Here is a 144,179-nt window from a genome sequence, read left to right on the forward strand (position 1 = left end):
AAGAAGAGCAAGGATGGATGCACTGCCTCCATCTCGCTCCTGCCAGAGGTCATCCATAAGTGCAACCAATGCCGTTTCTGTCCCATAACCGGGCCTGAAACCTGACTGAAAGGGGTCTAGATAATCCATTTCATCCAGAATCCTCTGGAGCTGCAAAGCCACCACTTTCTCAACCACCTTCCCCAAAAAGGGGAGGTGGGAGACTGGGTGAAAATTGTCCAGTATAGTAGGGTCCAGTGACAGTTTCTTGAGGAGGGGGCACACCAGCGCTTCCTTAAAGGCTGCTGGGAACACCCCCTCTCTCAAGGATGTGTTTACCATCGCCTGGACCCAGCCACATGTCACCTCCCGTGCTGCTTTCACCAGCCAGGAGGGGCATGGATCTAATTGGCACGTGGTAGCATTTATAGTCCCAAGGATCCTGTCCACTTCCTTGGGTTCAACAGGATCGAACTGGTCCCAGATAACCTGGTAAGTACATTCCCTGGGTATCTCCTCCGACTCTGTCTCATGCTTGGAGTCTAATTCAGTCCGGATCCAAGCGATTTTATCCTGCAGGTGCCACAAAAATTCCTCCGCACGGCCCTGTAGATGGAAATCTGACTCCCCTTTCCCTAAAAGGGATCGGGTAATCTTAAACAGGGCCACCGGGTGGCAATCTGCAGATGCAATAAGAGCGGAGAAGTACTGGTGCTTCGCCGCTCTTACCGCCACAATGTAGGCCTTAATCACGGCTCTAGCTTGTGTTCGGTTGGGTTCGGCTTTTGTCTTCTTCAAGCGGTGCTCTAGGTGTCTCTTAACCCTCTTCAAAACCCTGAGCTCCTCCATAAACCACAGGGAGTGCCGGGTTTGAGCGGGCAAGAGAGGCTGCACAGGCACGATCCTGTCCAAGGCTCTGGCTGCCTCCCTATTCCAGGCAGCAGCCAGGGCCTCCACTGGACCGTGCAGGAGAGACTTGGGTATAACCCTCAGCTCCCTCTGAAACCCAGCCGGGTCCATCAGTAGTCAGGGGTGGACCAATCTAATGGGTCCTGCCTCCCTGCGGAGGGGGGCGGCACAAGAGAATCTCAAGGCCACCAGGGCATGATCTGACCATGACAAAGGGGAAAGCTGTAATTCTCCCCTCAGATCATCTTGCCACTGCTCCGACAAGAAAACTAGGTCTGGGGTGAAGCCACTGTCTCTAGTCGGGTCCTGAATAATCTGAAACAGGCCCATGGCTGCCATGGTAGCCATGAACTCCTGGGCTACTTCCGAGGTCCGCCCCAAGGAAGGCAGATTGAAGTCCCCCAACACCATAAGCCTGGGGAACTCCACTGCCAGACCTGAGATGGCCTCCAGCAGCTCAGGCAGGGAGGTCGCTAAGCAGCAGGGAGGCTGGTACAGTAGCAGAACTCCCAACTGTTCTCGAGAACCCAGCTTGAAGAACAGGGTCTCACACCCAGCCACTTGTTTGAATTGAGAATTCTGAATATGAAACTCCATGCATAGAAGACATTTACCTTTATACCGAGTTGTCCTTCACGCATCTGGGGTGATGAACAGGAAAGAAGAATGGAGTTAAAATACTTATCCATGCTCCCCTTTCTTAGATATAGTGCCTACCTTTTGTGTATGTAATCTATTTCTTCAGTGGGCTTGTAAAAATGCAATCCAATTCAGCCTCTCACTCAGTGTGAGAGAAGTTGCAGGGTATCTGTTGTGTATGGGTGTTCCCAAAATAAATAAAGACAACTATTCTTTCAACCTGTTGGCTTGTGTTGCTGATGATGGGAGAACATCTCCCATCAGCAACAGTCTATCGGTACATTTTCTTGGACCAACTGGGAAGCACCTAATATTTTGTTTTGTTGTATTCATTTATAATATTTATAACATGTCCCAAGCCAAAATTGCTGTAAGAGACTGCGAGCAGAAAGTGGGGGACAAGACATTTTGTTTATCTGTGAAGAGGCAGCACAGTCCAGATGTGAGAGATACAGGAAAAATGTTTTTCAAAGAGATTCTACCTGAATTAACTCACTATATCTGAGGCTGAGAATTTTCTTACAATTTTCAAGATTCTATTTTTACTCCATGAAAGATATCTGCTTGAAAATTGATGTTCTTCTTGCTTCCGTGGTTTTGCCAGCTACATGGGGCTTGACAATAGCAAACAAGAACATGTACAATAAAAATAGAATTGACATACAAGAAATAAAAACCAGTAAAAACAGCACTATACTCATCATTGTTATGATGGCATCCATTCTGATTTGGGCCATTTGCAATCAATCCAATAGGACCAAGAGAGGCACACTCCCTTATTTAGGTCTCAAGAAAAGTCATCTACCAGAGTGACTAATGACATTTCTGTCCCATGGCCAGGCCTGAATCCTGACTGGAATGGATGCAGATTTCCTCTAGGGTCCCTTGTAGGTGACTCACCACCACCACCTTGACAATTCAGAAGTCATTACAGACAGCTGAGTCCAGGAAAGTCTTCTTCAGGAGAAGCCACTTTCTTCAAGACATGCCACATTATACCCTCCCCTTGTTGTTGTTCAGTCGTTAAGTCATGTCCGACTCTTCGTCGCTCTTCCCCAGTAGCATATTGGACATCTTCCAACCTGAGGGGCTCATCTTCTGGTGTCATATCTTTTAGCCTTTTGATACTGTCCATGGGGTCTTCTTGCCAAGGATAATGGAGTGGGTTGTCATTTCCTTCTCCAGTGGACCACGTTTTGTCAGAACTCTCCACCATGACCTGTCCATCTTGGGTGGCCCTGCATTGCATAGCTCATGGCTTCATTGAGTTACGCAAGCCCCTTCACCATGACAAGGCAGTGATCCAGGAAGGGGATACTCTTCCTTAGACAAACATTAATAATCTCCCAGAGCCAGTTCACACCTTGCCTGGTCATCAAAAGGAGCCAGAAGAGCCATGGATCCAGCCTACAGGTGGCAGAATTCAAGCTACAGAGAACCTATCAACTTTGTCAGGTAACCTGAGTATAGAAGGATCCCAAGTTATCATGCAAGATGCTGCCTTGCTCATTAGAGTGAACTCTGCCCAAGTGTCCAGAAGAGATAGGAGTGACTTTATCCACCAAGAAACCTGCACATTCTTCTGGCATGGCTGCAGACTCTTTGTCCTGCCATCCTTTCCTAAAAGGGATTACTGGGAGCAATAATCACAAAAAAGAATGTATGCTTTGCCACTCTGATCACCACTGAGTAAGCTTGAATTTGAGCTCTTACCAGTACAAGGTCTTCTGCCACAATGGCTCTAGGCATCTTTTCAATCGCTTCATTTACTTTAGCTTCTCAGCTTAAGGAGCCACCTGGGGCCAGTGTTTCAGCATTCTGTCCACTTCTGTGTTCCACTGATTGACTGCACATAAGATGGAACTGCCCATCAAATTATCAGGAACTGCTTTCTGGAAACCCGCTGGACCCATTAGGCACCTGAGGCAGACCAATCTAATACAGTAGATCCACTGTGCTTGTGGAGGTTTGTGATCCATAGTTTGATGAGGAAGTGATCTGACCACAGGAAAGGTCAGTTATTAATTGAAACATCTTCCAATCATGTTCCATCTGTACCAAAGTAAAGTTCAAACCAAGCATCTATCCTCCCACATGTTGTAGGGGCTCCAATTATTTAAGCAAGCTACACAGGGCATGAAGGTTGAAGTCATCCAAGACAAAAAGCTTTGGGAACTCCAACATCAGCCTCAAGTTAAGATCAAAGAGAGACACATACAGGCAGCTAGACTAGCACCAGCCCTAGCTTCTCTTTGCAAATAAATTCCATGCACAACTACTATCAACCAGCAACCTCTGGGGCAGTGTTCTTTCCCACTGTGAGGGTCTCACATACAATTATGGCTACCTCTCTTCCCAAGCCTTGGAATCATGGCTACTGCAAGATTTGAAACCCAACCATGTAGATTTCCGTCTGTTGTTGCTCAGGCAAGTCTCAGTAATACATATCAGGTCTGCACACTCACCATGCCATATATGGTTTTGTACCTCTTGTAAACAAACCTGACACTTATCAGCAACAGCTGGAGACCAAGGCACCCAATAATTCAGGTACCTAGACCAGGTCAGGACACCTGGCTTAGAAAAAGCTATACCAATATTTGGCTTCTCTTTTTCCTGCAATGGCCTATGTAGTGCCCCTACCATATTTACCTCTGCCCATCATGATCCCAGTTTAAGCCCCCACAACTCCATCTCCAGAGACCCTCATTTTCAACCTATGAGCAGAATGATTGAATATGGCTATTCACTGCTTCCATATATTCCATTGCTAATCCTCTATCAAACACCCTGATAGTCATCAAATAATTAGGTGATTCAGATTGTGCCAGCTATATGACTTTGTGCCACATAGCTTCTGTCTCTTTACCCAACCTCATCATGCAACTCTTTTCGGCCCTGAAATTCCGAAATTGATAACAGCAGTTCTATGATACTGCACCACCATAAAGATCTTTGCAAGCTTTGTTTGTGACATTGGAATTCCACAAATATTTAGAATTTGCTAGTACTTTATTTACTGTGTTTCTCCATCAATTCACATTTATGTGCTAGTGTGGTGGGTCACAGAATGGCCTTTAAATTTTTGCACATTTCCCCGAAGTCTATTATAGTTACATTGTAGTCGAATAGCACATCAGCTCTGCAAAGAGGTTTATAGGGCTCCAGGTCGTTGCTAGCTTTGATACATTTTTCCCAGTGCTCATATAAAGTTATTTTAGCTGTTGTTCATTCAGTTTGAGCATCTTTGACTCTGATTGTTTGCCTTGCTGGGTTAGAGTTGTTTAGTTCAGGTACCAATGATACACAAAAGGAGTTCTGTTTTTAGCTAGATCTTTCTTATCTTCTTTTCTTATCTTCGTTTCCAATTAAGAACAGCCTGAATTAATCCATTAGAGGTTGAGCCTCTTTATGAAAGGTTATGGACTAGAAAGATTAAGTATTTGTTCCAAGAACTTACCTTGTAGAAGTGCCCAGAAAAAATCTGGGATGTTTACTCCAGCATTACCACTACAAAGAATGGCATGACAAGATAAACATAGAAGACGATAGCCAAAATGCCAGCTTCAGTGGAGGACAAAACTAGCTTCTGGAAGGAAGCTAATCTTAGATCAAGAGCAGAATCAAAATCCATACACTCCTTTTTTTTAAAAAAAAAAACCTCTCATCTAACAAGATCACAAGATAGTGAACATGGGTTAAAATGGAAAGCAATGACATCAGATTAAGGACAATGCTGTTGTTTTTGTTGATCCCTTTTTTCAGTTGCAGTACATTTGCAAGGTGCCTGTTGAGTTCAGTTCAATTTTTTATTACTGTTACTGATCAGTACAAGATACACTTCTATAAAGATATACACATTAGCCTTAGCCTTAAAATATGAGCCATCTGATTTAAAATAATTTTAAATTTGAATTTACAAGCTCCAATTAAATATTAAAATATGTTTAGATCACAATGTAAATAAGCCCCTTAATCAAATTTAAAAACAATCTTATTAATTTGCATTATCATGACTAATATTCTATAAAATATAAGTGTCTATAAAATATGATATGTAAAATATTAAAAAGAGTAATAAAAAGAGTAAAATATCATATATAAAATGTGATATATAGACCACAGAGTTATTACAAGGGGTACATTACTACATTTTTCCAATCATAATCTGATGTACCTTCATAGCAGCTGCGCAGAATCTGGCTACTTGCGCCGTGACAGTTGGATGTTCGTCTATAAGTAACATTTGCATATAATCTATTTCTTTCCGTCTAGGGTATTTATTGATCAAAGGTAATAAAGCTGGATCCATGGCACTGATATGACCACGTGTGTTTTTCTGTAACCATATTCTGGACAGGATCAACACAGTATTGACTCAGGACATTAACATTCAAAGCTCCTCCATTCCTGTTACAGAGTAGAACAAATTACAAAATAATGACACATGCTGCTTAAGTGCCAATGTGGTAAGGGGCATGGAACAGTACTGTGGTAAACGGAACTAAATATCTAGTATAACCATTAAGATGGGAAGTGAACTAGTTCTGAATCAATCCTATGTTTAGCTGGGCAAATGTTGTCTTCAGTTTTGCTACTGCATCTTTCTGAGCTTGTAGTTAGTAGGGGAATTTGGTTATATCAAGTTCTCTGTGCACAGCTTGGGATACGTACGGTATATAGAGAAGTCAGGCATGTAACAGATTCTGTACGACTATAGTATCTTTGGGATCTTGGCTTCCAGGGAGAAAAACAGAACGGCTTAGAGGTGCCTGCTGTTTGCAAATGAAATATAATAGTCAATGGATTTTGCCTGGAAAGTGGTTTTCTCTCCCACTCCAGCCTGCTACAATTGGTTTATGATTCATTAATAAAGGAACAGTAGTAGTGAATAAAACTCCTTTACAAATCAGGCCAGAGGTGCATAATTAACTCTGTTCCTGCTTAGTTTGATGGCAAAGAAATGCACTTCAGATTTGGTCCCTCTTTCTGAAACCCTGACACATTCATATTCTCAGAGGGAACTGACACAGACCGCTTATTTAAAAATGAAGCTCTGCATGTATGTGTGGGTCTATCTATATAATATGTCTTTCTCTACAGCTCTCTCCCACTATCTGTATCTATATATGGAATGCTGAAGTTTATTCATAGTTTCCCTTGCATTAAAAATTCCAGGCGCTTCCAACAGCCTTTTCAGGCAGCTTAGGGTGGAAAGCAAAACAAAACCTTTGAAAAATAAATTGCCTATGTGAGTCACATTAGTCCTCCTCTCCACCATAGGTTGGATCCCCAACAGATGTAAATTTGTGTGGGTTCGGTCATGCTAATCGTCTTGTAGTGATTTGCACTAGTTAAGGAACCAGCCATATCGGTGTTCTTTTTCTCTTTTCTTCCAATTAATGTCACTCTTCCTACTTCTTTTGGGCAAAATGGTTCCATAGCATCTCAGGAACACAGGAGAGAAAAACTAATGGCCCAGAATACCTACTGGAACAAGTTGCTTTTGTTGCAATGAAAACCGGTGGAATTGTCAGTTTGTGGCATCTGAGGATGTGGCTCTGCCACTCTAATTGGAACTATCCAAATTAAAATCTTACTGAAACTTCACAACTGTGTTTATAGGTTTCCTGAGCTGGGCTTAGACTGTCATTGGTGCCAGTGCTGCACTGCCTGGATAGCTGTAGTTAGTGCCTGTGAGGAAGGTGGGCGGTGTTAATGCTAGGTGGAAGAAATGTAGGTGGGGCGGTTTGGCAATCAGACATTCATGAAGTTGTTTGTCTATCTGTGTTAGCTTATTTATTTATTTTTAAAAAATAAAAAAGCCTCACTTGTATCTTCCTGTTTAGTTCTTTGTCTGAAGTATGCTAGCCTTTTCTCCAGTAAAGTAAAAGATATTAAGGTGTCCTTCAATATACTCTTATTGATATTAAAACAAGAATGTTAATACTCATATACTGTTGCCAGACTGCACTGTATGTTAAGATGGCTGTCCATGTTCTAATAATTCTAAATACCTCATGATAAACTCCTAAATGAAACTATCTCTTTGTGATGACATCAGCTAGTGGGAGAAGTTTAACTCTCTCTAATATGCTCAAGGAGAAATACCAAAGTATGTTACCCAGAAACAGCATAATTCTTGCCCAGCTGGCTTATGTAATGAATGCCTATTCTAAAACACTCTCAGACTCATGAGCAGGAATGCAAAGATATCTGATTTATTAAAGAATAGTATGCAGGATCACAAAGAAAGCTGAGAATGATAAAAGTGCGCCACATGCAAACTAAAAACCCTTGGTACAAATGAGATCCCTCCCCCCATAGAATCTTCCCAGGCTCACAATCCCAGGTGCTCCTAACGGCTTCTGATGGTCTGCGGGAAAAGTCCTTGAGCAGAGCACATAACCCAAACACATTCCATTGAAATGAACATAGATATAGAGCTTGGCACAAGGTTTCACAGCAGCTCCCTCCCAAACAGAAATGTGCGTCAGCGCCGTGGCATGTGAAACGTTACGATGCACAGTGCACATTGAAACAGTGAACATGACAGCTTAGAATTTTGATAGGATGAAAATGGAGAATATGATGTCTAGATCAAACCTATGGACATCTCTGGGGGAGATTGGAGGAGGGTGGGGGAAATGATGACACACCTACAATGACATATTTATGCTGTGCTGCAACTTACAGTACTTGTGTCAGATGTCCTAATGCACAAATATACAGTAATTTACATGATTATGTCATCACACACATGTGGTTGTTTTAGTATCATTGCAGTTTGCTTTAGATACCACTGATCAAGCCCTCTCTGTCACAACTATTTGTTTTTCTTCCAAGATTCAAACTATATATGATATTAACCAGTGCATACCCCCTCTACAATTTTCCTCTGTAGATTGGAGCAGGCAGAGCAAGAGGTGGAGTGGTCCTCTGTCCCCCCCCCCCTCTAAAAGTCTCTTTCAAGTCAAGCTGATTTTATGGGCATGTCCATATAGTTTTCTTGGCAGCAGTAACTAGTACCTTTTTACCTCCAACAGGGAAGAAGTGGACACTCATTTGCAAGACACCCATAAGAAAAGAAACAGGATGCCTCTTAGTAGCCTCAATGGAACATGACAGACAAAGATAGGGAGATAAAGTGAAAAGAGACAGATGGCATAAGCTCTGTCCCCTTTTCCCCCAGTGCATGAAATGAACTGAAAGCCCAATATCAGGTACCAAACATGAGACTTCATGTTGCTGACAAAGTTTTATCAATTTTTATCAGAAATAATGGGCCCTTGCCTGAATGTTCATGTTGATGATGGTGCATTCAAAAACCTCCATGGGAATCTTGGCCAATAGCCTGGAACAACATACAATTTTCCAAGAATTATTGCTCTAAGTCAGGATGAGCAATCTTTTGGGCTGAGGTCTACATTCAATCTTCTAAGGCAATGCTGAGGGCTGTATTAAAAAATTGGATACTGTCAGCTGAAACCTAGGGGAAAAAAACAGGAAAGTGGTGAAGCAGGAACAAAAAAAAAAAAGACAGAATATGAATTAATCTTGAATAAGATTAATATTCTCAGTGTTGGTCAGGATATCCAGAGAGCACTGATTCAGCTGCACCCTAAGTGTGTGTATCAGGACATTGCATGCACCTCCTAGTAGTGAGAAAAGAACAACAGCATGATGGCTTGCAAGATAGTCTCTAGAGGTCCTAGCTTGCATAAAATAGTGTGGGTATGTTTGGGATAAAACTGGGTGTTGGTTGCACTTGTGGAATACTGGCCAAAATGTGTACTGTTCTTACACTTAGCAGGGAATGCTGCATGTAGGATGGGTATAACTACAGCTGGTAATATCGTCTATACCTCCTCGATCTTACTAAAAAGTGCTACATGAAAGCCTCAGTTGATGAAATCCATTATGAGCAGTGGAAATCAATATCCATGGGTCCATCTGGTGATGCTCATGGCATATAAAAGATTGGCCTTGGAATGCAAGAGGAATAAATGGTTAAGAACATGAATTGATTGATTGATTAATTAATTAATTAAGGAAAGAAAGAAAGAAAGGCAGCTAGGTATACTGTGTGTCAGGCTCTGCCTGAGACCCAATAAAAACACAGACGCTGGAGTAGACTTTAGGTTCTGGTTTTATTTAGGACTAGAGTGCATGCCCTTAGAAAGCTGAGAGTGAGGGGAGCGCGCCGGAACGGGATTTAAATAGCCCGCGCCGGTCAGCGCTCCACCCCACCTTACCCCAGGTGCGCCCCACGAGTCCCAACAGTTCGTCCTTGCCAGGTGAGAGGTCGTCCAGCCCCCTGTGCCCCGGGCATCGCCTTGATCGCCTTCCTGTGCGGTGATGATCCATTGCCGGGCGATCAGGCTTCTAATTCCTCAAAAGCCCTTCCGAACCTCGCCTGTTCGGTTGTTATTCAATTTCTTGTCAGTTACCTTTTATTGTTGCTTCCTGGGTTGCGGCCTCGGTCGTTACATTGTTTCTTTAGACCCATTACTGCTTTTTGTGTTTCTCTATTGCCTTATCAGCCAGGGACCCATATTCTTGTATTGTCATGCGAGCCGTTGCGATGTCACAAACATTGCAACGGCTATCATGACACTGTGTGTCTGTGAAAATAAGTAAAAGGAGAGTGATGTAATAGTTTGGAATGAAGCTGTCTAATTTGATCGTATGGAATGATGAATACATGCAGAAAAGTAAAGATATCAGTTTAATTATGAATGAAAGGGCTAAAAGAAATATCAAAAAGTATGAATTGTCATAAACATTGTTATATATGAAAATATAATATATAGGTTGACCATAGTTGTAAGTTATGCTCCAGTGAATAGTGAAAATGGAAGAACTAGCAATGAGTTTTGAGGAAAAAATATTCAACATTTTTAATTAGTGAGATCCAGTAGAAAAATATTTTGCTAGGCAGCATGAATGGATAAGTGGGAATGAATACAGAAAAATGATTGGGCTGTTCAGATATACAAGAATGAATAAGCGTAGTGACTAGTGAAGAGCATGCTTGTCTCAAATACACATGAATCTATTTATAAAGTACACATGGTAAAGGAATGAATATAAAGATTTAATTTTTATGATGAAAAACAGAGAGAATTCCTGAAATATACAAAGATGTTGAAAAGTTCTGAAAGTGGAACAAACATTATTTATTATTCTCAAGTATGGATTTGAGAAAAAATGAGATGGAAGCGAAAGGAGGATGATTGCAGAAAGAGAAAGAACAAGTTCTGTGTGGAAAAAAAATAGAACATCTTGATATCAATAGCTGGGGAAATCTTGACGTCAATTCCTGGGAAAATCCTGGAAAGGGTAATCAAGCAGTGGTTTGTGAGCACCTAGAAATGAACAAGGTGATTACTAGAAGCCAGCATGGGTTTGTTAAGAACAGGTCATGCCAAACAAATCTTATTGCCTTCTTTGATAAAGTGAGTAAATTAGTGGACCAAGAAAATGCTGTAGATATAGCATACTTGGATTCCAGTAAGGCATTTGATAAAGTAGACCATAGCCTACTTCTTAGTAAGACAGAGCAATGTGGGATAGGTAGTACCACTACCAGATGGATTCGCAGTTGGCTGACCAGCTGCACTCAGTGTGTGGTCCTTAACGGAACTATATCTACGTGGAGGGAAGTATGCAGTGGGATACCCCAGGGTTCTGCCTTGGGCCCAGTGCTCTTCAACATCTTCATAAATGACCTCGATGAGAGGATTGAAGGGGCGCTCATCAAATTTGCAGATAACACAAAGCTGGGGGGAATTGCTAACACTTCAGAAGACAGACTTAAGATTCAGAAGGATCTTGACAGACTTGAGCATTGGGCCCTATCCAACAAGATGAAGTTCAATGGCGAGAAATGTAAGGTCCTGCACTTAGGCAGGAAAAACAGAAGCACAAGTACAGGATAAGCAGTACCTAGCTCAACAGTAGTGCCTATGAGAGGGATCTAAGTGTCCTGGTGGACCACCACTTAAGTATGAGTCAGCAGTGTGCTGCAGCTGCCAAAAAAGCCAATGCAGTCCTGGGCTGCATCAACAGAGGGATAGTATCAAGATCACAGGAAGTGATAGTACCACTCGGTACTGCACTGGTGAGGCCACAATTGAAATACTGCGTCCAGTTCTGGTCACCAAAATACAAAAAAGATGCTGAGGCCCTAGAAAGAGCGCAGAGAAGAGCAACAAAGTTGATAAGGGGTCTGGAGTCTAAATCCTATGAAGAATGGCTAAAGAAACTAGGAATGTTTAGCTTAACGAAGAGAAGATTGAATGGAGACATGATAGTAGTCTTCCAATACTTGAAGGGCTGCCACAGGGAAGAGGGTGTTGATTTATTCTTCATAGCACCTGAGGGTAGGACAATAAGCAATAGGTGAAAGCTCATCAGAGGGAGATCCAACCTGGAAATAAGGAAGAATTTGCTGACAGTGAGAACTATTAAGCAGTGGAACAGCTTGCCTCCCAGAGTTGTGGGTACTCCATTGCTGGAGGTTTTCAAGAAAAGATTGGACAACCATTTGTCTGAGATGGTATGAGGATTCCTGCCTTGGGCTTGGGCAGGGAGTTGGAATAGAAGACCTCCAAGGTCCCTTCCAACCCTATGATTCTATGATTCTATGAGAAGTTAGAATTAATGGAAGTTTTGCATATTAGAACAAATTAAAAGTGGATATAGGAAAGAAATGGGAAACAGAGTTAAAAGGTTTATATAAAAGATGCATAGAAGTGTGTGGAGTATTAGTATTAGAATACTCATGTGAAGTATAAAAATGCTTGGTAGAATGTTGAAGTGAAAGTTGTTGTGGATGAAAAAAAATGCTTTCAAGAGAATGATTGCTGCCAAAAATGAGCACATGAGAATTATATTTATTTATTTATTTATTTATATTTTTACCCTGCCTTTATTATTTTTACAAATAACTCAAGGCAGCAAACATACCTGATACTCCTTCCTCCTCCTATTTTCCCCACAACAACAACCCCATGAGGTGAGTTGGGCTGAGAGAGAGTGACTGATCCAAGGTCACCCAGCTGGCTTTTGTGCCTAAGAGAGGACTAAAACTCTCAGTCTCCTGGTTTCTAGCCCATTGCCTTAACCACTAGACATAATGTTTGTTGTTCTGCCCCAAGAGAAAATGATAATTCCAAAGAATTCAGTCAAAGACAGCAAGAACATTAAAAAGAGGCAGATAAAAATGCAAAATGATGGAAATAAGCAATTGTTTTGGAAATGAGTGAAGAGGGCTAAATAAGGAGCCTCCAGCATCAATGGAATTAAGTGATGAACTCATTTGGATAAAACTAAAAGGAGGAAATGATGACAGAAGTACTTTAGAGATTTGTATAGGAATGATATTGATATATCAAAGAGAGGAATTGAAACAAATGCTATAAACGTCTGTGTTCAAAGAAAATAATGACAATGCTTTAAGAATGTTGAAAAATGGTAAAGCTGCAGGCATAGATGGAATAACTAGAGAAATGTTAAAATATGAATACGGTTTGCTTACGGACTGACTGTATGGCTTATTTAACACGTGTGTGAAGACAGCATCCATGCTTGATGGTTGGAAGGACACCATTACTCTCCACTTAGGGATGCAGAAACTATAGTGGGATTAGTTTGCTAAGTGTGCCTTGGAAGATAGCAGAATACTTTTGTAGGCAGATGTTGCCATATTGTTGGCTGAGAATCTGAATGTTTTGCAGTGAGAGACAGATTGAATGATGCAGCAAGGAGTACAGATCTGAAAATCAATGCACCAAACCCCAAGGGAATTATATCTGACAAAGCAAATGGAGTGAAAAGTTGAAAATTATACATCAAGGGCACCACCACCCCAACCCTCCCAAGTAGATGATTAACTGTTGATGACTTTTATTGTTTTGTTTTCTTAATTATCTGTCGTACACTGTATACTGCCCACAGTCTTCCTGATTGGGTGCAGTTCATACCAATTGAAGAGAGAGACAGAGGGAGAGGGAGAGGGATAGCTTTGGTAGAATGCTTTGGGGTGGTATATGATTAAATGTTTGTGAAAAGAAACAAAAATGGCTGAGTACTTCTGCCCACTTTGTTAAATGGGAGCTGGGTATGTCAGAAAAACATAAAAGCAAGCTGAAAGGAGTGGGAATGGGTTATTTGAAAAGTGTCTGGTGAAAAAAGAGAGAATGCATGGGGAAAATAAATATTCTGCTTCTGACAGTCCCTAACTGGCTGTTTCCAAGAAAGCTGGAATAGCAGCAAGATCGCATACTCTCAGGTATACTTTTGCCACCAATGCTCAATGGTACCCAAGCGCAGACCACTGATGGACAATTACAGGGTTTCTGCTCCCTCTTGTTATAATTCTTTATCTTTAAATCAAACTTGGTTTAGAGAGCCCTTCAAGCTAAAGTGTCCCTCAAAGAGAAGGCTATAAGAGAACACATTTTACAGCCTTTCTAGGAGAGGGAGAGGGGATAAAATAGCTGTGAAGTGCAGGGCAGCCATTATTTTACTGCTCTTTCGGATGTCTGTACTTAACAGTATGGTGTCTCCGCTATCCACTCACCTCTCCAACCAGTCTACTTTTTAGGATCGTTGTAGAGCTAAAACATCCCATTTTCTGTAGTGCTTCTTGAAAAGGAGTACAGGATAGAAGGAGGCTGCCAGATGTTGTTTATTCATTCAGTCACTTCCGACCCTTCGTGACTTCATGGACCAGCCCACGCCAGAGCTTCCTGTCGGTCGTCAACACCCCCAGCTCCCCCAGGGACGAGTCCATCACCTCTAGAATATCATCCATCCACCTTGCCCTTGGTCGGCCCCTCTTCCTTTTGCCTTCCACTCTCCCTAGCATCAGCATCTTCTCCAGGGTGTCCTGTCTTCTCATTATGTGGCCAAAGTATTTCAGTTTTGCCTTTAATATCATTCCCTCAAGTGAGCAGTCTGGCTTTATTTCCTGGAGGATGGACTGGTTTGATCTTCTGGCAGTCCAAGGCACTCTCAGAATTGTCCTCCAACACCACAGTTCAAAAGCATCAATCTTCCTTCTCTCAGCCTTCCTTATGGTCCAGCTCTCGCAGCCATATGTTACTACGGGGAACACCATTGCTTTAACTATGCGGACCTTTGTTGTCAGTGTGATGTCTCTGCTCTTAACTATTTTATCGAGATTTGTCATTGCTCTTCTCCCAAGGATTAAGCGTCTTCTGATTTCCTGACTGCAGTCAGCATCTGCAGTAATCTTCGCACCTAGAAATACAAAGTCTTTCACTGCTTCTACATTTTCTCCCTCTATTTGCCAGTTATCAATCAAGCTGGCTGCCATAATCTTGGTTTTTTGAGGTTTAGCTGCAAGCCAGCTTTTGCACTTCCTTCTTTCACCTTCAAGGCTGCCAGATAAACGTAATAAAATCTTAGCAAATGTGTAGACAAGTATTTTAAAACCTTAGCAACTTTAAGATGTGTGGACTTGAAGTCCACACATCTTAAAGTTAATAAGGTTGAGAAACATTGCTTTAGATTGTGGCAGTATAGACATTAGATATCAATAGATAGATGATAGCTAGCAAGATAGCTAGATAGCTAGCTAGACAGACAGACAGACAGATATACTGTAGATAGATTTGAAATGGTGGAGATGACATTGGCATAAATGCTTTGAGCTTGCCCCATGTTTATCCCAGTTTGGTTTCATGTAGTTAAATGTGTCAATATGGTACTGGGAAGATAAAGAAAACTCTCAAATGTGAAAGTAATGCTGAACTATATACCACAGAATTGACACTGAATAGTGTATGAGGAACTGGGGATCTGCTAAGTATGGACTGTACCCAGAAAGATTGTATTTCTTCCTTGGAAAGATTCTGCCTACCCTGGATTTTAAATCTAGGGCTGATAGGTGTTCACTTTCCACTTCTAAAATGATTTCATGTGTAAGCAGAGTGAAGCTCAATCAACATTTCGTTTAATTTGTTGCTTAAAACTGAAGTCATTCCTTTTTTCCTTGTAAGATATCTATTGCATCTCTTCATGGTCCAGAAACTCTTTTTTAAAAGTTATTTCCCCTTTATACCAACCAACTGGAGTCAAGATGTGGTTGATACGCTGGAGGAATAACTACAAGACTGCTTATTCCCAAGACAACGTATAACTGTTCCCCCACAGGACAGGGGTGCAAACTGGTCGGCTGTATTTTACACAGATTCAGGGCACTGATACAAACTGGAGGCCTAGGGTGCTTTTGTCCAGTTTGCATAGTGCTGACCGATGTGGGAGTCAATTCCCTCTGCTGTTGCTTGGCAGAGGCAGCCAGATAATATCTTGGGCCTCGCTCCTGTAGACCGATAAAATACAGCAAGGGATATAGAAAAGGTTTAAATGGTTCTTCCCAGATGCTGGAAATATGGTTTCTTCCAGATGGTGCTCAGATTCCTAGTATTCCCATGACTAAGTCACTTATACTCAAAATTTGTGTACTTTGACTCAGAAGTAAGTCCCAAGGATTTAAAAGAAAACTTGGCTCTTAGTGAGAGCTCATAGGGCTACTATCTAAATAAACATCAAAGTGGCTACTTTGGAGAAATTGTCTTCTTACTGCAAGGCTTCTCTTGTACAATGGGAATAATAATGCAGCTCTGGGAAAAATAAATCAAGTATTGTTGCTACATCACCTCTATTAATTTATGAGGAGCTGTGTGCAGGCCCCACTGAAGTGAAATGAGATGCATAGCTGAACTATGCGCTGAATTGCACCCTCTATGTCTCCCCTTGAGTAGCATTTATCTTTTGAGACATTATATTTACTTATTTATATAGCATCTAGCACAGTGGGGTTTCTATCTTGTTTGAGTGCAAGATGAATATTAACAAGAGCCAAAGATCTACTCTACACCTCAGGCTGCAGCACTGTATTACCTTAGCCTATCATACAGTGAAGACATTTGCTGGATTTCTTCTTCTCCTCACTTTTTTTTTGTGGGAGTGGGGGAGGTGGGGAGGAAAACAAGCTTAATTCAGACAGTCACTTTCTGGATGAGTCCTGGTAGAGGGCTGCAAAGAAGCCATGCAGTAGTATTCCAGGATTTTAAGAGTACTAATTCCTACATTCTGATTCCTGTTTCACATATTTAATGTTTTTAATTGCAAAGTGATTGGGATTTTTTATTTTGCTTTACAAACTGTTTATTCTATATTTAGCTGATCTCAGCACATTATGATGCTTTTAATAATTCACAGTTTTCTGTGACTGAGCCAGATGCAGCAAGGTTCAGTATCAGGGGATTTAAATTAGGATTTAAATCAGGCTGAGCAAGAGAATTGGAAAAAGAAGCAGGTGTAGTGGATGTGTTTCCTTGTCTCATAGTGTAATTTGCTGATATCTAGGAGACAAACTTGCTTCATATAGTGGAGTGATTTTGCTTATTTCCACAGCCAGAGGCAGTAACATAGCCTCCTTCATTTGCTCCTTATTTTAACCGGTATTCGTGCTGGGTTTTTTTATGTTATCGATACAGGAAAGGTTGTACTTAAAGCTGGGCAGAGAAGTTTAGTAGGTGGATGATTTATCTGAATTTCTCCTGGGAAAGGAGAAATTCTCCATCAATTTCTCAAGAGCAGGACTCCCCCTTAGTGGAGACAGATGCACTGCTACTGACACCCTCCCCCTGCTTTTCTTGAGATTTAATTGAAGCATAGAAAACAGGGAGGATTAAGACCATGGGAGGATTGCACAGTGAAAGACAAAATATTCATACATTTACTTTGGTTGTCTTGTCAATAAGTAAATGCAAAAACATCACAGCTAAGAGAATTTCCCCAAAACTTTCTTTTCTTTTGAAAAATTCTAAACTAGATTCTCTTTCATTAACTGAATGAGAATTGATAGGAAAAATGCAGGACATTTATTTACCTGGCAATTGTTCTTTTCAACTTTTAACTAAGAACAAAATGGCATTGCACCATTTTATACTGACCTCATTCCTGAAAGCTCATCATTCTATAACCACTCCAAATTAAATTCTAACAAGTATATTTAGAAAAAAAAAGTGAAGTCTCCCTCAGGAAGAGTTCAACCCCTGATGACTTAGTTGGACACGCCTATGAAGTTCCATTGGCAATATAGAAAGGTTCAACTTTACCTTCTTTGGCGATTTAAAAAAAAAGTTCCTAGTGTAGCCTAAGGTCCTAGTATTTCCTGGTGTTCTCCTATCCAAGCCCTAACCTGGTCTAACCTTGCTTTGATTTTCAAAAATACCCAACATAGTAGAGGGCTAATTATGATGATCTGAATTTATTCCAACACTGAAAGTGACTTACAGCTTTAAAATGCAGAATATAAAATATGTCAATAACATTGATGCATTTAAAATAAAAAACCAAATCAAAATAAATAATCAAATTAACAAATGAGATGTATTTTTGTGATCATCCAAAAGGTGAGCTGAGACAGATAAACTCCCTACTCCATTGTCAGCCAGGTCTCCACAATGCATGCCAGATCAGCGCTCTTACCCACGTGAAATCCAGGTTAATAGATGTATTACCAGCAACTTAGATCTGCAAAGAAGGGAGGCCAGTCACCAACCAACCCTCCTTTTTCCTGCCATAGCTATGTTGTATCTCCCCCTGCCAGTTACTATTTTAATACATTTTTAAAATCTGTTCAATCATGTCCGATTCTTGGAAACTGCCTGGACAGGTCCCTGAAGTTTTCTTGGCAAGGTTTTTCAGAAGTGGTTTGCCATTGCCTATCGCATGAGCACTGATGGTGAGCAGGAGGGTGCCCCTATCCAGGGGGGAAAATGCATGCATAGTAGCGAGGAATTGAGCAGTCATTCAAAGAGACACAGAACAGATCCACCTTGACTTTTGGGGTTTATCTGTATGGGTTTTCTCACTCTTCTTCAGTTTGTTAGGATTTTCTATCTAATGTAGCAGTAATAAAACACTAGAGGCTTATTCCTTATTTCAGCGTGGTTCCTGACTGTTAGGACAGCCTCCTTCCTAGGGCTGAGAGAAAGTGACTGGCCCAAGGTCATCCAGCTGGCTTTGTGCCTAAGGCAGGGCTAGGTCTCCTGGTTTCTAGCCTGATGCCTTAATCTCTACACCAAAGTGGCTCTCTATTTTAATACTAAATACTATTAAATTCTATTTCCTACTCTCCCACTGTCTCCTTAACATCCCATAATGCCCAGGAACAATTAAGAAAACCAGCAAAAAGAAGTAGCTCTACCTGCGTTAAAGTCCAAGCTCTCTCCTGATACTCATTCATTCAGGAGGACATTCAGTTTGGGCCAGCCAGTGGGCTTCCAAAGGAGGCAGAGGGCAGCATTTCTTTCAGCTCAGACCGCAGAATTATGCCTCTGCAGAAAGGCTCCGTTGGAAAATTCTTTAGCTACCTGGTCCTGCAAAGAAGGCAGATCAAGGAGGTGTTACCATTAGCAGTTTCTCCCCACCATGGATGTTCCAGTTTCCTAATAGATGCATTCTGCTGATCAAAACAAGCACCCTTGACTTGGTAAAAAACAAAGACCTGGAGACTTTCTTAGAAAAGGGCCTTAGCTCAGTTGTATAGACTATACTTTGTATGAATAAGTTCCCAGTTTCAATCCCTGTTGTCTCCTACTTACAAGACAGTTTATAATCCAAAACTCTGGAGAGTCATTGCCAGTCTCTGTAAACCAACCTTCCTTCTCCTTGGACCCTCCAGATTCTTCGGGTTACAATTGCCATTATTACTGACGGTGCTAGCTAGAGCTGGTGAGAATTATTTGGAGGGACTTGGGCTGAGACGGCCAGCATAGGTGATACTGAACTAGATGGATCAATGGTATAGCTCTTGTTAAAAAAATAGACAGATCTAGAATTTAATAGTACTTAGTATTAAAATAGAGAGCCACTTTGGTGTAGAGATTAAGGCATCAGGCTAGAAACCAGGAGACCTAGCCCTGCCTTAGGCACAAAGCCAGCTGGGTGAATGAGATATCCATGCTTTAGTTTCATTTCCAACACAAGAGCCAGAGAGGTGGTGCTTAGCAAAGGTAAAAGATCTTCCTCCATGTCAGAGTGGAGACTCAGGATTCAGCCACCATCCAAAACTGACCAAAGGAGGAAGCTTCAGGAAAAGAAGCTACTGCAGCCCCCTGACAGAAATACGGCAGATTAAACCAACCAATTCTCCCTGAGCCCTCTAAAACCACAAAAGTCAGGCTTTGGGAAGATCTGCTGTTGCTGATTACAAATTGTCTTTATGTTATTAAGAACACAAAGGTGCCTTTGTTTCCATTGGAAAAAAAATGAGGCGGGGGGGGGAAGATTCCTTCCCCACATTGTGCAGTGTTCATACACCTTTGATACTTCACCCAGAGCAAGCTTTCAAGCAATGATTCCGGACAGGCCTTTTGACAGCAGGAAAAGCTTTAGTTTGCAATAAAGTTTCCTCAAGATAAAATATTTTACTCCTAATGAGATATAGTTTGCCTGCATAAATAGTCACTGATGACTAAAAACATGCTTAATGTAGTGTGTCTATCTGAGGCCATTAATCTCTGTATCTTCTGTGTAGAGAAGTCTCTAGGATCATGTGCCCATAAATCATTTCACTTCTTTATCGTCCTGGAAAGATAAGACAGAAGCTGGGCAAAGCAGCACCAGCAGCAGCAGCAGGAGGACACCGGTGAACAGGCAGATGGTTGTGCCAAGTAGCCAAGGCTGTGCTGACAACACTGTCCAAGTAAATTCAAGAAATTCTTAAGAAGCAAACGTTGCTAGGGCTGCCTATTTCTTTGAGCAAGGCAACGGTTTTTAGGAAGAGAACATGTTCTTCTTCAGGTTCATTGTTTTTGTTTTGTTTCGCAAAATATTCTGCTGCCCTGACCTAAGGGTTTTGGCAGTTCTTTGCAAAGTAACATTGAACTATACAGAGCTATCAGCTTTACCTAAAACTAATGAGCCTTGTTCTCTACTTGAAAATCATTCTGATATGTAGTACTGTTATACCGTTGAGCTGCTGAGAGTCTTGTGATTGTAGTGATACACTAATTCGAACAAACAAACAAATAAATAAATATATGTATTTCGATTTGGAAGATTGTAGGAGTTTTGCCATGATCAATTGGCAGTAGTTGTCGGTTTTCTGAGTTCATCATAAATCTTTTGTCTTAAAACATTTGGGGATATTTATTATGTATTTCCATGATGTAAAGTAGGCCATATCTTAGCAATGAACATAATTAATGAGCATAGGAACTTGCTTTGACTATTTGTCTATCTGGCCCAGGGTTGCCCTGATTGGCAAATCTGCAAAATTTCAGGCAGAGACATTTGACATTGCAATCTGTCTTATTAATTAAAGATGTAAGGGTTTGAAGGTGACACTGAACTCAACCACTGAGCAAAATCTGTTCCTCAAAGGGGTGGGGAATCATTGTTATTATTTGTTGCCTTAGATGTTCATCTCCTAACATAGGGTTCAAAATTCCTGAGAAACATGCATACTTTCCTTCTATTTTATTACAGACTAAACCAGTGTTTCTCAACCTTGATAACTTTAAGATGTGTGAACTTCAACTCCCAGAATTCTAAGAGTTGAAGTCCACACATCTTAAAGTTGCCAGGGTTGAGAAACACCAGGCTAAACTATAAGACACTTGAAAAGGAAAACATGAATGTCTCTCAAGAATTTGTCCATATGTCACTTCCTGCCCATAACTGTCTCCAAGGATTCTTTGACTACTGAACGTATTCAGTTCTCATTCTGTTATTTTTGGGCTCCCCTTAGGATTTTTGTAAATGGTTTTGGTTTTGTCTTTCTGCCACCCTAATGTCTCTAGCTATATTATTTCTCAACAGTTTCATTCTAAATCTATTGCTGCAGTATTTACCATCTACGTATTAGGTAAAGATAAATATGCCTTCAAGTGAAGCTCATGTCCTAGGGATCACACAGAACATCCATGCTGCTTTCTTGGCAACATTACAGAAGTAATGTTTTTCTGTTCTCTTGGGGATGTTTTCTTCACTTCCCAGTCTAATCTGCAACTCTAGTAATTCCTAGAGATCACCGAGCCAAGTCCTAATGAGTTCTGAACTTCTCAAAACCAGCCAACATTGGCCAGGTGCTGCAACTTGCTGCGACAATAAGTGTATACAGTACTTCAGAAATGTACATTTATCCACCGCCATTGCTATGACACAGGTTAACTTTTTGCAGAAGCTGAAGGAACATAAATGCATAAGACCACTATGATGACCCCTAGTTTTTGGTATGGCACAACAGTGCCCTCTAAAGTATCTGGTAAGTTTAGTTCCTCCCAATACATTTTATCTTCCTAAAATTTAGTTGATTTGAAAATCAGTGAATGGCTTTTTGCCCTTAGATATTAACACTGTCAAGTCCTATCTATGGCAAAGCCACTCTTGCCTGTAGGATAAAATCTTTCTGCATAAAGATCAAGAATATGTAGAACAAGAGTGTACAACTTTAATTGGCTCAAAGCCATGCAAGCCTCTGAATAGTATGTCAGAGGCCATATACCTCATAAATAATCAGGGCAATGTGAAAAATATTAACATGTGAAGAGTAGGGGGGATTGAAATTTAAATAAATAAATTCAATTAAATATTCATATTTTTGACATTTTTTCAGCTACATTTTAATACATACAAGCCCATACATGCATAAACTTCTAGTGATCCTCATTGTTCACATCTCAACTGATTCTCAGTTAAGAAGCATGTCAGCAAAACAGACTTCTTCTTATACCTGTCTTAGCAGGTTGAGGGAGAGAGGGGTGGTAAAGTTGCACTATCTGCTGCTGGTAAGCAACAGAAATTGCAGGGGCATTGGGGGCCACACCAAAGGTCCAGATTCTGCATCAATGACTGTCCTGCTCAAACTTCCTAGTCTATGAACAGTCAGGCAGAAATCTGAGTAAGGCTTAATTGCAAGACTGTGTTCTGTTCAATGATCGTATTGGAATAAGCAAGAAGAATTCAATCTACCAGCCCAGAATCCAGAATTAAAACCAGTAGCTAGGATTCCAAGTTTCATAGGCAAGGAAAAGAGTTCCAGCACCATGGCTAGAAACAAAATGCAGAGAAATCTTAATTCTGCAGATAACCCCAGGAATTGTAAGGAGCCATACTAATCACAGGAGCTAGGGAATGTCATCATGAGTGCAAAGTAAGCTGGTTCAGTTTCCAAGCTATAGTAATCAGAGAAGTCTGAAAGGGACAAGACAATGATTAAATAAGCCAGTCCAGGTCAGAAACTTTAACATCACAAGAGATTAATAACAGGAGCACAAGAGAGACCCTGGTCAGCATGGCAACTGGTTGCTCCCCACAAAAGCTAAGGTTCATTTGATGCTCTTTAAATAGTGCCAACCACTATATTTGTTCCATTGCATCTGGGACAGTGACTAGCATTTCTTTCTTGAAGCCACAGAGACCACTTTTGTTTTGCTCTTCTCATTTGCTGCATTCTTTTTGGATCTGGCATTTGGCCAAGGTCTTCTGGTTTCTCATCACTATCGGGGTGATTAGCCACCTGTGCTGGATTCTGCTCATTAGCGGAAGAATCAGTTTCTGCTGGCAAGGAGCCAGGCTGCTCCTCTACAACAGGCTGACAGTCTGTCAGGTCCATGTCTTCTTCCTTTGCCTGTGAAGAATCCATGAAAATAATGTAGACTTGGGATGTACACCAAGATAGGGACAAAGTACATAGCAGGTGTAGCAATAACTCTCCTTTTTAAAATACTAAAAACTCACATCTGCAGTGGAGATAGTCCCACACAGTCCACATCTTTAATATTTTAATTCGGAATATGGCACATTTATTCAGAAGTATGCCCACAAGTGAATGTGATGGCATTCGCTTTCCCAAATGAATCAGCCAAATTAGATATGAGACTCCCTACATAAATGCTATTGGTATTAATAGTTTCTTAAGTCAATAGCAAGTGCAGGGCCTGCTCTTAGGATTAATCTTATGTCCTTGTAGTAGTCCCTCATTGGGTCCTCTTGCATGAGCTGTTTGGACTGGAAAGAAAATTTACACCAGTAGATCTACAAGCAGAATAAGGTTGTAATCTTGCTGGTTTGGTTTATTAAACTTGTGTAGAAATTTGTTTAATAAAATTTAACAGATAGGATGGGGAGACAGTTTGGTCTAGTGGATTAGGAGAAGGAAAATGAATCGAAAGCACACACACACACACACAAAGTGGGGGAAGTGAATTTCGAAAGATAGGCTTGAGGGCTCACTGACTTCAGAAAGGGTCCTAATCAGCAATGTGACATTAGCAAGCATTTGACACTGAGCTCCCACCCCTCAACATTTAGTGAGAGAGTAGCTTCCCTTCCCATCTAGGGACTGGACTTTAGCATTCAAATGGGAACCAGAAGTGTTAGATTGTTCACTGTGCCCTTGTCCTGTCTTTATGCTCCATGGAGCCAGTGCATATTGGAATTGGTCTTCTGCTGAGTTTCCTGGGAGATGAACAGAATTGCAGATGCAGATGGGGAGGGAACAAGGGCATTCAGGACTGCAGGGATCATACAAGAAGAGAAATGTGGTGGTCAGGTGCTCTGGGTGCCAAGATATCCAGTTGGGAGAGGAAATGAGAACCCTCTACTCTTAAGAATGAAGGAAGAGCCACATTTAGCCTGCAATCCTACCTATGTTTTCCTGCAGGTAAATCCCACAGTATCTCATGGGTAGTGTTTCTCAACTTCAGCAACTTTAAGATATGTGGACTTCAATACCCAGAACTTCCCCAGCCTGTCAAGGCTGAGAAACACTGCTCATGGGGCTCTTCTGAGGAGACCTATACAAGTCAAGATTACAATGAGAACTGGTTGTTGCCAGTTAATTGTAATATATATACAATTATATATATAATAAATATAATATAATATAATAATATTAGATATGATATGATATGATATGATATAATAGTATTAGAAATATTTACAGTATGTGTGTGTATGTGTGAAACGTGAAAGTTCCCCTGTGCAAGCACCGAGTCATGTCTGGCCCTCTGGGGGGACGCCGCTTTCACAACCTTTTCTTGGCAGACTGTAGCGGGGTGGTTTGCCATTGCCTTCCCCAGCCGTCACCTTCCCCAGCAAGCTGGGTACTAATTTTACCGACCTTGGAAGGATGGAAGGCTGAGTCGACCTGAGCCGGCTACCTGTGAGAGAATCCGGCTTCCACTGGGATCGAACTCGGGTCGTGGGGAGAGATTCGGCTGCAATACTGCTGCCTACCGCTCTGCGCCACACAAGGCTATATACACACAGACACAGACACACACACATATACTTGCATCATATTTGCATTAGATAAATATATATAGCATTGTAATTGTTTATTGTTGTAATGACACACTATATTTTATATTTTTATTTTATTTTTTCTGTTATATTTTCTTATTTTTTTAAGCACTTGCTATGTATTTTTTTACAGCATATGTATCTGTATTTTTTTGCTTGTTGTTTTCCTTTTTCTGTCATTATTTTAAAAAGCAACAAAAAAAAAGACATAAGCTTTCTTGAGCTGTAGCTCTCTTTGTGAGATGCTCCTCTGAAGTAGAGGAACTTTGCTATTCAAAATAATGTCTCTATCAACTTCAATAATCCAATTAATCCCAATAATACTTTGAAGCAAGATAAACATGGATGAGAATGCATAAGTAAGAGTCTTCTCCAAAGGTGTTATCCCTTATCCCTGACTAAGGAATATAGGAGCTTCAATGCAGACATTTCCAACTACTTGCTGATACTCTGATGTCATTAGCATTTTGAAACATAAAAGAAGCAGAAACGAATGGAGCAAATGACAGGAAGTTGGCTTGTTTAAGGATTGTGAATTCTCCTTCTGAGTAACTCTCAGCCAGTAGTGGTTTGGGGCAAATTGGGCAATTGGCTAGGTCCCTGCAGATGAGGGACCCCCTCCCACTTTTGTCATAATTTCATTTTTTTTAAAAGAAAAAGGAAAGCCTAGAGGGAGCAGCTTGCTGGCCTCTTTTCCTTAGCCAGACAGCCAGCTGCACCAGTATATTTGTATGGTGACATTAGATACTACTTATTTTTAGCAAGTAAGCCCTCATTCATTGTGGCTTGGGGATCCCAATGGCACCGTATTTTCCTGGGCCCCCAAAACTGCTACCACTCTGAGCATCTACTCAAGTGAACAACATTTTTAAAAAGAGACAAATACCTTAAAAAAAATGGAAATAGCATATCATTCAGTTTCAACAGCAAACAATGTAGACTATTTCAGACTGTGCTGTGCAGGACTACACAGGCTGTAAATTCAGCATTACTATGTTTTGCGCTGGCCCCAAAGGAAAAGATGCCTTTAAAACTGACTGTTCTCCACATTACTCATAGAACCCCCCCAAAGCTCCAGTGTGTACTTCCATTAGAAACATGAGCCCTCATGCAAGGATTGAAACAAGTCTTTCAGGGTTACTTCTAGCCCACCCACTGTTTCTGTATGCTAGACCACATTTACTACATTGTCAGAATTTCATTAAATGTGATGCATGTAGAACAAAATAACACAATTGAAATATGCTAGAAGGGTAGGTAAAACCTTACACTTGAACTCTCATGCTGAAATCCAAAGAATGTAACTTGGCTGGTCTGCACTCCATTGCAGCTAAATCAGTTTGTGTCCCCTAAGCCATTTATTTATTCATTCATAAAATCATAGAATTATAGGGTTAGAAGGGACCTGGGAAGTCTTCTGGTCCAACCCACTGCCCAGGGCAAGAATCCTCTTTTCAGTACAAATAAAATGCCACATGTTAGGTTAATATGAGCAGAGATCCTATACACAACAGTGATTTTTAAGTTGGAAATGATCTTAGGGACCTAGTCCATATATGTACAACCTGTGTGGAGCCACTCCCTATTTTCTCTATGGCCTGCACAGGGCCTGGGAATAATGCCCACCATGGATCAAAAGTGACAGCTCACTGTTTTCCTGCTGCTGACCGCAGAGCTGATTGAGTCACCAGAACAAGACTGCTGGGGAGACGATGGAATGAAATTAAAGACTCCCATCTCACAGCAACTCTGCTCAAGCCTGCCATTCCCCTGCTGCTAAAACCAATGAGGAATCAAGGGGAGATGGAACAAAAGAATTTCCCTTCTCAGCAATTGTTTATGTGTATCCGTGAAGCATGGGTGTGTGAATATCTATCTATCTATCTATCTATCTATCTATCTATCTATCTATCTATCTATCTATCTATCTATCTATCTATCTATCTGCATGGCTGAGTGCTGTGGGATGGTATGAATATCAAGCCCCTGCCATATTTGTTCATCCTTGCTCAGTGCAGGAATCCTGTAAATGCATTGCTGGCTGACATAAAAATCAATCCACACATTAAGCTACACTCATTAGCCCTATTTACCCAACAAGCTGAGTCATGGATATAAAGATATCAAGTGAACATCCTACCTAGACAAGTAACCCAGAGGGCATTCATTTTAACCAAAACAGCCCTGGGACTGTTTGGGGGTAAAGGAACTCCATTTGAATGGGGTATTGTTTGAACCATTTACGAGAATTAATTACCCATTGCCCATTATAAAGCCCTAGACAGACACAAAAATGGTTCCTGACTAAGGACTCCAGCTCTGTCATCACTTTTGCTTGCAGCACTCCCACAGAAACACCAGGCGGTGAAAAAGGAGCAGAACAGAAAGACAGTGAGTGGGTAACCTCCTGGACTTTGTCCCCAGCGCTGTCAGCTCCAGTCAGGCCACTGAGGATTTTGTTCTTAAGAAATTTTGCAACAGTGAGGTGAGAAAGCCAGGAAGTGACAGCTTCCCATCTCATTTGTGGTGGCCAGGAGGACTTAGCAAATATCTGCTGCCCAGTTGGGCAGATCATCGGAGGCCGTGCTCTCCCGAGGTACAAAGGTGAACTCATTAACTAGGGGAGCAACTAACTGGGTCAGCTGAATGCAAACAGGACTATCGAGAATAGAGGGAGGGATGACACACGTAATGCTGCTGTTCCTTTCACATGTCCAGTGTAATATATTACACTGTAACAACAATCCTGCCCTCTGAAACATCCTGCTCTGGGTTATTTGCAGTGTTGACATTCACAGAAATTCCCTGTGCGACATAAATAATGATAATGGTCATTCTGTGTTTTTTCTGCCTGCAAACATTTCTGCCTGCAATCCAAGTTAAAGAATCCACAAGGAGCAAAGGGAGAGGAGGAGGGGAGGGCAGGACAGGGGAAGGAAGACACAGGGTCTCACTCTGGATAGGCCAACATTTTTTTCATGGAGGTAGCAAAGGTACAGTTCTTTTTTGTGTTTATGTAATGTGAAAGTTATCCATTGGTTGGAATATTGCTCTTTTTAAAACATTAAGCTGGTGATTCAAATGCCACATCATAGCCTCAGGTGAAGGATGAAGCTTCCTCTTCAGGAAACCCTCAGAAGTATCTGGCAGCCTGGCTATGTCTCATGGGTGCATGGCACATCCAGAGGGCACCAGTTTCGGAAGGGTGGGCTTGAGAATTAGATGATGGGTTAAACAAGAAGTTGTTTCTGTCTAATTCCCTTGCCATAACCCTCCCTGCCCTAAACTTTATCGCTGTTAATCTCATGTAGCCAATTTTAAATGAAGAAGCTGCCCTCCCCTGACATGAATCTCCCTGTGGCACTGAAATTAAATGTAGACTATAATTTGGCATTTGAGAAGTGAAAGGGATGGTAGCCCTAAGGGAGAAGATAACAGCTTGGCTCTTTGTGTTTAAGTGCTGTCTGCAAGCCTCAAACTGCAGAATGAGATTTAGACTGCTCCTGGGCGGGCTGCCAGACCCAGGCACTTGGCTGTAGGGACAGCAACATCTCATTTATACCAAGAAAGTCTGACTGGGAGGTGCACTGCACCACATCGGTTTTTCAATAGCGCCAGATAAAATGGGTCATCTGGCTTTGGGGCTAAATGAGGATGTGCTCTGTGAGTATGGGCATCTAAAACAGAGTTTTGTCTGCAAACATAGGTCTGATTTCTGGTGTAGGGTGTGGGAAGGCTACTGGAATTAGAGGGACTAAAGGCTTTTCTGGGGCAAGGTATGTATTGTATTGGGTTACTCCTATTATTTGTGTTTTAGCATGCCTGTAATTCTGTATTGTTACTCAGTTACCTTGGCCTGCATGTGTATGGTGCCATTCTTTCAGGCTGACTGGACTTAGTTCATCAAGAAGTTTAGGAAAGCAAGCAGTTGAAAACCTACTTCTGCCTCTAGTATCTTGTATATGATTAGTAGAAAAGACAACAGTAATGACAAAGTGGGATTGTAAAAAAAGCCTTTCAAGTCTCACCTTATCACTAGAGGAGGAGAAAGAACAGTAAAAAACAAACAATAGCACTCACTTGCTCACAGTGAGTAAGGACAAAAGAGCACAGTAGGATGCTTACTTTTATTAGGAAGAGTAATGTGTTTGTACCACAGATGACTGGACATTATTTACAGAGAGACTTGAACAATTTTTGAGGCAAATGAGTTAGTTGTTGAAAAAAAGGTGCCCGTTTTATTGAATGTTAACAGGAGGCAAAAGATACAGCTTATTAAGAAGACCCTACAAAAGCCTGCACAATTTAACTCTGCAAAACTAGTAGAAATAATATAAGAATATTTGGCATCAAAATAATTATGGATGGTAGAGCACTTCAGATTTCATAAGTGCAAAGGGAAAGAGGGTGATTCCATTGCAGCATATGCAACAGAACTTAAAAAACTGTCTGAACACTGCAGATTTGGTGAAGGGCTAAATGATGCATTGGGAAATTGGCTAGTCTATGGAATTCTGAAAGAAAGCATTTTAAAAAGTGTTTAAAACAGAAGTAGATTAACATAGGTAGAGCATTTGAAATAGCTGTTAGAGATATTAGAGCTGCATGCATGAATGAAATCAAATGAGAATATGCTTGAAATAGCATTCAGACAGACAGTACTGCAATGGATCAAAATGAGCTGTGTTATCCTTGTGGCAGAGTTTACATACACCAGCACAAGGCAGATTTAAAGGAGAAACCTGCAGAAAATGCAGTTAAGTAGCACAGAGAGCCTGCCACTCAGGGAAAAACAAATCATTTGATAAACAATCAAGCCATTACTTTAAAATGAGCACAGTGGAATGCTATAGATGAAGAATTTGTTGATGAAAGTGAAACAGAAATCACTAACCTGGAAATCTATAGCATAAAAGTTGAAATGAAATCAGCAATGTGGCTCATGGAGAGAGTGTGTCATGCTCCCAGATCAAACGTTCCCAGAACATCTGATCCAACTCGCATGCATGAATGGAGTCAACAAATGTTGAGACTTGCGAGTTGCTAGAAGTGGGAGGGGGGACAAGCCAGGAGTGTGAAATCATCTTGTTTGGACTGTCTCTGGCATCCAAGGTCAACCGGCAGAGCCATTGCAGACATCTGCACAGAACTGAATGGACTGGAACAAAAAAGGGAGCTGCATACCAAAGAAAGGGGAAGGGGGTGAATTCATTGGACTGTTTAACTTGGGGAAAGCACAGGAACTTCTATTTGCAACTTTTTCTCTGTACTGCACACTACACTCCATTAAAGAGATTTCTACTTTATCACATATGAATCGAATTTAATGGTAAGCTGAGTAGGCAGTCATCACAGAGTGAATGGCAAAACCAAATCAGTGCAATTGGACACTGGTTCTGCTCTATTAGTTATATCCCAGTATGAATTTCAGCAGCATTTCAGAGATGTTAAACTAAAGCTATGAGAAGTACAGTTAAAAACTTATCTAAGAGAAAAGATCATTCCCATTGTAGTGATACTGTTAACTTCAACATAGGATAATTAGCATGTTGGACTTAAATGTTATGAAAACAGGTAGACCAGCATTCTGGGATTGGAATTAGTTGAGGAACCTGCAGCTGGACTGGCATTCTACCAACAGCCTGTGTGCTATACTCTGTAAAATGGGGCCACTGGAAAGGTATTGGCTGGTGCTGCACAGGTATGACATTAGCCACTCAGGCACATCAAAGGAAAAAACAGTTCATCTAGAAGTTGTGCTCTGAAGCATTTCCCTTTCTTTTTTATATAAAAAAAATTATGCAGAAAGAAAGGACAGAAAGAAAGAATAAGAAGAAATAGAAAGAAGCAGCATTTCCCTTTCAAGACCAATCTTATAGGCCACCTGGGTTGGCAAACACCTGCCTTCGTTTTACCCCAGAGGATTCCAACCTTACTGCAAAAACTAAATACCACTAGTATTTAAGTTGTCAGATAACTATGTTTGCTATAACAGGCTAGCATCAAGTGTAAAGACAGTTTCAGCTGAAGCCCCATCAGATTGCCAGAGTTCAACACATGCTGTATTCTGCTATCTTGTAACACTATTTATTTTATTTATTTATAAATTTATTCATCGCCCATCTCCCCTCACGGGGGGACTCTGGGCAGTTTACAATACTTCATTCAAGCCTTAAAGGAGCTTCATAAAAATGAGGGACCAGGTAAATCAGGTTCTATCTGTGTGAGTGTGTGTATATAATGAAAAATTGGAAACAACCTGCAGCCACAGAAATAGCAATGAGTAATGGGATAAACTTTTGCGTACTCTTCGGATTCATCATCCACAACAATAATGGGTGGTCCTATGAGTGATAAATATATTGAAGATTTGTTTGTTGTTGTTTATTTGTTTAGTTGCTTCCGACCCTTCGTGACTTCATGGACCAGCCCATGCCAGAGCTTCCTGTCGGTCGTCAACACCCCCAGATCCCCCAGGGATGAGTCCGTCACCTCTAGAATATCATCCATCCACCTTGCCCTTGGTCGGCCCTGCTTCCTTTTGCCCTCCACTCTCCCTAGCATCAGCATCTTCTCCAGGGTGTCCTGTCTTCTCATTATGTCATGAGTAAGGATGGCGAGCAGGGGGCTCCCATCCAGACTGTCAAGCGCATGCGTAGCACTGAGGAATTGTTCAGCCATTCAAAGAGACACAGATCGGGACCACCTTAACCCTTGGGGGTTATATGTCTGGGTTTTTCCCACGCTTCTTCAGTTTGTTAGGATTCCTGTTAAGTACTAGTAATAAATATTAGAGACCAGTTCATTGTCTCAGTGTGTGTCATGAGTAAGGATGGCGAGCAGGGGGCTCCCACCCAGACTGTCAAGCGCATGCGTAGCACTGAGGAACTGTTCAGCCATTCAAAGAGACACAGATCGGGACCGCCTTAACCTTTGGGGTTTATATGGCTGGGTTTTCCCACGCTTCCTCAGTTTGTTAGGATTCTTGTTAAGTACTAGTAATAAATATTAGAGACCAAGTCATTGTCTCAGTGTGTTTCCTGGGAATCAGGACAGTGTGTTTCCTGGTTGTTAGGACACATTATGTGGCCAAAGTATTTCAGTTTTGCCTTTAATGTCATTCCCTCAAGTGAGCAGTCTGGCTTTATTTCCTGGAGGATGGACTGGTTTGATCTTCTTGCAGTCCAAGGCACTCCCAGAATTTTCCTCCAACACCACAGTTCAAAAGCATTGATCTTCCTTCTCTCAGCCTTCCTTATGGTCCAGCTCTCGCAGCCATATGTTACTACGGGGAGCACCATTGCTTTAACTATGCGGACCTTTGTTGTCAGTGTGATGTCTCTGCTCTTAACTATTTTATCAAGATTGGTCATTGCTCTTCTCCCAAGGATTAAGCGTCTTCTGATTTCCTGACTGCAGTCAGCATCTGCAGTAATCTTCGCACCTAGAAATACAAAGTCTTTCACTGCTTCTACATTTTCTCCCTCTATTTGCCAGTTCTCAATCAAGCTGGCTGCCATAATCTTGGTTTTTTTGAGGTTTAGCTGCAAGCTAGCGTTTGCACTTTCTTCTTTCACCTTCATCATAAGGCTCCTCAGTTCCTCTTCGCTTTCAGCCATCAAAGTGGTATCATCTGCATATCTGAGATTGTTAATGTTTCTTCCAGTGATTTTAACTCCACCCTTGGATTCCTCAAGCCCAGCATGTCGCATGATGTGTTCTGCGTACAAGTTGAATAGGTAGGATGAGAGGATACAGCCCTGCCGTACTCCTTTCCCAATCTTAAACCAGTCCATTGTTCCGTGGTCTGTTCTTACTGTTGCTACTTGGTCGTTATACAGATTCTTCAGGAGGCATGCAAGATGACTTGGTATCCCCATACCACTAAGAACTTGCCACAATTTGTTATGGTCCACACAGTCAAAGGCTTTAGAATAGTCAATAAAACAGAAATAGATGTTTTTCTGAAACTCCCTGGCTTTTTCCATGATCCAGCGGATATTGGCAATTTGGTCCCTAGTTCCTCTGCCTTTTCTAAACTCAGCCTGCACATCCGGCAATTCTTGCTCCATGAATTGCTGAAGTCTACCTTGCAGGATCTTAAGCATTACCTTACTGGCATGTGAAATGAGTGCCACTGTTCGATAGTTTGAACATTCTTTAGTGTTTCCCTTTTTTGGTATGGGGATCTAAGTTGATTTTTTCCAATCTGATGGCCATTCTTGTGTTTTCCAAATTTGCTGGCATATAGCATGCATTACCTCGACAGCATCATCTTGCACGATTTTGAACAGTTCAGCTGGGATGCCGTCGTCTCCTGCTGCCTTGTTATTAGCAATGCTTCTTAAGGCCCATTCAACCTCACTCTTCAGGATGTCTGGCTCTAGCTCACTGACCACACCATCAAAGCTATTCCCGATATTATTATCCTTCCTATACAGGTCTTCCGTATATTCTTGCCACCTTTTCTTGATCTCTTCTTCTGTTAGGTCCTTGCCATCTTTGTTTATGATCATACCCATTTTTGACTGGAATTTACCTCCAATGTTTCTAACTTTCTGGAAGAGGTCTCTTGTCCTTCCTATTCTATTGTCTTCTTCCACTTCCTGAACAATGTTACGCACTTCTGTCCAGAGTTCTTCCGGGACCCTATCTACTAAGTCCAGTCCCTTAAATCGATTCTTCACCCCCACTGCATATTCCTTAGGAATATTAGTGAGCTCATATCTAGCTGATCTGTGGTTCTTCCCTAATCTCTTTAGCCTGATCCTAAATTGTGCAATAAGAAGTTCGTGATCTGAACTACAGTCAGCTCCAGGTCTTGTTTTTACCGACTGTATAGATGTCTGCCACCTTTGGCTGCAAAGGATGTGGTCAATGTGATTTCGGTGTTGTCCATGTGGTGAAGTCCATGTATAAAGCCGTCTCTTAGGTTGTTGGAAGAGAGTGTTTGTTATGCAGAGTGAGTTGTCTTGGCAAAATTCTATCAGCCTATGTCCTGCTTCATTTTGTTCTCCCAGGCCATGCTTACCTGTAATTCCAGGTGTCATTTGACTGCCCACCTTAGCATTCCAGTCTCCTGTGATGAAAATAACATCTCTTTTAGGCGTGTTGTCCAGTAGGTGCTGCAGATCCTCATAGAACTGCTCTACTTCAGCTTCTTCAGCATTTGTGGTTGGGGCGTATATTTGGATCACTGTGATGTTAGATGGCTTGCCCTGAATTCGAAGAGATAATTCTGTTGTTTTTTGGATTGTATCCAAGCACTGCTTTAGCCACTTTACTATTAATTATGAAGGCTACTCCATTTCTTCTGTGGTCCTCTTGTCCACAGTAGCAGATCTGGTGGTCATTTGATGTGAAGTGGCCCATTCCAGTCCATTTCAGTTCACTGACACCCAAAATGTCTATCTTTAATCTTGACATCTCACCTATAACCACATCCAATTTGCCCTGGCTCATAGATCTTACATTCCAGGTTCCAATGGTGTGTTGATCCTTAGAACATCGGATTCGCCGTTCACCACCAGCACCGTCGGCCGCTAGCCGTCCTTTTGGCTTTGAGCTAGCTGCGTCATCACGTCTGGGGCTAGTTGAGCTCATCCTCTGTTCCTCCCCAGTAGCATTTTGACCATCTTCTGACCTGGGGGTCTCATCTTCCAATGGTATACCAACATATCTCTGGTTGTACTGACCCATTGAGTTTTCACGGCAAGAATACTGGGGTGGGTTGCCATTACCTTCCCCAGGGATCGCATTTAGTCTGATCTCTCTGTCATGACCTTCCCGTCTTGGGTGGCCCTTCACGATTTAGCTCATGGCATCATTGAGGTGCTCAAGCTCCAGCACCACGACAAGGTAACGATCCTTTGCTGAAGTGAAGATTTGTACCTTGGGTGATATAGGTATCATAAGTATAGTTTCGCTAGACTATTCATATACTGTATGTACCAAACTTGGCGATTTATGGAATATCATCCTATAGTTCTTCCCACTTGTCTGAAATCTCAATCCTAGGATGAGATACCCCAACTGGGAAACAGGAACAAGAGAAAACAGTGAAGACTGCCCTATTCTTCATAACATTTGGTTGATCCAAAAAGCGGACCATGCACCTGTGGGAAAATGCTAGGGAAAAAAAATAATCATGATCAAGAAAGGCAGTTTTCCAAGTCATAATCCTGGCTCCTTGAGCATCAGGAAAGACACAAAACTTCGGATAACTGTCCTCCTGTTGCCAAGGATCTACCACAAGAGCTAACACTTCTCATTATATGTGAGTCTGAAGGATCTCTTGCAGGCATGCATCCATGCATGCAGTGCTTACTTGAAAAGTGGGAATGACAAAGGGGCATGCACTTTGTTACTGCTAGAATACAAGATGGAGGAGGAAGAAAAAGAGGAAAGTGCAGTCCCTTCCTCCATTCTGAGGCCTCCAAGGAAGTTAATCTGATGCAGTACAGCCCTAAGTGTCTGAAATATCTGTGAAATAAACTGCTAAGAATTCACAAAGGTCAGTTAACACACTGAATGAAGATACCACTGTTTGTTTCTTTGTCTAAAGTGGGTTAGGAAATCTAAAGAAATCTAGAAGATCACTAGTAATAAGTAGTTATAAGCCCTTATTAATGTACTAGTTGGCTGAAAGGCAGCAATTTCATCAAACAAGCAGCAGCCTCAGAAAATTCCTTTGAAGACATGCGGAAAAATGCTCTCATTCTTTCCAACATCACAATGTCCAGTTCCTCATGAATAGAGCTATGATGTAGGATCAATTGGGAGTATATCTTTGAAGATGGCATAGTGTCTGAGAGTCACACAAGTGTTCTAAGGAAATGAAAGTATATTTTCAGAGGCAATAGCAATTCTACACACAGGATTGCCACCACTATAGATGAGTTAGTAATGTCTGCATGATTTGTTAAACACTGGGGAACATCTTTAGACAAACCTCCTTCTACAAAGATCTATTTAAAATATACATGAAAGAATCTCATGGCACCTTAAAGGTTTGAATGGAGTTCTTGCGAGCAGCTGTTTGAACAGAGGCCTTACTTTGAACTGAGCAAGGGGCAGCAATGATGCATGCTGCAAGACACAGGAACACTTTCAGCCCTCATTTCATATAAACAGCAATAGTTGTCTCTCATTTGCAGTCTGAGATATAAATTCTCTGCTTACCTGAGATAACATAATGTAGAATTTATATTGGCAATGGCTAAAATGTTTCAGGCTTATGTTATGAATTGTGTGGGAGAAATTGTCTATATTTATTCTCTTCCCAAAATTAGAACTTGATGTCACCCAGTGAAATTGGTAATTGATTCAGGATCAAGAAAAAAGAAATCACAACACAGGATTCAGTTGTGGAATTCCCTGCTACAAGATGGCCAATAGCTTAGACAGTTTTGAAAGGAGAGCACACAAATTCAAGGAGGATTAGACACTATAGGGAAATGTAGCCTTCATGTTTAGAGGTGGCATGTTACTGGATACACTTTGTTGAGAGTCATCAGTACAAGAAATGTCTTTCTATTTGCCTCCTACATAGGAATTTCTGAAGGACTCTGGTTGGCCATTGTGGAAATATTGCTGCAGAAGGACCACAATCTAACGCAGCAAGTCTTTTCATAGCATGCCACAATTTTTCTGCATCAACTACATATCCATGTAGTTTTCTTGACTTTCCATTGCCTTTTAGGATGTTTTTTCAACTTCCTAGTCTAGCCTACAGTATGGATTTCCTATGATTTCCCATCCAAGTACTAATCAAACCTGACCCTGCTTAACTTTCTGAGATCAGTTACAGTTGATTAGAAGCTGCCATCTGCTCCTGCTACACATTAAGTAGACGTATTCCATAGCTTGCTCCTTTCAGAAAGAAGGCTGGATCAGTTATTGGTTGTTAAGGTTATCACTGGCTAGTAGTCGTGATGGCATTCCAGGATCAGAGAAAGCATCCCTTGATTCCCAATTGCTGAGAAGTTTAAGTGGGAAGTTGCTATGGCTCTCATTTTCCACTAGTGGGATTCCCAGAAGCCTTTGGTCGGCCATTGTAAGGACAGACTGGATAAAATAGAACCTTGCTTTGAACCAATGGGCTTTCCTCACATTCCTAACAATCCAGCCAGCACTTGGCCCCTCTGCTTTCCCACGCTTCATTTCGCAAGTCACAGGTTGTCATGACAACAGAGATAGCACTTGCTAGCAAACCTCAATTACTTGTTTATTAAGCTACATGCAGAGAAGAGCCCTCTAAGAGGACATGGCACTAAGAACCATGTTGTTACCATCTTATCATATTGTTATACTACCCTTCTTCCAAGGAGCTCAGTGTGGTATACATGATGGCCATTTTTCACCCATTCAACAGAGTCTTGCAATAGACTGGGCTGAACTATGGCCACCCACTGAGCTACAGGCTGAACAAGGTTCAAACATAGACAGGAATCATTTACACAGCCTCTTCCATCACACTGCCTTGTTCCACCTTTCCTTAGGACAAGTTCATGAAGACTTCTTAAAGAGACCCTATCCCAAGGTAACTAGATCCTCTCCATCTCATCAGATTTCTTTTTGACTAATGATTTCTGTATGAACCTGCCTTTAATCCAGCTCAGACAATGTGTCTCTATAGCCCAGTATTGGCAGTGACTCTCTGGGGTTATAGATTGGAGGTTTGCTCAAACTTGCCTGGGCATGAAATATGTAATGCCTGTCCTCTGCTACTGAATAGCAACCCTTTCCTAAAAAATTCCCAATGCTGCATTTCTTTTAAGTCCATGGAAGTGATTCTGTGAAGCTATCTGCTTGGTTTAGGGTGGACAGGTCTTTGTAGGTGTACAGAGCAACATCATTCCACAGTATACCCCACGTTCCTTGCCTTTTTCTGTGATGCAGGGCATGGAACTGGAGACAATGTTTCTGTGCAGTGCCTGGCCATAAAAGGAAAAGTAGGAAATGAGAATCTGTATTAAGGAAAGAAATGAAGGTGCAGCTTGTCTTTTACGTACAGCTTGTTTTAGAAGCTGGCTGATTTACGACACTTCCCCTCACCCCCACACATTAGTACAGAGAACATTTGTGATGACATCTTTTTTTTACTACAAAGCCACATGCAAGCCAAAATTCAGCTTAGAAACGGCGAGGGATGATTGCTATTGTTACTGAAAATTGGCACAAAGTGGAAGCGGGTTGGGGGTATGCATGCAGCCTGCAAGCTACTGACCTTGCTATAGACTCTGGACAGAAGAGAATGTAAGCGTGTACTCATGAATTACTGTAAAGACTCTTAATTGCAATAGGCTGGCATTGGACAGGGGTGTTTTTATCTTTGCTGCTAGTCTGGGAAATGCATGCAAACTAAGATTTAACTATAATGCCAAAAAGGGGAAAATTATATTTAGAGACAGTATCCTATCCAAGTAGCAAAATGAAATGACAGGAACAAAGTTAATAAAGCTGAATTCATTTGTTGACTTTTTTTTTAACCTTGTGCGGAGAAGTCTAGGAACAGCAGAAGCTGAAAATACCATGCAGAGGCTTAAAGTCCAAAGCTCTATTGTTACACAATTGGCTTGAAAAGCATTTTCCATAGACATTGTATGAACACAGTCCTGGAAATGCAGAGTTCCTAGCAGGGAGTTCTCTGCAGAATTCAGCACATGGAGCTTTTTAATCTTTCCAGTGTGATTATGCCCCATTCCTCGAACAGCAGGAGAGAACATCAATGCTGTCTTTTTTTACTGCTGGTCATGGCAAGTGGCAATCTCTTTCCATTTCTCAATCAAGGACAATGCAAGTGCACAGATGTGGGACTATACCTTATTTAGGAGGGAAAAACCCATAGCTGAATGTTAGCAGGTATAACAACCTTTTACTTGTAATATTTTTTATCAACCATTAGATGTCTCTGAATGCTGTGCCCTAGAGCAATCTAAAAACAACAGAGCAAATAAACAAAAGACTTTTCCAGATGATTTTTGACTATGCAACCACTTCATTCATGGAAATGTAGAGGCATTCAGATGACATCACCTATTTGTAAGCTTCCCATGTTCTCCTACCACCAGCTTACAAGAAAAGAAAAGAACAATCCATTAACGAAAAAGTGCCACTGAAACTAAAATTCTTTTCACTGCTAGTGCTAAGATCCATCTCACCTACCTGGAAGAACCAGAAAAATGGATGATATTATGATCACTTAGGGCTATCACACATGGACTGCAAAAATTTGGATCACTGCAGATGACAGCACAAGCTAGAGTTTCTGTTATCTCCTATTCTTTACAAAAGCATAACAAAAGTTTACTATTCCTCTCCCAAGTGCAATGCCCAGGATCCTCTCCATTAAAGATAAAGGATTTCTGATTCTCTAGAAACTGTTGTTCTTCACCTTCCATCAGCCCTAGTAGACAGATGAATTAATAGTCAGGAAAGATGTTTATTATAATGCAATACTATCTGGATGCCAGTTTTCCCTTCCCCACTCTATGGCTAAGTTCACCTACTGGACTAAGTCATGGTTTGTTGAATATAGCACAATTGGCTTGGCTCAGATATCACTGTGAGCCATAAATCATGGTCTACGAACCATAATGGCTGCATTCTTAAAACCAAGCAAACCACATTGGGGCTTAGCATGATGTGAACAGAGCCTGCTTGATATCAGGTAGACAAACGTTCAGCTTGGACTAGAAAGACGTAGACTGAAAGCATGCTCAGAGAATGGCTTTTTCACTGAGCTTCTGAGGATTTTCAGCTTCTTCTTTCATTACCTGTTGGTGTGATGCCTGAACCATCCACTACCTCTCAGTCTTATTTACGCCATCATTAATTCTAACGTAAAAATGCATAGGTGGTGTAATCAGTGAGTAATCTTCTCAGATGGAGCCAGGGTGTGGAAGCAAAGGGTCTGGCCAATGCCCATATCAAGCAGATCATGACATTCTGGCTGTAGTGGTGTTAAACAAAAATAACTCACTGTTGCACAATTGTCTACTAATGAAACCATTATCTATTTAATTTATGCTCAATTTTTCAGTAGCAACTGGCACCCAATAAAGCTAATAATAAGTAGATCAAAAGCAAGTACTTTTTAAAAATCAAAACTTGAAGCATAATTAAAGCACAAATCAAAACACAGTAACAAAACATCATTGTCTATCCAGGATAACATTTTAAACAATAAAGTCCTGCCAGAACAAAAAAATCTTCCTCAACCGAAAAATTTCAAAAGTCAGCTACCTTAATTTCCCTTGGCAGGAAGTTCCAAAAGCCATGGAGAAGGCTTTTAATAACAGTGGGACTAAAGAAGAGTCTCTCCCCAAGTTTTTAAAACTCAACAGGCTAGTATACAAAATTGTATTTCAACAGCTGGACCTAAGTTGTTTAGGATTTTATGGATCCTAACAAAGAGAACTGTGGAGATTTTTGAGAGATAGTCTAATTTCAATAAACTCAGCAGTGAGGATGACTCAGAAGTCAGTGACTTCTTACTGAACTTCGCCAGCACCAGCCTTCTGGACAAATCTCATTTCCGGCCCTTAAAGGCCAAGATTAATGTACTCCAGGCTTCAGCATAACCATCCTTTTCAGTGCTTGAGACCAAAAGCATGGGATATTACAGAGCTCAAATGCCTCCAAACTGAATATGTCTGCACTGCCAGGTGCATTCTTTAAGAATCAGGCTGGCAATGAATCAGTGCTGAAGGAACGTAATTATAGAAATTCTCTTTTCTTCCAGGATCACTTCTTGGTGTCTGAACATCTGCTGCCAACTCTGATCATGCTTGCATTATGGGCTGTTCATTTGTTTTCTGACTCACTTGCTAATAACCCTCCTGGCATTATGGCCAATAGGGTGGTATGCTGTAATCTTGATGTAACATGTAAATGCAGTCCTCATCACTATCCAGATCTTGGCATTTGGGCTCAGGGCTGTTTCTGGAAATACACTTTAGTCCTCAAAAGGAATGTAATCCTGTCCAATACAGGTTGATTGTGAGCTGTCATTTGACTGATTAAAAATATCTTGATCTTGTTTGCATTGAGATTCAATTCAGTCGTCCTTCTGCAGTCCAGGTAGGAAAGTTTGAACGTGACCTGACTTTGGGGATTTTGATGAGTAAGAGAGATGGAATAGGTATCTTCAGCATATTTATTTATTTAATTTTTATCCCGCCTTTATTATTTTTATAAATAACTCAAGGCAGTGAACATACCTAATACTCCTTCCTCCTCCTATTTTCCCCACAACAGCAACCCTGTGAGGTGAGTTGGGCTGAGAGAGGGTGATTGGCCCAAGGTCACCCAGCCGGCTTTCGTGCCTAAGGCAGAACTAGAACTCACAGACTCCTGGTTTCTAGCCAAGCACCTTACTGCAGACCACATGTCATAATATCAATATCAACTGTATTTGGACTTTATAGAATATTTATAGTTGCGTTTTAGCCTTAAAATAAAAGTGAAAATTGAAACTTAATTTTTTAAAAAATGACTGAAGTTTCATGAGAGCGTTCACTTTCATGAGAGAATCTTCCCAGATTTTGAGTGAGAATGCTGAAATCTTGTGCGATTTTGGCATTTAGGGGCAAGATTTTGGGAAGAGACTGGTAAAATTTTCAAAGATGCTGTGCCATTTTTTTTTTAAAGTATCTGGGCTATTATATACTGGCATATTAAACAGTTGCTGACTTCTGTTTTAAGGATTTTTCTTTTAAGTTCTGTGAGAAGCCAAGTTAATGGACAAATGTATCTCAAAGTAAAATGCTAATATTAATCATCATGGAATTGATTATTCTGAAAGTCAACTGTACTAGATGGGGGGGGTTCATTTACTCTTTTATACAAATTCAGAGGATGGAAAGCCTAATGTTTTCAGCTAATGGGAAGATGTCCCTCAAAACTAAGACTGCACGCACACTGGTCTTTTAGTGAGCTGTACGTCCAATCAAACAGTTATTATTAAGAGCCAATTAAACAGCTGAGTCCAAGTCTTTGAGAGCTGGTTTGGAGGAAAAAAATGAATGATTAGGGGCACCAGCTGAGGAAAGATATAGATCATCAAGAACAGATGAACAGAAGACTTGGGAGAAAGAAGAAGCATTAAAGCAGAAAGAACAAGCCCTGAGGGGGAAAATGAGCTGAAATCAGGAGACTAATGGGAAGCCGTGTGATTTAGGTGGCAAAGTTCCACCATAAAGGAACTGAGCCAAAGTGTAGAAAAACCGCTTTGGCAGTAATGAGGCAGGGAGGAAATCCTTCTTTCTACAATTATAATCTTATGAGGAAGTGGGCCTGATTTACCAAGAACCTGTGTGAATCTCGGTGGAATGTAAGCCAGGGTAAAGCATCAAAATATAAAGATACAATTTGACTTTGGTGGAGGAACTAGGTGGAACATCCCCCTTAATGTGAGGGACCGTTATGTGTGGAGTAAATAGGAACTGGCATAATTCCAGCCAGATCTTGTGCTCCTTCCCCCACTTCATCCTCACATTCCTGAGCTGCAGCACTGAGATTGGGGAAGGAGTGAGAGATCTGGCTGGAATTATGCCAGTTCCTATTTACTGCACACATAAAGGTACCTCACAATATGGAGAACATTTCAGATGCCTCCTTAACCATTTTTTGAGGAAATATCCCCATGATATTACCATTGTGCAGGCAGCTTAAAGTCCTATTCAGTCATTGCAATTTTAAAGTACTGTGTTTTCCATATCTTTCCAACACAATCTTGCTATATAATCTATGATACTTCCTTGCTGATGGTGATGATGTCACTAGAGGCTGGGAACTTCCCAGCTCCTGTTGCCCACTTTGGGGTTGAGGTGTGCCCTCCAATGGTCCCTGGATGCTGTTCTCAATAGTCATTTTGGCTTGGACCACGAGAGAGACAAGACATCTGGCTCCAGTCACAAGTACCCAACCAACACCACCAAGCCTGCCCTGCCACATAGTGGTTCTTTTTCCCACCAGCAGGTGAGGCTGGATGGGAGGAAAAGTGGGCTAGAAGGAACCCACCAAACTTAAAAGACCTCCATTACATCTGTAAGGACAGAAGCTGCTGCTAGCCTCGTCACTGATGCCAGGTAGAGTTTGGCCATCAGGACAAAGCAAATTATGCTGGCATTTTTTCAGCAGAGGCTGGAGGAATGCACAAAAATGTCCCTATGAGGAAGAGCCCTTAATTCCAGTAGTAACTAAGGAAGCATGTGCACCCACATTGTGTTAACTTCTTTGCTTATATCTTTTTAATTCTGCCTATATGCCATCCTTCTTCCCAGATCCTGTAGTGTGCTATTTAAGGTAAAAGTTTTAAGACTGTTGCTTTGTCTTTCTGAGGGATAAATATTCTTAGCAGAGTCATATAATCTGAATTTCCTGAGAAGCTGCAGATATTTTCTCATTCTTTTTCTTAAATTATGGTAAAATAGTAAGGAATCCTCATACAGATTATCACAGACAATTAACATTCCCCTTCATTAGAGAGATGGATGGGAAACAAGAAAGCTTGGGGGAAAGGATGCAAATTAAAGGAAATTACTGAATTATTCATTCTTGGACTTTTTTTTTCCTCAGCCAGTTCTCATCAAATATTTTTCTTACAATATGCACGCCTCCTACATAATACTTGGAGAGAATGCATGCTTGTGATGGGACCTTCAGGTACACGAGAATACTACAGTCAGCAGGATTGTTTGCATTATTCAGTCCTCTACAAGTCATGTGACTCTACTTCCAACCTCAGCAGCTACCTCTTAGAAACTAAATTATTGTGTCATTATTGTTACGTTGTTATTCATGGACAGTCCAAGAATTGCTGAAGAAGGAGCCCCTCCTCTTTAGAGATTGGCACTTTGATAAACATGCCAGGCTCTGTAAAAGTTGAAGAAGAGAACCCTTGTTCACTTCATACAGTTTAGAAATTAATTGCAAGCTCCATCCACCTTCAGGCCCCATGTTAACAATTTCTTGTGGATTTTTGATACAAAGCCTTTTTTTCCTAGATCAGAAATCCTTTCCACAAAACAATATTTTGGGCTCATAAATTGTCATAATCCCTGCATTTTTTCCATCAGCCTCAACACCTCGGGCAACAACTGGTGATCATACTTCTAGTCAGGACTGCCTAGTGCTGGTGCTTTTTCAACCTAAGCCTTTAAGTCTCATTTATTGACCCAAGGCATTATGGGAAACTGAAAGGATATTTGCTATTCTCTACCACTACCTGGTAACCCCACTAGTGTAGGAAAAAGAAGGATTTTGCTATAGTCCCCTCAGAGCTGGCTCTGATCCAATGCAGCGCTAAGAGATTTTCCAGATTTGATCTATTTGAGCAACATAAGCTAGTCTGTTATAGCTATTATCACAATGTTAAGCACTCATATTCCTCATTGTTATGCACTCCATAAATTAACAAATATTAGATGGCTGTAAAATGAACCCAGTAGAAGTCATAGTCCAAGATTTGTTAGTCTTTTGTCCATCTGTCATGAGAAAATAACAGTGATGCCCATTAGTATTTACGGAAGTCTTTGTATAGCATGATAAATAATGAATTCTTAATCTCAACAATGGCTTGGGTGTACTCTGAGAGCACTGAATCACATTAATGTGAATTAAATACTATTAACAGACTTTGCTCTTCCTTTCAGTCCCAGACCCAACATGATTAAAGAGTGGCAAAGGAGATTTTGTGATCTCTTTTAGTTCATGTAGATGTCCTGAGTGGTGCTTTGGATGCAACTTAACAATGATTATGAGGACAAAATCAATCACAGGACAGCATGCAGTCCAGCCAACAGTACATGTGCTATGACTGCATTCTTGTAGCTAAGGGGGAATGTGAACTATCAGGTTATATTTGTGTTGGATTGCAGTTTTAGCCTATTTGTTCAATGGCCAACATTAGCACTTGCTATACAGGCCAAAGGAGTCCAGGATCCTGGTAGTCCTACTTGTTGTCCATATGATTTTGTGAGCTGATTCTGTGTTTTGATGATGGTCATGATGCAATCCATCAGGAGTGAACCCAGCTCATAAGAAGACAGTGTTTGGCTACACTAGGCTAAACATGGGGTTAGGTAGTTTCTGCTTCAGTCTGTTTTGGGGACCTTGCCATTGTCTTGGGATATTGCATCAAGCAACCCATCCCATTAACATGATAAGTGGCTGCAGCAACTGTGGTTTGTTAATCTGGTTTAGGTTTCTATGAACCTAGTCTTTTGCTGTCACTGAAACTGAGATAACCATACAGACATCACTCAAGGAGAGATGCCAGTTGACAGAAACCAAGAGAATCCATGTGAGATGAGCCAGGTGAGTTGTCTAAATGTGGTTTCAACAATCTTCCAAGATTGAAATACCCTCCTGTCTTGAACAGGCACCACCAAATTTTCCCTGCTGGAATCCAGACATCTCTAGATCTGAGGTTTATGTGCCTGCCTGCCTGCCTCCTTTCTGGCGTTTCATAAAAAGAAAGCTAATGCCACACTTGCCCTTCTTTTCTGACATTTCACCTTCCCCACCCCTCACTGTCTGTGAATCATTCAGCTGGATGCCCCCCTTTGATTAGCATTTTAATTATTTTAATTGTGTTGTTTGCAAGCTTATCTCTCAGTTCAAACCCAACCATGTTTGCACACACAAACACACAGACTTTTTATCGCAGGCCCTCTGCAGATGCCATTAGCATTTTCACTCTGGTATCTTGTGGCAGAAAGGAAAAATTAGCATTTGTTCATCTCTTTCTGTTTTGATTCAGGCAGGCATTGTGCAATGGGAACAATAGCCAGCCTCCTCTGCTTGCCTCTGTTCAGGGTCATTGCATTCTCCCTAGAAGAATAGGGATAATTTATCTCTATTTTCCCCTTACGTATCCATTTCAAACAAAGGCTTGGGGAGATTAAAATAAATAGATTGTTTATACCAAGGCCAGTAGCCCATATCCAAACTGTGTTTGAATGCATTTTCTACTTCTCCGGCACATGAATTTGGCTGAAATGCCAAAGTTTTGGCAATTTTGAACAAAACTGGGAAGAGTAGCTCAAACAGCCATTGAGAGAAGGCAAAGGTGCTTTAGACTCTCTGTTCTCACACAGCTGAGGAGGAAGGAGTGAGCAAAATGTCTGGGGGCTGATTCTGCTCTGTACTCCAAATCTTGTGACTGTAAGACTTTCTGATCCATTATGGCAGGTAGGCAGATGCCATTTCTTTCCCACTTTTTAAAGAGAGATAAAATGTTTCTGATCACCTCTGCCTGGTCTAAAGTTTGTTCCCTGGAAGCTTAGGATGAGGTAGGCAAGTCAATGTCCTCTAGAAGATATGGATTACCTCCCATAATTCTGTGTTCTCCTTGCCTGTACTGGTTGGGGCAGGTAGGAATTCAGCAAAACCTCTGGAGGACATCAAGTTGCCCACCACAGGCCTAGGACTGCCTGGAGGAGGCCATGATGCAAGGGCTACTATGCTCACAGATGTGTCCTGGACTTTGAGATAATTTTCTGCTGGGTAATAGTTTTTAATTAAGGAAACATGAATGGGAAATTTTATAAATATATACTTGCCTAAAGTAACTCATGCAAAATGACATGGTTCTGAAGCTTGAGCTGTATATGACTAATTAGCAGTCCTAAATTTCCTATTCTGTGCTGCTGCCCTCATGGGGAGGAATACCTACTGACCTTTCACCAAAGGTTAAGTGAGATTCAGTCATCTTTCTGAATGCCTTTGGTATGCGCAATGTCAGTGGGGAAGGCAAAATAGGGGCCCTGCTCTGAGGTACTTGATCAAAATCTTACCACTGAAATTCTGAGGCTGAGAAAGGCCACGGAAAGAAAGATGACCAAGGGAAAATGTGAGGGAACATAATGCATAAACTTACATTTTATGCATTATTGAGGATGAGATCTAAAGAGGTTAAGGTGTAGGATAATTGAATTTGTGGGATGAAGTAAGAATTTAAGTCCAGCTCCGCCATTAGGCAGGACAGGGAAATGGCCTCAGGCAGTTGATGTCATAAAAAAGAGCAGCAGAAGAGAACCACTTCTCGGATTTTCTACCTCTGGCACAAAAATAACTGCTAGCCTTGGGTATAATATACTTGGACTTAAGATGGAGAGGAGGGCCCATTAGCTTTGTGCATCAGGCTCTGATTTCCAAACTTTCCCAGACATTATGGGCACATATGTTTTTGAGCCAGTTACTTTTATAGAAGGAATACATTGTGCCCCTACATTTTGAACATTCAATAAAACACTGAAAGCCCTCACATGTATCAATATTCTAATGATTTTGAAGGTTAGGTGAGAATGCACTGCAACGCCATTCCCTTTGGCATTTATGCTACACAAAGGAAAATCTAAAAAGGTCTATGATTTCAAAGTGGTTGGTCAGCTGCAAATTGGTCTTAATATGAAGTCAATGATGCTAATGGATTTCTGTTCAGAAGATCTGCTTCTTTGAGAATAATCCTAATTGCCTTTGAATTTCAGGGGGTAGAGGAAACATTCTGAACTTTAAGTCTCTCATGGTAGAAAAAGCCATATCCATATCAAAATGCCAAAATATTTAACTCAGGCATCTTAGTGGACTGCTGTTTATAGTAGGGCTACCATATCTGGCCGCAAAGATCTGGAAGATCACTAGATGGCAACAAAAAAGTTAGTTTTCTCAATCTCTTTGCTGCCATCTAGTGGTCATCTGGATTTTTGCAGCCCAAATATGGTAGCCTTAGTTTGCCACTGCTGGCTCAGAAAAAACATGACTCACTTCTTTAATTCAGATTTAAGCACTGGTATGCAATGCAAAGACAATTCATGTATTAAGGAAAATGAGTATCTCTCTAAGCCATTACATTTATAAAATGATATGTTTCTGAGCACTTTCAGAACCTTTTATTATTCTTTTGTTTCTCTTGTTCAAGCTAAGAATAGATGTTACTTCAGTTTGGACGCTTTTAATCAGACAGTTGCCTTGATAAAATTGTGAAATGCAGGCAACAAAAATTCATTGGCTTTTCCCATATTAAATTGAATTGATCTTTCTTGATCTCTTAGTGGCTATTGATATTGTTGATCACAGTATTCTTCTAGTTAGCTCTGTGGATTGGGAATTAAGAGCACAATGTTTCAGTGATTTGTGAACCACTCTGCAAAGCTAGGTCCAGAACATAGTCGTATCACACTATCTCCCACAAAGTGACCATACTTTGTCCCCATTAAGCTATCTCAAATACTGCTAAGATCTATCCGAAGATGCTGAGAATTTTAATTATCAGATTTGGAATAAAGTTTAATCATTATGCCAATGACAGCCAAATCCCCCTTGGTATCATCTGGTGTCAGGAAAGGCTGTGCAGATCCAGGACCTGTGAACTTGACAACACCAAGGCCAATACGACAAGGCATTATGGATTGGCAAGTGCCTTGTCTGGAAATTAGGAAGGTTAAATCTTTGAACCACATTATCTCCTCCCTGAAGGAGCAGGCGTATAATCTGGGGGTACTTTGGAACAATCACTATCAGTAGAGACACTGGCAAGAAATAACTTCTTTTAGTTCTGTCTAATTCATCGTTTTGGCTGTTCACGGACAGGAAGCTTGCCATAGTGATCAATGTACTGGTAACTTCATGTCTAGAGTGCTGCTATGTGCTGTATGTAGAGTAACTTTCAGTTTGGTCTATAAACTGTTATATATCAAAGAGTTGTGGAAATCAAAAAGATACTAGGTGCTACCAGACTCCTGATTTTTTTGCCACAATGTTCTTAAAAACCTGCTCTGGGTCCAGTTTGCTACCACACTAAGTTCAAGAAATTTGTAATGACATATAAAGCCATATGCTTTTGGACCTGAATATCTTACAGAGCCTCCTCTTCTTCTTGTAAGTGCCAAGATTTCCAAAACCAGGAGGCATGCCCTTTGGAGGGTGTTGCATCTGCTATATGCCAGCCTAAGAAGTGGGATTCTCAAAACCTGAATGTCAGTTATGGAAAATCCTCTACCTTCAGTTACGATGGGACCAAGCCTTTTAAGCTTTTGCTGCCAACTGGAAATGGTGTTTAAAGCTCTTTTAAAGCTGCTTTCAAGATATTTCTAAAGGATTTTTTTATTGTAACTTTTAAAAAACCTATTTAAGTTGTTCTGTTTCCAGATTGTTTTATCCGTGGAAAGCAAATAGAAATGTACTAAGCAAATAAATTAATTAATTTCTTGGAATGAATGAGAAGGATTTACTATATTTGCACTGTTCTTTCCTCCAAGGTGTTGTTGATTATCTTTACACCAATTGTGGAAACTCATTTAGGCTTAGAGAAATTATGACTAGCATGAGTTACGAACTGACGTATCATCTGAACTAGGTTATTCAGAATCTAAACCCAGCACCACCACCAGGTAAACAACCTTAGCATCTTTGAATTTAATTAATTTAATTAATTAATTAATTAATTCATATGGCTGCCCATCTTAAACTCATAACTCAGGATGGTTAACAACAGTTTGAAATACCATAAAACAACACATAACAATAGAAAGAATACATATACTATATAATTAGCAGCCAAGGTAAAAACTAAAACAACCAGCAACAAATCAGCAGCTCTCAACATCTGCCACACATCTAGATCCCCAAGCTCAGTGATACAACCATATCTTTAAGGCTTTATGGAAGGCCAGCAAGGCCTATTTAATATTCAGGGGGAAGATGTTCCAAAGGGCAGGTGCCATGACAAAAAAGGCTGTCTTCCTGGGTCCTGACAGATGGCACACCCTAACAGGCAGGGCCTGGAGCATGCCTCTCCTGCCATTCTCCTGGGACAGGTAGATATAATCAGGGAGAGGCAGTCCCTCAAATAGGGACCTTTTGGAACTTCCCAAAGCCCTTGTCCGCACAGTTGTCTATAGGCACATAATCATGTGGCTATGACTTATTTAGTAACAAGTCATGAACAAAGGGAAAATTAAGGGAAGCTGGGGACGATATCCAAGTTTAATAGCTGCTTACTAAGAGTATAGTCTGTAGTTCAAAATTAGGTAATTCTCAGAGTTTTATGGCAGCAGTCTGGTCCAAAAGGAAGTTGAGAAGAGATGGACGAAAGTCTGTCCTTTTTAATTATAGGTACACAGTGGAGATTCACAAGTTGTTCAGGAAAGAATCTCAGTTGCAAGTACCATTGAGGTAAGTCAAAGGGCAGACATAAATCTGCAAAGCAGGGCTTCCTCTCCATGAGTTGCCTAATTATCCTGCAGGAGAACTTCTGGTCCTTCCAGCAATTAACTTCAGATGTTCACTGTGTCTTCATTCCAGTAGCTGCAGTTGCCTTTGCTCTCTTGGGCCTGGAGAAGGAGTGGATACTAGCAATTCATCATCTCAGCTGTGAGCAGTGTCTTCTTTAGGAGAAGTGGTTTTCTCAAGTTTTTTACCCCAAGAATTGGCTGAGATGCCCTTGTCTCCTATATTCCTGATCCTGAAGAGATATCAAATCCTCCTTATCAGAGGAAGACATGACAATGACCAGTAGTCAGGTAGTTTCAGAATTATATCTGAACTCTCTGGAAGGCACTAGATTGCCTCTAACCACTAATATCATAGTTATTGGGCATTTCCTCACAGCACTGTTTCTACTTCCTAATCCTGCAATTATCTTCACTCTTGCTGATCTTGGAGCACTGAGAATTGGCAGGGAACACCATAAACCAATCAGAGGACCCTCCAGATGACCAACAGGAGACTGCAAGAATCACAATTCAGTCAGTGCCTCATATCCTGACCTCCTCTGTCCTCCCCACCCCCTATCTCCCACCCCCACTCTCACAAAGAAAGGAAAAAATGGCTAGCCCCACTCTGTGGATTTTTGCCTGCTTTCTAAAAAATCTGAGCCATTGGTATGTGGGAAGAACTGGCTGGCCATCAAGACCTCATACCTCCTGCATGTGTAGGGCTATCAGAACTGGGCTGCAAAAATCTAGACAAGTAGATGGAAGCAAGGAAATACAGAAAACAAGTTCTCATATAACATGGCATTCTGAAAGTGATGAAGATGACATGGCACCATGATTTTGCAGGTGAGCACTTTTCCCATTTGCAGGATCTATATTTATATTATGTGGGGAGATAGTCCTGTACAAATAATGAACTACTTTGCTTCCTGCTTTATTTCAATACCCTAATAAGCTGTGATTATCTATACTGACTTGTAAAATAGGCATTGTTAGAGAAGTCCAATCTGGCACAGTTCTTCTAATGAATAAAACTCCCAACACAAGCTTCAGCAAAGGATCGTTACCTTGTTGTGGTGCTGGAGCTTGAGCACCTCAATGATGCCATGAGCTAAACTGTGAAGGGCCACCCAAGACGGGAAGGTCATGACAGAGAGGTCAGACTAAATGCGATCCCTGGGGAAGGTAATGGCAACCCACCCCAGTATTCTTGCCGTGAAAACTAAATGGATCAGTACAACCAGAGATATGTCGGTATACCATCGGAAGATGAGACCCCCAGGTTGGAAGATGGTCAAAATGCCTCTGGGGAGGAACAGAGGATGAGCTCAACTAGCCCCAGACGTGATGACGCAGCTAGCTCAAAGCCAAAAGGACAGCTAGCGGCCGACGGTGTTGGTGGTGAACGGCGAATCCGATGTTCTAAGGATCAACACACCATTGGAACCTGGAATGTAAGATCTATGAGCCAGGGCAAATTGGATGTGGTTATTGGTGAGATGTCAAGATTAAAGATAGACATTCTGGGCGTCAGTGAACTGAAATGGACTGGAATGGGCCACTTCACATCAAATGACCACCAGATCTACTACTGTGGACAAGAGGACCACAGAAGAAATGGAGTAGCCTTCATAATTAATAGTAAAGTGGCTAAAGCAGTGCTTGGATACAACCCAAAAAACAACAGAATGATCTCAATTCGAATTCAGGGCAAGCCATCTAACATCACAGTGATCCAAATATACGCCCCAACCACAAATGCTGAAGAAGCTGAAGTAGAGCAGTTCTATGAGGATCTGCAGCACCTACTGGACAACACGCCTAAAAGAGATGTTATTTTCATCACAGGAGACTGGAATGCTAAGGTGGGCAGTCAAATGACACCTGGAATTACAGGTAAGTATGGCCTGGGAGAACAAAACGAAGCAGGACATAGGCTGATAGAATTTTGCCAAGACAATTCACTCTGCATAACAAACACTCTCTTCCAACAACCTAAGAGACGGCTTTATACATGGACTTCACCAGATGGACAACACCGAAATCAGATTGATTACATCCTTTGCAGCCAAAGGTGGCGGACATCTGTACAGTCGGTAAAAACAAGGCCTGGAGCTGACTGTAGTTCAGATCACGAACTTCTTCTTGCACAATTTAGGATGAGACTAAAGAGATTAGGGAAGACCCACAGATCAGCTAGATATGAGCTCACTAATATTCCTAAGGAATATGCAGTGGAGGTGAAGAATCGATTTAAGGGACTGGACTTAGTAGATAGGGTCCCGGAAGAACTCTGGACAGAAGTTGGCAGCATTGTTCAGGAGGCGGCAACAAAATACATCCCAAAGAAAGAGAAAACCAAGAAGGCAAAATGGCTGTCTGCTGAGACACTAGAAGTAGCCCAAGAAAGAAGGAAAGCAAAAGGCAACAGTGATAGGGGGAGATATGCCCAATTAAATGCAAAATTCCAGAGGTCAGCCAGAAGAGATAAGGAATTATTTTTAAACAAGCAATGCGCGGAAGTGGAAGAAGACAATAGAATAGGAAGGACAAGAGACCTCTTCCAGAAAATTAGAAACATTGGAGGTAAATTCCAGGCCAAAATGGGTATGATCAAAAACAAAGATGGCAAGGACCTAACAGAAGAAGAAGAGATCAAGAAAAGGTGGCAAGAATATACAGAAGACCTGTATAGGAAGGATAACAATATCGGGGATAGCTTTGACGGTGTGGTCAGTGAGCTAGAGCCAGACATCCTGAAGAGTGAGGTTGAGTGGGCCTTAAGAAGCATTGCTAATAACAAGGCAGCAGGAGACGACGGCATCCCAACTGAACTGTTCAAAATCTTGCAAGATGATGCTGTCAAGGTAATGCATGCTATATGCCAGCAAATTTGGAAAACACAAGAATGGCCATCAGATTGGAAAAAATCAACTTATATCCCCATACCAAAAGAGGGAAACACTAAAGAATGTTCAAACTATCGAACAGTGGCACTCATTTCACATGCCAGTAAGGTAATGCTCAAGATCCTGCAAGGTAGACTTCAGCAGTTCATGGAGCGAGAATTGCCAGATGTACAAGCTGGGTTTAGAAAAGGCAGAGGAACTAGGGACCAAATTGCCAATATCCGCTGGATAATGGAAAAAGCCAGGGAGTTTCAGAAAAACATCTATTTCTGTTTTATTGACTATTCTAAAGCCTTTGACTGGGTGGACCATAACAAATTGTGACAAGTTCTTAGCGGTATGGGGATACCAAGTCATCTTGTCTGCCTCCTGAAGAATCTGTATAACGACCAAGTAGCAACAGTAAGAACAGACTACGGAACAACGGACTGGTTTAAGATTGGGAAAGGAGTACGACAGGGCTGTATACTCTCACCCTACCTATTCAACTTGTATGCAGAACACATCATGCGACAAGCTGGGCTTGAGGAATCCAAGGCTGGAGTTAAAATCTCTGGAAGAAACATTAACAATCTCAGATATGCAGATGATACCACTTTGATGGCTGAAAGTGAAGAGGAACTGAGGAGCCTTATGATGAAGGTGAAAGAAGAAAGTGCAAAAGCTGGCTTGCAGCTAAACCTCAAAAAAACCAAGATTATGGCAACCAGCTTGATTGATAACTGGCAAATAGAGGGAGAAAATGTAGAAGCAGTGAAAGACTTTGTATTTCTAGGTGCGAAGATTACTGCAGATGCTGACTGCAGTCAGGAAATCAGAAGACACTTAATCCTTGGGAGAAGAGCAATGACAAATCTCGATAAAATAGTTAAGAGCAGAGACATCACACTGACAACAAAGGCCCGCATAGTTAAAGCAATGGTGTTCCCTGTAGTAACATATGGCTGCGAGAGCTGGACCATAAGGAAGGCTGAGCGAAGGAAGATCGATGCTTTTGAACTGTGGAGTTGGAGGAAAATTCTGAGAGTGCCTTGGACTGCAAGAAGATCAAACCAGTCCATCCTCCAGGAAATAAAGCCAGACTGCTCACTTGAGGGAATGATATTCAAGGCAAAACTGAAATACTTTGGCCACATAATGAGAAGACAGGACACCCTGGAGAAGATGCTGATGCTAGGGAGAGTGGAAGGCAAAAGGAAGAGGGGCCGACCAAGGGCAAGATGGATGGATGATATTCTAGAGGTGACGGACTCGTCCCTGGGGGAGCTGGGGGTGTTGACGACTGACAGGAAGCTCTGGCGTGGGCTGGTCCATGAGGTCACGAAGAGTCGGAGGCGACTAAACGAATAAACAACAACAACCCAACACAAGAGATTTCTAAAAAGGCAACTTGTTATTCCTTCTCCTTACATTTTGCCCTGAAGCAGTTAATAACTTTACATTCAGGGCATCCTGTCTTCCCCCTATAATCGCCACAGTATTCATAGTCCTAATGAAAATGATTAGTAACATTGACATCACACTAAGGTTAAACTGTCATAGGACTATAATTTCTGCTGCCCAAAACATCCCAGTTCTTACCACAAACATTACTCCAAGAAAGGGGAAAAGAAATCCTTCCACATTGGGCTTGGGCATGGCTCTTGCACTAGCACTGCTTCCCTCAGATCAAGTAACGTTGTTCTCTTTGGACAACCAAGCGGATTGTTTTCCAGGTGAGCTACAGCAGTTTGAATCATGCAATTCCTGTTTCACTATTTGCAACACTGGTATTTTCATTTGTGGGGACACTTGCTTCATCCAGCCTCCCACCCCCTGATTTCACAGGCAACCTCATCAGCAAATTCACTCTTCATCCTAGTCACTTTTGGCTTGATCTCATAACCCTTGTAATCACTGGACTCTCACCTGACATTGTCTGGCTTAAACCCTCCGAGTTTAAGCCAGCCATCAGCAGTGTCCACAGCAAACTGTGGTGATGGCAAATTGATGATTTGAATGCAGTGACATCATCACACAAATGATCACACACACACAGTATTTCTGAAACCAAGATCAAGCAGGATGGAAAGCAGAGGAGAAGATACCCAGCAGTGGTTCTAGTTTACACCAACATCTTTCGTTATGCCTCTCCATATCTCTCTGTCTTTGTAAATCCCCCTTGATTTTTCATTTCATTATTCCACCAAGCATTCTTTTTATATTTCCCATTACCATGCACTTCTGTGGCACTCTATAACATAGTTCTTTTCACTTTTTACTCTGTGAAGAGTAGCTTCTATATCCTTTTTTTTTAATGTCCATTTTTTCATTCATTCTGTTTGGAGATTAATCTTCCTTCCAATGCTTTTTCCTTTAGGACTCATACTTTCTGCAGTTGTACTTTCACTCTTATCTCACTTTTTTCTTTTTTTTTTATGCCCATTTTCCCCAAGACCCACTCTTGATATTACCAGAAAATGGTCTTTCCACATTCAGAACATCTTATCACCCTTGTGTCCTTCACTAATTCTCTCAAACTTTGATCATAAACAATCACACTTGTAAATTCATGTATTTTTCATATTTCCATAAGAATAGACCTATATTTAATCCACGTTGTTGTTGTTTATTCGTTCAGTCGCTTCCGACTCTTCGTGACTTCATGGACCAGCCCACGCCAGAGCTTCCTGTCGGTCGTCAACACCCCCAGCTCCCCCAGGGACGAGTCCATCACCTCTAGAATATCATCCATCCACCTTGCCCTTAGTCGGCCCCTCTTCCTTTTGCCCTCCACTCTCCCTAGCATCAGCATCTTCTCCAGGGTGTCCTGTCTTCTCATTATGTGGCCAAAGTATTTCAGTTTTGCCTTTAATAATCCATACTTTTGAAAAAAATATTTTTCTAAGGAGATACTCACCAATCACCATTCTAATTCATTCTTTGATCTCTGAACATTCCAATGACTTTTTCTGTATTGTCTCATCTCATTCCCACCAATCCAGTCATGTTGCCTAACAGATTTTTTTTTCTCCTGCATTACGTTCATTTAGAATGTTACACAGATATTCCCCAAACTCATCCCTGGTTCTTCCATTATCACTGTTTACTGGAACATAATATGCAATTATCATCAGCCCATTGATTCCTACTTTAATATGCATCCACAATTACCTAAATGATACCCTTTTGATTACCTTTCTCAGACACAAGAATTTACCTATTATTTCCTTTTGTGCCATTCATTCCAAGTTACAGTCTTCCATATACCATTGTCATCACCAGATAAGCCCATAGGCATTGATTTCTTCCACCCATCATGGTTTTCATCGAAGTTTCACACAATACTTATTGGTAAGAGTTATGCACTAGCTTACTAGCCTTAATCATATCGGTATTATATGAAGCATTCCCTGCTAATGATAAGGACAGTTCTGGTGTGTTTTGGTACATTTCGGCCAGTACACCACAAGTGTAACTGAATCCTGCTTTTACTCCAAGCATGTTTGTGCTATGCTATGTAAGGTAAAATCTGTAATCTAGATTACCTTGCAAGCCAACATACTAATACCCACATTTCACTGCCTAGGGGGTAAATGTAGTGTACTGACAAACACCTGGAATACCCCAGACAGAACCATTATGTAAACATTGAACAGATATCTGACTTCTGAATTCCTAGAGAGTTGAGATTTATTGTTGTGACTGTGAAAGTAAGGTGCTGAGCTAGAAACCAGGAGACTGTGAGTTCTAGTCCTGCCTTGGGTATGAAAGCTGGCTGGGTGACCCTGGGCCAGTCACTCTCTCTCAGCCCAACCCACCTCACAGGGTTGTTGTTGTGGGGAAAGTAGGAGGAGGAAGGAGTATGAGGTATGTTCGCTGCCTTGAGTTATTTATAAAAATAATAAAGGTGGGATAAAAATTAAAACAAACAAACAAACAAACAAATTTCTTGACAACAGCCAATTTTTGGATAATGTATAAACTGTGTATTCTCCATGAGAACAAAGAGGTCATTGCTCGTTCCTGACTATAGCAACACAAATCCATTCACCTATATTCCACACAAAAGAAAGTGTGGCCCCTTTTGAAGAAAAGGCAACCTTTTCAAGTTCACACCTGCTCCTTTGATTAGGGCCATTGCAAGGAACTGCAAAGGCAGAATATCTCCTGCAGGACGTGAAGCATAGAAGTAGCTGCTCCTTAATGCCAGGTTGGCTTGCAATAAACTCACCTCATCCACAACCTGATTGTGGATAAGGGGGCTGACTTGGCTTGCATCACCAAAACTTGGTTAGGTACAGGGATGGGGATTTCCCTTTTGGAAATGTGCCCTTTGGGGTTTCGGGTGTAGCACCAGCTGTGATTCCAGGGCAGGGATGGGGATGTGACTGTTGTCATCTGGGAGTCTTTGGTAGCCTTTAGGGGCACTGCCCCAGATATAGCCAGATGTGAGACTCTGTGAGATTGGGCCATAGGGATTAATTGGGACTGTTGCTTGCTTGCCTTCCTCCCTGCAGTGTAGCAGCATCTCTGCCTGAGCTCCTTGACTCCATGTTTGAGCTGGTGCTGGAGTTTTCCAGGCTTATGGTCCTGGGGAACTTCAACCTGCCTTATTTGGGCCTAGAGTCCAAGATGGCTTGGGAATTCATGGCCATCATGACAACCAGAGACCTGATCAAACTTATTAAAGGCCCAAACCACAGCAGAGGTCACACATTGAATCTGTTTTTGTCTCAGGGCAGTGGTGAAGTGATCTGGGATTGGGGTATGTTAGCATCAGTCCCTTACCATTGACAGATCACACCTTCTTGGCTCTGGAGTTCTCTGTGACTGTCCCCCATTGCAGGGAGGTGGGGCCTGTTCAGTTGACCTGCCTCAGGTGACTGATGGACCCATGTGAGTTTCAGACAGAACTTGGGGTTATTCCTGAAGGTGTGACACATGGTTCACCCAAGACCTTGGTCGCAGCTTGGAACGAACATGTATCAGGGGCTCTGGATTGAATTGTGTCTGTGCAGACTCTCTGTGATCACAGATCCTGTAGAGTTCCTTCATTTACCAAAGACCGGTGAGAGATAAAAAGACCTAGAGTGTTGCTGGCAAAAGATGAAGAGCAAGGCTGACTGAGCAGAGATGAGACCCTTAGTGGTAAAATGAGTGGTAAATCTCTTATTGCAACTACTAATAGCTGGCCAGTGGCCCTGTTTAGGATGACCAGTTCATTTCTGAATAAGGAGGTAGTGAGGGAGCCTTTTGGGGGCTGTTATGAAGAATACTCTTAGCATCTGTTGGATAAAATCACCTGACTGCTCAGAGTTGGATGCCAGCTGGGCAGGTCCTGTGGAGGTGATGGGGACACATCTGAGCTTGGTTATCTGGGATAAGTTTGAGACAATGGCTCCTGAGGAAGTGGACATGGTTCCCAGGGCTGTGAATCCTGCTGTCAGCCCCACTAGGTAGACCTGACCAGGAAATCAACTCCACAGAAAGGCTAAAACTACTTTTAGGAGATTGGCTCTAGTAACAGAATCTTGCAAGTCTGATTGTGCTTCCCCTCTTCCCTCTTTTCTAATCATTTGAATTAGGAGAGTGTCTGAGATGCTTTCTCAAGCTTTTTGATTCTCTGGACTTAAGCCATATTTAGTTCCTCATTGCTCTGGCAATGTTGTTGTTTATTCGTTTAGTCGCTTCCGACTCTTCGTGACTTCATGGACCAGCCCACGCCAGAGCTTCCTGTCGGTCGTCAACACCCCCAGCTCCCCCAGGGACGAGTCCGTCACCTCTAGAATATCATCCATCCATCTTGCCCTTGGTCGGCCCCTCTTCCTTTTGCCTTCCACTCTCCCTAGCATCAGCATCTTCTCCAGGGTGTCCTGTCTTCTCATGATGTGGCCAAAGTATTTCAGTTTTGGCTCTGGCAATGGATCTCACTTATCTGCCTCAAGGAGGTCATCCTCTTTACTCTCTCTTACACTGCTGCTATGTGAGCTGCACTGGCTTCCAGTTTCTTTCCAGGTACAATTCAAGGTGCTGATTATCACCTTTTAAACTCTGAATAGCATGAGGCCAAGTTATTTGAGGGACTGCTTCTCCTTGAAGGTATCTGCCTGTCCCACCAGATCAGATAGGGTGGGCATGCTCCATTTCCCTTCCCTTAAATGATTCCATCTGATGGAACCCAGGAAGTGCACCTGTTCTGTAGGTGGCCCTGCCCTGTGGAACACCCCCTTGATATCTGGCAGGCCCCTACTCTCCTTGCCTTCTGGAAGGCCTTGAGCTGGCTCTTCCCACAAGTGTGGGGTTGAGTGAGGCTGGGGCCCAGTGAAACTGAATGTGGATATATGGAGGAGTGCTTGCTTTTGAGGCACCAGGAGGATTTTTGTCATTCTATGGGTTGGGTTTTTTTTTAATGTTTGTATTATTGTTATGTGAGCCACCCAAGATTAGGGCATATAAGATGGGTGGCCATATAAGTCTTTCAAATAAATAAAGTAGAAAGGCTCCTCTAATTTCTTGTGGCTGTTGACAGAAACAAGCTTGTCAAGAGGTACACACTGATATTTCTGGATCTCAAATTACCAAAAGGCTTTGTTGACTCCTAGGCCAGAGTTCAAAGAAATGTGAAGTAAATCCTGTATATGATGGTAGTGGTGATGGTGGTAGTGACTCCCATTTCACATAAAGTCACAGGCACCACTGATTTCAGAACAGTCAGTTGAATCCTGGATGGTTTCTAGAGTGAAAAGGGTGCATGAGGTTGGAGTACCTTGCTCACCAATCTTGCCACCACATACTGCTGTTCTGTAGTTTGGGGATTCAGTGGGTTACTAGTATTTCCCATACAACCCCACCCTCAGCCATCTTACTATTGCTACAAAATCTCTCTTCCTATCTCTTGAAGAAGAGGTTCTGTTTTTTTCAAATTCATTTTCATGTGCTTTAAAAATGTATTTAGAATTTATTTTGAGAGTTTTGAGTTTGCTTTATTATGGTCAGGGGCAGAAGGTGCTAGTGTTATTTCTTCTGCACATTTTTTCCCCATTGTTCTGCAGTTGGTCTGGCTACCTCTAGTTTCTGTTCTTCCCCTAGCAAGAATTCTCTCAGTAGGTTTCCTTTGGGACATAATTAAAGGACAGTTGAAGAGATGATTATTCAGTGAAAGATGGAGAGCTGATATACATGCTCATACAGTAGCATCATTCTCAGGGGGATTGGGGAGGAAAAATAGCACCCAGTAATAAATTCCTATTTACACCATAAAATAAATCTATGGGAGTTAAAATCAGCAGCTTTCTAATCAACTAGGTTCTTCCTAATCCTCATCTAACCAAGAGTCATTTCATTTTGCTGCAGAATAGAAGGAGAAGCGAGAAGCCAAGATATTTCATGGGCTTCCCTGAGAGAAAAGCTGCTTTTAGCATTCAGTTTTGAAAACAGCTGTTAGCTATAAGCATTCTGTAATTTTGAGAACTATATCTGAGTTTTTTTCCCTCCTTTTCCCCCTCATTCTTTCCTGATGATGAGATTTATACAGCAGAGGAACAGTCTACCTATGGAAGTTATGGATTCTCCATCTCTGGAGGTTTTTAAGAAGAAGCTGGGTACCTATCTCTCAAGGATGGTTTAAAGATGGTTTTCCTGCACATTGCAGAGGGTTAGACTGATCATTCTTGTGACCCTTCTAACATATTTCTATGATTTGGGTTGTTGTATTTTTTTTTTTAATGAATATCAGGTACTGCTACAGCATCTGACCTGCAGAACTCTGAACCAGAACTAGATGGCAGCAAAGAGATATAGCAGACTCTAGCCTTTTGTCATCTAATGATCCAACATGAGGGCATCTTTGATTTTTCTTTTTAATCAGTCTGATCATTGTTCTGGCAGGACTTTTTGGTGGAAGAATGGGGAAATGATTTAAATAAATAATAATCACTACTACCCACTGTTTCTTCAAGAATCTCATTGTCATCACCAATAACCCTGTTCTCCATCACTTAACAATTCAAGTGCCTTACGTCATTCAACGCTAGTCCATGAAATGTTGTCTGAGAGTGAATCTTGTATTCCTGCAAAGAATTCCCCACTTACAGTACCATAGTATAGTGTGACTCAAAGAGAAGATGTTGGCTATTCCCAGGTTACTTAATTTTATGTCTCCACCCAGAAAGTTGTATATATGGAGGAGAGAAAACAATTTTAGAAAAATATGACAAAGCTAGCTTGGAGACAGTCACACCCTTCCATCTGGTTGCCCAGCCTTTTTGTTGCAACTGGATGGAAACAGAATTAAAACTGTAGTCCCTACATGATTCTTAATATTATATTTCCCCTAACAAGATCTTAAGTGATGTTTACTCAGAAGTAAGTTTCAGTCAGCCTAATTAGAATTACAGTCTTTTTAATAGGGAAAAGGAACAGAAATAATGTTTAGGCAAGAAGTCTCATAGCTAGAAGTGATGGCTTGTAAGCAATCAACACTTCAGGGCAACTCTGCTTCCCTTTCTAGATTGATTGATCACATGCATTTCCTCTTCCTGAAAAAAAGGAAAGTGATGTACTTTTTCTGCTGTAATTACCCCTAGTCCTGCACATGGAGTGGGACTTCCCAAAGATCTGGGGATATCTCCCCCAAACAAATACTACTGAATGATCTGCTAATGGCAATAAAGCAGTGGTGGCTCCAGGGAAGGGTAAAGGCTTTTAAACAAAAATTGTGTTTAGTCAGAGGAATGAAATGTTTTGAGGAGCAGCACTTAGAAAACTACATCCAGAAAACCACATCCTCAGCAAGTCTCTTATTACACGGGTTGCTGGTTTATTATACAGCCAGGCATATGGATAATAATGCCTTGCCAATTAACACTGGCTGGTACTGCCATTGTGTTTAAAGCTGAACAATAAACACTGCCTCACAACAAACCTAGTCTTTAAAAAGTCAGGCTGATGACAGAAAACATAACAGTTTTGTGGCAACGTCCTCTGCATTCTTTAGAAAAATCAAGAGAATTAATGATGTCAATCAAATAGATAATGGGAAAGTCACCCAGATCTGAATTGCTGGGGGTGGGGGCTGGCCTCCAATTGGCTATTTCCTGGATTTTTACAAATAGAGTTGACATGGCCAACGAAGGGGCTCTCTAAGGGTAATTTTCTTGGTAACAGTTCAAAAGTGGTTTTTCATGGCCTACTTCTGGGATATTTTAAAAAATTATTTCCCAATCAAAACTATAACCTGGGATTACCTATTGGTTTCCCATCCAAGTAATTGTCATGTCTGACCTGCTTTGCTTTCTTTCTTTTAAGCCAATATTCTAATGCAGCCTTCCAGGCATCTCCATATGTTAGATTTCAGTTTCCTGGATTTCTTGCTCATCTATAAATAAATTCTTAAATTTCTTGCTCATCTGTATACTCTCAACACATTTAAGTGGTATTAGGCAGGGAAGGCTGTGTTAAAGAATATCCAGATTGAAAATGAAACTGCCATAGATTTACACATCTTATACATGCTCATTAAGTACTGTACACAAATTAGGCTTCTAAGAGGTTTTAGTTTGGGAAAACTGATGCCACTTTGCAGATTGTGTGGATTTTTCTTGGTTCACTCATGTTCGACCAGCATGTAACTGTAAATAAGATGGGCAAGTGCTCCTAAATCTCCAATGCTGTCTCAACCAAACAGGAGTAAAAACTTTTAACGTGAATCCTAGAAATTTCACTGCTTGAAACTGAAAAAGCAATATAATATGTACAGTATGTATGTATGTATGTATTTGCAATGGATAAATGTGTTAGACTATTTGTACTGTGGAGATGGTCTTCAATATGGATCCTGTCAGTAGTTTCCAAATGATAGGATGTCCCCCTGAGCCAAGGTTATTTGGGATCCTGATACATGTGGGATCGTTCTTTCCCTAACAGCCAAGGCTAACTGGCTTGAACGCTAAAGAGGACTGTCACTGAGCCATTCTAGATTTATTAGTTTAATTGCACCCTAATTGCCCTATAAGAGCTGCCTCTCTGTTCTTATGACGTGCATGGCTTAATAGATGGCTGTTTTTTCATTGGTAATGGCAAGGAAAAAGCAATCCATTCTTTGTCACTAGCTGATGGCTAATTAGCTGGGTGGCAAAGAGAAGTGGGTGGATCTCACAAGCCTTTGTGGGCTGTCAAATGAGCATCCAAGGGCTGTGCACTTACAGGAACTGTTGCAAAGCCACTGGCCTTGTTCTGCTTTTCATTTGCAGCAACTCTGCACCAACAAGTGTACTTGCTGCTGTTCTCTGGGGCTGGGAAGGGTAAGGCAAAGTAGGTTAGAAAGACCATGGGGCTAGCCAATGGGGAAGTGAGGAAAACAGTGCTCCAGCCAGCACCCCAGTCTCAGTCTTCACCTCACTCCCTTTGCTTTTGCAGCAAGGAAAAAAAAATGAGAGCAGCGAGTGTGACAAAACCACCCCTTCAATCAGCCTTGAGCACAGGAAGGGGAGGAGCAAACAGCTATGGTGTTTCAGGAGGGAAGGGGGAATTCTAGGGTTTGAGAGGCAAAATAAAGCAGCGGAAGCATCAATGGGCAGCTATCAGTTCCACAGGAAACCCTATAAAACTGCTGCTTTTCCTGAGGAAAAGGAGCTAAAGATGACTGGAAGTTGGAGTAGGGTAGAAAAGGTAAAAGAAGGGGAAAGTAAGTTCAAAAGATTGGAGGAACACCAACAGAGGCAGGGGTATCTGCATGGTATAATCGAAAAGGTCAACATGGCAGGCACAAGTGTGTGGTTGAAGCTCTGCCTGATTTTTATTTGGGTTGATGCAGATAAAAAACAAGCAGAGCTTCAATCGCACCATTACAGCCATCATCTTGACTTTTTTTTTTAACCATATCTTGCAGATATCTCTGAATACAGGTAAAGTTGTAACAGACAAAAAGTCATGAGCTGGGCAGTTCTATCCCTCTCTTCTACTGCTTTGCACAATAATTCCAGAGACATTTTGTTGATGCCCCCAATGGGAAACATCAGACAACAGCTTCAATGAGTTAGACAGCAATAACTTAATGATAAGGAAATTAGATACAAGAACTCTATTAAAATAGCATTAAGATGAGGATATAATGCTACAAAAGCAATGAAATGAAAAGCAATAGAAGATAATAAGATGGGGGGGAGCCACGGTAAGGTAATATATGGCACGGTATGGTTTAATAAATCTACTTGAGGAAATAATGAACAGAAGGGGGACCCAGGAGGCAGTGGTAAAAACAGACTTGGAGGCCGCCAGCACGATGCATATGGCAAAGGACGTGCTAGTAACAGGAAGCAAAAATACAGTGACTCCAAGGATACAGCCCCAGCAGGAAGTAAACCATAGCTTTCTTTGGTAACAAACTAAAATTAAAGCAAGGTAGCTTCATAGAGAGAAATGCAATGTTGTGTGTCTAGTTAATGGTATGATGTTTTATTTTACACCCCCTTATCACAGTGGGGGAAGCTCATTGGAAATGTGCCTCTCTAAGCTGGTCAGACAAGAAAGGTAGGCAGAATACATAGACGTAACCAACGAACATGGGTAAATAATGACCTGGAACTTAATAGGAAGTTTGCTGTGGAAGTAGATATTGCATACTTTGGGTACTAGGATATATATTGGTACTATATGGGTTCTAGAGTTTTAACAAATAGTGTTAGAAGCCAACATGTAACAGGGAAAATTTGGGACACAAATAACGTCAGGTTGGACAATATGAGAGGCAAAGGGAAAATTGGGAGAGAAAATGGGAGAACAGAGATGAGAGCACAGGCTAGTTAACCTAGTACAGAGGAGAAGGGAGAGAAAGAAAAGGTTTGGAATGCTATAGCTCTCAGTTGCAGATTTGGACAGGGTTCTTCTGTGATAGGGAATTGTGAGTCTTGCAGATTTAAAACCTCAAAATCTGAGAGTAAAATAACTAATTTAGATGTGGGCTGGGGAAACTGGGGATACAAGATAGGAAGGAAAAACAGCAAAGTTGCAGGTAGAAGGTGAGCAAGACCTAATAAACCCTTTCCCTTCCTTTTGTTTTCTTTCTGGAAAGAAAACCTGTTTTAAAACACTTATTCAGGAAGGATATATTTTTTAAAAATTGAAGCTCATAATAAGATCAGGTTGAAGGGAAATATTAAGAATAATACAATTGATCAAGTCTCCTTCAGGAAAAGCTCAACACCTGTCAATTTAATGGAAGCACTGATGGAGTTTGCTTGGTAACAAAATGCAAGTGGGTTGGCATTGCCTTCTTCTTTTATTATTTTATTTTCCAGTCTAGCCTACTGTCAGTATGTCTCCCATCCACATTCTAACCAAACCTGCTTATATTTTTGAGATCAGCCAAGGTTGGCTAGGTGCTGTCACCTAACTGGGCAAGTATAACAAAAAGAACCTTTTAATATGTATTCAAATAAAAAGAGGAGAAAAAAAATAAGGTAATCAAAAATAGTGAAATAGTGACAGAAGGCAATGAAAAGGTACCATTGCTTAGATCTTATTTTGGTTAAGTCTTCTCTAAGAAGAAGATTTGTATTCCATCTTGAGCTTGAGTGTCAGGAATGGCTTAACGTTGAACGAATATACTTATATGAGTCCACATGAATATCATAAATGGTGCTGAAAATCTCCCTGATAGATTCTCAGTCCTTTGTCTGCTATATGAGAAATCTTGGAGGAAGGCAAATGTCCATATCATCACAACCTGAAAAATAGAGGACCTTAGAAAGATGTTGTTTATTCGTTCAGTCGCTTCCGACCCTTTGTGACTTAGAGATGATGACTTAGAGAGATGTACTTAGAGAGATGTACAACAGTCAATTTGATCTCAATATCTGGAGCAGATTCCAGAACTGTTTATAAAGCATTTGATCTGTCAACATCTTGAAACAAATGAAATATGATTACTAGAAGTCAGGATTTTTAAGAACAAGTCCCATCTTACCTCCTTTTAAAAAAATTAAGTAATGTTCTTAGAAGGTCATGGTGTTGTTGTTTATTCGTTTAGTCGCTTCCGACTCTTCGTGACTTCATGGACCAGCCCACGCCAGAGCTTCCTGTCGGTCGTCAACACCCCCAGCTCCCCCAGGGACGAGTCCGTCACCTCTAGAATATCATCCATCCATCTTGCCCTTGGTCGGCCCCTCTTCCTTTTGCCTTCCACTCTCCCTAGCATCAGCATCTTCTCCAGGGTGTCCTGTCTTCTCATTATGTGGCCAAAGTATTTCAGTTTTGCCTTTAATATCATTCCCTCAAGTGAGCAGTCTGGCTTTATTTCCTGGAGGATGGACTGGTTGGATCTTCTTGCAGTCCAAGGCACTCTCAGAATTTTCCTCCAGCACCACAGTTCAAAAGCATCGATCTTCCTTCGCTCAGCCTTCCTTATGGTCCAGCTCTCGCAGCCATATGTTACTACGGGGAACACCATTGCTTTAACTATGCGGGTCTTTGTTGTCAGTGTGATGTCTCTGCTCTTAACTATTTTATCGAGATTTGTCATTGCTCTTCTTCCAAGGATTAAGCGTCTTCTGATTTCCTGACTGCAGTCAGCATCTGCAGTAATCTTTGCACCTAGGAATACAAAGTCTTTCACTGCCTCTACATTTTCTCCCTCTATTTGCCAGTTATCAATCAAGCTGGTTGCCATAATCTTGGTTTTTTTGAGGTTTAGCTGCAAACCAGCTTTTGCACTTTCTTCTTTCACCTTCATCATAAGGCTCCTCAGTTCCTCTTCACTTTCAGCCATCAAAGTGGTATCATCTGCATATCTGAGATTGTTAATGTTTCTTCCAGAGATTTTAACTCCAGCCTTGGATTCCTCAAGGCCAGCTTGTCGCATGATGTGTTCTGCATACAAGTTGAATAGGTAGGGTGAGAGGATACAGCCCTGCCGTACTCCTTTCCCAATCTTAAACCAGTCTGTTGTTCCGTGGTCTGTTCTTACTGTTGCTACTTGGTCGTTATACAGATTCTTCAGGAGGCATACAAGATGACTTGGTATCCCCATACCACTAAGAACTTGCCACAATTTGTTATGGTCCACACAGTCAAAGGCTTTAGAATAGTCAATAAAACAGAAATAGATGTTTTTCTGAAACTCCCTGGCTTTTTCCATGATCCAGCGGATATTGGCAATTTGGTCCCTAGTTCCTCTGCCTTTTCTAAACTCAGCCTGCACATCCGGCAATTCTTGCTCCATGAATTGCTGAAGTCTACCTTGCAGGATCTTGAGCATTACCTTACTGGCATGTGAAATGAGTGCCACTGTTCGATAGTTTGAACATTCTTTAGTGTTTCCCTTTTTTGGTATGGGGATATAAGTTGATTTTTTCCAGTCTGATGGCCATTCTTGTGTTTTCCAAATTTGCTGGCATATAGCATGCATTACCTTGACAGCATCATCTTGCAAGATTTTGAACAGTTCAGCTGGGATGCCGTCGTCTCCTGTTGCCTTGTTATTAGCAATGCTTCTTAAGGCCCACTCAACCTCACTCTTCAGGATGTCTGGCTCTAGCTCACCGACCACACCGTCAAAGCTATCCCCGATATTGTTATCCTTCCTATACAGGTCTTCTGTATATTCGTGCCACCTTTTCTTGATCTCTTCTTCTTCTGTTAGGTCCTTGCCATCTTTGTTTTTGATCATACCCATTTTGGCCTGGAATTTACCTCCAATGTTTCTAATTTTCTGGAAGAGGTCTCTTGTCCTTCCTATTCTATTGTCTTCTTCCACTTCCGCGCATTGCTTGTTTAAAAATAATTCCTTATCTCTTCTGGCTAACCTCTGGAATTTTGCATTTAATTGGGCGTATCTCCCCCTATCACTGTTGCCTTTTGCTTTCCTTCTTTCTTGGGCTACTTCTAGTGTCTCAGCAGACAGCCATTTTGCCTTCTTGGTTTTCTCTTTCTTTGGGATGTATTTTGTTGCCGCCTCCTGAACAATGCTGCCAACTTCTGTCCAGAGTTCTTCCGGGACCCTATCTACTAAGTCCAGTCCCTTAAATCTATTCTTCACCTCCACTGCATATTCCTTAGGAATATTAGTGAGCTCATATCTAGCTGATCTGTGGGTCTTCCCTAATCTCTTTAGTCTGATCCTAAATTGTGCAAGAAGAAGTTCGTGATCTGAACTACAGTCAGCTCCAGGCCTTGTTTTTACCGACTGTACAGATGTCCGCCACCTTTGGCTGCAAAGGATGTAATCAATCTGATTTCGGTGTTGTCCATCTGGTGAAGTCCATGTATAAAGCCGTCTCTTAGGTTGTTGGAAGAGAGTGTTTGTTATGCAGAGTGAATTGTCTTGGCAAAATTCTATCAGCCTATGTCCTGCTTCATTTTGTTCTCCCAGGCCATGCTTACCTGTAATTCGAGGTGTCATTTGACTGCCCACCTTAGCATTCCAGTCTCCTGTGATGAAAATAACATCTCTTTTAGGCGTGTTGTCCAGTAGGTGCTGCAGATCCTCATAGAACTGCTCTACTTCAGCTTCTTCAGCATTTGTGGTTGGGGCGTATATTTGGATCACTGTGATGTTAGATGGCTTGCCCTGAATTCGAATTGAGATCATTCTGTCGTTTTTTGGGTTGTATCCAAGCACTGCTTTCGCCACTTTACTATTAATTATGAAGGCTACTCCATTTCTTCTGTGGTCCTCTTGTCCGCAGTAGTAGATCTGGTGGTCATTTGATGTGAAGTGCCCCATTCCAGTCCATTTCAGTTCACTGACGCCCAGGATGTCTATCTTTAATCTTGACATCTCACCAATAACCACATCCAATTTGCCCTGGCTCATAGATCTTACATTCCAGGTTCCGATGGTGTGTTGATCCTTAGAACATCGGATTCGCCGTTCACCACCAGCACCGTCAACTGCTAGCCGTCCTTTTGGCTTTGAGCTAGCTGCGTCATCACGTCTGGGGCTAGTTGAGCTCATCCTCTGTTCCTCCCCAGTAGCATTTTGACCATCTTCCGACCTGGGGGTCTCATCTTCCGATGGTATACCGACATATCTCTGGTTGTACTGATCCATTTAGTTTTCACGGCAAGAATACTGAGGTGGGTTGCCATTACCTTCCCCAGGGATCGCATTTAGTCTGACCTCTCTGTCATGACCTTCCCGTCTTGGGTGGCCCTTCACAGTTTAGCTCATGGCATCATTGAGGTGCTCAAGCTCCAGCACCACGACAAGGTAACGATCCTTTGCTGAAGAGAAGGTCATGGTAATGTAGTACATATGATATATCTGAGCTTCAGCAAAACATTTGACAAAGTGTCCCATGATGCCCTAATTAGCTGGTTAAGGTTGGACTGGACAGCCCTACTGTTTGGTGGGTTTTTAGTTGGCTGGAAAATCGTATTCAAATTATTTATAATTGAGTCCTACAACAATGTCCTCAGCAGCCCAGAAGCAATGAAAAAAGTAAAAAGGTTGGTTCCTGATCATCCCAGTACAGCCAAGTTTTTCCCCCTCCTTGCTTCAGAGACAGATGAAAGCAAGAGCATCCCATGTTGGGCTAGATTGTTTGGCTTGTCTCCCCTTCCCCCTAGCTCTGTTTCATTATCTAGTTTAAAGGACAATTATTTAAGCATGCAGATGGAAAATGATAATACTTCTAAGCTGGAAAAAGTTCTGTCTACAAACGTAGACTGGAAATTTTTATGTTTAAAGTAGCTGCAAATGTGTTTACTAATAAGCTGGTACTTCATGAATGGAGTGTTTTTCCACCTAGCCCTCCAGATTAATAAATTCAGAATCTATCTTCAGTGGTTTGGCTTGATAGTTACATCAGATTGGTGAAGTCAACAAAAGTAATAGATCTGGGACACAACAGACTGACACAGCAGGGGAATGAAGTTTTAAAGCAATAATTGGCAAACTAAGAATTTATGAGCAGAGGCACCTTGCTTGGTCCCCCAGAGAATTTACATAGAAAACGCATGTGCAATAGATTGTTTCCACAAGTAATGCTAAAATAAGTTGCCTTTGGAATAGAATATCTCATCTCCAAGAAATGTAAACATGAAAGAGAAAGCTGAAGAGCTTTTTGAAATGAACATATAGTCTAGTTTGACCTCTGATTGTACTTGGACTTGAGAAATGAAAAAGCAACTCAACCGCTGTTTGTGAAAAGGTCATGGAACCATGAAACTTGATAGTTTATGCTCACAGAATAGACAGCACGAATGAGCAGTTGTTGACACAAGGTTCTGCCACAAATTTCCCTTCCCCTTCCCCTTCCTATTCTACTATATCACTGGCAGGACAGTTTCAAACCTTCCCCTCTACCTGTCACTTGCTCAGCCTTCAAAGTCTACTCCTGCTCCAGGGCTATAATAGTCAATCTACTTCCAATACAATGTTGCCGGATTTCTTATAGAAGATGCAGCATTCAGAGCTGCAGACTCTGAGGGACCATCTCTTCCAAAGAAATTTCCAAAGAAAATTGGGAGGGAAAGTTATAATCAGAATCACCATAGCTGCTCCAGGCTAGGCTTGGCCTGTGATGCTACTGACTCTGATTTATTTTATTTTTTTAAAAGAGCTACCACCAGATACTGAGGATACAACCAGAAACACAAAAGAAATGAAAAAGCTGCAGATCTGCTTTAGGACAAATCTACTTTACATATTTAAACTAATTTGAAAGCACTTAAATGACATTAGTGGTAGATTAGAGATTTCTGTATAGAATTATAAAATCTGAGGAGGAAAAAAATCCTTAAAAATCCTGGCTCCACCCACCAAGGCCCTCAGCCAGCCAAAAGATGTCAAGGTCAAACATGAAAGTGATCAGATGGATGTTTTTTTAATTTCCAATCTGAGGTGGTACTGTTTTTTATTTTCCATTTGATTTCAGATTGGCAAATCCCCTTTCCCTGCTGGATTCTCCTCTGATCTACAGTAGGTTCTGCCATTCAGATAAATTTCAATCCTTGTGATTCTGTATTCTTCACTAAGCACTTTTAGAAATACTACATCTTTTTATTATGCACCATAAACTAGCATTAAGAACACCTGCAGATTAAAAGCTTGAAAACTCATCAAAAGAATCTGGATAGTACTGATTTTCCAGTGTTACCAATTAATGGAGTTGATCTACGTATACATACATGCAGACATACCCACCATGCTATTTCCTTTCAGATTATGTGACATTATGCAAAGGTCAGAACATGTATTAGAAATAGAGAATGAGTGAAAGAGAGAGAGAGAGCAATAGAGCTAAATTTAATGTATACCATCACCATTTACTACAGATTTCCACACCTTTCTATTCTTGCAAACTTTGCATCTGCTACATCCACAGTTTCATACATTGCTGTTTGTTCTGGAATCTGCTCAGTGGGTTCTTTGATAAGAGCTCATTAATTCCATCCAACCATTATTTCCTTGGTCTTCTCAACCTGTTCACTCTTCCTTCATATCTTCCTCCACAATTCATCCCTCAAAGCTGAACTGCTATGATTTAAAACAATTCATTAATGTTTCATAACAGTTTTACAATTCTTTTCCCTTCATGGAACTCCAACAACATTTTACCAATATCATATTCATTTTGATTTTAAAAAACAGTGCAGTAGAAAACCGGTCATGTTAATGTACTCTGTACATTACTCTGCAATGTTATCTGGTCTTGTTCAGATAAACTGTTAATTAAATAAAGTCACAGTTTGGAAGGAATTTCCTCATGAAATGTTATTTTTTTAAAAAATGCAGTTAAACATGCAGACAATGGAAAAGAATACAGAAAATAATACCACAAGAACATTAATGAAGGAAAGGGTAAGTCTGACCCATTTCTAGTGTCTTCATAGCATCAACCATTGTTTGAAGTGATAGAAAGGCTCTCCTTATAACTCCTACTTAGCACAAAGATGATTGGCTTCTATGGCTTCTCCACATAGCTGCGTTAATGTGTGTTCTTCTGGTCCCTGAGTCTTCTGGTCCCTACTGGCATAATTTGGGCTGTCCTGGTAGCCAAATTCTAATCTGCCTCTAATCTGGTCCTGTCCTTGCAGCTTTACTGAGGGACAATTTAGATTGTGTGACTGATTCCCTTGGCCTTTTTTCCTTTCCCACCCAGCATCAGCAGCCAGCCCCCCGGTTATATTGACATATAAATGGCATTTGGTTAGAATTTGATCAGAAGTTTGAAAAGTTTCTTCAAAGTTTTTTTTATTCAGATCATTTGCTTATTGCCTGTGATGAGTAAGTTAGTGTATAACAATTGTCCCTGAAATTGTACTGGTCTTCTTTTGATTAGTTTTGGAATCTTCTAACTATACATTACTTTGCCACCATATATTGTTCAAACAATGTCTTCGTGCAGGAATCCAGGTTCATTGCATTCAGATTTATGAAGAAGTATAGGGACACGATGGCGCTGCGGGTTAAACCTCTGAGCTGCCGATTGGAAGGTCGGCGGTTCGAAACCGCGCGGTGGGGTGAGCTCCCGTTGCTCGTCCCAGCTCCTGCTCACCTAGCAGTTCGAAAACATGCAAATGTGAGTAGATCAATAGGTACTGCTTCGGCGGGAAGGTAACGGCGTTCCGTGTCGTCATGCTGGCCACATGACCCGGAAAATGTCTACGGACAACGCCGGCTCTAAGGCTTAGAAACGGAGATAAGCACCGCCCCCTAGAGTTGGACACGACTGGACTTTACGTCAAGGGAAACCTTTACCTTTACCTTTTATAGTTTTAGAAATCTCAGGAGCAGGAGTGTGTGAGGGGGGTGCGTTTTTAAAAAAAATCAAGATAATAGCCCCAACCATGTATTCAAAGCCTTGACCCTTTTTACATGAATCACAACACATGTAAAAAAGGGGGGGGGCTTCAGTTACATGGCCCCCATCTCAACCTTTTTGAACCCCTGCTTTGCAGACACCCCTGATCAAGAGTCTAAAATGGAGAAATTCCTGAAAACAATCACCTAAGTTTCCAGTAGCACTTGTACTATTGAAAATTATTTCTAACAATGCAAGTCTGAACCAAAATGGCCGCTCCTCTTCCAACAATATCAATTATAGTCTGGATTTATTAGGTGAACCTTATAGGCATAACCGATCAGTTTTGCATTGACAGAAAATTCAGTTAAAATAAATGTTATCCGTGCTGTTAAGCTAGGAGATTTCAGGCACTGTGGTCTCACAGGCTGCCAATTATGATCCACCAGCACTAATAAGTGCAAATTATCATGCTGTTTCTGAAGAATAGAACTTGTCAAATCTTGGTTCCAAAGACAGCTCATCCAATGTTCTTGGTGCTCAGGGGGAAGCACGGAACCCCAATAGTTAAAATGCAGTATGAAAGGTCCCTGTGTCACATCATGACTGGTGTGAAAGATGAACAATGGTGTGTGTCATACAGAATTATGCAGAAGGATAGGAATACAAAACCTCTTGGAAAAACTTAGATTAATACAAATAAAGCCTCCTTTGAGCTCAACCTCTGGAGCCTTCATGACATGTTCATGTAACTTCGTTGGTAACAGTAAAAGTGGGTTAGTATTGCCTTATTCTGGGATGTTTCTTCAGCTTTCCAGTCTAGCCTACAGCTCTAGGATCTCCTAGCAATCTCCTCTCCAAGTCCTGAGCAGATGTAACCTGCTTAGCATTTTGAGATCAGCCAAGGTTGATGGGGATTTAGGTCCACCCAACTGGAAGGTGTCAAGGTTGAGGAAATTATGTTTATCTGGAGTGACAATAACTCATAAGATGTTTTCCAGACCCAGCTGGAGATATCAAGGATGGGACTTGGACCTTTCACTTGGAAAGCACATGCAGGAGCCTGTAGCTAGTAAGGTGTTAAAGCATTTTCCTTTCAAAGGATCATGAATAAAATAATGATTTTTGCCTTTGAAGAGAAAGAAGGTTTTTTTAAAGGAGAAAATGTTCTTTTTTAAATGTTCGCTGAGCTTTGTGCCCTGAGGTTATACTCTGCAGTTTTATCTTCAAACTTTTCTTTTCTCTTGCCAGATATAGAAACGAATTCCTTGGGAAAATAAATAAATAAAAATTGATATTCATGCAGCATCATTATGAAGCTCAAACTTTTAACATAGGAGGATCATATTACAAAGAGTGGTGCAAAAGTGATATGAGTTTTTTTTACCCAAGACAGGACAATGTGTGAGATTTCCATCCCACCTTCAGTGCTTTGGCTCTTCAGCAGAGGTCTTTTTTTTCCCCATCTGGTGGGGATTTGATGAGGAAGTGGAACACACTATTTTAGAATAGTTTACTGCAAATTTGATTTCAACCTACTTCACTGTGGATCAGAACATTTGGGTTCCATTTAATTAAGTCCAAGGAGACTTCCTGTCAAGATGGACATACTTAGTGAAATTACATTTGTCACTAGAGTATAGAGTGAATGCCACTGTCTTAAGGCTTCCTCATCAGCCTTCTCCTTTGTTTTGTTTTCTCAACTGTTTTGAGGAGAGATGGCCTGAGTGTACCTTCTCTCCCCATGATTCATTTCAGAACTCTGGAGTAACACACATGCTCCATTTGCACCAGATCATGGTCTTCTTGATAGAAAGTGCAAAGAGTTTGATCTATAATTTATACAGATACTCATCTGGGGAGTAGTTTGATGTGCTAAGAAATATAGATGCTACCAGCCTGGTGCTGTGTCTTCTTTTAATATGGAAAGTTTTTGCATCAAGGAAAAATATTAATGATAATATATGACAGCATGATTAGCTTCCCTAGGACCTACTACCCCCAAACACCTTCCCCTATCCTTCTCCTCTTGTGATTCCTTCTCACTTTAGAGGATATTTGATCAAAGGGTAAAGGATAAAAGTATCACATCCCACCTGCTCCATTTTCAGAACTTTCTCCTCATCCTCTTTGCTTTTTTCATAAATTCACTGTGCTCTCACCGCAGATTCAAATTGCTCTCATCACTCTCCTTTGGCACCAAATGACCCTCTGCACAAAAGATTTATAGATACAGTATGTGAGTCCCTGGCTGCAGTTCAGGACATCCCAGCTTTATTGGGCACATGTGAAGATTCTGTGGGTGACGCTACTGCCAGATGCTGATGCTGGAACCAGGGCAGTGCTGGAGGCTTATCTGTGAGTCCGCTGAAACTTAAAGTGAGCCCTTGAGCTTCGGAATGCAATAGCGATGAACCATGATTGCTCCCTGAATCCTTTTGTTGGACACTTACAGCAGAGGCTCATAAATAGAGTGCGTGTATCACACAAAGCTGTAAGTAGTGTCTTGGATTCTGGGTGAATCTGCTCTGTGAACCCAGTCACTGTAGCTTATAAAGTGGGATTCATTGTTTAGCTAGTTTTGAGTTATTCAACAAACTCTGCTTAAGTAACCATGACTCTGCCAATAGTAGAAGTAAGCTGCAGCCTTTATGGTTTACTTATGAACTTTCCTGTCAAGCTCTTTGGCAGCTGCCTAAAACCAAAAATATTATACTTTTCACAGCAAGATTCTCTCAGACTTCTTTTTAGTAAACCTTTATTGAGATGAAAAGAAGGTGGGGGGGGGGGAGTGGAGAGCCATTAGAAGAATTCTAGCAACTCAACCATTTTTCATTTATACCCAATAACATCCCTCTGTACAATAGCGTGGAGACTTTCTAGTTTTCTTTCTAATAGTCTTTGTGACCTGGCAGAGAGGCAGGTATGAGAAACTTGCTGCTGGCTGCTTATATAATGATCTCCTTTATCCATCTGGGTACTGAGCCTTTCTCTTTCCAAGCAGTCAGTGCCTATTGCTAGAAAGAAGAGTGGACACGGTATTCCTTCTGTAGTATCTCATTGAAAGGTCTGCATCTCAGTAGTGGGTGGGCCAGAACCAAATATGAGTGGAGTTTGATAAATGCCATTGACCTTCATTCAGGGCATAAAGGCATACAATCAGATATTCTCCATCCTCATCTTCTGCAACATTCCCTCCAGCAGTTTGCTAGCTATAGGACGAGAACAGAACCAGTGGCAAGGTGTGGACTGGTAAAGGCTTGTACTGGAGGACCTGCAGACTGACAGTTCTCTATTCCATGACTAGACCGATCTTCAGCAGAGCTCCTCTGATTATTAGTAGCCAAGAGAGGAGTTGGTGACCTTTCCTTGCTGCATCCAGTAAGAAAAGACCTTTCTCGCAAAGGCCCTTATTCTCAATACAGTGGGAGGTTCCACAATTCTTGGCAGCCTGTCTTAGCAGAACCAAGTCATCTCTGCCTTGGCTGTTTCATTCCAGCTGATGGGTCAAGTTGTCAACAATGCAACCCCTGCCTAGCAGAATTCCTTATATTCTTTCCCAGCCCGTCCTAGATGTAAGAGCAATTGAATCTGGATCTTTGACATAGAAAACATATGAAGAGAACTATGGGTTGAGAGGTTGTAATTTTTTTTTAATATGCACAACAAATGCATTTGTGCATGTGTTTGTTTATAAAATGCCAACAAAGATTTAGGCCCCCACCAACTCTGAGAGGTCAAGTTCTATAAATCTGGAGGTGCCAGGCTGGGGATGGCTGCTTTGTCATTATATCTTTTCCCTTCTCGTATTTAGAAATGCAGTTCCCATTTTTTAAAAACAAAACTAAAAATGAATATTTTTATTGCATCATGATGTTTTAACTTCTGACAGTGAGAGATTGGGAGATAAAGGAACTGACAAGAGGGCCTTGCACAGGCTCAGAATCAACTTCAGGCCTGTCTCATCTTATGACACTAGTAAATTTAAGGAGTCTATTTCTTTCTGGCTCATGGCCAGTTTATTTAAAATGGGAGCAAAGCTGAGCTTTCTCTTTGGACTGTGTAGTTTTCGGACAATCTGTTTTCCCATTGGTCAGCCACTTCCTGATTCCTGGACTTAAGTCAACCATTAGTGCTTCTCTCTCCACCCCACTCGGTCAGTATTCTGCTTCCCATATCTATCTATTGGAATACTTTAGAACATGATCGGAAGGTCGGCGGTTCGAAACCGCGCGGCGGGGTGAGCTCCCGTTGCTCGTCCCAGCTCCTGCACACCAAGCAGTTCGAAAACATGCAAATGTGAGTAGATTAATTGGTACCGCTTCGGCGGGAAGGTAACGGCGTTCCGTGAGTCATGCTGGCCACATGACCCGGAAGTGTCTATGACAACGCCGGCTCCAAGGCTTTGAAACGGAGATGAGCACCGCCCCCTAGAGTCGGACACGACTGGACTTTACGTCAAGGGAAACCTACTGCAATTCTGCCAATTACAGGTACTAGAGAAAGTTCTGGTTGCAAAAACGTCAATATGCTGTTATTTCATCTTCATAGCTCATAAGAGGCTTTTAAATGCAGGAGAATGGTGGCTTTTCATAAAATGTCCCCTCGTAGCAAATATTCAGAGGTTTCAGTGAACATGTGATGGGGGCATTAGCAATTTTCCTTTTGTGTGGCATGGCAGTTGTTCAGAGGGAGGACATTGATTAAGTAACACCCTCTGCATTGTCTGCATTGTTCAGCTGGAAAGTGCATGGATCATAGTATTCTCTGTGTGTTGGTAGAAATGAAAACACTCACAGGTCAATTTCAAACTGTGAGGAAATGAGGAGTGAAAAAAAACCCCAATGATATGGAAGTTCTCATAGAAAAAAAATGATAGTTTCAGTGCTATCCAGGTTCTGGTTTCATAAAATTCCATCCAAACCAAGGACTGTAAGCATAGATCAAGAACAGCTGTGTCAGTTCAACTAGGAATTATGGATATTGTTGCCCAACATACTTGGAGGGCAATGCATTGTATTCTCTCTCCTCTCCCTGCAGATTTGGCTGACATGATACATTCTCTGTCCCAGAGTTAGTTATATTTTCCCAAGCAGAACTCTTTTCATAATTACAGTACTGTACATCTAGATTTGCAATAACAACAACAACAGTAGTGGTTAAGGCAACAGGCTAGAAACCAGAAGACTGTGAGTTCTAGTCCTGCCTTAGGCATGAAAGCCATCTGGGTGACCTTGGGCCAGTCACTCTCTCTCAGCCCAACCCACCTCAGGGTTGTTGTTGGGGAGAAAATAGGAGGAAGAAGGAGTATTTGGTATGTTTGCTGCCTTGAGTTATTTATAGAAATAATAAAGGCGGGATAGAAAATAAATTAAATAAATAAATAAATAAATAACAACAACTCAGAAGGAAAAAACAAGGCCAGCAAGGTAAAGTATGATAAAAGGATACGATCTGCTGATAACCAGTGACAAATATGATGTCCAATTTGCAGAACTCTTGTCGCAGGACTAAGTCACTGCTGGGAAATTTGCTCCTCTTAAATTCTACCCATTCGGACATGTGTCTTCAGACAAATTCCCCCAAGTTTTGGGTAATGTCAGATCAAGTGAGCTTAGAAGGAAACATGAATCAATACTTGTGCTCAGTGAACAGTTTATGCTGACAAGGACTTATTTGTGGGACATGTCCAGATTTTAAAGAATGGATGTTTACTATAGAACTTCACCGTTCCATAGAACACCTCTGGGACACCAAAGTTGGTTTGTACAAAAACAGCACTGAATTATGAGGCCCATGAGACCTGAATGTGTTTTGCAATTATTGTAGCACATTAGATGCTTATATTCTAACAAGTGCAAGGAAAATTTGTATTGCATCTATAGGGCAAACCATATAATTCTATACTATTGATCCTTAAGAAGATTATTTCCTGCATACCAGCATTTCCCACAAAGGCAGTACTTTGTATATAGAAATCAGATTGAGTGGAGTTCTTTTTAAATTAATGCACACAATAATCTGCAAGTTATAGTATATATACTATTGTCATATAAAAACTTCCTCCAGGTATATGGGGCAGGGGCTATGCTGTTTTATATTAGTAGCACAGTCTCAAAGGCTTTTGATAAAAACAGTTTTGAGGGAAGCATATATCAAAGTTGCACATTGAAAACTGCAAGGATTCTTCATAACATTAAAAAGTTGGGGTGAATTTTTAGAATATTATAAATTGAAATGTGGGAAACAACTGGCTTGTTGGGAGAGAAGAATGGGGAAGAGATCCTGAGAATTACAGGAGAAAAGAAGGGAAAGAATAAGATGCAAATGTTTGAGTTGCTACTATGCAACTTGAATGTAATTTTCTGTAGGTTTTGATGTATGAGTTAAAAGTTAATGTTCCTGGTTAATTGATAAAAGTTCATTTTTGTTTGTTTTTATAGAGAAAGAAATGAGAGGGGAGAAACAGAGAGAGAAACAGAGAAGAATTCAAAGTCAATAGTTAAACACAAAGTCCTGTAAGTGACTATGAGGAAAAGACTTTCATTGGAGTGAAGAATCTTTTGGGAAAAGAAAAATCACTCATGAATGTCTGAGGCTAGTTCCTGGAACCAGCCAACTACAAAATAGTAAGACAATACTCTAGCAATTATGACAAATCTAAGGGCTTATTCAAGTTCATGCAGAATTAGAACCTTTCCCTACTGCAGTTAAAATGTTATCCATTCATCCCTGGGTCAACAGAAAACTATATTGGCATGAAGTTTGCTGCCCCATTACCTTATTGCCTGTTCTGATTTAATGTCAAATGGTGCTCTTCTCATTTTGCATATGTAATGCATGATCGCTAAAGCAATTGGGTAATTCTTCTGGCTTTGCTGTCCTCTCTCTTCTCCTGGCAGGAAAAACATCCACCTGTCATGGTCCACCACCATGAATAAGGCAAGCCTGCCTTCCCTTTCTGGTGCCCCTCCTCCTATACGCCTTCCTGTTGCCACTTGAATAAAGTTAGGGAAAACAACAGATCAGAGATGTGAAGGATGCTGAGTCACAAGCAGCACTCTTATTGAGGAGCCCTCTACACTTCCTTTATATAACAAATGCATATAAAAAATCCAAATTCCTCTGTGTTCTGTTCAGAAGATAGGAACCCTGGCCCTGCATTCCACTCTTTCACTCTTTCAATCTGACAATACACTGATAAGGGACACAAATGTTAAAGCACATACACAATATCACTGACTGAGTAGTCTAGCAGTATTGTGTAACTCTGAAAGACCACCAGGACAGGGCTGCTCTGTCCAGCTCTTTAGAGAAGAGCAGAAATGTGGCAGACTAGGGATCAGAGGGGAGTGGGGGGTGTTTGCATCAGCATGAAATAGTCAATAAGTGCTGCTTGGACCCACCCACTACTGATCACTTGACCTTACCTCCAACATAATGAATGGTGAAGCATTAACAGGCATTACACACCTTGGGGCTGTCTTTCAATTCTGTTTTAAAATGCTATTTTAACCTAGTATGACTAAGCTGTCAGAATAAAGTGGAAAATACAACCTATTCACCAGTACAGCTAAGGATGACTTAAGCTTGTCTTACTATCAGCTGGAGTCCTGGGGGTGAGATGAAGACCCAGCAGAAAAAGATTGTTACCAGAGCATTTTTTCACTAGGGGGAATGGTCCTCAGTGATACATACATATGTACCTCTTGGACTATCCAAGGGTTGGATCCATAAATTGCAACAGGTTTTTCAAGAGTTTTGATTGTACAGTCATGAGTGTTATCTCCACATTTTTTACCCTGATGCTTCTGGTCCCAGAACTTATTATGCTTCTTGCAGGTAACCATTTGCAACAATCTAGATGGTAGCTCAGAAATCTGTATCTAACAGTGGGTAGATCTGCCATTTGGGGATGTTCTTGGGAATGCATTCCAGAGTTGTAATCTGGAAATGAAAAGTCATTGCAAAAACATATCTCAGCTTGCCCTTGGTAGTTTACCAAGTAAAAAGTTCCATATGAGTTATCTTGTCCATCCTGAGCCAAGCATGTGCAGAAGATAATTATTCTTGAGAGTTCCTGCAGGGTTATTTGCTTCATCTCAACAGTGTCTTAGAGTGAAATGATTTACTTCTCAAATAGAGAACGATACGAGGCAACTGAGAATACAATAACCATGTAGTTAAATCTGTCTTGGTGATTCCTTTATTCCAGATGCTGAGTTCCACAATGCCACCATCATTTGCAGATCATTCCCAATGCACTGTAAACCCAATCCACAATTCCTACACACTGTCCTATGCAAATCCCAAATGCATTTAGTATAGGCTGACAGAGTATTTTCAGTCAAACATTCCTCACTCCAAGCTACCAAAGTTAAGCTCTGAGAACTTCATCCACTCAGCACTCAATCTCTGTTTTAAAATCGCCAGTGGCTGAGTTTACTTCCCTGTTTTTGAGAGTTTCCAATGCTCTGAGAAACAAAAAGAGAAACAGACAATGAAAAAATCTTCTTCAGTTCACTGTGGTGTTTTTCTAGCATGCTCTGTGCAATGTATTCTTTCACACATCCTGATTGTGTAGCAACTCAGCAAAATTACAGGCAAGCGCTTTCAGCAAACTGGGCTGAAGGTTCATCTGCATATGTGGTTTGCCCCACTGAGAGAACAGCCCACCTACCATTTCTGAAGAACTCTACACAGAGTGGATAGGTTTGGTCCATCAGCTCCTGTCCCCCTGCCCCATGTCAAAAGTTGTGTTTTCTAACCTGTTGGCACAAGCAGGGCTATGTGGTCTGCCTGCTTCAATTCATTTTGTTGTAGGCAAATGCCTTCACTCCTGTTTGCTAATGTGTACCTTGGTGGGTGTGCTCCTCTCCAATCAGTGGTTGCTACCCTCCATGGCCATTTCATCCTAGGCTGAGGGCTGCTGCCCCCTTTAAAGAGGCCTTCCCATGTAAAGCCTAATTCTGCTTTGGGCAAGTGAAAGAGAAGACTGTTGAATGGCTGAACTTCCTCCTTACACACACCAGTGGAAGAGTGAAATGATATCTCCATCCCCACTCCACCTTCCCCCACTCCCATTTTTTAAAACCAGTCTATCCATGGGCCAGTGAAATGGTAAAACTACTTTTATTTTTTTCTCTTACCATGCTGTGGTGGCCCAGGGTAAAACTGCACTGGTGGACCAAGGAAGCTGTGGAATGGTAAAACTACTTTTTCTCCCACCTGCCACCACTGGTGGAATGGTGAAGCAATGGGGAGAAGTTGATGACGAGAATTCTAGCAGTTTCAACTTCTAGCTGAAATGAAAGCAGCAAGGATGGTAAAACTCTCTACATTCTTCTGTACAACTGGTAAACCTCTGTCCAAAACAGAGGGAGACCCATGGAAAAAGTTGTCCTCAAAAACCATCAAAAGGAGCTTGATTGGTGCTTGCTTTCCCAGCATGAGCATGAGTAGGAGAATAAAAGAAGCAGGGGAATCTGCTCAGGACACATAGCAGTTCTGTCCATACACAGCGAAGGAACAGACTGAGATCTGGACAAGACTGAAACGTCTGCAAGAAAACAACAAAGCTCAGAGAGCACCAAGGACTCCACATCTGGACAAGAATTTCTTAAGTCAATCTCATTTCCAACTGGGTTCAGCATGAGAAATGAACATCTTAAAGCTGCTGTGTAAACTAGTTCTGAGGTGGAAGTCTGCCAATTAATGAGAATAAGAAACACCCACAAACACAAGATGGTCTTGTTGCAATGTGAGTTTCATCCAGAGCAGAAACACTGGGAGTGGCAAAATATTGGTTTTCAAGGGCTGGCAAGGAAGCAGAGTTTCCCGTCTACATTATCTGATAGGAAGAGAAGGCACAATGACAGAAACATGGTAAAATTATTTTGTGTAGGTCTCACTGTGAGTGAAAACAACTCATATCTGCTTGCTCCTTCTTCTTCTTCTGCCTACCACATCAGATGTTCCATTGGTCACATTAAAGTATAATCAAATGTTGAGAACTTTTTTACAAACTCTCAAAGATATATCCATTCTATTCTACAATAACAAACTGATGCAGAAGATCTGTAAGTTCTCCCTTTTTCTTTGCAAAATGAAAAAAACAGAGCTAGAGGAGAGCTCTTTGCAATCATATTTCAAGAAAGAGTCTTAACTCTCTCCTCCATGAGGATTCCCTGATGTAGATGGAGCCATCTCCCTGAGTTACTATAATCCATGGAGGTCATATATGTACAAACACAACAAACAGCTATTTGCATGAGAAAAACAGTATAAGGTGACTCCTACCTTTTTTCTTCTCCTTGCCTTCTCTGATCAATGCAAGGGTGCCCATTGGATGAGTCAAAAAATTCAAGGTGGCATCCTTTCTTTTTCTTCATAGCTCTCCTCCTAATGATATTTGTCACATTCATACAAATTTTATTATTACCCATTCCTTCAAACTTGCTTTGTTTATTGCCCAAATCAGGGAGCTGCACTGCAATTTTCTTCAATATATTTCATCTCAATAATTTTATAAAACTAACTGAGCTGACACACACACGCTCACACACAGAGGTTTCACTGAAAAAAACAGATATACACCTGACTGCAGATTGCTCATAGATACAAGCAAGTCTCCTCTGCTTCCAACATTATGTAGTTTTGGAAAAAAATAAAGATAACTTATTCACCCTCAGCAAAATAATCCTTATGATCCAATTGTTGAAAGATTCCATCAGCTCATGATTTCATGGCTTATTCTGCTCTAAATGACAGTGTAATTGTGGAGTTAAGTGGGGCCTGAACAAAAAAAATCAGAGCATTATGGCTCAAGAAATTGAATCCTTATTAGCAAGAGTGAAGAGCAGGCAAAACAAGGAAAAACAGTGACAGCAAAGGAACAACTGGAAAAAAAAACAGTGGGTAGTAGAATGGACAGAGGATGTAGAAGTAAATTTTTATTACAAGGTATGTGAAAGGTGAAAGGTCCCCTGCGCGAACACCAAGTCATGTCTGACCCTTTGGAGCGACATTTCCTTGGCAGACTGTAGCGGGGTGGTTTGCCATTGCCTACCCCAGTCGTCACCTTCCCCAGCAAGCTGGGTACTCATTTGACCGACCTTGGAAGGATGGAAGGCTGAGTCGACCTGAGCCAGCTACCCAAGAATCCAGCTTCCTCTGGGATCGAACCCAGGTTGTGGGGAGAGTTTTGGTTGCAATACTGCTGCCTACCACTCTGTGCCACACGAGGCTACAAGTTAGATGTAATAAATGAATAAATAAACAAACGAATAAATAAAATTACAAGGTAGTTGTAATAAATGGTACATCAGTGACTTGCTGTGTGCACAGTGATTTTGCTGAATGTTAACTAGGTAACTCTTGCTCAAGTGAAGCCAAATATGTTGGATTACTATTCCCACAATCCCTCACTGTGGGCCAAACGTCCTCAGGATAATGGGAACTGAAGTCAAAACCTTTTGGAAGGCACCTGACCTTGTGCCTATCTCTGCCCTAGTTAGATCAGGGTTTCTTAACCTAAGGTCCATGTAACCCCTGGGGATCTATGGATAGATTTCAGGGGTTCTGTGAACTTGGATGGGAAAAAATTGTGTTCCTTTTACTAACCTCTAACTGAAACTTAGCTTTTCATTCAATAATTCATATAGGCAACAAAACAATTTATCTAGACTCCAAAAATGTTTGTTAGCTTCAATAAATCTCACTTTCTAAAATTATGCCCTAAAAAGGGTATTGTCTTGTTCCTGATTTAATGGATTAATTAAGAAGCATGTATATTACTATTTTACACATTTATTATTTTAAAAATATTTTGATATTTGAGCATAATTGGTTTACTTTGTAATACAATCTATATTTTATTTTACGTATTTAAATTCATTTTTCTGTGAAGGGTCCATAGGTTTCACCAGCCTCCCAAATAGGTCCAGGGCACAGAAAGGTTAAGAATGCCTCAGCCAGATTCTTTGACTTCACAAACAGATAAAGAACAAACAGGGAAAATGCCCTGAGTAGCTAAGTGTGTTTCAGTCCCAAATTAGTTTCTTACCGGTTTGTGTGAATTAGCCCTCAGGTCGGTGTAGTAGTGAAGTTACACACACATCCATGTTTCCCCTTAAAGGGTTCACTCCAGTTTACCATCACGCCATTATACATGGAACAGCGTCAGGCCAATCTGTTGGGTCCCCCTGCCCCGAAGATGGACTCACAATTGCATTGTCTCTCACAGCCCCACACAGCATGCATTTTTACCAAGCAACAGCCCAGAACCACCTCCTGCATCTTTTAACTGGAGATGTCACTAAGCAGGACCCAAAGGGGGAACAATAAAATTGTTTTGACAAACACATTTTCTCAAGAAACCTCTGGAGAATTGCCGTAGCTAAACAGAATGGGGGCTGAATTGGATTGGTTGCCATGGAAACTGCAGAGAGCCAGAAGAACCCATGAACTAAAGCCTCCTCATAATACCTCCAGCTCACACACCATCTCAGGGCGGAGGCAGCGACAGGATCAAAATCGCCATTGCTCAAGGGTTGGGACTTCAGAAATGCTCAGAGGGCAAGAGCCGTGGGGGTTGGGGGTTGCTAAGGAACTTTTCCTTGCTCACCAGGTGCAGGACAAAAGGTCCTAGTGTGTGCATGTGCGCGTGCATGTGTGTGTGTCTAAACACAGCACAGAAGCAGGTAGCAGCAAGTTCCTATTCATGTCTTCCTCCTGCCATTTTCTCATTAATTTTCTTTCCTCCCACAATGTTCATCTTTCTCCCATCCTATAGCCCAGCCCCCTCTGTTCCCCCCACTTATCCTTGCTTTCCTGTGGCTCCCATCTGGTGCACCCCCTTTTACCTCTTCTTTGCACATTTCCTCCCATCTGCTGCTTCTACCGCCTTTCATTCTTTTCTTCCTCTTCTTGAAGGATGGCAGGTTCAAGCTCCACGGCTCATTCTGTCTACAGCTTCCCCCTGTAGCCTGCTGCAAGCGTGCCAATTAGTGTGAATTGTCTTGCTGGCGTAGGTCCACCAGCAAAGCCACATAAATAAGTGGGAACCATTTCCTCTGGCTACTGGGTTCACTCAATTCAGCCAACCTGTTAAAAAGAAAAAAGAAAAAGGTCACCACTGTCTTGAGTCCCCAGTTCCAGGCCAGTTGTTTCATGAGAAGAAGGCTTCCTAACAGACCTGCTAGGAAGAGCAACTCTCCTCAGCGTAAGTGATTCCACTTTGTAAGGCCTGTGAGTAGACATGTATAGACATCCCCACATTTGGCAATTCAAACCTGCTCAGATAAAAAGCTTATTGGCAAGACCACCAATGGACAGGGCTTCACGTTCAGAGTTCAAATGCCTTCTTATTTTATATTTTTATATCAGATAGTTAAGTACATGCACACATGTCAGCTGATGGCAACGATACAGGCTTTCAACTTGCTGATTTTCTTGGCAAATGTATTTTGTCAAGCACTTTCTGCTTCCACAAGTGGTGGAAAGGTTAGAAGAAGACAAAGTGGAAATGAGTTTTTGTAAGAATGACCTTACTTACAAAATACAGTATGACTACCAAGCAGGAAAATTCTAAGCTTGTTCCTCCCTGTTCTCATTTCATTTAATGAAAGAGAATTCATTCTAGCAGATATTTTAAAGAAGAACAAACATTTGAAGAACTTTGCATGGTGGACCATTGTATATTTGCACTTGTTTAGTCCAAGATAGTAAAGGGATAGTCCTGACTTTTATTGCCCAATCACAGCGGTCTCCATTGCTTTCTATGTTTCAATTAAATCCAAGGAAAAATATCATGAGGGATCTCCTCCCATTGGTGTTTTTTTTTAAACCTGGGAACTGTAGGTAATCAGGGATGCTTAAGAATAATAGCAAGATATATAACTGAAAACAATGGTAGCAAAAATGCTGCTCTGCTACCCCCAACAATTACAGAAGCTCAGAAATAACTGAGATCAATTTAGAAGACCTAACCAAATGCCCTGAATGTGAGGTAAAAAAACCCAGAAACCTCCTTTGTTGGAGAATGTTCTTCAAGAAATTGTAAGGCACATTTCAGAACGTAACTGCAAAGTATACAGGCAGTGAATAGTGGGAAAAAATGAATTCCTGCAGCAAGCAGCAAAGCCACTGACTCTCTGTCAGTTACTTCTGGAGAGCAATCATAGATCTTTCCATCCCCAGACTGCCCTAAAACACCTAAACTTCATTTCCAAAGAAGTCATTATTCTGCCTAATTTCACATTCAAAGTTCTGTTCCTGACTTCCCAGTCTGGCACACTCCAAATGTGTTGGGATAGCAGTGAGTTGGTCAACTAACATCTGGCAGCTTTATCTTCTGTTTTAAAAAGTGAAGGAGGAAATAAGTAAACAAAGTTTTGTTTTGAATTTAGAAAAAATAGCATCTCTCAAAATGTTCTCTCTGAATTGGCAGTGGTCCAAAGGAACAAAGTCAAAATGGTGTGAATGTTGTGTGTTTCACCACAATAAAAATTGAAATATTTTTATTTCAACAGAGTCACTTGTTGAGATGGGCGGCTATAGAAATCAAATAAATAAATAAATGTCTGATATTCCATCCATAGAAACAATGGGAATTTGAGAACAGCTGATGTTTTTTATTCAGGGTCACAACAGAATGCTGTTCACTCATATCGCAGAAGCTGGCTAAGGAAATAATTCAAAAAACCATCAAGTTGGTGTCAACTATTAGCAACCACATAAATATATCTTTTCCAGGATGATCTGTCCCCAACATGGCCCTTCAGGTCTTCCAATAGTGCATCCATTGCTGCTGCGATTGAACCCATCCACTTTGTTGCTGGTCATCCTTTTGTCTTTCCTTCCACTTTTTCCAGCCTTATAGACTGCTAAAGAGAGTTAGACCTTTGCATAAGGTTTCCAAAATATGATAATGTGAGCCTGGTCCTTTGTGCCTCAAGTAAGAATTCCAGATTGATTTGTTCTATGATTCATTTGTTTGTTTTCTTGCTTATTCATGATATTTTCAAGAGTCATCTCCAGCACCAAAGTTCAAAAGCATCAATGCTCTTTCTATCCTGTTTCTACAAACTCCAACTTTTGCTTCCATAGAGTCTGCATGAAAACTATTGTCAGTATGATTCTAACCTTTTAGGTATAGACACATCACAGCATCTTAATATCTTTTCCAGGGCCTTCATTGCTGTCCTACCAAGTGTTAGTCTGTGGCATATTTCTTGACTGCTGGTTCCTTTAGCGTTAATAGTGTTGGAAGTTCTGGCAAATCCAGCATGCCTCATTTGCATGTGAATTAACAAGTAAATTAAGTTGTCCCACAGTGCAACTCTGAGGAAGCTGTTTGTTGCCACTCCCACTTCCTCTTTCTCCTCTTCCTTCTTCTCCACCAGAAGCAAGCACATGGATGTGTGCTGCTCTCCTCCATTTTGGGCATCATGTGGTGGGCCTGGAATTACCCTTTCTTCCACACAGCTCTTGGCAGCTGTAGGGCTGAGAGTTGAGGGCAAAACTAACTATTTAGAAAGGAAAGAAGAACAAAGGAATTTCATCTTTTCCACCAAGATGGATGTAGCAGAAGCAACATTAAAGTCAGTGAGAAATTCCTTTTACTTATCTCAACCTAATGTGTCTAAGCATGTGGTTCTTCATGCTTTGGAGGACTGAGTGTGTAAGATCCATAACCTGTGTTTCTCTGGCATGCTCATTGAAGCTATTTTAAAGATAACCTTTTTCTGTGCCAGCTTCTCAGCTGTGCTATAAGCTCTGCTCCATTTCATTGGTTCCAGCAAGCCACTAAACTGGCTTCAAATAGTTGATTCTAAAAGGTAGAAGATATCCACTCCTTCAATATTTTCATTGTCAGTTCTTAGGCTGGTTGCTGTACCTGTTGTCATTAGTTGGGTCTTCTTTACATTCATTCTTGGTTCTATTTTTTCACCATTTCTTAAGTATCTCAACATTTCCTTTAGGTTGAATAAATACAGAGAGAGCATACAGCCTTGTCTCACTCCTTTGCCAACCAAGAAACAGTCTGTTTTGCCATATTCCATCTGAACTTTGGCTTCCTGCCTGCTTATAAGTTTCTCATGAAGACAATTTTCCTAAGGATATTCCACAGCTTGACATAGTCAAAACACTTTATGGCCTTTTTACAATCAATGAAACACATAATGACTTCTTTTTGATATTCTTTGGCTCTCCCAATTATCCAGCATGCATCAGCAATGATGTCTCTTGTTCCTCAGCCTTCTCTAAAACTAGCATGAACATCTGGCATCTCCCTTTCCATGTAGGGCTCTAATCTGTGTTGGATGATCCTAAGCATTATTTTGCTAGCATATAAAATTAAGGATATTGTATGATAGTTTGCCATGTCAAGCTGTAGAAAGTGCTTAGAAAAATGGGAATCCCAGTACTTCCCATTATCCTCATGCAAAACCTATATACAGGTCAAGAAGCCACAGAATGGACAGAACATATTGAAACAGACTGGCTCCAGGTTGGAAAAAGGAGTGAGACAAGGCTGCATATTCTCCCCTTATTTATTGAACTTATATGCTGAATAAATATTAAGGGAAGCTATATTGGAAGAAGATGAGTGTGGTTTTAAAATTGGAGGAAGAAGCATCAATAACCTGCATTATGCTGATGACATTACTCTGGTAGCCGAAAATGCAAAGAATCTGCAAGCTCTAGTAATAAAAGTCAAGGAGCACAGTGAAAAATGGGACTAAAATTAAATATAAAGAAGACTAATGATAACAGATACAACAACCAGCCTTAGATTTGACAATGAAGATATCAAAGTGGCAGATAGTTTTTGCCTTTTAGGATCAACCATCTACAGTAAAGAAACAAGCAGTCAAGAAGTAGTCACAAACTTGCACTTGGTAGAGCAACCATCAAGGCCTTGGGAAAGATATTAAGATTCTCTGACATGTCTGTACCTAAAAGAACAGAATCATACAAACAATGGTTTTCATGCAGTTTCTATGGCAGTTGGACTTTCAAGAAGCAGGATAGAAAGACTATTAACCCTTTTGAAATTTGATGTTGGAGAAAATTCCTGAGAATACCATGGACAACAAACAAATGGATCATTGAACAAATCAACCCTGAGTTCTCACTCGAGACACAAATGACCAGGCTCAAATTATCCTACTTTGAACATATTATGCAAAGACCTAGCTCTACAGAGAAGGCTGTAATGCTGGGAAAGGGGGAAGTAAAGAAGAGGAAGGTGAACAGCAAGGTGGATGGACTCAGTTACAGTGGCAGTGGGTGCACGATTGGAAGACCTGAAGGATCAGGTTAGGGACAGATTATCATTGAGAAAATCTATCTATGTGGTTGCTAAGTTTCAACACTGACTTGATGGCACATAATCAAATGATAGCTTGCAAACTTTGTTAAGTCTCCTTTCTTTGGTATTGGTATATAAACTGAGCTCTTCCAATCTATTGGGCATTGTGGCTGTCAGACTCCACAATCAAGTGATTGCTGAATTGTCTGATTGTGTTTGTCTGCCATGATGAGTCAATGCATGTCAAGAACAAGATGGGAGAGGGGAATTGCAAGGAGTGTGAATCTTTTCTGTTTGGGCTGGAAGGGGGGGTAGGTCAAGGTCTTACTGCCAGAGACATCTGTGCCTGGTATGGCTAACCGTTAGAATTAGGTGGGAAAGAGAAAGGAGGTACTGGAAAGGGGGTACTGGAAAGTATTAATTAGCTAGTTTAGGCGGAAAGCTTTCAATTGCAGCTTTTCTTCTGTTCTGTACATTTGTTTCTAATAAATCTGAATTCTGTATATTTCAACTGTGCATGAGTCAGGTCATTATTGGGACTAAAGGTGTCAGTTCTTGCAGTGACATTCTCCAGACTTCCTGCATAATTTGGTTAGAACCTTTACTGATTCTTCTTCTATTTCTTGCTATATTTCTGTATGTATTCCATCAGTTTCTATAGGCTTCAGACTTGGTAATAACTTGAATGCTAAAATCTAACTTTATCTTCTAGTATTAGAACTTCTTGTAAATAGGGAATATCTTCTAAGGTATCTTCGATGTTGACATCTCTACTGTACAGAATTTCAGTATATTCCTTCCATCTGTTTGACCTTCTTTGAATTAGTGATTATCTCTCAACTGACGTTCTAATTTGAGGTTGAAACCTCCTTGTGTATTTGGAGATATTTTGGAAGATTTTCCTTGTTTTTCTTTGTCTCTTTCCAAGTTCAGTGTCTTTACAGATATTATTGTGATACTGCTTCTCCTGTCTTCTAACAGTTCTCTGAAATACTTTAAATACTTTTTTAAATGCCTTTGTCTTTCTTGGTGTTGGCTTCTTTTCTCTTCCTGGCAATTTCCACTGTTTGTTCTGACATCCAGTTTGCTTTCTTCTGCTTCTCGTTCTCTGGCAGTCTCTTTTAACATTCATCCTTAACAACATCTTTGATTTCATTCCACAGTTCCTCTGGTTCCGTATCACTGAAGTTGAAGACTTCAAAATAATTCCCAATGTTCTCCTTGAAAATGGTGAATATATGCTCAAGATATATCATGAAAACTGGTTGTTTTGTTCTTCTGCTTTAGACTTAGAACTTGCACATGAAAAGTAACCTTGGAATAGGTATAACGCATGCCCATTGTAAAATGGAAGTTATTATAGTCTAACTATATGGAAAAGCATAAAATTTCCTCTCCTACTATATTAAATACTAGGGATGTACGGTGTGCAATAACAGGCTAACTCTACTTCGATGCTTATGATCATGCTAAATTAATGGTACAGGAAATCCCAAACTTGGAAAGTTATTTTCAGATAATCCCTTTATTGGGGTTTTTCATCAATACATGGAATCAGTTGGTATTTGAAGAGCTGCAAGTAAAATGCATACAAAGAGTTAAAACACTACCTAACGACTAGATACAGTATATGCCAGTAATCTTTAGTGCTTCAGAACTACTTTTAGCACTGGAGGATTTAATATAGTCTTATAATAAGACTGTAATAACTAATTATAAATGGTTGTTAAACTATACTTGATACATGAAATTAAATGTCCAGGAGTATAGAGAAGCATGCAATAAGGAACTGGCAGGTCTGCTACATGACTATCAGCGGAAGACTATTTTGGCATCTATATGTCATATTTCAAGAAATTTAGAATTCTTATTAATTCAACAAAGCTATGTCTATTGGACAGCTGCACATTTTTTACAGGACAAAATGTGTAGATGCAGCTAATTTTTTAAAGACCTGGTATTCAAAATGCAACACTGCTTAACCAGATGTATTTCTGTGCTCTCTTCACTCCCTCTTAGACAAAAGTTTTTTCACAAACTTATTTTGTTTTGCTGGTTCATTGGTTTTTTTAGATTCCTATGTTTTTTTTAATTATGTTCCAGTTGCTTGAAAGATAACTGGAATACACCAGAAATGGACATAAAGCATTTTTATCATCAATATATACCAGGGAGATGGAAAAATGCCCACACTCTATCAGTTATGTAACCGTCTAAAGGACTTACCTCTCTGTTGATGGTAAAGCAAACATTGTACCATCAGCAGTCTCATTTAGAGAATTATTTTAAAATCTGGACTACATATTTAGTCTGTGTGCAGTGACATCTGCTCACTCCAATGAACAGATTCAGGCCAGGAAGACACACTGATTTTCTGTAGCCAGAACATCCTAGGCTGGGAGACTCTTCAGCATGTGCCAAGCGTCTTTCACTTGATTGCAAGATTCCGTGGCAACAGCTTGTACCAGAGCTGCCTATCCTGGGAGGTCCCTTGGCACACACTCAGGGGGCATCAGGCTGCCCACTTGCAATGTACATTGTGGCTGGAAGACCTGCACCAGTCTGCAGGAGAAGACTTCTCTCAGTCTTCCCCCCATTGTGTGAACTCTATGGCAGAAGACTGGGAGGGGCTCCAAGGCACACTGAAGGTGCTGAAGTCAAGGCAACCCCTATGAGTTCACAAAGCAACTTCAAGGTAATTGCTTCATTTGAATTTTATTGAAGTTAAACACCCGCAAAACTTCATACAGCCTTTCTGCTTAGGGTAGTTTATATGCTTAATTTCCCATTTTTCCTATTGTTAAGTAAGCTGGCTGAAATGGTTAATAATTTAATTTTATGACATGACATGATTATATATGGAAGACTAATTTTATACATATCATTTTATTTTATAATTGTACATATAAGAAAGATGCTTTGATGGGTGTTTTTATTTCTTTTTTCCTCTTTCTTAATACAATTGAACATTTTTTAAAATGTTAATTTTAGCCCTTCCCTTGCTTCTCATTACATCTTATGTGCAATCTTTTTTTCTACTTTTTATCTATTGAAGTCAATGGCCCTGTAAACAGGAGTATGTGAGGAAACTTCAAATATGGAAAGTACTCTTGAGAATATGTTTTGAGATTGAACTCTTATGTATCTCAAGAAATCTTGAGACTATGTATTTAACCGATTAGGATTACTGCCTAAAATGTAAAGTATCATTTTTATTACTTCAGACACCAAATGATAATTTCTATGCTTCCTTCCTCCATGTTTGGAGACCAGGCAATTGTCCCTATTTTAATCCCAGCAGAAGACTCTGGCTCTATGCCTATCTTCTACTCTTTTGAGACAGCAAATAGTGCTCAAGAGTTGCAGTAGCTGATATGCAGATAATGTATGGCAGAAATTCTGTATCCTTAGTTATGTGCCATCAAGTCAGTGTCAGTTTCTGCTGGCTGCATGGTTAAAATCTTGCCATGTCAACTCATCACCAGTAAATCTGTAGGCAATCCAGTGATCTACCCATTTTATTAGTTATAAGAAGGAAAAGATAACCTTGCCAAGCATAATCTTTTTTCTTCCTCCCTCATCTATTCACCTCATATTCAAAGTATGCAAGCTTCTTTTGTTGGTCATCATCCCAAGGAAGCTTTTTTTTTCACCCAAGACTCATAGAGTTTTGGTTTATTTCTATCCATGGTACTCTTAAGAGAACCAGGTTGGTGTAGTGGTTAAGGTACCAGGCTAGAAACCAGGAGACTGTGAGTTCTAGTCCTGCCTTAGGCACAAAGCCAGCTTGGTGACCTTGGGCCAGTCATTCTCTTTCAGCCCTAGGAAGCAGGCAATGGCAAGCCACATCTGAAATCTTGCCAAGAAAAGTGCAGGGACTTGTCCAGGCAGTTGCCAGGAGCCAACACTGACTCAAAGGTACACACACATGGTACTCTTAGTAACTATCTCCATATCCACATTTTAAAAGCATTTATATTTTTTCTCTTGCTCTTTCTCAATATCCAGCTTTCATAGTTGTTGTAAAGGATGGTTGGCAAGATGTCTCTACCCTCTCGATGAAGCCATTAGTGGCCTGCTAGAACCACCTAATGGAGCAGAGCTTAACACAGCTGAGAAGCTGCACACAGAAAAAGAATATTATCTTAAATAGCTTTAATGAGCATGTTAGAGAAACACAGGTTATTGGTCTTACACACTTGGCCCTCCAAAGCATAAAGAGTTACACGCTTAGACAAAGTAGGTTTAAGATAAGTAAAAAGAGTCTTACTGACTTTATCATTGGTTTAGTTACATCCATCTTTGGTGGAAAAATGATGTTCCTTGTTTCTTCTGTTCTTTCTCTATACTTAGTTCACCCTTAGCCCTCATAGCTGCTAAGGGCTGCATGGAGAAAGGGCTAGGCAAATGGCTTTAAGCCCAAGATGGAGACAGAAGCAAAACATGCTTCTTCTCCGATGGTGAAGGAGGAAGGGAGAGAGAGGAAGTGGGAGTGGCAACAAACAGCTTCCTCAATAGCATGGAGAGTTTGCATCCTAGAGCAACCATCCATATGCTAATGAGGCATGCTGGATTTGCCAGGACTTCCGACATTCAGCCCCTCGCTCTTGCCCAGCTGCATGGTGTAACTTCTGGTTATGGTTACATAGAATTTTCCTACTTATTTATTATTTATTTAAAAAAAATATATGGCTGCCCACACAGTGACTCTGGGCAGCTTACAGAATTAAAAACCAGCAAAACAAGAAAAAAAACAATAAACCTCCCTACCCCCAATGGCAACAGACACACTCTAAGTTAACCATTTAATCAGCTCCATATCAGCCTGGGGTTCCCAGGCCCGCTGACAGAACCACATCATCAGGGCCTTCCGGAAAAGTATGAAGGTGGGGGGCCAATCTTATCTCCTGGCAATGATATTCCATAGGGAGGGAGCCACCATGGAGAAGGCAGCTTTTCTTGGTCCCACCAGGTGTACCTCCCTCACTGATTACTTCCATCCCTCATCTTCTTGGGGTAAAGAAATGTCTTGATGAGACTCTTCTTTATCACTGTTTTGGGAAAGAGTTGGGGTGCTCATGGCCTGAGCAACTTACTTCCCTGTAAACTGAGAATAAGGAGGAGGAGGAGGAGGCATATGGCCAGTATAATTTTTAATTATACCAGTATCATTTTCTGCTGGCTCAAAGATGTATGGAGAGCAATTTAACTCAATAGTAAGGAAAGGCCCTTAGGGAGAACTAGTCTAAACTTAAGAACTTTTTTTTTCTAAACTCTGCCACTTCATGCTGCAGACAAGGGCCCACATAATATGTTTTTCCACATCATATTTTATGTGGAGGGAAAGAATTATGGTGGAATATCAGTCAAGTGAACGTCAATCAAATGAGCCTTCAGCTGCTGTCTGACACAGTATAGTCCAGACACAGGTCTGACAGCTCACTGAGCATGAGACCTTAGCTTCAGCACGACCAGCATATTTAGGCAAGAACAAAAACAGCAGCCTCCAAGATACCAGAAACAAGAGTTATCCTTCTGAGTCCTACGCAGCTGCAGATATAAAGGTCTGGCTGCTGGGTATTTGCTTGCTGAAACTGACAGCAGCAAATACCCAAGAGACCAGAGTGGTTTGCTTTCATTTTCTGCATTTGTGCTGGTGTTAATTTGCCCAGACACTGCATCCCACAGAGTTGAGTTTGACAAGATGACAAGCACTCTGAGCACTTCTAAGGAATACACCAGGACAGACAGACAGAAAGACCAGCGTATGGATGGAAGGCAAGGCCAGCAATTCTGTTTGTCTCCTTGTTAAGCACCAGTGTGCAAGTAATGATGCTGAAGGTGGTGGGTCTTCAAAGCAGAGACCTTGCTATCTTGAGATTCTGCACAAACAACATAATTCCACCCACCACTTTCCCCCTCCTTCCTGATGTTTAGAGGAGTTTAGTGAGACATACACAAAAGTAGCAGAAGATTAACTTAGTTTATCCAGAAATGCCTCAGCACAGCAAAAGGCAATATAATAGCATTCATTCCAGCTAATAAGCGCCAGTCTTTGCTTAGCTCCTCCAGAGACTTGCTCAGGGATATTTATCAACAGAACAGTGAACTGTAAAGGCTGTTAGACAGATCTGCTGCCTTCAGAATGAGAAAGGCTACAGTTCATATCCCAGCCCCCAAAGCCCCAGGGTAAAGTCCCCAACAGAGCCCACTCTGGTTGTAGGGCTTCCTCTCTGTGCTTTTGGAAAGTGGACCCATCTTTCCACCTCTTGAGACATTGGCTCCTGCCAGAACTGTCTGACATACTTTTGCTCTGGATGGCAAAAACCTCTCAGGCATGCTAACTGAACCTTAATTACAGAAGGAAAAGATAGTATTGTAAAACTTGTTTGTTTGTTTGTTTGTTTATACGTATTCATTTGAAAAAGTCCTTGCATGCTGGGTTTGGCAATGTGAAGAATAACTCAGCCTCTCAACTAACTGCAACCGAATTACACTGATGTACAAAAGATAACACATCCTATGCTTTGTTACATTTGCTGCTGCAAGCACTAAGCATTTCCTTTTTAGATCAGGCAAGTCTATAGTCAGATGCCACATTCTCCATTATTGGTTTACCAGATGTCTTAAAACATTGACAAGCAAGGAAGATTGATCCTTAATCCCAGTAATTTTAGTGTTAAGGTACTTGTTCTTTCCTTTGGGGTTTTAATCTTTTCTGAGTGGTGTAGAATCATTGAGTTAGGGAGTGTGCCTTATAGGCCATCTAATTCTATCATCTGTTTCACAGGAGAAATCTAGCTACAGGAACACCCCCAACTAATGGCAGTTCAGCTTCCCCAGCCCCAGGCTTCTTATGAGGATATTCTCACTTCCTACCTAGTGGTCCCTTGGCTTGAGATCCATCTTTCCTTGCCTGCCATGTTGGATTTCAGTTGCAGAATCTGCCACTTTGAACTGCAGTAGCTAGGAATCATGGAAGTTGAAGTCCAACTCACCTGAGGACATCAGGTTTGGGAAGGCTGTTCTAGGGAAACAGAGCTTCCTTGTAACTTTTCAATCAGTTTACATGTCATGCTAGTTAATTTAATGTTCACTTGGCTCTCAACTTGCCTCTCTCACCCCAGTGCATTTTGCCTTGCAACACAGATTTTGAGTTTTTTAATAATCTTTTAAAAGGATCCTTTTCTTAGGACAATCCCTACATTCTACTGTGCAAAACTAATTTCATTCCCTCTTCACATTTCATAGTTTTATATATCTCCCTCCATTCTTAGTTGTAGCCTGATTACTTCCTTTAAAAATATCAAACTCTCAAGCTTTTCTTTATAGGAAAGCTGTGTCTTCCTTATAAATCTTGACAATTTCAGTTGCCTTTTACAGAATTGTCTTTTCTGTACAATATATCCTTTTAAAATGGGCCAAAACTATTGACATCAGTGGAACAACAAAAGATGTGCAGTATTTAGGGGGCTGATGTACAGAGCCAGTTCACACATAAATGTATGTATCTTGGGTATAGCCATTCCAACAATATTAAGCACCATTTCTGATGTGCAGTTAGGTTCTAAATCTGTGAAAATCTATGAGATTCCCTGGAAGTCCTGTCTGTGTCATTTGATTTTTAACTGGAACATCAGCTACAGTATCTCTGGAGATTTTAGCACACATGAGCATGTTTGGATGTATGTGTGAATCAGCCCAGCCTGTTCACATGCTTGCCACAGTGGAAAACACCAGGGGGATCTCAAAGCAGAAACAAGAATACAAGGGAGCCAATTTTCAACAAGAAAATGTTCCTCCTCTGAAGAGCCCTCTGCCTTCTGATGCTCTTGTTCTTCTGCCAACATCTATCCCAAAGGCTTTCCACAGGCACCTGTCCTGCTCTCAGCTGACCTGCCTCGTCCTTTTCAGCCCTGTCAATGAGAAAGCATGTCTTGCAGCTACAGTCCTGGATGCCCTTTTCTTCCTGTCCCCACTGGCCCCAGCTGGAATCATGTAAGCACCAGCCTAGGGGCAGGGTAGGGTGAATACAGCTGGGCTGGTGCAATATGTTTGTCACAAATTATCTTCAGGTTGTTGTAAGGGGGCATTTTCTGCATAGCTCCTGGCTATGAAATGGAGCTATAATTAACATTATTCCCCTCATCCCCTTCTCCATCACATCTTTCCTACCTAGGCTAATTATTCTCATCCCTTCCTGAGTTTTGTAGCCAGAATGGAAAGGTCAGTTAGCTTTTATCCCTCATAATGCCAGGGACAATCCAGCAATGAAAGATTAAAGAAGCTACGGATTGACCTTTCTCACCTGGGTTCTCTTGGCTTTAACTCTTTTATTCACAGCAGTGCAAACAGAATGGAACAAGGTCACAGAAACTGCTGGTTCACCACTGAGTAATTTCACCCACTAAGCCATGACCTGGCTTCCCTTTATCTTAACCCTATCACTGTAGTACTAGAAGGGTTTTTTTCCTTTTTCTTTTTTTTTCATGCACCTATAACTAGGCATGATACGAAAGTAATAAAACACATCAAATATTAATACAATAACTCACTACAATCCAATTTAAGATCACAACTAAAATATAGAGCATCAGTTACCTGAAATGGCCTATTAACACTGCAGGTGAATAAGGCATTCCCAGATCATCCAGGTTGCCAAATAGAATGAAGAACAACATACTTTATAAAAGGTCAGGTTTGTATAGGATTCATTAGTTTTGATTCACATAAAGATTAATTGTATAAAATACTGCATTTTATGAACACAGGAACTTATCTTACATGGAACCAAAGCGCTAGCCTGTGTATTTTGAGCCAGCTCTTCACAAATGATTAATAGGGTCATAGCATCACCAGCCATTACTATGGCGATATATCTTCATTACTGTTACATCAGCTCACCAATGATTGGATGATGTTATAAGATACTATAAATCTTTAATGAGGAAATGGTCTCAGAAATATTTATTTCCGCATTAGTCAGTTGTAGCAAAAGTAACGATGTTGTGATATCTTACATTTTCTGCAAGCAGCAGTGACTACCCTTGTCTGTCCTCATTGCCCCCAAATCCCAGATCTGTAAGCTCCCCTTGAAAATGTAAGAAAAGAAAAAACCCTCCCACAAGGTGGGAATGGCAGATAACCTCCATACCGTTGCCAAGAAAACCAGAGCAGTCCATGAAGCCACCAGGAGTTGACTTTACCATTAAAGCCTAGGATTTTTAAAAATTATTACACTAAGCATAAACCACAATAAACTGATTAGTCTTCAAGATTCCACCAGATTCCTTTAGTTGTGGCAGGCATCAAATAAGCTGATCACAAATAAAAAAAGAACAAACCCTTGTCTAAATAGAGACTTGTACCTGATAGTCCTTAACCACAATAAACTCAATATTTTGAAAAGATGTCACAAGATTTTTGTTAGCACTGTTGGCAGAGGCTGATCATAGTTCTCTGGGGTTTTAGACTGGAGTCTTTGCCAGCCCTGCAGGGAGATGCCAAAGATTGCACCAGGGACTTGTACATGCACAGCTGATGCTCTATTTCTGAGCTGCAACCCTTCCCAAAAGTTTCCCCAAGAGGAAGGGGAAACAGTGAAGTTTCCAAATGATCTTCCCCTCTGCTGCCCAGAGTCCCCCCATAGGGGTGAGATGGGCGGTGAATAAATTTGTAAAATAAATAAATAAATAAATAAAAAATATGAGTTGGATTTTTTTTAATATGACAAATAATTCTTTCTTCATTTATACATAAATGTAAAAGCAACTAGGATCAGGCAAACTATAATATATAAATAAGGTTTGATGGAAGCTTGCTTTGAAGCTTTTCAGTTAAAGCAACTCAGTTATCCTATCAGCAACTCAAAAGAAATTCAGTGGATACAAGCTTAACACTAGCTAGTAAAAACATTTGTGCAGTTTGGTGATTTTTATTTGTATTATATGTCTTGGCAATGCTACATTTGTGCCAGGGTGCTGCATGGAATATGCAGTATAAGGGGGTGTGCAGGAGAGGGAGAAATCCAGGATTTCAAAACAACTCAATCAGCTGTCATCTCCCAAACAGGAAGAGATAATGTCAGTAACCACAGAGTGTAATGATTTATTACTACGGCATCAAAGTATCTGGCAATTTATAGAGCTATAATGAGAGCACCTTCCAATCATAAAACGCTCAGAGAAAAGAAGGGCAACACAGGGAGAAGGAAATAAGATGTGCCAAGTTTTTTACACATTAAAACAGGAAAATTGGTTGTTTGTCAACTGAAGAGGAAGACCTTGGGGTTAGTGGCAAGACATCTGGCCAGCAAAAGCACCCATGGGGCAGTCCTTCCACTTTGAAGCTCTGACCATTAAATGCTCATTAGCTGAAGAAAGAACATTTTGCCACCTTCAAGAGGTGTACAGATAGCAGCCAGAAAAGGGGACAGAAAAATACTAAAATGATTCATGTCTTGCAGGTGGCAGACAAAGTTTACTTATGCCTCTAGATGGGTAGACGGGCTCAGTTCACTTTATATGATAAGCCATTGTGAGACTCACTAGCTTTGGCTCAGAGTATTGGGCAAGCCTGGCCACTGTGATTAGTTATGAAGTTATGATTCATTGCTTGGCGTATGATATGAACTAAGTTAATGAGCCACAGTTCAGCAAATCACGGCTTAGCACATAATGCAATCCTAGCTTTACAGGTAGCCTTTTGTTTCTGTTTAACTAAGGAGGCTCTGGGTCATGTAAACACCGTACATTCTCTTTCTTAGCCTCTGTAAAGAATTGGCTTTAACTGAAGGCCTGTTGCAGCTCTGATGCTTTTGTTTCCAGAGAGTTACTTTCCTGAATTTCATGCCTTTCTTCTAAGGCAAGACAGTGTAAGCCCTTCCTTTCCTCTTCACCCCATGGGCAAAATCTCAGGTGTACACCAAGGACATTTTTTGCCTAAACTATTGCAGTGTCATCTGCCTTTTGCTGCCTGCTCTTATTCCCCTCACCATCTGTCCTGCGCTTTGCTGCCGGAATCTTTCATCTCGTCCAACAGCCCTTTGTAAATCCCTGCACTGCTTCTGTGTCAGCTCCCGTGTGTGACATGGACAGTGAGTCCTCCCCTTCAGTATTACTTTTAGCACTTCCCTTATAGCAGCAGCTGAGTTGGAGAAGAATCAGCTGCTGAAGATCTCCCCAAGACCAAAGGCCTTAGGAAGATACAGGGTAGCTCCTAGTTCTGGATTAGTGAAACCTGTGTATCTGCAAGATGGTGCCTCAGTAGCAGGGGTCTTCATTTGCTTATTTATTTATGATTTATAAGGCCCCCTGACTCCATACAACTCTAGGTAGCTTATAACAATAACATCAGTACAAAAAACATGTAACATGAGAGGGAAAAAAAGGTGCACATTCCTGTAATACAATCAGCCAAAGCCAAACAGAAATAGTGTTCTAAAGCATGGTTGTTGACTGAGCTACAATTGGTGGGTGAATCCACACAGTATAAGCATATAAGAATACATGTCTTGTGTAGGCATAGTGGAGAGAGAAACCGGAGGGTGGGGTGGAGAGGAAGCTGGGCTCTTTATACTACTGAATACATTACTAAAAACAAAACCCTAATCTTTATTTCAAGAGATGTGAAGAAGCATCACATTTATATGCATGAAGTTGGTCATGCTGGGAAGAAATCTGGGTTCTATTCATAACAGGAAACATTTCTATTGTAGAGAGGTTCTACCCTTGTAGCCAACGTGTCCTGCCTTCTAGTATGGAAAGATGACCATCTATCTAAGAAATTATTAATCCTGGAATCTTGATGAGACAACCAAAGTGGGCTAAAGAGCAACCAGTGGCTGAAATGTCAGTTCAACCTTATCTGGATGTCTGGCCCTGCTTTGGAGGGATAGTGATATATCAAGGGTTTGGAGCTAAACAACCAGCTCAAAAAAACATACTCAGCGTGCTCATCAAAGTTTCTTCAAGGAATTGAAGGGAAGTATCAAGTGATGTGTTAGAAGTCTGGGGTACTCTGCTGCTCCACATTTTTATTAATGACTTGGTTGAGTTGGGAGGGTGCTTACCAATTTGTGGATGATACAAAATTGGGCTGGACAGCTTTTTGCTAACAGACAAATGATTCTGATAGAGAAATTAGAGAAATGGACTGAAAGCAACAGAATGAAGTTTAAAAGAGACCAGTGCAGAATTCTTCATTAAGGAAGCAGAAATCAAATGCACATGTACAGCATGAAGGTGGCTTGGCTTGGCAATAGTTCTTGTGAAAAGGAGTTTCAGGTAGTAGTTGACTGCAGAATGAATGTATGCATCAGCAGTGTGATATTGCTGCAAAAAAGGCAAATGCAATTTTAGTCTACAGTAACAAAAATATAGTTTCCATACTATGGGAAGTAATGGTTCCACTATGTTTTGTATTGATCAGACCCTGCCTTGGTTGTGTGGGGCATTACATTTAAAGATTTAGACATACTGGAGCAGGTTCAGAGAAGGGCAATATGGTTGAGGAAGAGATTAGAACCTAAATTTCATGAAATTGGGAATTGGAAATGGAAGGAATTGGAAATATTTAGTCTTGAGAAGACCAAGAGCATATGCTAGAATTCTTCAAATAACAGAAAGGATGATACACAGAAGATCAAGACCTATTCTCTATTTCAAAGCGCAGCACATGGAATACTGGATTGAAGTACAGGAAGGCAGATTCCAATTGAAGGTTAATTTTTTTTTTTCACAGTAGGATAATTTAATAGTGGAACTAATTAGCTAGAGGGATGATAGACACGCCTCCACCATATGTGTTCAGGCAAAGGCTGGACAGCCATATTTTGGGAATTCTGTAAATTAAATTTCTGAACTGAACAGGGAGATGAACTCAGTGACTTTAATGGCCCATTGAGCTTATAAGTCTGTGATTTCCTGTTTAGATAGGAGTGTGGAGAAAGGCCAAGGAAAGCCTTGGGGCTTGTTCAATGCTGTACCATCTATACTGCTCCCTGCTCAAGTCCTCCTTTAGGCCTTTGTTAGAATGTCCACATTTTGGAAGGTTCCAGAAGCAAAAGTTGTCAAAACTGAGATCTTCTGCCCTGACGTTAGATGGACTTCTCTCTTTCCATTCTACTGGCAGTTAAATATATTTGAATTTAAACAAGATTTGATTTTGTTGTGGCTTAATTTAGTTTTTATTGATTTTTAGTCTTGGATATTTATGTTTTGACTCGGAGGCTGCTTTTTACTGAGTTATTTACCAGCGCTTCTATTCCCCACCAATCCTGACAAACTCTGGGCATCACATTCAAAATTCAAAACTAATATGAAAACAAACGCAAAAATAATCTACTAATAATAAGATAATCAAGCAATAAAATATTCCATTTCTATGATGGGTGCCCCAGCCAGTCCCCTCTGATCAAAGATTCATTGGAGTAGGATAGTTCTTAGGTAAAGGTAAAGGTTTTCCTTGACATTAAGTCCAGTCGTGTCCGACTCTAGGGGGCGGTGCTCATCTCCGTTTCAAAGCCGAAGAGCCGGCGTTCGTCCGTAGACACTTCCATGGTCATGTGGCCAGCATGACTAAACGGAGTGCCGTTACCTGCCCGCCGAAGCAGTGCCTATTAATCTACTCACATTTGCATGTTTTCAAACTGCTAGGTTGGCAGGAGCTGGGACTAGCAACGGGAGCTCACCCCGTCGCGCGGATTCGAACCGCCAACCTTCCGATCGGCAAGCTCAGCAGCGCAGCGGTTTAACCCGCAGTGCCACTGTGTCCCTAGGATAGTTCTTTCCTACTTGCAATATGCAAGCAGGATAGGAGCTCTGGAACTACTACAGCAAAGACCTGTCACCTGCTTTTAATCTAGTCATTGTTTTAACAATAGGTATTTATTGTTTTGGTTACTTCTATTTTCTAAGCCTCTTTGTATCATGTTCCAATGCTGCAAAATACACACTCCAGTACAGAAGAGAAATGGATTCAGGGGAGATACTTCTTCAAGAATCTCTGTCTTTAACTGCAGGTTCTCCAGGCCAAAGAACATTGCTTTTTACATTTGGTTGGATTTGGAAGACTTGCTGTGGGCAAATCTGAAGTCCAAAATGTGCATAGCAAGGCAGTCTTCTAAATGCATGTAGGGTTCATAGCAGCTGTAATTCAGCATATCTGGAAGAAAACACATCTGCTCAAATCCACAGAAAGCTCATAAGAGAGAATGGGATCAAGAACTGGACTAAAATCCATCAGGTTCCTAAAGCTGTCTGACATCACTGAAGTTACTCCTTCTTTTCACAGATGAGAGTTAGGAATGTGGCCTGATTACCCAATTCAGTTGGGGAAACCAATTTGTCACTTCATAACATAGCCTGCTTTGGTGAGATAGCAACACATCACCAGTAATACTTACTCTTCTTCCCCCAGACCCTGCCCATCAAGTTGTCTGCTTCCCTCCCATCCAAACAGTTTGAACAAGGCTCTATATTGTGTGTGTTATTAGTGCAGATTGCAAATGAAAACTGCAGAACTTACAGATATGTTGTGGGGTAAGGTAAGGTAATGTAAGGTAAAGTAAGATAAGGTAACAAAAAAATAAACCTGCTAAGTTATTAAACAGTAAGTGGGGAGATTTAAATGACATTCACTGAAAATCTGCTGTTAAAGAAATATTTTGATTTGGAAATAATTTCTAAAAATATAAAATACTTAATGTATCTATAGCAAATAGTTTGATTTGCTGATGGTCCTTAAAGTGGCCACTTAGTAGGAATGACTGCATTGAGCTAGGCACTTTTTTTTTTAATAGATCCCTATTTGTTGTACATGAAAGACTTTTCCAAAACACTATGATTGGAAAGCCACCAAGAACCATTCTCTGTGATCAGGAGGTAAAACTGTCCATGGTATCACTGCCTTCCTCCTTTTCCACCCTACTGCCACACCAACATTTAACATAAAATGGAAGCAATTACAATTTTTGCAGGTACAGAGTCTGCCTTTCTGTGGCACTCTGAAGCAGCAAATCATTGGCAGAGCTTCCTTGTTCACCTTCAGTTGCTTTGGTAGATTCAGTGCTGACTTACTGCCCCCACAGATGCATTTTGAAACAGCCAATTCCATAGGGTCCCCCATATCTGGGTTGCAGAAATCTGAATGATCACTAGATGGCAGCAAAGAGCAAAAAAATCAATCTTTTTGCTGCCATCCAATGGTGATTTGGAGTTTTGCAGCCCAGATATGGGGGCCCTACAACTTCAACTTATTATTCAAATTTCAGACAAATTCCTTGCAATATCCCTCATGTGGAAACTCCAGGACTTTTTCTCGGTGCTTTGTCCAAGTTCCATCCTGTTTGTGCCTTGAACAAGTCAGGCCATTCTGTACCTCTCTTGACCTGTACTTACTAGCTGAGCATATTCTTTCTAGCCCAACATGTCCTACAAACTTTTATTTATTTATTATTAGATTTTTATCCCACCTTTATTTTTGGTCAGCTCAAGGGGGTGAACATAACTAATGCTGCCCTCTTCTATTTTTCCCACAGCAACAACAACCCTGTGAGTTGGGTTGGGCTGAGAGAGGGTGACTGGCCCAAAGTCACCCATCCGGCTTTCATGCTTACAAAAAAACTAACTCACAGTCTCCTAGTTTCTAGCCCAGCACCTTAGTCACTACACCAATATGTTGTAATCATGGAGAAAATATGAATACACACACATACATACATGATTGATATTCAAAATCTTTGTGCTGCCTGGTGGACACCTGGAGTCAGAATAGGCAGGATAAAGCCCCCAAAGGTGTAGTCTGGTCTCCCCCCTGCAGGACTGCCATGTGGCAGAGGTGACTGCTGGGCAGGGATTCCTGGCTACTGCAATGCTCAGATCAGGTCCTCCTTGCCAGCTAGACAAGCTCGGTGATTAAGGATGCAGGGAAGTTCACACTGCCTGGCTGGGTGGAGGGAGCCCGGCACAGCCATTCTATCCATCGGGCCCCTGCGTACTGCCAAACGCATTAGGGGATAATTAAGTAAAAATAGGCCTTCCAACCAGTGTAGCTCATTAAGGGCTAATTAAGTTAATTAGTGCCAGGTGTGGATTGCGGCTCTCGCTTTCGCTTGGCTGTTGTTTGCTGTAATTGCATTTTCTCAGAAGCTTCCTCCCTTTCGCTGGAATGCTGCCAAAGGAAAGGTATTCAATGCTTCACACTGTTGATGCAACAGTGACTAGCTAATGGCTGCCTAATGATGGCCACACAGGAACTGGGGACTCATAAGCCCCCTTCACACAGACATACCACACAAAAGCCAGTGGAATAAGCCAAAGCCCAGTTTCCAACCGAGTTCTGGCTCTCAGATGGCATTTCATATCCACACAGTTGGCCTTCTACAACTATGTTTATGCCTGCCAATAAGACAGGCCTCCTCCTCCAATGGACAGATGTGTCCTGAACAAGTTGGGGGAGGCTGATTATTGAGTCTTGGCAGCTGATGCAGAATTTACCCAACTGGAAAAGTTTGCAAGGCAGAACATGTGGATTAGGGTTCTACATCCAGGGGCAGCTGATGGATGTTTCCTTGAAAGAAGTTGACAGACGGTGCCAACATTACTGGATAGGCCCACTGGCCACATCATGAGGACCAGGCCTCTTGCCATATACCAATCCATTGAACCTCCAGCTTTCTTCTTGATCTTGCTTCTTCGCTTGATCTTGCTGGGGTCACTTCAGCACAACCTTTACATTCCGCCCCCCCCCTTGCCCTGTCCTGCAAAGGTCCTCAACTTTTAGCTGCTGTAAATGCTTTCCAACTGACCAGAGCTTCCTCCTCCTCCCCCAGCTAGCCCTTGGTGGAGTACAACAATTGACATTGCAGCCAACTCTCTACATCTCAACATCTCTTCATTGACTGACATTTGTTTTGGTGGCAAAGACAAAAAAAAGGCGAACTGTGACTTTGAAGGGAAGGGGTATAATGCCCTTTGGATTTATCAGAAAGGACAGGGATGGCACCATGGCTTCTTGGCTTTGAGGAGGGGGGCGATGTTCAAGCAGATGGAACAGGCCATCTGTTTTGGGGAAATATTGCAACAGTATTTTTGCAGTGCTTCCTTTGTAGAATTAGAGGATTTCTTTGATTAAGTTTTCTTTGTTAATAAATTTTATTATGTTTCAAGAGAAGAATAAAAACTACAAAACACCCCAAAAAACTACAAAGAAGGAAAAAAGAACTAAAAAAAGTGTGAAAACACAAGAGAATTTTTTTTCAGATTTATAAAAAGATGTGGCTTCCAACTTTTAACAGCAAGTATATACAAAAGTTTCCATAATCAATCTCTTATGCTATATTAATCCAAAACACCAAATTATTTCTATAAATCATTCCGCACATAATAAAAGTCACTCAGTACAGTTCCTCCTCCCCCTTATATTAAAATAAAGAAAAAAAAATCATATAAACCTCCTAAGCATCTTTCTCCCCTCCAAAAGATAACACCTATTTAATTATAACCTTCCTACCACTATTCTATACATTTCTGTCTACTATAATAAGAATCAAATTAAAAAGCACATAAGTTTTCTGCTATTGTTCTAGATACTACAACAGTTTTAGTAATCTTAATCTTAATAAACTAAAAAAGAATTCAAAACAGTAAATCCAAATCTTTAAAAGCAAATAACATCAATCAAATCCTTAAAGCAAACCAGATAAACATTCTTTAACCCTTATCCCACTTCAAAATACACCAGAGCATTTACATATCCCCACAATGTGCACAGAGCTTTTCTCTTGAAAGAATCAAACAGCCCATGTGCCTCCCTCAAAACTTTCAACTTCTTTTTATAGCATTCCACCAGAAAGTCACTTGTGGCTTGCAGCTCTCTCCCTTAGATTTCTCCAACTCCACTATCCAATCTTCACCCAGCATCTCAATAAAAATCCCAATGTCACTCTTAAAAGAAACATTTCTATCGCTGTTAAATTCCTCAATTTCATCCACCACATCCCCAGCCTGATGGCACATGTTAGATCTCATATTTTACACAATGTCCTGAATATCTTGCATAAAAGCTTGATAGAAGTCAGAAGAAATCTGTTTAAAATCTTGGTTTGAAGTCAGAAAGAATCTGTTTGAAATCCTCCATGTTTCACGCAGTAGATTATGGTGCCCCCTAGGAGCTTAACCAGCAAAAGTCGAAGATATGAAAAAGTTCCAGAGTGTATTTACACAAAGTGAAAATGAGATAGGCAGACAGTTCCCAAGGGAAAATGAAAACAGAAAGCTGAAGGTTCAAATCAGCCAATTCAACATGTAGGAAAATGCAAATATCTTCAAACTTAATACAGAAATAATAACAGGAAGACAGTTGTTTACTCTCAATCCTCTTTTATTGTCCTAACTTAGAGCAAAGTACCATGCTAAGAGAGTGAGTTGGTCTTTAGTGTTTACCGAATGCTCTAGAAGATAGAATCCTGCCAAACTGAAAGAGTGTGAGAAACCCACACAGATAAACCCCAAACTCAAGGCGGGTCTGCTCTGAGTTTCTTTGAAGGAAAGTTCAAAGCCTCTAAACTACACATGCATTCTCCCCCCTCCTGCTCACCATCAGTACTCATGACATCTATATTTGGAAGGAAAACGGAATCCAAAACTTAAAACTTTGTAATCCCCAAAATAACGATAAGCAACAAGAGAACCAGCTTCTCCTCTCTGTAGAAAGCCTCTCTTGGGGTACATATACTTTAAAAAATATATACAGATTGGTGATTTACAAATGGGGTGGCCAGTCTTAGTGTCCCTTTAAGGCTACAGCATGGTTTGGAAATTGATGATGTCCCCGCCTCCCAGCTAGCTCTTACCAGTCAAACGCAAACACTGTTCGCGATCTTCTGGCTGCAAGCAGCTATCTGGAGGACAGATGGGATGATTCCAGGTGTTCTCCTTTATCCGGAGAACATTTTTGGGCTTCAGGAGAACCTGCCTGAGCCTGAAAAAAAATGCCGTGTTGTCAGCTCTGCCTGCTGAGCTCATGGGCACAGCTGTTCAGTCCACCATTCCCCACCAGAAGCCCTTCTTTGATTAACTTTTGAAGTTAATCTATAAAAGCCATACAGTATTGTGAGGGCCCAGGATGTGGCACTGATATTGGACTGGCACAGTCCTTGCTCTGGAAAGGGCCAGACTTAGTAAGCAATGACATGAGGAAGAAGGAGGACAGCTTCACCTTCTCCTCTGTAAGAGCAATATAGATTGTGACCAGGAGAAGAAAATAAGAGAGAGGGGATGGTTACATGGGTATTAATACCTACTGAGAGCATCCAAGCTAATGCTCTGCCATAATCTGTGGTCCATATTGCTAAGTGACTCCATAACTGCTTTCCATTGAATAGCTGGAATGTTCTACATGGGGGAAGAAGCAAAGAAAAAGAGTCAACAACTTGTTCCTCTCTACTTTTCTCACTTGCTTTTCACTCTCTTTGGCACTTCCTGACACTTAAGAATGTGTTGCAAATTACAGATGCCTCAGCAAGCATTGCTATGCTGGTTAGGAATTCAGGGAGTTGCAGTCCCAAAATATTTGGAGGCCACCCTTAGTGGGGAATCATCAAGCTAGGACAATGGGGAATTATTAGAGGTGGTTCCAGTCGATCACTTTAAAGAAAGGAGACCAACATATACTGATACAACATGAAATCGGTAGTCCCATGTTGTGAATTATATTCTCCACACTTAAGGATTTTTGTTTTGTTTGTTTTTACATTTGCTCAGGGGAAGACCAGATGTCAGCTATAGCAGATCTCTCAATTTAGGTGCTGCTAAAAAACGACCAGCTGGTGGTTTGGGCTAATATATCATGTTAGCTCAGTGTGCATTCAGCTGGGACTGAAGTGGATCTCTGCGTCAGCTGTATGGCTTTGGAGTGTCTTGGTCTGCCCTATCAAACAGATTTTCAAGCTTTGAATGTGCAAGGCCCTCAGTTCCTGCTCATAGAAGGACACTCTTCTTGGGTTCACCCACACACCTCTGCATTGGCTTTCCCTTTTCTAGGCTAAGGACATGAGGGTTGACAGTTAAGTTGTGCTTACTTGGCTGCCGAAGGACCTCAGCACGTTCCTGAAGAAGACAGGGCATGGCTCAGCTAGCCAGCTGGGATGTTTTTACATCATCAGATAGCTGGCCCAATGACTAGCTGGGATCCCAGCATGGATGCCTGTGGATGAGTCTGAGCCAGCTAGCCAGTCTCTCTCAGCAAGCTGGGGGGAATTGAATACTTTTATGTCCCTTAGGGAAGGGGATGAGCTGAGCTTAGCTTTGGGAAGTGCGGGGAGCATTTCTGCCTGGCTGCAACTGTTTCAGTACACATTTTAGTGTTGCTTTTCCCAAGCTCAGAGGACAATTTTAATTTCACTTCTCCCTCCCTCACAGACTGGACACCTAGGTGAGGTCAGCTAAGTGTTGTGACCCTCTCGGCAGAGTGAAGGATACTTTTGTTTAACCACAGTGTGAATAGCTCAGTAAGTAACGTATATGTGGCTTCTAAACAACGTATGTTCAAGCCTTCTTTTGCTGAGGAATATCACATGCAAACTTGGGCTTATCATTTGATTCTGTCCCCTACCTAAAAGCACTTGTCAAGCTCAGCAAGGTCTTCCTGATTTATGTTATCAAGCACGACATTTTGGGTTGATTAAGAGCTGTTAAGTAATGTATTTACTTATTTATTTATTTACATAAAAATATTTATGCTGCCTACTTCAAAGGATTCAAGCCAGTTTTCAATATTACACAAAACAACTATAAATATCCATAGAATTAACATATAAAAATCCATAAAATAAAATGCAGATACAAATAGTACATCTAATTAAAATCTATCTCAAACAGCTATTGTTTGCACACTTGATTGCTTGCTAATATTTAATATTGACTCATGGATTTATTTTCCATTTGCATTATTGGCTAATTGTTTCTTCAACAGTTTTCCAAGGGTGTTAGCTGCTGAACATCAGAACATTCTAGCTAGCCAAGGTTGGGCTCTGTGTGTGTGCGTGTGTAGGAAGGGAGGAAGGGAGGACAAATATAGCATGGTGAAGATGTATGAGCTCAAACAGGCCTCAGCACAAAATAATTCAGTTGCGGTTCCCTGTGTCGGATTGGCCAAGGTCTCTTTAAAACAAACACACCAGGGAGTATTCAGCACTGACTGTTACTTTATTTCATCAGATGAGGCTGGTTGACCTATCTGGACAATCTGAAATAAACTTGGGATTCGTAATTTATATAAACTGTCTCTTTTGACTTTAATGGCTCTCTGGGGATCATCCCACATTCCGTGTGCATCTCAACCACTGATTATTAAAGAGCTATCCCCAACGTCTTCCTCTTGACGGAGAACATCAGAAACGATCCTTTGAAATACTGGTCTGAGCCAGAGATGAGGCGGGCAAGGATGGTGTGTGTTCATCAGCATTCATCCGACTCTCTCTCCATTACGCCTGCAATGAATCAGAGCAAGATGAGGCAGGAGCCCAGCGGCAAGATACATCCATAATCGGCACTCTGGTGCCAGGGCAGACAATGGCATCCCGGAGGGACAGCTCATCTCTGCATTTGGGCCAGTGGAAACTTCCTGCCGGAAGATGGAGGAGCAGCGAGAGGAGCTCGAGGGAGGGAGAGCCTTCACTGGGCTGTTACACTTGTAGGCTGCCATTTCTCAGCAGCAAGGTAATTGCCTTCCTGTGACAGCTGAGGTCAGGGAGTATCTCTTTGCCAGGGTGCTCTGAAGGCCCCACCCATTATTGCTCCATTTCACACATACAACAATTCAAAAAGATGGGAGGGGAAGAGCGATCCCTCCAAAGCCACTGTCCAGTACCTGCCTGGGAATAACTTTCGGAAATCAGCATTTCACAAGCTTTTGAATGAGAGACCTACACCAATATGAAAGTGCTTGCAACACCCCTGACATTAAGCCTTACTTAGTCATCTATTTGAAACATTTATACTTGGCCCTGCAGCCTAAAAGCCTCTCATTGTGGTTTATGTAATAATAAAAACTACTGTCTGCCCTCCATTTACAATCTAAACAAGATATAGCACAAAAGAAAAGAGATGAGGAGAAAAAGGGGGGGGGAACGGCTTTGGTTCGTTTTATTAACTTTCCCCTCTTTCCTTCTATTTGGTTCATAAATATTAAAAAAAATTCTTCAGCTCTGTTGTAGTTAATACCCTGACATCATCCTTGGTTGCAGAAATACTTCCATGGTCATTAAAGGAGAATTGTCACCCTGGTTACAAGAATTTGCCTACCATTGTTCTTGACGGGGTTGCTCTACCTCTTTCTCTCCCCAGATTGAACTAATTCATAGCTCAGTTGGAATCAATACTCCTCTTGTTTCTGATCACTGTATTTCATGACTTGCTAAGAACAAGCCAGGCTTCCCCAAGCCATCTCACCTTCTTCCTGGCTTACAGTGTAAAGTACATTCCTATACCTCCTCCTATGTCATTGCTGCTGTTCTCATTATTCAGTAAGGATAAAGAGAAGAGAGGAGAGATCACCTGGTTCCTACTTTCCATCTCTATTCTGCTGTTGCTGCTCTGTGCACAAAAGGGTTAAAGCTGGCCACTCCTTTGGGGACCGTCCATGCTGATTTCCTGCAGTGTGGTTTCCAGCGGGTCTGGGGAGTTCTGTGCCTGAGCGACAGATTATTCTTCCCTCTTGCTCATGTCTCTCTCTCTCCCTGCTTTGCCTGCCTTTTATCCTGATTTTTGCCAGTTAACTGTTTTATGTTTGCTGATGTTTAATATAAAAAACCCCACCAAGCTCTATTTTTGCTAGTTGAATGGAGTGGTGTGTGTGTGCTTGCTCCGATCTGGATATAAGGGCTGACTGTGCAAACTAAGCTGCAAATCACCCATAGTAAATTTCCAACACTGCAGAGGTCCAGATCTCAGTAGTTTCTCAATCATCTGCACTGCCAGCAGTGGCTCTGGCATGAACTGAGTTTACTCAGGGTGCAGTTAAAAGGAGTAGACAGGAAAAGATACTAAATTGAACATAGCTTGTTTCAGAGAGAAAGGTATGAAATCATGTGCAACGATTCAAAAGCTTCCACAGCCTAAAAAGAGAATATGAAATTCAAACATAGAACTGTCTTTACATCAAGATAAAGTACTTTGTGTTTCACTTAGCATTTCATATTTCAACATAGCTTGCTTGGACAGCCGGTCTTTTTGATCTTCTTTTCTCCTTTAATCTTTGCAGAGGTCCTGTATGGTAGACAGTAGAACACAAGTCAATGTTCCCTGATTTAAGTCTTTACCCCATGACCAGCTCAATTTCTGCTCAGACTTCACTCATCCTGACTTATAATTCAAGTTCTTGTCCCATAACCCCAAGCATTCTGTTAAGAAATGTTACTGTTCTGCTGGCTGGTCGATGCACTCTGCTTCTTTTACCATTTTTGCTGGATTCAGAAGCTTTCCCCTCTCTAAATACGTAGATGGTCTTATCTCCTGCTTCCTTTTTTGAAAGATTTGAAAGATAAATGATTTTTGTCAATTCTCTGACATAAGTTGAGATGGTGACTTATTCCTTCTCTGCTTAAGGCCCACTCCAAAGACTATTGCGGTGAACTGACATCGTGGCATATGCAAGAGCTTTTATAAGGTGATGCTAAATTCTGCTATTGAAATGAGCTTGGAAAAATGTCCACATGGGCTGGTCCCACATGCAGTGCCTAGGTACAGCTAGGGCTGAATGTTAGATCTGACTGTCCAATCTTCTCCAGTGGACAGCCCGGTTCCTGAGGCCAACTCTAGCTTGCTCTATAATAGTGTTTTTTGGTTTTTCCACAGTTAGCTGGACATTACGTTAAAGTGGCAGCTCCATACAAGTGGTCAATAGCCAATCAACCCTTTTTCCCAGGAGCAAGATTCTTCTCTGTCTGCTAACAAGAAAGTTCCTTTCAGGAAAGATCCCACTGTAATATTCATGTGAACATTTCCTATTGTGAAGTGGAGTTCTTTTCATTACTTCCTGTTGACCAGGCAGCCAGGAAAAGCTGTTCAAGGGACAAAGCCAAGGCTGTTCATCCCCAGCGAGCAGCCTAGGTCAACAAGTAGCAGTAAAACAGACTGAGCTTGCCAAAAGAAAATGTACAGGCAAATACTGCCTGGCAGGCAGCAGTTGCAGTTGCATTTGATCCCCCCAAAATAACAGCAAAACAGAAAAAAACATAGGAGTTTTACTCAGAAAGTCCTGGAATTCAATAGGGATAACCAGGACAACATCTGGACACACTCTAAAGACTAAGTTAATAAAGGATGGCAGTGCTAGGCAAAAGGACCAGTTGGGAAGCAACCAAACACCTACAGGTGCTGCTCCGTCTAATAGCTCAGATGCCAGCACTGTATGCAGCATTATGATCAGAGGGTAGTGGAGTGGGCTCGAGGAGCAGTCTGAAGGGAGGTGATATAAAATCAAGCAGATCAGTGTTTAAATGAGGAGCTGCTTGAAAGCTAGGGTGGCCAGAGGTCTGGAATTCTGCCAAACAGCCCAGATTTTTTAAAAGTTGACTCTCTATCCACTTCTCCATTCTGGCAGATCCACTTTGGGTATGCTTTCTGTTTGTTTGGTCCACTCTGCTTCTGCCTCCTCTCCTGTAGGGCTTCCAGCTCTGGGCTGCATAATCCTTAGAGGACAGGAAAGCGTTTTCTGAGTGGAATACCCCTATTCTTCTGATAGCAACCAGCAAGCCTGTCTTCTTTCTCTCAGCAGCTGTCAGTGCAAATTTTAAAAGTTTACTACCAGAACAGCTGATGTTGCCATGGCCTGCAAGTAAAAAATCCCCAAATCCCACATGGGTATATAGGGGTGGAAGGGGAAAATTTGCATATCTGTGTGAGAATATATGAATCCCTGTATGTTTGGTGAGTATGCATTTAACATTGCCCTTTATTATATGGTTTTTATAGTTGGAGGTACATTTTGTTGCTAAAAAACACTCCACTGTCCTCTTTTCCTTGGATATTTTAATGGCCACCCAAATGGAAGCCCAATGTAAAGGAACTGCAGGGCTGGATTTACCAAGAATTGGACTGTTAGAACTCAGCAGTCCTCAAAATCTTTGTTTTTATCAGCTTTACCAAGGACCAAACATTACCATTTCAAAGTCTGATTTGAAGGAGGGGGGGTGGTTGGTTCACACTGTAGTTCCACTGCAAAGAGTTACAGAATTGACTGAAGAATGTCTCCATTTTTGAAAGTGATTCCAGGATGTGAGTTCTTTGAGGCTGGACAGGCCAGGAAACAGATACCATAAGGATTCCAGGAGTGCTACTTTATTGTTATATGGTATAGCAACAGAACCTTGAGAGCCTTTCAAATGGTTCTGTGCCCCATCTCATATGAAAGAAAATCAAGGTGGGGCTATTTTGAGTTTCTTTCTCATGCTTTCCATTTTTCCCAGGACTGAACTGCTGTTTCACCTCCCTTAATGGTTCCTCCCTTCCAAGGTCATCTCTACATTCCTTTACACCATTGAGCAAGGAAGCAAGAGCAAGCTTGAAATCTGGGCTCCTGGAAGTATGAAATAATCAGCATAACAAACACCTGGATGGACAAAGATGCCCTCTTGGCATGTCATACGATGTTTGTTACTTCTGTGGCTGTGTTGATATGCATAAATTTTGTCATATTTCTATTTTAATCCGCATAACCAGGACATAACCAGAACAGAAAACAACTTATGGACGTGCTTCAATAGCTCCCACTCTACAACCTGTCTTTCTTCTTTTGCTGTAATATTATTATTATCTCTTTCGCTGGCAGAAGTATTTAAGGAAGAACCATAAGGAAGGCACTGTGGGATGGATTTACAGAAAGACCACCATTCAACAGCACTCGGCTGATTAATTACTTCAGACCAGCAGGAGAACTCCGCAACAGATCATACCGCTATTATCCACCATCATTCTTCACTGATCAAAGGCAAGCCTTTCTTTCTCTCATTCTTCTGCTGGACTCCCCTAGTGAGATTCACCTGCAGTGAAAGGACCAGAGCTGCATTCCTTAAAACCAAGGTTTTCTGCTGTGATATAATGCGAAGGAGGAATGAAGCTGTCCTGTTCCGGGTACCAGCTGGAACCAAGGCAACACCAGCCAGTGGCAGTTCCCAGCTTTGTCTTGCCAGTGCATTTACTTCTCTGCCATGTCAATCTGGCCAGGGCAGTAAATCAGAGGCCAGTGGGAGCTCATGCCTCCAGGCAGTGTGAAGCAAACAGCAAATATATCTGTGCCATGTTGGAAGGGGCAATGTTTTCTCCCTTTCATCCCAGCCACCCAGGAGGCACGCACTTCTGAAAATTTGCACCAATATGTTGAGCTCCCACGTTTTCCAACCCATCTGACAGTTAATATCAGCCCACTTTGGGGAATGATAGGTGAATGTTGTGCTAAGTGTGCTAAGCAAGTAAGTGCTACTGCGAACCTGTGGAAACACAGGAAACCAATGTGTCCTGTTCAGACTACGCAATCAAGGCAAGATCTTATAAAACACTCTTTATTAAAAACTATTTACAATAATTAAGTCCTTGAAATGTGGAGACTTGAATCAACAAGCCCAACTGGGCACAACAGGCAGCGAAACAGGACTTCTCACTGGACAGGTAGACTAGACGCAACTGAAACACAGTGTGGAGGCAGCAGATCTCGAACTGGAACAACACTGGTCTTGAAACAGGACTGCAAACTGAACACAAGACTGGTCTTGACTAGGAACTCTGGACTAGAGCAAGACTCGATGCAGAACTGGAACTCGGAGCAAGACTGTGCTTGACTGAGGGTTCTGGACTAGATCTTGGCTTGGGTTAGGACTGAAGCTTGGAGCAAGGCTGGAAACTCAAAGCAAAGCTGGACTTGGCTGGAAGCCCCAAACTAGGCTGGATTCTCTGGACTGGAGACTTGGAGCAATGCTGGAAATTCAGAGCAAGGCTGGACTCTGCTAGAAGCCCCAGACTGACCAAAGACCCAGATTCTGAACAAGATAGTTGTGAAAATCCAAAACACGGCTGAGTCTGCGAAGTGTGGTTGCAAAGGACTGAAGACAAGCAGCGATGCAGGAACCTCTCGGCTTGCTTATACTGCTGAGGAGATCATGGAGTTTCAAGGCTGGATGCCAGATGAAGGCTGCTGGATACGGCTGACGCTGGTTCCTCAGTTGCAGCAAACACAAGATTCAATTCCTCTTCAGAGTGGAGCTCAAGCACTGATTCCTCTTTGGCCACAGACACCATCTCCAATGCTGGTAAGGACTCTTCTTCTGAAGCTGCAGGCTTGGAGGATCAGTTGTCTCCAGCAGCTCGCTCTTCACGTGGCTGCCTTTTATTCCAATCTTTGGCGCACTTTGACCCCTGTAGCCAATCGGGCTGCTTTCTCCGTGCACTTTTCAGCTCATCATTGGCATGCACTGATTGGAGTATTCGATTCCTCCTCTGAATTTCGGACAATCAGTGCCATGGATTCTTCCCGCGCTGCTGACTCATCCTGGAGTTTCATTTTCCCAGTTTCAGCCCAGTAAGTTTCCAATTCCTCCTCTGACTCGAAAAGAGTTTCACTTTCCAAGTCAGAGGCAGGCTTGACTCTGACACAGTGTGGGTTAGCTTCTTTTTTGCCATAATAGTGACCAGAAAAGATTGTCCTCATTCCTGATTCCTATGGGCAGAGTTAAGAAGGTGCTCTTAAATTAGGTGCCATAGGGAGGGATGAAGATTAAAGGGCACTCATACTGTAGAGAAGTACTATCCAAATAGGGATCCTCCCTCCCTAAAAGAAAAAGGAACCATTTGTCTTTCGTTGAACTCAAGTAATTAGTCTTGATTCTTGAAGGCTGAGAATCATACGTTGCATACATGATGATACATGTTTATGCTTTTATGTCAGTAGTAGGATTCTAGTTATCAAAGGTTATTTTTTAAAAAAGTAACAACTGTTGTTATCTCTCAGACTTTCCTTCAGGGCATATCTGCACCTCATTCTTAAGCTGCTGCTGTCCCAGGCCATGGCCAGCTGGATTCTGAACCTGCTCAAGGAAAGTTGGCCTCAGCTGGGACACTTGGACAGTGACTTGCCAGGTGCTTAGTTCAGGCTGGTGGCTACTACAGTTCCCCCCAACCCTGGAAAACTCCCCCCTGCTTTGCCTTCTCTGCTTTCCATGCCAGGAAACCAAAGGTCAATTTCTTTTCTTTCTGTAGGAAGGTTTTGCTGGATATACTTTTATGTGAAACTTTTATATGACTTTGTATATATGTATATATGCAAACTTTTATGACTTTGCATATATATACACACACACATACATACATACATACATACAGTACTCATATAAAAATGTATGTACCCAAATTTACGTTTACTGTATATATACAAAGTTTAAGCATAGCACGCAGGCACAATAACCACCTTTAAAATAAACATTCCTTTCCTGCATTGCCTCCTGCTTTGCTCCATAACCTCTGCTGGAGCTACTGTTACCAATGGGGTTCCAGTAATATTGGGGTTCCAACTGTAATAACATTTGCCTGACATCAGTTTGAAACCCAACATAAATTATGATGGTGACGATGACAGTGAAGACAATTCTATTCATCCTTCCTTGAGCTACCCACTTCATTGCTTTTTTATTTTAACAAGTTCATAGGTGCACCTTTTCAGCATTTTTTCTCTCACAAGGTACAAGGTCTGTGTGGTACTTATTCATTTGGGTGCTGGGTAGAAAGAAAAAGGAAGTGTCAGCATTTCAATGGTGCACTGGTGTGCTTCCTAAAATTTTTTCAAAGCCCAGTAGAAAACTGGGTAATTCAAGGAAAGGAAAATATTATTATTATTAATAATAATAATAATAATAATTTATTTATCATATTTATTTATTTATCATATTATAATAATAATAATGAAAAACAAAATAGTGACCCTCTATATGTCAGGTAAATGTTATAACCACTGTGCTATTGAAATAGCATTGGCAACAATAGCTGCAGCAGAGATAAGAGCTGCAGGGTGGAAATCACTGACCCCATGAGGAGGCATTCCTGCCACTGTGCACAGTGGAAAACTGGAAATCACCTATCCAGATAATGGGCTCATTCTTTCCACTTTACTCTCTGTCTCTCTTCCCTCTTCCCTTTCCAGCCACTCCATTCCTTTCCTACCGTGAGAGTATTTGCCTGCATTTACATGCAAACTCCCCAGTTATTCAAATTCCTTAAAAGACTCTCATATGTTAGTGGTAAACACCCAAAGTGTTTAGAAGAGCTAAATATTTGGTGTGGGGTTTGTATGGATGGGCCTACTTCATACTGCAGGCTGATTCCCTGTGTGGGGATGCTGTCTTCAATGGAATGAATGAGTTTGTATGTGTATTCGTACTGAATTTTTGAATGCTATATGTGATATGATATGGATCTTAGCTGAATTCTATCTATACAGATGTAATAAAAGATATATCTAGACTCAGAAAATACATTAATAACTCTCAAAATGATCATACTGAAGCCATCACCCTGAATTTGAACATTGGCCTCTCTAGAGCAGTGTTTCTCAACCTCAGCAACGTTAAGACATGTGGACTTCAACTCCCAGAATTCCCCAGCCAGCCATGCTGAGGAATGGCTGAAGTTGTTGAGGTTGAGAAACACTGCTCTAGACCAATATTGACTTCCAGTGATTCCCAAGTTTGGATTCACTGGGTTATTGGGTATAAGTCCCATCATGCCTGTCAGATGGCATGATCTAAAATAGGTTGGTGGTTAAGATTCAGAACAAACAGATTGAGGAGTATTTCTACCTAGACTGGTAGAAGAGAATACCCCGTTATTACTCGTGGGTTGGTCAAGTGCAGATTCTCTTCGGTGCATGATAGATTCAGGCTCTGTAGCGGAAACAGCTAGGCTGCTCTTCCCAGATGAGAAAGAAAAGAAGCTCCCCTCCCATTTCTTCTGTCACGTTCCTTGCAGATTTAGATGGTGTTACGTCTGAGCAAATGGCTTCAGGTTATTTTCATTGGTCTCTCTCCTGGAAGGCCATAGAAGAGGCTAAATCACTGCACAGACCAAATTGTTTTTATACACCCCAGTGATAGTGTGTAAGTGATGATTTTTAAAAGCCATGTTGATATATTTGGGCTTGATAGAAAAGCATTAGAAAATATATGTCAGATTGGACTTGAACAGTTGAAGTGCTATCTGCTTTGTGGAGGCGTTTTCAAGAAGAGTCTGTGAAATATTTCACATCAAAAATTGTAAGCATTTTTCTTGGTTGCTCTTTCCTTCTTATCAGACTGTTGTCTGACACTTGGCACTTTTCATATTAAGGAGTGTTGCATGTATGGAATATATCTATGTGACAAGAGTGCTTCTCCTGGAGTATCCTGAAGGGAGGAAAGAAATGTAGTGCAGCAAAGATATTGAGCAGGTTGCTCAAGGAGATATTATTTAACCCCTTGCCTCAGAATCCATACCTACCAAGTATTCAATCCCCTTCCATTCTGTAACGCAGATTGCTGATGGCATCATTACAGTCTCTAGCTGGGATCTTTCTCTTATTTCCCACCTGCCCAGCGTACTCTCTCCTCCTTTTGCATAATGGATCAGTTGTGAGTAATGGGAAATGGCAGGGCAGCCAAGCTGGCTGGCAGGCCCTTAATGAAGAATATGGAAATCTCATCAGTCCAATCAGGCCGGCAAATGAAACCGCTTTCCTCACCCCCACCCCTTCAACTACCACCGCTGTGAGCAGAAGACTAACAAGGCATTCAGTACTAGTCTTGGAGTGCTTCTCCTTTTTTTTGTTGACAATTGGGCTGCAACTTTCATTTTGGGGTAAGGGCAGCCTTTGGCCCCATTTCCTGAGGTTCCCCTGCGCAATCCTTTGGCAATTAGAAGAGTCTGGAAGCTTTCTAGCTTGGCCTTTCAGACAGCCGCTCCCCCAATAGCAGCTGAGCATTGCTTGCCATTTTCTTTGTGCTGATGTGATCTTTTGATGCAGAAGATTAATGATGAGAAAGATGGGCACCAACAACAGAAATGAGTTGCTTGGGAGTAAACCCCAGCCAAGTGTCACAGTGATGGGGGCAGCCTATCATGAAGAAGGATATCATTAGAGACAGGAAACAAAATCAAATAAGCAGGATTCCTGCTGTGGTGCTTAGGATGGATCAGGCCAGATACAAGTCTCACTCACACCCTCTTTTGGTATACTGTACTGCTCCAAGTGTGTTTATCAAATCAATGAAGCTGGGCATCTTTTCATCTCCTTGATTTATTGTATCTGGGCATGGTGTTCATCTTCCCTAGAGCATCATCTGAGTGATGTAATTTGGCTAATTGCTGTCATCAAAATGTGGGCAATAGAGGCAGGGATGGAGAATAAGCCATTTAGTGATAAAATCTGGGAAGGAAAAGCTGAAAGCCAACAGGGTAGGTGTTTGAGTGATGATGATTATCTCTTTTTTTCACACAATATAGGTTTACACAGAACACAGTAATCTAGGTGTGGCTTACTTGGTGAAACTCTGATCATCTGGATACAATTTTCAATTTTACCCAAGCAGTTAGCTCAGGACTGAAATGTCAGCCCAGAGGGACATTTGTGGTAGGAGAGAGGACCAGCCCACTCAAGCACATGCACCCCACCATGGGTGTTCTCCTTTAAGTTTATTAAGTTGTGGTCCGTTTTATCCCAAAGTAATGTCCATTTTTCGCTTTGCTGCCTGTGGCTTAGAAAGTAATTACTTTTGAAAGGAGGGGGAAGCTGCTTTGTTTTTGTCACAAGGAGTAGCTTAACCTTGGGTACAACACAGAAGAATAACTGCAGTACACACTGTACAGATCTGCCTTTGAAGAGTGATTGGGAATGATAAAAGTCCAGAAGTGCACACAGGTAGCATGGATCTCCCATGCTGAAGCAGCTGTTCTGGCTTCTTACTAGTTTCCAGGCATAATTCAAAAGACTGATAAAAATATGTAAAAATCTAAATGTTTTGGGACTGACATATGTGAAGTTTTGATCTTGCCCATTTGAGCCTACCTATCTGCTGAATTAATTTCCAAAGTTCCTGCTGGGTATGCCACCGTTTCCAAAAATATGCTTTGTAAGGACTAGGACAGTGATGCATAACTTGAAGTCTCAGGGCCACACAAGTCTTCCAAAAGCCATGGGTGTGGAATACAGAATGTGTCTAAGAAAGGTGACTGTATTTTAAGTTGTAATGTGCCAGAAGGACACTTCTTAAGTAAATGAATAATGTTTATTCTGAATTAACTTAAAAACACAAATATAAGTTTGAATCTAGTGTGACCTACTTTACCCTGACCCTAACCCTAACCCTATTGAGGTTTTAGAGTGTGGTCCCCACCATGCCACTCAAAGGCCAAGTGCATACATTATACAATCTTTGAGTACTTAATGGGACTAAGGCTAACTGAAGCTTATATAGGCCTCTGCAAGGTAACTTAGATCAGCCAGTGATGAGATTTGTCTCTCTCTCATAGAAGCAAAGAGGCAATGCAGTTGCTTCAATGAAGCATTGCATTATCTCGATACTGTCACTTTCCAGTGCCAGAAAATGTGTCCAGTTTTGGCTAGAGAAGACAACTGGCCTGTCCTCCCACTGAACTTGCCAAAACATTTGGTGAACTGTGCTAGAGGAGACAGGCTGCACATCCTCCAACACTGTGCACCAAAGCATGGGGTGTATGAGGCTAGAGAAGCTGAGTTGTGCTGGTCATCACTTTGGTTTGTAAAACAAAGTGAGGGGTCCCTCAGTTTCACAAAGCTTGTGAACGTCCTTTGCTTGAAAGATCATTGAAGTGGAGCATCCCTTCAAGGATTTGCACAGACCTGCTGTGTGGATGCTTGGTCCTGCCCTGAAAGGAGGGGCAGCCAATTACATTAAAGTACACCTGCCCATTGGGCCTTTTCATTATGGCATTTGGGTGAGTCGTCAGAGATGATCCAAATGTCCCCTGGAACAAAATACACAGAAAGAAGAATATCAAATTAGAGCAAGCATAACATACGTTTATTTGCAGAATCAGTTATTCATCACCTGCACAGCAGACGGGTTGTGCACTTCGTTCACTTGCATGGATCAGCTTTCTGTATTTTGAATAAATGAATTTGAGATGAATTGAGTGATCAGGACTAGGGTATGGGGACTAGTATTTACACAGATGCTTTATTACATAGCCAAAAGATGCTTGTGTGTTTACTGTATATGTGTGCACACACACATACTTAGACTCTGGTATCTGCTCCCAGCACAGGAGAAGCAGATCACATGGGACCACATCTTAATTGCCTTCCAATGTCCCGGCATCTTCTTTCAAGTATACACTTCAAAAGAGCATATTCTAGAGCAGAGATCCACTGCATAATACATGTTTGGGTCATACAGTATATGTAAGATTCTTCAGAATTCTGTTTGTTTTTTTAAGGAAAATAAGAGTTTGACTTTCCCTTCTTTTTATTTTTGATTGGCTGTTTATTGGCTGTTGATATAGGGCACAGTAAGTAGAGAATATGGCAGAGAAATAAATTCCCTCTTTTACCTATGCTATTCAAATTGATGAATCATATTCTTTGAATTTCCTTATTTCAAAGCAGTTTTCAATACTTTAAGCTCCCTTCCTTCCTTCCTTCCTTCCTTCCTTCCTTCCTTCCTTCCTTCCTTCCTTCCTTCCTTCCTTCCTTCCTTCCTTCCTTCCTTCCTTCCTGTACACATGCATAGTAATGTCTTTGAAAAGCACTGCAGCCTCAGCCCAAAGTGCTCCATATTTTATTTAATGCCTTGTTTTTCCCCTTCTTGAACAAAGAACATCAGTTCACAAACATCCATGTTATCTCAGATACATTTCAAAATCATTGCTTCAGGCTTGGAGAATTCCTATTCTGCATGTCTTTTCAGAATGATTCTTGCTGTAATCAACCAATTTCCTAATATGAGTTAATCCAGTGAGTGATCATTATAAAGATCCAATAGGAGTGCTAAAAGGGCTAAATATAAACAGCAAGTGATTTTCAATTCTTTCCTACCAAATATGAAAAAAATCTCTTCTGCCACAGAAACTCCAATGCCTTCCAATCAGAATATGATCATACATCTTCTGCAGTGTGTAATACTACTTAGAATCTCACAGATGGATTATCCTGGGTCCTGTTTATATATAAATATCCCATCTTTTTATTTTGATCATACCATCATGCCTTACACACTTTCTTCATTCAACTCTATCAGAATAGTCAGCCACAAACTTGGAAGTAGGCACAGTGGTAAAGCCCTTCTTTTGCATGCACAAGGTGCTTCATTCAGTGTTTCTTATCTTTAGCTAACAGGGCTAAATAACAGCAGGTAATGTGAACCTGAGCCCCCAGAATGTTGCTGACAGTCAAAGTAGATATTATTGGGCTAGACAGACAAAAGGTCTTCTCTGATGTTAGGCACTTCTCTGTGTTCCTTCTTCAGTGAGAAAACAGAAGCCCTATTCACGTGTGGGAGGATGGTCCATGGATGATGGACTACCTCTACATGATGGCTGCATCTCCCAAGGATTGCTACATATGTGTATGAAGCATGGCAAGCTTTATCAAGAGGCTTTACACTGAATCCTTTGATGGAAAAGGAATTAAAGAAACAACATGGAGTGTTGTTGTTATACATGATCACGGCTGCAAGATTGTTATATGCACAACGATGGAAAGATCCACAAATACCTATGGTTGAAGATTGGATTGTGAAACTAATGGACTTGGCTCAAATGGCTAAATTAACAGCTTTAGTAAGAGGTCATTCTGTTTCTGCATTTATATCAACTTGGCAACCACTTTTGGACTACTTGCTTGTAATAGAAAAAAATGATGTTTTGATTTTGGGTTTTAGAGATTAAATGGTTTGCTTTAAGAGAAATAATGTTAAGATAAGTTAATTAATTATAAGATTAGATTTGTAAATTTATCTATATCTGTATTGGAAAAAGTCGGAAGTCACTTTTCCTCTTCTGTTTTTCTCTCTACTGATACTTTTATAGTTTGCTCTTATTTCTTTAGTTCTGTTTTCTATCTGTTCTATATTCTCTTTTGTTTGTATCTTAACTATATCTTTAAAATAATAAAGTTTTTACAAAAAAAAAAAGAAGCTTTATACTGAATCCTGTGAGTTGAAATAAGGGCCTCAGAAATACTTGTGCATTGTAGAAAGGAGTGGGCACGTTGCTGTAATGGGTCCTATTAACCCATTCAGTGACAAATGTAAAAGAAAATTGGTTCGTAAAGTTCCTGGCCTTCATTTTAATGACCAGAGTATGGGAAATCAACAAGAGCTCTTAGTGCAGAAAAGCAAGTCATATGGAAACATTTAGATATCCCTGTTGTTGATGTTGTTAGTTGCCGTCAAGTCTACGACTCATGGCAACCCTATGTATAACAGAATGAAATGCTGTTCGGTCTTGTGCCATATGCCTGACTGTTCCAATGTTTGCATCCATCGTTGCTGTAATTGTATCAATCCATCGCATTGAAGATCTTCCTCTTTTCTGCCTGCCCTCGACTTTACCAAACATGATGTCCTTTTCAAGCGATCGGTCTTTCCTGACAATGTACCCAAACTATGAGAGTCTCAGCTTAGTTATCTTCGCTTCTAGGGAACATTCTGGTTGTATTTCTTCTAAAACTGATTTCTTTGTTCTTCTGGCAGTCCATGGTATTTTCAATCATCTTCATCAACACCATGATCCAAATGCATCAGTTCTTCTTTCTTCCTTTTTTAATGTCCAACTTTCACAGGCATATGAGGCAATTGAGAAGACCATGGCGTGAGTTAGACACACCTTTGTTTTTAAACTGACATCTTTACTTCTGAGAACTTTAGATAGGTCTTTAATGGCAGATTTTCCCAGCATGATACGTCATTTGATTTCTTGATTACTACTTCCCTTGGCATTGATCATTGATCCGAGTAGAATGAAATCGTTGATGACTTCAATTTCTTCTCCATTTATTGTGACATTGTTTATTGGTCCATTTGTGAGAATCTTCATCTTCTTCACATTCAGATGTAGTCCGTATTGCTGACAACAATCTTTGATCTTCATCAGCAAGTACTTCAAGCCTTCTTCATTTCCAGCAAGCAAAGTTGTATCATCTGCATATTGCAGGTTGTTAATGAGTCTTCCACCAATTCTGATACCCCATTCTTCTTCGTACATTCCTGTTTCTCGAATTATTTGTTCAGCATACATATTGAATAAGTAGGGTGAAAGTATGCAACCTTGCCGCACACCTTTTCCAATGTTGAACCACTCAGTGTCACCGTTGTCTGTTCTAATGACTGCTTCTTGATCCGTGTACAGGTTCCACATGATTACAATTAAGTGCTCTGGAATTCCCATTCTTCGTAACATTAACCATAACTTGTTATGGTCCACATAGTCAAACACCTTTGCGTAATCAATGAAACAGAGGTGAACATCTTTCCGGTATTCTTTACGTTCAGCCAAGATCCGTCTGACATCAGGAATGATATCTCTCGTACTGCGTCTGGACTTCTGGTAGTTCTCTATCGATGTAAGGCTGCAAATGTTGTTGAATTATTTTCAGCAAAATTTTGCTAGCATGTGAAATTAATGAAATTGTTCAATAATTTCCACATTCTGTTTGATCTCCTTTCTTTGGAATGGGCATGAATATGGATCTCCTCCAGTCAATTGGCCAGGTCGTTGTCTTCCAAACTTCTTGACATAGAAGAGTAAGTGCTTCCACTGCTGCATCTGATTGTTGAAATATCTCAATTGGTAATCCATCAATTCCTGGAGCCTTCTTTTTCACCAAAGCCTTCAGTGCAGCTTGAACTTCTTCCTTCAGTACTGATGGTTCTTGATCATATTCTACCTCCTGAAATAGCTGAACATTGACTAATTCTTTCTTATACAGTGATTCTGTATATTCCTTCCATCTCCTTTTAATACTACCCGTGTCATTTAACGTATTGCCCATAGAATCTTTAAGGGTAGCAACTCGGGGCTTGAATTTTCTTTTCAGCTCTTTCAGCTTGAGAAATGCTGATCATGTTCTTCCTCTTTGATTTTCTAGCTCCAGGTCTTTGCATATTTCATCATAATATTTTTCCTTATCTTTTCGAGCTGCCCTTTGAAATTTTCTATTTAGCTCTCTTACTTCATTCTTTCTTCCATTAGCTTTAGCTACTCAGCGTTTAAGAGCAAGTTCCAGAGTCTCATCTGACATCCATTTGGATCTTTTCCTTCTTTCCTTCCTTTTTAATGATCTTTCACTTTCTTTGCATATTATGTTCTTAATGTCTTCCCACAACTCTTCTAGTCTTCGGTCATCAGTGTTTAGTACATCGAATCTATTTTTGAGGGTTTTTTTTTTAATCGTATGGCATAGCAGTTTGGTGTTCATGCTGCTTTTCTTGCTGGGAAATCCTTGTGAGGTCCAGCAGCCAGATGTGTAGACTATTTAGCCGTGACAAGTCACGTTGCCCGGGGTGCACCACAAGGAGGCTAGTCTACATTGCACTGAGTTGGGCTGAGAGAAAGTGACCGGCCCAAGGTCACCCAACCGGCTTTCATGCCTAAAGTGGGACTAGAACTCACAGACTCCTGGTTTCTAGCCCAGCACCTTAACCACTAGACCAAACTGGCTCTCTATTTTTGAGGTGATCTCTAAATTCAGGTGGGATGTTTTCTAGAATTTCAATGAATCTCCAAAGCTGGCACAACCTCTAAATGGTACAGGGTTAATCATGACATCTTTCTGCATATTTGAATGCATAATTACTATTTATGTGCAGTTGTTTACAAATTCAGAATTACTAAACAGTGTATTTGGCAAGGCCAAAAGTTTGGACCCCCTTTTAGTCAATACTTCTTTTAGCAGAAATAACAGCTTCCACATGTTTCCCATTGTCAATTTCTATTCTAACTTTCCCACCGTTCCTTGCACAACTCTTCTGGCTCAGTAATATTCTGTATCTCTGCATGGATTACAAGTTTGAGTTCTCCCCAAAGAGTTTCAATAATATTCAGGACTGGAGATTTGTTCTCCCCATTTTTCTCTATATGTACCTTGTGTAGTTATGACCAAACATTCACTTTGTTCCAAAATGTTTCACACTTACCACAGTTTTCTTTTGTATACTATATGTTAGGCAATTTCTTTTCTGATGAGGTCTCCCATGTAGATCTTTTTCTATAAGCAGCTCTGTATTATGGACAGTTACTCCAGTATCAAGTTAACTTTTCAGCACATTATTTGCAGTGATCTGTGGGTTCTGTTTTGCTGGTCTGATCAGTTTTCAAGCAGTTCTAGCAGAGAATTTCTTGGTCTTCAAGCTAATGTCCCACAGTCAGTGATGAAATTTAAAATGAAAAGAGGCTGGCTGACACTGGAGTCCTCATTGTTTAAAGTATGCAGAAGAAAACCTTGACACAAAGTACTAACTGAAAGGGTGTCCAAAGGTTTGCACCTGCCATGTACTATTTTCTTATTTTAAATCGATAAACAACTGCACATTCAAATTTGCAGAAAGATGTCATGTATAACTTTGACCATTTTAGGGGTTTTTGTCAGTTTCTGCTCATTTAGGGATTCATTTTTTTTATTTTTTATTTTGTAAATGTTATTAAAAGTTTTACAAAGAACATAAAAAACTAACACAAAATAATGAGAAGAAAGAAAGAAAGAAAGAAAGAAAGAAAGAAAGAAAGAAAGAAAGAAAGAAAGGGAACAAAAAAAAACAAAGAAGCAGCTTCTGATGTCTTCTGCAGCAAACATTAAGTACAACTACAAAATTAACTGATTACAAAAAAAGTTCACTTTTTTCTATTATTCAGGGGTTTTTTTCTAATCATCGAAACCACAAATCATGTGCATTTTGTTCTGTTTCATGCAAAAAGTCTAAGGGGTTTCTAGTCAACCATAAAAGTAGATATTGTTTTTTCTCTGATCAAAGAAGTTAATTTGGCCATCTTCACAAGTTCCATCATCATCACCAGCCATTCCTCCACTGTGGGTAGTATCAAACCTTTCCAATTTTGAGCTTATAATAGTCTTGCTGCAGTTATCATATATAAAAACAAAGTTTCATGATTTTTTTCTAATTGCCTGTCCATTAATCCCAAAAAGCAAGTCTCTGGTTTCAACTGTACTTTAACCTTTAAACTCTTTTGGATTAACATATGTATTTGTATCCATTTTTTAAAGCTTTTTTACATGTCCACCAAACATGGTAAAATATCCCTTCATGTTGTTCACACTTCCAGCAAAGATTTGAAGTACCTTTATACATTCTAGATAATTTCTCTGGTGACAATACCAATGATACATCATTTTATAAAAATTTTCTTTAAGGCTAGAACATAATGTAGATTTCATTCCTTTCAACCACATATTTTCCCATTGATCCATTTGTATATTACAGCCAAAATTTTTAGCCCACTTTATCATACATTCTTTCACTTCTTCTTCTGTCTCATATTTCAGCAAAAGTTTATACATATTAGCAATAACATGGTCATCATTAGTACATAATTCTATTTCAAACTCAGCCTTACTTTGTTCAAAGCCATAATATCTTTTATCCACTTTAAACCTTTCTAATAATTGAACATAAGAAAACCATTTATGTGAATATCCTTCTGTTGTCAAATCTTCTCTTCTTTTCATTTCACAATCCCCTTGAAAAAATTCTGGTGCATCACGGTAGGTTAACCATTTATGTTTACTTATCATTTCTCATCTATAAAATACTTCTTGTGCTGAAAGCCACAAAGGTGTTTTCGGGCAAAACCTAAATTTATATTTATTCCATACTCTGTAAGTATAGCCCGTCTGACATAATGATTTTTAAAGTCTACATTCACCTTAGCTTTGTCATACCATAGATATCCATGTCATCCAAATCTCAGATCACGACCTTCTAAATCCAATCACCTTCTAATTCTTAGCAACACCCACTCTTTCATCCAAACTAAACAGCAGGCAGCAAAATATAGTTTCAAATCTGGTCAGCCCAATCCTCTTTCCTTCACATCTTGTAGTACCTTATATTTAACTCATGGCTTTTTCCCTTGCCATACAAATTTAGATATGTTCTTCTGCCATTGTTTAAATGGTACATCAGTTGTCATTTAGGGATTCCATGAAACATACTGTTTGACAAGGGGTATCTTAAATTTTGCCTACAACCAATGGGATGATTCCAATGTTTAGAGTCCAGATGTTGAGGGACAGAACTTTTTCAAAACAAGCAGAAGCAATAGAAAAGGAGGAAGACTACATATGCACTGTATGTTATAAGTATCCACACCTGCACAGAAATCCAAGTAAATAAATTTGGTGATACTGTAGGGAACACGTGAATGATTCTTTCCCAAAGCAAATTACAGAGGCTTCAGTGAGAAAATAATAATAATTGGCTTTAATTATCTCAGCATCTGTTGGGAGATAAACTCTGCCAAGCATAGTCCTTCTAGGATATTCCTGAATTGCTTGCTGACAACTTTTTCTTTCAGAAGATGGAAGAAGGTACAAGAGGATCTACTATCCTTGACTTGATAGTAATCCGTTGCATCCGAGGTGGAAGTAGCAAGAACATTGGGGAGCACATGATCCCATAATGCTAGAATTCCTGATTCTAAGATAAATTGTAGCTGAGTATGATTGAACGAATTAAAAAAATGGTCAAACATGCATCTTAGACCTCAAGAGTTCTTTAAACTCAGAGCAATAAGGAGGATTCCATGGCAAAAGATGCTAATGAGATAAGGATGGGTAATAATGCCTTCAAGATGAGAAAATCCAAGCCTAAACATTGCAGTATAATTCACCCACACATGGATTAGCAGGAAGGGATAATAAAACCTGGGCAAGTTTTTTAGTTCTGTCAGAATTCTTCATCAGGCTTGGTGATGCAAAAAAGTAGAAAAAATCTAACAATTAGACCAGATGTTGCAGACATGTTGGATGATTTAGACTCAGCTCATTTCCTCACTAGTGACTTATAATGTCTTTTCGAGCCATCCACCTCTTGTTATAATGAGGACAGTCTTTAAATAGCCTCAGTGATGGCCGGGTGATGCTAGAAGCCTTTGTAAATCACTAGTGGGGAAGTGGCCTCCATCTAAAACTGGAAACAGGAAGCATAACAAATTAGTCCAAAGTAATTATTGCAAATATCAAAAGATACCTGTTACTCTGGGACAAAAAAGCAAGACTTGACTCCCTCCCCCTATACTTTCTAAAATCATGCAGGCTTTCTGGAAATAAGACCTGTCTGTTTTCTTAAGAAAAATCCTAGGGACTTGGCCTAGAAGAGAGCAATATAAAGTGAAACATAAACAGTCTTTATATCAGCAAAGGAGAAAATTAATTTTAGGAGATGCAAGGCAACACAAAAAACAAAACAAAAGTCAGTTGCAGCCAAATTAAGTTGTATTATTTAGTGGCGGGGAAATTGAACTCTTAAATGCCAAGCTCTTCTTTGGATGATAGTTACCTCCTGGGGCAGCTAGATATGTTATTTTCCAAGTAATACTGAATGCTACAGTAGCTTGTCTGGCAGAATGGGACATACTGTGTGCTTTGTGCTCAGAAGGAGGCTGGCTCCTCTTTGGGACAGTTACACTTACAAACGTTACATCCCTTTTTGCTTTGCTGCCCATTTATTGCAATCAGGTGTAAAGGGGTATTTCAGGTGCTACTGCTCTTGGACAATTCCAAATTGTTGGCTATTGCTGCCAGCACATTTCTACTACATGTATGGCATTTTTAAAGTTTTGGGTTCACTGAAGGCCACGGAGTAGATCTATTAGAAACATACCAAAAACAGAATTAATATAGACTTGCACAAATATCAGAACAGAATGCTTCCACATGCCCTCCTTTTTCTGTAGGGTGCAATGGTTATAGTTAGAAGCAATGCCCAACATCCTTGTGTGAGATCCGGTTGCTTCCCTAAACATATGTTTTATAGACAAAAGTTAGATGAAATTGGACTGATCACAAGGAAATTATGGAAGTCAAAAGCTGAGGGTGACAAAGAGGGCTTCAGAAAAGATTTAGAATTCTGTGTTATCATCAGCTGCTGGTTCTGATGCTAAAGAAATCAACAGACACAAATTCCCAAATTGTGGAATTTATCAGGGGCAGCTATAAAACTGCTTTGATAAATGAGGAGGTAGGTGATGAGTCATACCCTGCTTAAAATACAAACCAACTTGATGTTACCAATTTAAGGAGAAACTGGTGCATTGGAAAACATAATAGGAAAACAAACATGAATCAGTAAAATGCCCCAAATCAAAAGAAATTCAGCTTTCTTGTATACAAGGTGAGATATTTATTTTTAAAAATCCCCACAGAGTTGAGGCACAGAAATTACAGCTTGAAAATGCAAAGCATGCCATTTGTTGGAAATGTGATGTTGTTTATGTGTCTGGGTTTTTCATTTGTTTGATGTGTTTGCTACATTTTTATCTGCTTGTCATCAGGCTGAAGAGCAAATCAAGGAACTGATGAGGCTGTTTTGCTGCAGTACGGCAATTAACTTCATTAATAATGATAATGATCTTACATTTATAGAGCAGAAAGATTTATAAATCATTCCTGCCATTGCTGAAGTGCAGAAACCTTAACGGCCTGGGGGTGGTGGGATGGGGGGCAGAGTTACGCATTTCAAAGCAATCTTAAACAACTGTTCAGTACAAAATATAAAGATGCTTATAGTATCCAGCTGAAAGCATAATCTAGTTTGTCTGTGGTAATTTGTATGTTTTCAACACAAATATTCTACTAATTGGAAAGAAGAATGAGCCAAACCATATATAGGTAAGCCCTATGTTAAAATCTCTGCAGTGTTTCCTATTGAGTCTTGCCCAAATTGAAAATATGCAATATGCAATCAGTACTGTCCCTTTGATGTATCCAATCCATTCCCATTAAATTGTAGCCTCTCTGTGTCAGCGTTAGGAATCATGTGCTTTTCAAACTACACAAGCATCTCAAGCCCTTATGAATAAACAAGGGCATAATCATTATCTCATAAATCATAAGCAGCTCAGTATTTGTTCATGTTTTTGCAGTGCCTTTCCCTGTTCAGCCTTCCACATATTTTATGCCTTCCAAGGTACCTGCAGTTTTTATAATGTTTGTTATTAGCCTGAAATTTTTGCTGCTTCTTTGGAAGCTGCTACTTTATAAACAGCTTTTAAAATACCTTAAAAGTTTCTGTTTGAAGGGGGGGAAAAAGTATTATCTCTCAATTCTGCTCCATAATGCTTTGGCTTAATGTAACATGCAGCCTGGAGAATAATCAAAGAAAGTTTACCAACTGTTTTATAATATTTCCATTGGCCTTCATGAAGGCATTTCTGATTCTTGCTTATTATTATTAGCCTATAAATGTGCAAGACTTTTCCAAATTGACCAATTAACTGAAGAGTTGTTACATTTTTAATTGCAAAATCATTAAATTATCTCCTAGGTGCACATTTTTCTTGCTCGCTCACACTTGATAGATAAAATAGGTGTGTCAACTATTTCTGCCCCCTACATGAATACCTGCCATTTTTTTTTAACAAGAAGTAGTTTACTCTAAACATGCACCTAGATCTCTCCAGGAGTCAGAGCAGAGGGTCATGAACCAAACAGCATAGTAGTGCCTTTGTACATCTTTTTATGAATGTATTGATATTCATGGTGGCGGCATTATCAATTTTTTGAAAGCATTCAGCTACAGTCACATGATGTGTCTGGCAGCTTCTTCCTTACTTGTCACACTCTATATTGAAACCATTTTGTTGGTGGTGGTGTTGCTCATCTACTTCCCTTGTTAGTGAGTTATTTAAGGATGGCAATGAGAAATAGTGGGAGAAAATTTGACACTGAATCTTGTGCCACCTCCCTCTTCTTGCTTGTATCTAGGGATTTTTATATCAACAGAAGCAGTCCATCTCAGAAACTCTACATCTGGATGTGAGCGTGTGGATTCTTAAAATACCCATCTTTGCTTCCTTCCTTTGCCCATCTCTTTGGGCTGTTCCTCATTTTTCTTCACAATATAACTCTTCTTGTGGGTTCAACAGAACCCAAATCAAAGGAAATAGTATAATGTGGATTTTCATAAATACCTCTGCTCTGTGAGAGGTATTACACAGAGCAAAAATAAACTTTCTCCTTCTCACACTTCCTGCCAAGTCAATTATGCATTTCTCCCATTCCATTTCCCGAAATCAGAAAAAGGTGAGTTTATGTGTGTGCAAGGAAGAGGGATAAATGTCTGTTCCCAACATCAGAGAAACAAAAAATGAGACTGGGCAGATCCAGCTTTTCTGCACACTCTGAAGACTTCATTGCAAACACTCACTTTAACAATGTTAACAGGGAATACAGAGAGAGAGGAGCTGTACATCTCCTAAAGACTAAACAAAACACCTGAATATTTTGTAGGAAATCCATTTCTTCTTTTAATTTTACATAGTGAGATAGATGGTGGGTAGGTAAGTAGGGAGATGGATGATAACTATGACTAGAACTCACAGTCTCCCTGTTTCTAGCCTGGTGCCTTAACCACTACACCAAAGTGTCTGTCTGTCTATTTATTTACTGGCAGTTTTAATTATTGTGCTGACTTCAGTTCCCAATTTCCAATAAATTGTCTTCCACTGTGAAAGGTGCTTCTATTTTTCCACACTATTTGGAATTTCTTTTGAAATATATATGTTTTTAAGCTTCCTTTACTGTTATGAAGTGAGAGAGTGTGCTGGTACTCTAGAATGAATGAGTGTGTGTGTGCGTGTGTGTGTGAACAGAGTTCTGCAATGTTTTGGATTTGGTTCCAAAATGGTACTTTGGAAAATATGCAGGGTAATAAATGCCACCTCTGTAACTCTTTAAAGCAGCCATGTCTTTTCCTGGGATTGTGCGGCTACCCTCTGCAGCTACCACATGATCCTGAGAAAAGAATGGTAGTTTTAAAGAGTTGTGGTGGGCTCATTCTCTCACACACTTCAAAGCACCTTTTCTGAATTATTTTGGAAGCTCTGCCAGCTATAATATATGTATGACCTCCTAAGATTTGAAGAGCTTTCTTTATAGCTGCATGGAGATTTCTTAGTTAATAATATTCCATGCTCTTCTTTGAGAAAAAAGATGGGCCAACAACAGGCCAATTTTGCTACGTGAAACTATTCCCACCTCACTCCAAAATATCCCAAGAGACTGGCTCCATTATGACTGCGCACGAAGTCCAGGTCTGCAACCAAACAAAGGGATGAGGAAAGAAAGTGCAAGTTGCCATAGCAACACTATCCAGGCCAGCTGGTTTTATCAGCAAGGGGCCTGGTTTTCTGCCTGAGTTACAGGAATCTGAAGCAATTTATTTGCATTGCAAGTCAGTAGGACTGAAGAAAATCAGAAAAGAAGGGTGAGCTTTGGTTCACTGTCTGGTGACATTTACATCACGAAAGGTGATTCATCTAATCTGGGGGTCTCATTATAAGATGAAAGAAAATATCTGAGAAGATAGTGTGCATTTGCTACATGTCAGCAGCAAACATGGCATTTGGAAATGATGTGGGTTATTGTCTAACCCAGGGTTTCTCAACCAGGGTTCCATGGAACCCTAGGGTTCGGTGAGAGGTCACTAGGGGTTCCCTGGGAAATCACAATTTATTTAAAAAATTATTTCAAATTCAGGCAACTTCACATTACAGAGGTAAGTTTCATTCTTTAAGAACACTGTTAATGCATATACTGTATACAGGCCTACTCATGAAATGAATATAATAATTTTGTAACTTCTGGCCTGTATTTGAGCCTGAATGTGCAGGGGTTCCCTGAGGCCTAAAAAATATTTCAAGGGTTCTTCCAGGGTCAAAAGGTTGAGAAAGGCTGGTCTAATCCATCTGGTGGCATCTACTTTGGGGAAGGCTGCCCCATCTGAATCAAGCCCCCAATTCTAAATCAAGCATTCTTTTTTCTGGCATTTTTTAAAAGAAGGCAGTTCCTTCTTTGAGAATTACATATCAAGCTCAACTAAGAGAGATGACCAAGCTAAATTTCATGTTGGCTTGAATAGGAAAAGTCCATTCCGCTTATGTTCAAGTTGCCTACCTTTGCAATCAGCCTCCACAGTCCTCTGGTGTTGTGGTGTGGGGACAGAGCTTCTTGATATGCCTGCTGTCTCCTGTGGATCCATTAACAGAAGTTGACATAAAGTGTCCTAATCTATTACCTTGCTGTATCCCCTCTGTCCCAGATTAACATTCATAATCTGCTGCTCAACATGGACTTTTTGAGTTCGTCTATGGGGATGAAGACAGCATAAACTTTAAAATTATATAGCATTATTTTTATAATAATATTTTAGCATAATGGTTTGCTATATACATACATACATACACACACATACATACATATACAGCTTTGTTGGAGGAAGGGAGGGAAATTGTGACATCTGAGAGACAGAATTACTTATAGATAAGGATTCTTAACAGAACAGCAATTAGGTGTGACACAGACATTCTTGCATTGATTTGCTGGCTAACAGAAGCAGTGTGATAAGACACCTCATTCTCTGGTTAATGTGTAAGAAATGAAGTTAAATCTCATTTTAATTCAGCTGTTCCACAATGAAATTGGTTGCTGTAATTTTTTCTTTTTCAAAGATAGCCAACTTGAGGTCAGCAACAATGTGCTCTAGGAAGTTAAAGCATTCTTCCACTGGTTTTGGATTCAGTTGTTTCTGATGTCAGATTGACTTTCATGTATTCTTTTGGACTGAGATGGGATAGTTTATCTAATGTAAAATGCATAGGATATTGCTGATAGATAATGGCAGCCTGTGGATTTCAATTCCAAGTTCCACAGTCACGATAGCCAATGCTAAAAATTCTGGGTGTTCAAGTCCATAAATCTGGGGGCCTTCTACAGTGCAGAAGGCTAGATTACAGCATATATTACATTGCAGGATGAACAAGTTATATGTTTCCCTGGTGTTGTGGGTGAAGTTTTTCGGTCCCCTGCTGGTTTGTTAGAACACTCTTTTTATCACTTCCCTCCCCTTCAGCTAAGTAAAGGTAGAGGTTTCCCTTGACATTAAGTCCAGTCATGTCCGACTCTAGGGGGCGGTGCTCATCTCCGTTTCAAAGCCGAAGAGCCAGCGTTTGTCCATAGACACTTCCGTGGCCAGCATAACTACCCGGAACACCGTTATCTGCCCGCCGAAGCGGTACCTATTAATCTACTCACATTTGCATGTTTTTGAACTGCTAGGTTGGCAGGAGCTGGGACTAGCAACGGGAGCTCACCCCGTCACGCGGATTCGAACTGCTGACCTTCCGATTGGCAAGCTCAGCAGCTCAGCGGTTTAACCTGCAGCGCCACCACGTCCCTTTCTCCCCTTCAGCTACCCTACCACAAATATCTATGCTGTATAGGAAACTCCATGCATTGGAGGAAATGGATGAAGAACCTAATGCTTAAACGAAGTTTTGTTTAACAATTGGTTGAGCCTCCAAATTTGCTGCCTTCTCCTCAACCCATCACCACCTGATGGGAAAAGGACCTGCCAATGGAAGCACTGCAGCAGAAGTGGGGTGGGTGCAGTTGAAGATGCTGTCATGTCTCGGTTTCTTTCTGTGCTCCTCCCCCTACACCCCATTTTGCTAGAGTCCAAGTAGAATAACAGTTAAAAAAAAAAAAGACCAGAGGCACTTTTATTTAGATTTCTCTCCCCCCTCTTTTCCCTGTTTACACAGGCAACAAATGCGAACTTTCAAATTCCACTGTATTCTCCTCAGAAGGCAATGACCTGGTCCCATCATTCCACAAAGCCAATGAATCTGAAGAGCACAGAGCTGTTCTGTTGTCAAAAGCCTACTAAATTTGATATTAACATTCACAAATATCTGAGCACTGAACTTTATAGGCAGTCATGAACCTAAAATGGCTGATCGTTACCTCTGTGCCAGCCTTATGGCTTTTGTTGTTTTTTCTTGCTTCTGAGTCAGACTGATAGTTGTTTTGGGTCAGAGACCCTATCTCCACATTCCTCTGCAAAGCTACTCGCACAGTGTCAAGTTCAAACTAATTAGCAATCCTTTTCCATCGCAGGCTTGGTGTGGGACTTTTCATTCCACAGAGGCCACAAGGGGTTGCATTTTAATTCCTCACTAAGGTTACCTGTTCTTAATAGTTGTGCAGTCTTTCATTGGCATGGATGGTAACTGAACTTGCCTTCCAGCGGGTACATCAATAGGGACATTTTTATAGCAACAGCATGATCTTTCACAGACTGTCAAACTGTGTTGCCAGTTAGCTTTACACAAACACACACACATGCGTGTGTGCACACCACCCACACACCTTTAGTTACTTCTTAAACTTTTCAGTTCATTTACAACATTCTGCAGCTTGTTAACCTTATTTTTTTACTGTAGCTTTTTAGAATCTCACAAAGTGGGAAATTCTACATAATATAAAGTACTTGTGAAAGGGATTTAAAGAATCAGAATTATTTCAAATGAACTAGTTGTCACCTGAAATATTAACTGAAATAAAGAAAAAAAAACTTCCCAACTATACAGAGAAAGGGAAATGAGGGGAATTGAGCCAACCACCTCATGAGTTCATGTTGATGAGACACATGCTACAGGCCCCATCCTTCCAATGGGTAGCAGAAAAGGTACTGGACAAAGGATAAACTTGACACCTTCTAATTCTTGCTACACATCCACCAAGAAATTATCTGCAGAGCTAGGTGCAATACCATTCAGATAAATATGTGAAGGGCTTTAAAAAATATAAACTGCAGTGCTGTGATTGGCAGATTTCTCTCCCATCCGCAGGTGATAGGTTGAAGAGAAGGCAGCACAACAGGAGGCTCAACCAACTGTTTTGCCTATCACTTGGACTTATAATCAGGACTGCACCATTTGGCAGTGAGTCCAGACAGAGGCAATAGAGGATAGGAACTGGCAATGGGGCAACACATTTCATGCCATTATAGTTTTTTGCTGGCTGAAAAATGGGTGGAGAACACTTGGACTCAGCCAGGAGAAAAACCTGAGTGAAGAAAGCGATGACAGGGCAGCAATTCATGACCTCTATGATGTCTTTTAACATCTCTTTCACTACTGTGTGAGCCCAGGAAAAATGCACCTTCTTTAAGGAGCTGCTAGCAATTGTAATAGGCTCACCAATGACAGATCCGGAGCACCTCTCCCACTTTGGATTGAAATCAACCCGTCCCACCCGCTCATGCAGAGAGGGCATGCTGCGGACCCCGTCTGCACAAGAACTCCATCTGGCAGGGTCCAGGAGGCGGGCCTTCTCAGCAGCAGCTCCCGCCCTTTGGAACACTCTTCCCCCGGAAGTGAGGCTAGCCTCCTTTCTTTTGGACTTCAGGAAACGATTGAAGACCTGGCTTTGTCACCATGCCTGGAATGGGGAGAGGAAGAGCCACTCTTGGGGTTGGTTGGCTCCCTAGTCCTGCCGAGGTCAGTCTTGTTCCCCTTTGGGTGGTATTAGATCTGCCATTACTTGGATCTCATTACATTTTATATTTATTTATTGATATTGATTTTTATGGATTAATGATATTATTTATGATTTTCTTGAATTTTAAACTGTTTTATTATGAACCACCCAGAGTCCCCCGTATGAGGGAGATGGGTGGTGATAAAAATATGAAAAATATAAATAAATAAATAAATAAAAAATAGCTGCACATCTTTCAGAGTGTCTGTTGTTGAACCAATATTTTATTTTTTGCATTTTTAAAAATCCATTCAATCATGTCCAATTCTCAGATTTCAATCGTGTCCAATCTCTGTGGTTTTCTTGGCAAGGTTTCAGAAGTAGCTTGCCATTGCCTCCTTCCTATGGCTGAGAGAGAGCAACTGGCTCAAGGTCACCCAGCTGGCTTCGTGCCTAAGGCGGGACTAGAACTCACGGTCTCCCAGTTTCTAGCCCAGTGCCTTAACCACTACACCAAATTGGTTTTCTTTGCATATTTAGTTATTCTCTTTTTTCCCCTTGCATCATATTAAATGTAACAGCAAAAATGAATGAAATGAATACAAAAGATAGTTCCTGCAATTAGAGATTGTGTGTGTATCAAATATGTGGTTGCTCCAGCGTTTTGTTTCTTATTATCTTCCCATTCCTTCCACTTTTATTCTCCTGGTTTTATTTCAGGGTAATGCATCCTTCCACTTTTGTTAATAAAGTTGTGTATTTTAGTTGCCTTTGGTTGATTATCTATCTATATCTCTAAAATCAATTGTCAGTATTGGTACTCCAAACAGTCCATATTCTGATGTGGAATATGGGGGACTTTATTCTTTGCCTCCCATGGTGGTTTCAAGGTGGAGGGCACGCCAGTGTTTTAAAATATCAAAAGCCATCCATCTATGTGGTTGCTGCTTCTTTGAGTATTGTCATCTCTAATTTAGTCTTAAGCATCTTGCCTTCTCTGGTAAACTCTGTTTTTCCTTGAACAATTGAATGGATGGGCTCCCAGTTTATGATCAGCGAGGCTGCCAGTCCCTCCACAGTGCCGTGGCAGTCCCTCCACAGTGCCGTGGTATCAACACCATAATAATCTTTCATGAATTATATTATTTGTAGCATCTACTACAGCATAATGACTTCCCCTGTCCATGGAAACTACTCGCTAACTCCAGCACCACTGCTCCACCTCTCTCCACTTTCTCTCTGGTTGCTTGTGACATCTTGTGAGTGTCAAAGAGCACTTTCTTGGCATATGGAAGACTTTAGAGTCAACTGCTGGCGTCTCCATATATGAAGGGCCAGAGAGCAGACACATGAAATGCCCTCTCTATCAGAGAACTTCCCCAATGCCAGGGAAGATGGATCAGTAGAAGGCAATTTTCTAAATGAGAAATTGTGCAGGCGGCAGAAACTTGTCCAGCCACAGATTTACTCAAGAAATAGTAACCACAGCAAAAATGCGCTCATTGTTGCTAATCCCCAAAAGGGAATAAGCTCATTGTGGTTTTGCATTATCACTCTAAGTATCTTCTTTGTGCACAGGTATTGCACAACTATTGATAGAAGGCAGTGTCGGACTTGGTTTACACAAATAGCAGAATAAGGTGGCAATAAAGAGACCAAATCCTGAGATGGCAGGATGGGTATCATTATAGCTGAATGATCACACTTTTTCTTGAAAAAAAGTTAATATATTTTAAAAGCAAAGCAAAATAAAAAATAAAAAATCACCCAAAAGGAAATGTAACTCAGTAGAGAAAGCTGTGCTATGATCTGTCTCCCTGACGTGGTACCCTTATACTTAAATGTAAATACCATTTTTGTTGCTATATAAGCATTCGGAAAAATTATCCATCCACTGGCTATCTACTATTTTTCTTCCAGATTCTTCTCTATGTGCGAGCTGGATCTCAGCACTGCTACAAATACTAGATTTAGGAAGAAAGACCACCTTCATGTTCATGTAGTCAGAAGTGAATGATCACTTTAATAAAGGATGTTGCATGTTGTGATGGGCTTGAGGGGGATATATTTCATGGATACCCTTTTTGTGAATGCCCCTTCAAAAGAAAGTCAGATAAGCCATCACCTTGGGCTAATTCTAGCTTAAGCACTGTGTACATAGCTGAGTGGAGAACTGTAAGATCTACTGCTAAGAGCCTCGCTTTCAGTTGAGCTCTCTGATTATTAGATTTCCCAAATTTGGGAAAATATCTCAGAAACAAAATGGGATAGCTTAACATCTGTGCTACATTAACAGGTTGGCAGGTGGGTAAGATTCTATTAATGAGAAATTGCTAAAAATATGTTTTTTAAAAAACTAGGAAGTCAGATGTCCATGTATGGAACCTGCTGGGGGAAAACTGGGATGGTAGAAAAGGAAAGGCTCCAGATCTCACCCATGGGTTTTCAGTATTTTTATTTTTTAAGCAAAACGCTTACAAGTCAATCTAATTTCTCATATTACTTGCCTGAGCAGAGTCTCACTTTTCAGAGGAGACACAGCATTCCTTGCAGGAATGTAATATGAGAAAGAGCATTTTAGATTAGCCAGCTGCCTGGATTCAAAGGACAACACTGACAGAGTGTTTCTTCAATTCTTTAGAAACTAAAATCAGTAAAAAGCAGGGTGGTGGTGGTTTCCCTCATGTAAATGGGCCAAATACCTAATCAGAAATTTATCTAGCAATTGAGCCCTTCTTCCTAATAATTCCAGAATCACATGATAAAAGAATTAGCAATCTGCCTAGCTGAGTTCTTGTTTAAACAAAAGAGGGAGATGAACTTGAAGAGGCCTATTGGAAACTGACACACAACTTCACTCTTTGTTCAGGATTCACCATAGGGATGGAAGAAGTGTGAACACTGGAGACACTGCAGTTGGCCTGTTCTGAATACAGAAATTTATCATACATTATTTTGCAAGGTTTTCTGATGCAATTACTGTGAGGATGATACACTGAAAACTACATTGATGGTTCACGTTGATGCTACGCATCAGACAGTCTTTTAACCTCAGAGTTTGAGTTGGATTCTCTGATGGTTGTCGTACACTTGAAATCCTCATTTGAGCCAGTGGGAGTGCTGCATTGGCTTCATAACCTTTGCGTGGTTCAAAATCACATTTTGACTTTCATTAGTTCAGTTCTGAACAATGTAATTGAACTAATCAAAGTCAAAGTTTTGCCTACATTAAAATGTAAATGAAGCAAATTATTCCAAGTCAGAGTTCAGGGAGGTACTCAAGGGATGTAAATTTGAATTTGAGGGTTTGTCGAAGGAAATTAATACTCACATTTGATTTATGGATTTAATAGCACTCTGCTCATTTACTCTCCTGTGTATGTGTATGTGTATGTGGAAAGTTGCACATGTGTGTGTGTCATGACAGAATGCATATCTCTGCTTTTTGTGTATGTTTCTGTAAGTGTGTTTGAAATTTTGTAGGCATATAAAACCACCTAGGCAAGTATGCATTTCTATGTGTGTAAATGAATTCACTCTGGCCTCTGATTGTCATTTACTGGGTGAAAAAGGAATTAATTTCCAGACTCTTGACCTCTTTGGTTGCCATGGCATCTGTGCATCCACAATACAGAATTCTAAGTCTGACACTGCTGTTCCCAAGAGTTTGGGGACACTCTATAAACCAGAACAATAAAGGTCTCTTTTTCCCTTCTTTGTGCATGCTGAATGAAGAGGAAAAGTCAGTGATAGCAGCTTACTCATTTGTGATATATTTCATCTACTGCTGGAAACAATAACAATAACAACAACAAAAACCCTAGAGGAATTTTGGTTGGAACCAGCCCTTGTTAAAATAGTACAAGATCAGAAACTCTCACCATTTGTCAGTTTTATAATAATACATATCTACAGTGCTTTCAACTCTGCATAGTGCTTCATATGTATTATTTATTTATTCTTTCATTAAAAAGCACTTTTCTAGGCCACTTTCTGGACCTAGAAAATCTTCCAAAGTGGCTTAAATTAAATCAAAGCAACAAAAATTGCTAAAACAGCTTTATTTTAACAAAAACAGAATGAAATGTCAAAAACCAAAGAAGGTGAAGATTATAAAAACTTTTAACATTAAAACAAAGTACCATTAAAAACACAGATTTTTTTTAAATTACTGCCTGCCTAAAAGCTATGAAGGATAGCCCTAATTAAATTTCTTTTGAAAAAGAGCTTTATAACCTGGAAGTTGAGACAGAGAAGGACTTACTTTTCATTACCACTAAACAAAACTTTTTAGGTGATGGAATAAGATGTAAGGCTTCAGCAGTGACTCTATAATTTACATTTCTTAGCAGAATTGAGATTCAAACCAGAGATTTCCTGATTCATGCTTTACATGTTGTAATGGCAACTCAGAAGACCATTGTATTTCAAGGAGATTAAGTGACATATTTTGATTTTTTTTTCCTTTACACGAAGAAGCTTAGAGTTTGAGTTATACTAATGTTTAGCTGACTTGTTTTTTATTTCCGTTTGAAATGTGGAGGAGAAGAGAAAACCCCAAGACTGTGTTTGT

This window comes from Candoia aspera, chromosome 2 (assembly GCF_035149785.1).
Source record: "Candoia aspera isolate rCanAsp1 chromosome 2, rCanAsp1.hap2, whole genome shotgun sequence".
Taxonomy (NCBI): Eukaryota; Metazoa; Chordata; class Lepidosauria; order Squamata; family Boidae; genus Candoia; species Candoia aspera.